Source organism: Ranitomeya imitator, chromosome 5 (genome assembly GCF_032444005.1).
Source record: "Ranitomeya imitator isolate aRanImi1 chromosome 5, aRanImi1.pri, whole genome shotgun sequence".
Taxonomy (NCBI): Eukaryota; Metazoa; Chordata; class Amphibia; order Anura; family Dendrobatidae; genus Ranitomeya; species Ranitomeya imitator.
Window position 1 is genome coordinate 427,699,903 of NC_091286.1, and position 144,179 is coordinate 427,844,081.

General features: G+C 45.5%; 1 protein-coding gene across 2 annotated transcripts; it reads right to left on the reverse strand.

The window, feature by feature from the left end:
- Positions 1-1,921: 1,921 nt before the first annotated feature.
- Positions 1,922-74,657, reverse strand: TMEM207 (transmembrane protein 207). Of its 2 annotated transcripts, XM_069727110.1 has the most exons (5): positions 74,586-74,657; positions 38,838-38,872; positions 38,244-38,288; positions 3,443-3,585; positions 1,922-3,133 (listed from the first exon to the last, which is right to left on the reverse strand). In XM_069727110.1, the coding sequence occupies exons 1-5, from the start codon at positions 74,655-74,657 to the stop codon at positions 2,997-2,999; spliced, it is 432 nt and encodes a 143-aa protein (XP_069583211.1). In that variant the 3' UTR covers positions 1,922-2,996. The 2 variants fall into 2 exon arrangements, 1 of the variants encoding a protein (XP_069583211.1); XR_011312452.1 differs by lacking the exons at positions 1,922-3,133; positions 38,244-38,288; positions 38,838-38,872; positions 74,586-74,657 and adding exons at positions 12,260-12,343; positions 13,813-15,503 and having other exon boundaries at positions 3,446-3,585.
- Between the last annotated feature and the right edge of the window lie 69,522 nt (positions 74,658-144,179).

Sequence of the window (144,179 nt, forward strand, 5' to 3'; positions counted from 1 at the left end):
CTATATAGTATAATGCACCCCCCATGGGCAGACTCTATATGGTATAATGCACCCCCACAGGTAGACTCTATATAGTATAATACACCCCCATAGTCAGATTCTATAGTATAATGCACCCCCATAGGCAGACTCTATATAATATGAAGCACCCCCCATAAAAAAATAAATGCATCCAATACTCACCTCTCCTCCTGGTTTCACCGCTGCTCCAAGCACCCGCACATCTCCAGACAGTGGGTGCCGAGTAATGACATCATCACACTTGCTGTCAGTGTCTGCATCAGGGACATCAGACGCTGAGAGGGAGATGGTGGGAGAGAGAGCGGAGCGCTCCCACTCTCATCAATGCGGTCAACTGCATTAACATCTATCCGATACAGTTGAACTTGCTATGAAGGGCGGGGGCCCACTGCTGGCACTGGGCCCCCTCGCCTGCTCAGGGGCCCCATAGTAGCCAGGTGTAAATGCAGGGGGATTGAGTCTCCCTGCTCTGCAGCAGAACATATCTATATAGGTATGCTGTTTATGGTGTGCAGAAGCGTAGCTCTGGGTGGGCCCCCTCAGAGTGTGGGCTTAGGGCCACTGCCCCTCTGCCCACCTGGTAGCTAAGCTACTGTGTACAGTATACACAAGAAGCTGCCAATCAAGGGTATGAGCAGGGTTAATCACATCATTAAACACATTCTGACCACTGCTCCATCTACTGTGGAGAAAATCATGCTTACTTCCGTTCTAAATTGGAAGATTCCATCAGCGCCTTCAGCTCAGAACTGACAGCAATTTCTGAAATGCAGCTGTAGCCAACTATTGTTCAGATAAATCTGTCCAGAAGTGGTCTTCATGGAATAATTGCATCCAAAATTTACACATTGAGCATGGAAACAAGTTTAAGCCGCTCAACTATGCATTAAAAATACTAATGACTAATGAGTCAAAATGTGAAATATTTTACTATAATAGAAAGCTGCTTGATCGCAACATGTTGAACAGTGGTACAATAATGAATATCTGCAGGCAACAGTGAAGCATGGTGGAGGTTCCAAACAAGCTTTGGGCTGCATTTATGTGAATGGAGTTGGGAATTTAGTCAAGATTAATGGTGTTCCCAATGCTGAGAAATACAGGCATATACTTATCCATCATGTAATGCCATCACGGAGACATCAGATTGGTTCTAAATACATTTTGAGAGATGGAAGGACTTTTACAAGCCTACATCCACAGAATATCTGAGGTTAGTTCTCCAAGATGTTGGGAAAACCCTACCTGCAAAGTTCCTTCAATGTCTGTGTGCAAGTGTACCTAGAAAAATTGATACTTTGATGCTGTTTTGAAGGCAAAGAATGGTTACACCAAAAAATGTATAAGATTTAGATTTCCCTTTTGTTTATTCAATGTGCAATTTGCAAATATTAACACTTCCATTTTCTAAAGCATTCTTACTTTGCAGCATTTTTCCTCACCTGCCTAAACTTTTTGTACAATACTGTACATTTGTTATAATGATACAGTAATTAATGGTTTGCAGAGAGTTGGTTCACAAATAAATTGTACAGTTTAAGTCTTAATATACTGGAAATCTTTCTGAAATTGTCAATATAACTCTACATTATGGAGTTTTTTTGTTCTATCTGGTTAAGATCTGACCAACATTATATATGCAAAATAAAAAGATGGAAGGCTCATATTCTGTTTTTCTTTGCTTTGTCTTCATTTTTTGTATATCTTAATGTTATTGTTTAATGTTTAAATGATTCAATATTACACTCATATGTATGTGTTCATTAAAACATGATGCCTTAAAACACCAAAGGATGAATGACCAAAACATAATTTGTCATTTGACATATTGATCATGCAGAAACTTGGATGTCATGCTTGAAACAAAAAATGCTCAACAGTTTTATTCTTTTAGTACTGCTTTAATGAAGCTCATATTAAATACATGGATACATGATGTTTAAAATATCCAATGTGGTACCTGGAAAGAATTTGCATATAAAAGAGACACTTTATGCAAGATGCACCAAAAAAGTGTAACAAGAATTACCTGCCCACCATGGAAGGGGTTACGTCGCATTCCACCGATCTCTCAAATCTTAGTAATCACAAGATCATCCAGTGTTAGGCGATAAAGAATTTGTCTTCATGCATAGAAACAATTAATGTGACTGCATTTTATCATGATAATATTCATTGTTATTTAAGGACAGCAACAATAACTAGATCTTGTTAGTTTTTAAGCCATTTTTACTCGGCCATTTTAACTCTAACTTATAAACGCTTGATAGGTCTGTTATATGAATCTGTGCTCTGTGACCGCCAACAATTGCCACAGTAAAACATAAAGGCAGTATTGCGTTTCCTAGCATAGAGCCTATGCATTAATTATATTACTAACATACATGGTAAGTGGCTAATCATAAGAAAATTGTGCGAAGGACACCGAAGAATTGCTGCGCTTGTTTTACTGCCACATTCCAAAAGCCACCAATCAAACCATGTAATCATTTACTCCAAAACAATACGAAACAATAAGTTTAGTTAAGGGAACCTAACGGCTGATTCATGGCGCTCCTGAACCACAGACAGCATTAATCAGCGTCCTATTCCAACTTTTTGGGCAGGTATGTTTCATTCTGAAATACTTCGGCATTTTATAGAAAACATACATATAGAAGCCGGTTGAGGATCATGCCACTTGGGTGACTAGTTCAAGTCTTCAAAGGTCTCTCCCTACGCACACATTTTGGGAGAGACCTGTCACTGAAGAGAAGAGGGGCGATGAGAAGTCCTCTTGCTTTAGTCACCCCAGATGTATAGTCACACAGACCACTTTATTTTTGTCCCAGGATGGCTTTTAAATGTATATTTGTAGAATAAAACATACTTGGCTGAAATTAAAAAGCCTGTGGCTTGGGCAGCAAACATCAGCTGTCAGGTTCACTTTAAAGAAAAAGTATGCCTAACAAAATTAAGCCCAATCACATTTGCAGTTAGAATTTTCTGCTGGAGAACAATTCTTCATATGATGGAGGAGTGCCTAACTCAAGTGATACAGAAGAAACCGAGGAATCTAAAGTTTGATGTGTGGACCATGACTGGGGATTAGGACTTCCGAAGGTTTCTGTCACTGTGGGAAAGAAAAATGTGTGTTACCTTCAATGTTAGAAACCCAAGTGCACCACCTACTGTACACTGTGCAGAAATAGCCCAATACATCCAAATGCCGTAAGATGTAAAGATGTACCTGAGGTATTATTTGTTAACCACTATTGAACATTACAGTAAGCTTTATTAATTGCTAACAGGAAGAAGAACCAATTCCTAAGCAGATGTATCTTCATATATTAGGCCACATAAATATTAGAGAGCACCATCATTTATGTTGTTTCTACCATCAAGAAATTGTGAGTGGAAAAATCCTTGTAAATGTACATACCGTATACAGAATCTGAGCCACTCACGGTGACAACTGTGACTATCTTTCTAGAAGACAATTTTACTGGTCTCTTGACACAACAATGGAAGCAGCAGGCAGCGACACAACGCACAATCACGAGTAATAGAACCAGCAGGACGATCCTGGAACACAAAAAACACTAACTTTAATGGTCGTATTGAGTTCGTTTTTTCCCAAGCATGCATGTTTCTTTCAAGGGGCAATGAGGAATAAACTAATTTAACTGTTTACAGGGGGTACAAAAGATGTTTAACCTATTTCACCTGTCCAGGTACTTTTTTTCCTTTCATCAAAGTAATATGTTACACACATTCAATCACACATACACACACACACACACACACACACACACCATACTCCATGTAACACACACATACCTACTGCATGTAACACACATGTGTTAAGCTATGTTCACATCACATTTTAGCCACAATTTTAGCCACAATTCAGTGGCTCCATTGGGGCTTCTTTAATGAAGCCCAGAATTCAGCAGATTCCACCATTGAGGGCCATTGACCTCCTTTTCAACAGTGTCTACCTTTTTTTAAGGAGAGAGCAAAAGCATTTACCACTGTTCTTTTTTGCTCATCTCAAAAAAATGGACACTGGCAAAAATGGGGTTAGCAAAGTGCCTCTGTCTGCTTCATTAAAGATAGTGGCCCATAGGCAGAAACACCCAAACCCTATTTTTCAGGGCTTCAACGGATTCACTGATTTATTGCTAAAATTTGATGTGATCCAAACAGTTCTCCTAAATTTGGTGTTTTTGCTTTAACGTGTGCATGAACCTTGCCTTTACTGATATGTAGCTTCTTTTATGTACAATATACAGTATCTAGACTAGGGGTGTGATCCTCATCCCTTCTCTGTGGACGTCTTCATGATGACCATACCTGGATGGTTAAAAAGACTAAAATTAAATACAGCAATAAGAGAGCAACATGTCAGGAACAGCAAGGCGCAGGAATCAACCCCGACCCCACCGCAGAAAAAAAATGTGGAAGGGCGAGATTTAGGCCAGGTAGGACAATTAACTCTTAATGAATGACAAACCTGACTCCAAAAAAAGGCTAAAAAAACCTTTAGCATAACAATGTTTTGCCTTTTTGATCCTCTCTCACCTAGTTACCGTATTTTTCGCTTTATAAGACGCATTTAAATTATAAGACGCAAAAATGTAGAAATTGTCAGCTCACCTGAGGCTTCTCCACATCCATACCCACACGGAAAAAAGGCTGAGCAGCCTGTCCAAGACAATCAAAAAAAGAGTGTTGTCCAGGGGGAGACAGAATCTTCCATTAAAAAGCAATATTTATTAATCCATAAATAAAAATGATGTGTTGGTGTGCCACAAAAGTGAGTGAGCGTTAACTAATGTGTTTCGACAAACGTCTTAATCAATCATTTGTCGAAACGCGTTGGTTAACGCTGCATATGTGCATTATGCTGTAATGTGCGAGATATAATCTCACTCACTTTTGTGGTACACCAACACATCATTTTTATTTATGGATTAATAAATATTGCTTTTTAATGGAAGATTCTGTCTCCCGCTGGACCACACCCTTTTTTTGATTGATTATAAGACGCACCTAGATTTTAGAGAGTAAGATAAGAAAAAAAATATTTTGAGCCAAATAGAGTGCAAAAACCTTTAAAAAAACCCAAAATATTATCTGTGGCTGATGCTCTGTTATTGGAAATCTGTTAATTACAGTACAGTGCCTGCAGTACCGTATATTGTGACTACCACCCCCCACAACCTCAGGAATAAACCCATTTACTGTATACATGGATGATTTCTGAAAGATGAGGGAGGTGGTAGTCACATTTGCAATAAACACTTTGAACACTACATTACAGTGTATATTTACTAGTGATGAGTGAGTGTACTGGTTGCTCGGGTTTTCCCGAGCATGCTCGGGTGACCTCCGAGTATTTATTGTTGCTCGGAGATATAGTTTTCATCCCCTCAGCTGCATGATTTACGGCTTCCAGATACGCTGAATACATGTGAGGAATGCCTGTTTGTTAGGAAATTAACTTAAACGCTACACCATATCTTACGCAAATTGCCTCTTCAGAAAAGTCAAGCCAGAGCTGGTATGTCACTCTCCACAAGGAGAAACCTTACCCCTCAGACCCCACACCTTGTCTTAGGTTTTGTTCATATGTCTATTCACATATCCAGTTTGCTCCGCTATTAAGACAAACAGAATAAGAGATCCGTAGTATCGCTTACACAAATGTAGAAAGCGTAGTCCCATAAATTATTATGTGGTCCTTCTGAATTCAATTTTTAAAAATGGAAGAAAACGTTCTGCATGCAGGACATCAAATGGACCCCATAATAATCAATAGGACCCATCTGTCTCCATTTTTCAGCAGTTTATTTATTCCGTTTGTCTGCTCCTAAAACGGAGCAGACAAATAGATTGTGGTAAGGAACATGTGAACAGAAATGTAATATTACCTCAAAGATCCAAATAAAAATCAATTTATTCAATAGTTACTGTATGCTAACAATTGATGATCAAGTCAGGTTCATATACCCAGCATTTGTTTGTTTTTTAGTAAACTGTAGCATATAGCATCCAGCCAAGCAGCTTACTATATTGTTTGAGCAAGCATGTGGCTACATGACAATGTTAATACCTTCCCCAGTGCCGTGTCCGTATATACTAGAACATTAGCTGTAACTGCATATCACAAAACATCTTGTCAGCAAGGCGAGAGGTGCACTCCTTACAATTCAGCTTTGGCATCTGAAAAGATTACTAAGGAGACTTCTGTCCTGTAAGATTGACTGACGCTTGTAAACCTGCCTCTCAGTGCGCTGCTAGGCACTTTTCACACCTACCGCTCACTCATCCAGGACCGCAACTTTAAAGGGAACCTGTCACCCCGAAAATCCGGGGTGAGGTAAGCCCACCGGCATCAGGGGCTTATCTACAGCATTCTGTAATGCTGTAGATAAGCCCCCGATGTAACCTGAAAAGGGAGAAAAAGACGTTATAGTATACTCACCCAGGGGCGGTCCCGCTGCTGGTCAGGTCGGATGGGCATCTCCGGTCCGCTGCGGCGCCTCCTATCTTCTTTCCATGACGTCCTCTTCTGATCTTCAGCCACGGCTCCGGCGCAGGCGTACTTTGCTCTGCCCTGTTGAGGGCAGATAAAGTACTGCAGTGCGCAGGCGCCGGGCCTCTGACCTTTCCGGCGCCTGCGCACTGCAGTACTATCCTCTGCCCTTAAGAGGGCAGAGCAAAGTACGCCTGCGCTGGAGCCGTGGCTGAAGACCAGAAGAGGACGTCATGGAAAGAAGATAGGAGGCGCCGCAGCGGACCGGAGACGCCCATCCGACCTGACCAGCAGCGGGACCGCCCCTGGGTAAGTATAATCTAACGTCTTTTTCTCCCTTTTCAGGTTACATCGGGGGCTTATCTACAGCATTACAGAATGCTGTAGATAAGCCCCTGATGCCGGTGGGCTTACCTCACCCCGGATTTTCGGGGTGACAGGTTCCCTTTAAAATGTAACATTCAGCCATCACCATCATAAAAAATGATAACGAATATACTGTCACTGCATAGCTTTCAAAGATTGGACTTTATGTTTATTTTGGTGTTATTTCTTTATGGCAACTGTAACGAATGGAAGTAAGACCTACTATAGCCCCATGTGTCTTAATTTTATATGTAGTAAATTTGCAAATTGTCTCTTCAGAGAGGAAGAGGACTATAACTCTAGGGCCACCTATTGGAAGCAGCGACATTTAATTTCTTCTTATAAGTTCTTGTCTGGAGGCGTGATTAGTGAGTTCAGTGTGAGACAGTGAAGGGAGAGGAAGCATGTGAGGAGAGCCTGGGAGTGGAGCTGCGACTGAGCTCACCCCAGGATTAAGGTCAACAAAGCAGACACGGGAGTCCGTGGTTGTATGGGAACTACAGGCCACGCAGCCAAATCCGGAGGGCAGGAGATTGCAGGTCTCCTGGCCATAGCTGACACCAGAAGGCACAGCCACATACCAGAGCCCAGAGTCACCACGAGGGAGTGACACCTGGAAAAGGCTCAAGCTGCCTGCCATGCGAGTAGCATTTCACTAAGTGGACAGACTGAGAGAGGGACTTGAAGAGAACTACAAGCACCAGGAACCCATAGAGCAGCACAGTAGGGAGGTATCCAGCCCCACCTGGCTAGGGGAATTCTGAACTGCTTCCAGGCTGCCCGAATCTCCAATACCACCTGTTACCTGTGCCCCGGACTGCAACTACAATTAAAGGTAAAGAAACCACAGTCCTTGTATCCTCCAATTATTCTGGCACCCCAATGTCCACAACCCCTCATAGACTGTTCTGGTAGCCCTGGGGCCCCGCTCCACCTTTGGGGAGTCAAATCATCTCAGCTGCAACACCACCCGCCACAGCGGTCCCCTTAAGCAGCGTTGGCCATCTGTAGCCAAACACCACAGATGGTGTCACAAATAATCCCCTATAAACATTTCCCTCATCCCTTTTAATGCACGTCAAGGGCCACGGACTGGGTCACTGCTGTCGTGACCACCCTTTTAAGAGCCATGTGACCCGGTTCTGAGTACCCCATAGCCCTAGTGAGTGTCGCACATCGCTTTTAAGTCTCCTCACTCTGACAAGCTAGGCTCGGCTTGTCATTCTCAACAAGGAGCAACATAACCCCTTAGACTATATGAAATAAAGAAAATGTTGTCAATATGATATAAAAAGTATATAGCATGCTAGATTACACCTAGATTACACATGTATTTGTGACATGCAGCACCTAACAGACAACACCTAAAGAGCCGCAGTACTCGGGACCATCTATGCCGATGTTTTTGCTGAACCGTAACAAATGATAGCTGGCACAACACTTTTGGACCATTTCTTCTGTGTAAAACAAAGGCTTTCTTATTATACGTAACACACATGGCATTTCAATGGTATTGGTATTATTTGTGAGTGACAGAGTAATTCTCAAGCTTCTTAGCTCTGACCTTTACTTTCTTTATCGTCCACCTCAATGATACCATGTGTCCTCTTCTGGTTGGATTAGGAATTCTCTAAACCTTGAGAACTGGTTAACATGGTGCCTGTTTTAGCCCTCTCCTAGCAGCCTAGGAGAATTACACATCCCTCAGCTCTGTTATGCTACAGCTGGTACTCATTAATGTTGAAAGGAAACGTCAGTCTCTGCATTCTGGCTGTGTAATAAATCAGTTGCTTGTGAACTTGCTCTAGAACGTGCTGTCCTTAGATTTTCCTGTTTCTGAACACACATCTTACTTGTGGCCTATAGCCTGGCCAACAGTATGTAATACTTCCTTCTTCTTCAATAGTTCCTCTCCAACTCTCTCCTACAAATAGGAACTAAATTCCTATATGCACACTTTACTTTTCCAAACATGAGCTGGGACTAATTGTTTACTCTGTCATATCTACAGTGTGTTCCAAATTATTATGTAAATTGGATTTAAGTGTCATAAAGATTTAATTGTTTTGTTTTTCAAATAAACTCGTGGATGGTATTGTGTCTCAGGGCTCAATGGATCACTGAAATCAATCTTAAACACATGTGCTAATTAGTTTTCCAGGTGATTCTAATTAAAGGAAAACTACTTAAAAATGATGTTCCACATTATTAAGTAGGCCCAGGTTTCAAGCAATATGGGAAATAAAAAGGATCTCTCTGCTGCTGAAAAGCGTTAAATAGTGCAATGCCTTGGACAAGATATGAAAACATTAGATATTTCACGAAAACTTAAGAGTGGTCATCATACTGTGAAGAGATTTGTGACTGAAACAGAGCACAGACAAAGTTCATGCAGATAAAGGCATAATGAGGAAGGTTTCTGCCAGTCAAGTTCATCAGATTAAGAGAGCAGCTGCCAAAATACCATTACAAAGCAGCAAGCAGGTATTTGAAGCTGCTGGTGCCTCTGGAGTCCCTTGAACTTCAAGGTGTAGGATCCTTCAAAGGCTTGCTGTGGTGCATAAACCTACTATTCGGCCACCCCTAAACAGTGTTCACAAGCAGAAACAGTTGCAGTGGGCTCAGACATACATTAAGGCTAATTTTCAAACAGTCTTGTTTACTGATGAGTGTCGAGCAACCCTGGATGGTCCAAATGGATGGAGTAGTGGATGGTTGGTGGATGGTCACCATGTCTCAACAAGGCTGCGACGTCAGCAAGGAGGTGGAGGAGTTATATTTTTGGCCGGAATCATGGGGAAACAGCTGGTAGGGGCCTTTTAAGGTTCTTTAAGGTGTGAAAATGAACTCTCCAAAGTATATAGAGTTTCTGACTGACAACTTTCATGGTATAAAAAGCAGAAATGTGCCATCAGGAGCAAAATCATCTTCATGCATGACATTGCACATCTCATACTGCAAAGAATACTTCTGAGTCATTGGCTGCTATGGGCATAAAAGGAGATAAACTCATGGTGTGGCCACTATCTTCCCCTGACCTCATCCCTATAGAGAACCTTTGGAGTATCATCAAGCAAAAGATCTATGAGGGTGGGAGGCAGTTCACATCAAAACAGCAGATCTGGGAGGCTATTCTGACTTCATGCAAAGAAATGCAAGCAGAAACTCTCCAAAAACTCACAAGTTCAATGGATGCAAGAATTGTGAAGGTGATAGCAAAGTAGGGTTCCTATTAGTGATGAGCGAGTATACTCGTTGCTCGAGATTTCCCTAGCAATCAGGCAACCCCCATGTGTACTTATGCTGACTAAAATATGTAAATCATTCAGCTGCGGTGAAGAAAACTAAATCTCTGAGCACTAAAAAACACTTTGAGGACACCCAAGCGTGCTGGGGAAATGTCGAGCAGCGAGTATACTCGCTCATCACTAGTGTTGAGCATTCCGATACTACAAGTATCGGTTATCGGCCGATATTTGCTGTATCGGAATTCCGATACCGAGTTCCGATATTTTTGTGATATCAGAGATCGGAATCGGCGTGTGCGGTGCGTATGGTTCCCAGGGTCTGGAGGAGAGGAAACTCTCCTTCAGGCCCTGGGATCCATATTAATGAAAAAAATAAAGAATAAAAATAAATATGGATATACTCACCCCTCCGACGAACCCTGGCTGTCACCGCTGTGAGCATCTGCCTCCGTTCCTGAGAATTGCAGAGAGTGAAGGACCTTCGATGATGTCTTGGTCACATGAGCAGTCATGTGAGCGGTCACGTGAGCGGTCAGGTGACCGGTCACCTGACCGCGACATCATCGAAGGTCCTTCACTCTCTGCAATTCTCGGGAACGGAGGCAGACGCTCGCAGGGTCCTTCGGAGGGGTGAGTATATCCATATTTATTATTTTTATTCTTTATTTTTTACATTAATATGGATCCCAGGGCCTGAAGGAGAGTATTTGTGTCCCATTGACTTGCATTGGTATCGGGTATCGGTATCGGCGAGATCCGATATTTTGCCGGTATCGGCCGATACCATCCGATACCGATACTTTCAAATATCGGAAGGTATCGCGCAACACTACTCATCACTAGTTCCTATGTTAACATGTAACTTGGCCTGTTAGGATGTTTTGGAGTTAAATAGCTTTTTTGTTCAGTGAATGTTATTAGACTGACTGTCATTTGCATGGAACATTTAGGAAAATCTGAGAAAAATGTCATTTGCATAATAATTTGGAAGCTGGTGTAAATACCCAGGAAAATAATATATGAGAAGTCTTCAGAGAGGTTGCCTAAATGATTTCTCCACTATTACAGTAGAACATTGTGGTAGGGATCTGCAGGAGACATGTCAGCATAAAGCTGCAGTGTACTGTTTGCCATCATAGAGCCTCCAACACATGGCAATGTAACCTGCAAGAAATCTTAAATGGTTCACTGATTTAGACAATCCTTATTTGTTAGAAGCGTTTCCCGACTATAACCAATCTGTGATACAAAGGCACAACAGTGGAAATTGAAGAGGTACACCATGTATAGAAATGATCCCTTATTGATAGAATAAGGCTAAGTTCACATTAGCGTTTGAGTCCGCAGCGTGGTACCCAGGGCTGCCACTAGGGATTTCAGGGCCCCATACTGTCAAAATTTTGGGGCCCCCCCTCAAACTCCGCCCAGGCTCCACCCCTAGTTCCACCTCCACCCTAGCTCCGCCTCCACCCATCGAACCTTCCACAGTCCTTCCGCCCACTCTTGGAAAAACTCCACTTCTGCACCACGTCCTCACCAATCACACATTAACACCATATCATATACATAGCTATCAGCTTTTGTTTTGACCAAAAGATGTTTTTAAGCCGCCACGACCACGACAAGGTAGACTCTTGATCTAACTAGAGGAATCTGACTAGTGGAACCGTTGGTGAATATCAGTCTGCACTTGGGATGGGCCGTGGGTCTCCTGACCTGAACTCAGCAGCCTCACAGCATGTATGAGCATGCTGGTCAGGAGATCGGCGCCCGATCCATGCACTGCTGTGTGAGCGCACCGATTTTCCCCTTTCGAACATTACGCTGCCATAATAATAAAGATGCTTCCCAATCATATATACTCTCTTGCATGAATTATTCTCCACCCCACTTCCCAACCAAAACTTATAAGTTACTGGATGATCCTGAGCTGCTGCCTGATGTTGTAATTGGTCATTAGGTTTTGCAGCAGGTCAGGATCATCCAGTAACAAATATACATTGCTGTTGGGGAGTGAAAGGGGGAGGGGGAAGGAATGATTGTATCATACAATCACATACTGAAATGGTGGACAAACGAATACATGGACTTGTTATTTACTCACACAGCCGATGTTGCCACAGCGCGCACCACCCAGTCAAGAAGAATCTAATGGTCGCCTCAGCCTGCCCACCGCTGCCGCCTCAGCCTGCCCACCAAATAAATGGAAACAGTGTATATTATTGCATATATAATCACCTATTATGCAAAACTAAAAAATATCTTTATAGATTTTTAATAAATACCAATAAAGTGTAGAACATAAATACACCTCAAAACTTAACTCAAAGTGATCGTATAAAAAATAAAAAGTAGTCAACAGTAAAGGGGAGATCACCCCATTTATTTACTACCCAGGTTAATACGATTAATCCCCACAGTTTTAAGCGTGCCCTAAAAACACATTTGTTCAGACTGGCCTACCGCCTCAATGCATTAACCTAACGATCCCTGTGTGGCCCATTCAAAAAACAAACCATAATCAGGTTCCTCGCATTATGTTCTCATTCACTTTATGCAGTTAGAAGCCCTCTGTGTCTGTACTGCTACATACTGAGGCAGTTAACTGGTTCATACAGCTTTACATGAACACCTGAGCCTTAAGGTACGGTCACACTAGACGATATCGCTAGCGATCCGTGACGTTGCAGCGTCCTCGCTAGTGATATCGTCCAGTGTGACAGGCAGCAGCGATCAGGCCCCTGCTGTGCTGTCGCTGGTCGGGGAAGAAAGTCCAGAACTTTATTTGGTCGCTGGACTCCCCGTAGACATCGCTGAATCGGCGTGTGTGACACCGATTCAGCGATGTCTTCGCTGGTAACCAGGGTAAACATCGGGTTACTAAGCGCAGGGCCGCGCTTAGTAACCCGATGTTTACCCTGGTTACCATCGTTAAAGTAAAAAAAACAACCGCTACATACTTACCTACCGCTGTGTCCTCGGCGCTCTGCTTCTCTTGTCTGGCTGTGAGCACAGCGGCCGGAAAGCAGAGCGGTGACGTCACGGCTCTGCTTTCCGGCTGCCCGGCGCTCACAGCCAGACCAGAGAAGCAGAGCGCCGAGGACAGACAGCGGTAGGTAAGTATGTAGCATTTGTTTTTTTACTTTTTAGGATGGTAACCAGGGTAAACATCGGGTTACTAAGCGCGGCCCTGCGCTTAGTAACCCGATGTTTACCCTGGTTACCGGGGACCTCGGGATCGTTGGTCGCTGGAGAGCTGTCTGTGTGACAGCTCTCCAGCGACAAACAGCGACGCTGCAGCGATCCGGATCGTTGTCGGTATCGCTGCAGCGTCGCTTAGTGTGACGGTACCTTTACACTATGGCTGGTCCGAATAACTATAGCAATTGTTACCATCCACCTCTCGTGTCTCCCCTTTTCCTCATAGATTGTAAGCTTGCGAGCAGGGCCCTCATTCCTCCTGGTATCTGTTTTGAACTGTGATTTCTGTTATGCTGTAATGTCTATTGTCTGTACAAATCCCCTCTATAAATTGTAAAGTGCTGCGGAATGTGTTGGCGCTATATAAATAAGAATTATTATTGTTTATTTTACTTACTTTTATAGCACCATTAATTCCACAACTCTTTACAATTGTCAACTATTCTTGTTTGCTACCTGTTCGCAGAGGTTGGCACCATCGTCGACTAGCCCTGGTTGTCCTCGCCATCTCCACAGCCTCCCCGCAGCAGATTCCTCCTGCGGAATGCAGATTCACCCTAGCAGCCTCCACCAATGGGACGCAGACTCCCCGCAACAGATTCCCCCTGCAGGACGCAGACTCACCCTAGCAATCTCCACCTGCTGGCTGCACACTCCCCTTAGCACCCTTACCCTACTAGCCTCCCCTCACCCTGTTGGACGTGGCCCCCAGTTCCCACTAGCCTCGCCCTGGGCCCTGTTGGATGTGGCTCCAGTCCATGACTGGCTGCCACATCCAGCAGGGCCCAGGGAAGGCTAGAGGGCTGCAGGGCAAAGGGGGAGGCTAGTGGGGACTTGGGGCTGCAGGGCCCAGGGGGGAGGCTAAATGGCTGCAGGGCCCAGGGGGAGGATAGTGGGGACTTGGGGCTGCAGGGCCCAGGGGGGAGGCTAAAGGGCTGCAGGGCCCAGGGGGAGGATAGTGGGGACTTGGGGCTGCAGGGCCCAGGGGGAGGCTACTGGGGGCTGCAGAGTCCAGCGGGAGGCTAGTGGGGACTGGGGGGCTGCAGGGTCCAGGGGGAGGCAGCGGCTAGTGGGGGCTGCAGGGCCTAGGGGGAGGCTAGTGGGGACTGTGGGGCTGCAGGGTCCAGGGGGAGGCAGTGGCTAGTGGGGGCTGCAGGGCCAAGGGGGGAGGCTAGTGGGGGCTGCAGGGCCCCGAGGGGAGATTGGTGGGGGCTGGGGGCTGCATGGTCCAGGGGGAGGCTAGTGGGACTGGGGGCTGCAGGGCCCAGAGGGGAGGCTAGTGGGGACTGGAGGTTGCATGGTCCAGGGGGAGGCTAGTGGGGACTGGGGGGCTGCAGGGTCCAGGGGGAGGCAGCGGCTAGTGGGGGCTGCAGGGTCCAGGGGGAGGCAGTGGCTAGTGGGGGCTGCAGGGCCCAGGGGGGAGGCTAGTGGGGGCTGCAGGGCCCCGAGGGGAGACTGGTGGGGGCAGGGGGCTGCATGGTCCAGGGGGAGGCTAGTGGGACTGGGGGCTGCAGGGCCCAGAGGGGAGGCTGGTGGGGACTGGAGGTTGCATGGTCCAGGGGGAGGCAGCGGCTAGTGGGGGCTGCAGGGCCCAGGGGGGAGGCTAGTGGGGGCTGTAGGGCCCCGAGGGGAGACTGGTGGGGGCTGGGGGCTGCATTGTCCAGGGGGAGGCTAGTGGGACTGGGGGCTGCAGGGCCCAGAGGGGAGGCTAGTGGGGACTGGAGGTTGCATGGTCCAGGGGGAGGCAGCGGCTAGTGGGGGCTGCAGGGCCCCGAGGGGAGGCTAGTGGGGGCTGTAGGGCCCCGAGGAGAGACTGGTGGGGGCTGGGGGCTGCATGGTCCAGGGGGAGGCTAGTGGAACTGGGGGCTGCAGGGCCCAGGGGGGAGGCTAGTGGGGGCTGCAGGGCCCAGGGGGGAGGCTAGTGGGGGCGGCAGTCCCACTCCCCACTATTCTCCCACTGAACCCTGTAGGATGCAGCCCCCACTCGCCTTCCCTCATGAGCCACACACTGCCAGGCGCAGCCACCTAAAGCCTCATCTGCTCATGAGACTCAGAGAGACTGGCCGCAGTGCACTCTCCTAACTCTGCCTGCCTGACAGCCCGCTGCCTCCCCCTCCTCCCCCTACTTTATCCGTCGACACCTGGCACACCGCCAAAATTGGACCCCAAAATTTGTTGCCCAATTTGTCCTGAGTGCGATGATACACCATATGTGGGGGAAACCACTGATTGGGCGCATGGGAGGGTTCGGAAGGGAAGGAGTGCCATTTGAATGCAGAATTAGATGGAATGGTCTGCAGGTGTCACATTGCGTTTGCAGAGCCCCTAATGTACCTAAACAGTAGAAACCCCCCACAAGTGACACCATTTTGGAAAGTAGACCCCCTATGGAACTTATCTACATGTGTGGTGAGCACTTTGACCCACCAAGGGCTTCACAGAAGTTTATAATGGAGAGCCGTAAAAATAAAACAAAAAATTTTTCCCGCAAAAATTATTTTTTAGCCCCCAGTTTTGTATTTTCCCGAGGGTAACAGGAGAAATTGGACCCCAAAATTTGTTGTCCAATTTGTTCTGAGTGCGCTGATACTCCATATGGGGGGGGGAACCACTGTTTGGGCGCATAGGAGGGCTCGGAAGGGAAGGAGCTCCACTTGGAATGCAGGCTTAGATGGAATGGTCTGCAGGTGTCACATTGCATTTGCAGAGCCCCTAATGTACCGAAACAGTAGAAACCCCCACAAGTGACACCATTTTGGAAACTAGACCCCCTAAGGAACTCATCTAGATGTGTTGTGAGAGCTTTGATCCCCCAAGTGTTTCACTACAGTTTGTAACGCAGAGCCGTGAAAATTGAAAAAAAAATCTTTCCCCCAAAAATTATTTTTTAGCCCCCAGTTTTGTATTTTCCCGAGGGTAAGAGGAGAAATTTGACCCCAAAAGTTGTTGTCCAATTTGTCCTGAGTACGCTGATACCCCATATGTTGGGGTAAACCCCTGTTTGGGCACACGGGAGAGCTCGGAAGGGAAGGAGCACTGTTTTACTTTTTCAATGCAGAATTGGCTGGAATTGAGATCGGACGCCATGTCGGGTTTGGAGAGCCCCTGATGTGCCTAAACAGTGGAAACCCCCCAATTATAACTGAAACCCTAATCCAAACACACCCCTAACCCTAATCCCAACAGTAACCCTAACCACACCTCTAACCCTGACACACACCTAACCCTAATCCCAACCCTATTCCCAACTGTAAATGTAATCTAAACCCTAACCCTAACTTTAGCCCCAACCCTAACCGTAACTTTAGCCCCAACCCTAACTGTAGCCTTAACCCTAGCCCCAACCCTAACTTTAGCCCCAACCCAAACTGTAGCCCTAACCCTAGCCCTAACCATAGCCCTAACCCTAACTTTAGCCCCAACCCTAACTGTAGCCTTAACCCTAGCCCTAACCATAGCCCTAACCCTAGCCCTAACCCTAACCCTAGCCCTAACCCTAGCCCTAACCCTAGCCCTAGCCCTAGCCCTAACCCTAGCCCTAACCCTAGCCCTAGCCCTAACCCAAACCCTAACCCTAGCCCTAACCCTAACCCTAGCCCTAACCCTAGCCCTAGCCCAAACCCTAACCCTAGCCCTAACCCTAGCCCTAACCCTAGCCCTAATGGAAAAATGGAAATAAATACATTTTTTAAATTTTTCCCTAACTAAGGGGGTGATGAAGGGGGGTTTGATTTACTTTTATAGTGGGTTTTTTAGCGGATTTTTATGATTGGCAGCCGTCACACACTGAAAGATGCTTTTTATTGCAAAAAATATTTTTTGCGTTACCACATTTTGAGAGCTATAATTTTTCCATATTTTGGTTCACAGAGTCATGTGAGGTCTTGTTTTTTGCGGGACGAGTTGACGTTTTTATTGGTATCATTTTCGGGCACGTTACATTTTTTGATCGCCTTTTATTCCGATTTTTGCGAGGCAGAATGACCAAAAACCAGCTATTCATGAATTTCTTTTGGGGGAGGCGTTTATACCGTTCCGCGTTTGGTAAAATTGATAAAGCAGTTTTATTCTTCGGGTCAGTACGATTACAGCGACACCTCATTTATATCATTTTTTTATGATTTGGCGCTTTTATACGATAAAAACTATTTTATAGAAAAAATAATTATTTTTGCATCGCTTTATTCTCAGGACTATAACTTTTTTTTTTTTTGCTGATGATGCTGTATTGTGGCTCGTTTTTTGCGGGACAAGATGACGCTTTCAGCAGTATCATGGTTATTTATATCTGTCTTTTTGATCGCGTGTTATTCCACTTTTTGTTCGGCGGTATGATAATAAAGCGTTGTTTTTTGCCTCGTTTTTATTTTTTTTTCTTACGGTGTTTACTGAAGGGGTTAACTAGTGGGCCAGTTTTATAGGTCGGGCCGTTACGGACGTGGTGATACTAAATTTGTGTACTTTTATTGTTTTTTTTTTTATTTAGATAAAGAAATGTATTTAGGGGAATAATATTTTTTTTTTTTTTCATTATTTAGGAATATTTTTTTTTATTTTTTTTTACACATTTTGAAATTTTTTTTTAAACTTTTTTACATTGTCCCAGGGGGGGACATCACAGATCAGTGATCTGACAGTGTGCACAGCACTCTGTCAGATCACTGATCTGACATGCAGCGCTGCAGCCTTCACAGTGCCTGCTCTGAGCAGAGGTGAGACCCTCGCAGCAACGCGATCACATCGCGTTGCTGCGGGGGGCTCAGGGAAGCCCGCAGGGAGCCCCCTCCCTGCGGGAAGCTTCCCTATACCGCCGGCACATCGCGATCATCTTTGATCGCGGTGTGCCAGGGGTTAATGTGCCGGGGGCGGTCCGTGACCGCTCCTGGCACATAGTGCCGGATGTCAGCTGCGATAAACAGCTGACACCCGGCCGCGATCGGCGGCGCTCCCCCCGTGAGCGCCGCCGATCGCGCTGGACGTACTATCCCGCCGTGGTCATGGGGGCCCACCCCACCTCGACGGGATAGTACGTCCCATGTCAGAAAGGAGTTAACATTGGGTACACAGGGACATGCGTTGTATGTGGATGCATCGATTAGACGTGCCTGCCGAATGCAAGAAAATGCAACATGTTGCGTTCGACTGGCATGGCAAACCAACGCACGCGGATGCATTCGCATAAAATGCGTGTCCCTGCGTACCCAATGTTAAAGATAGGTATGCAGGATGCATGCGGAAGTAGGCTAGGTGGAGCTTAAGGAAAGAAGTCTGCAGCACCACTCTGCAGACTCAAACGCTAATGTGAACTTTGCCTAAGCGATAACTGATTGATCTCTGGGATCTCTCCATTGGGAACCTCCCATTCCTGAGAATGGGGCTCTGCAGAGTCCGATCTGAATGGAGTAGAGGTCGAGCAGGAGCAATTCACTCCCTCCATTCTCGGTGGGACTGCTGGAAATTGCTGTGCAAAGTATTTGGCTGTCATTAGAAGTCTCTTAGAAAATGAATGTAGACGAGCTGCATGTACTTTTAATCTGCTGCAATTAGATAGAGATCTTTTGATCACCATTGTTGGGAGGTAGGTGGGGTCTCAGCCGTTGGACTCCCAGAGAGCAATAAGCTTATTCCTTACCCTATCCATATTATATCGATAGTTGATAAAGATAACATATACTTAGTACAACCTCTTTAAGCCTTACACAATTCTCATCGACATTAAGATGCCTAGGATCGTAAACTAAGTTTTGGTACGATTACCTTCACTGGTTGCATAAGGGCTTATGTACATGGCTATATTATCTCTGAATTTGTACAATTTTATGAGGAGACAGAGTTTTACTGCCTAATACTATACAAAACCACTAAAAAAGCAATCGTTTCATGCTCCTGCAGACTTCAAATGTATGGAGGAATTCTTCCCTAGAAGCATTAAATATATCTGTGCACATAACATTTGCCAGTGCATGGAGAGTAGTGCATGGTGGTTGGTTCTGTAAGCTGCCATACAAACTTTGTGTGCAACACTGCCTAGCAAGATTTGAGTCTCTAAATCATAGTCATTAAATTCTATCAGATTATATGTGGTGGTCGATCTTGCACATCTCTGGTCCACTGGATGAATGGAGCGGAAATGTTCATAACACTGGTCAACTCAAAAAAATCATCAGCAAAGGTAATATGTCTGTTTTATGGAGTTGTGCTGATTCCAAAAATATGCTTAGTTTCTGAGATGGAAGTATTTTTGTTATTACGCTACTTCTGCATTTTCAATGTATGTGGTTTTTCCTCTGTTATTCTCATTTGTTTGCTTGTCTTACTTAATTGTAAATTTTCTTACAGGGTCAAAATCAGTAAAGGTTTTAGTGAGTTTTGTGGGAAGGAGTATTGACAGTGCAGTCAACCAATGACTAACTTATGAGGCGGTAAGATTTGAGTCAGTCAGAAAAGGATGGTGATGGCAGCAAGGACTGGTGTGTGAGACTCTGACAGGAAACAGGCCTCTACAGGGATCTGAGCCCTGCCACAGGGAGATAGAAGGGAAGGCAGCGGACAGCCACCATTGTGAGAGGATTTTCACTGCATTTCTGGGAGGGCAAGTCGCCTCCGAGGGAAGAAAACAGCTCAGCCACTGAAATGTAACTGAATGAGGGTCTCCACAGAGAGAGAACCTGAAAGCAGCCAATATCACAATGAGAAACTGCCTGTCTGCAAATGTTCATCTGTAAGGAATAGGCCGACCCATTTACCTCACAACTGTATATAGTTATCTACCAGATTAACTCCAGTAAAATCAGTTTTAAATACAAGCTGCCTCTGTCGTCTCTGGGGAAATATCTACATATAGTAGGCCGGCTCATCGAATTCTTTTTTTTTTGTTTGTCACCACTATTGAACTGAACTTACTCTACTATTTCATCTGATTTAAAGGAGAAAAATGGCCCGGCCCTGTATCAATCATTCGAACAGATTCTGCTATGTGTGTGGTTCTTTTACACCAAAAGGCCAAGTATGTTCAATCACTCATGACATGATATTAAAAAGATGTACCAGATGCACTTTAAGTATCCACTTGGTGATCAAAACAAAAGCTGGGCCCCTCATGTGATATGCTCACGTTATTCAAATGGTCTTTGTGACTGGTTGAATATGAGGAAAGTGGCTATGCCATTTGCTGTTCCCATGATTTGGAAAGAATCCAAAAATCATAGTGATGACTGTTACATTTGATTTGTCAAACTGAAGGGCTTTTCTACAAAGAGCAAACATAAGATTAATTACCCTGAACTTGAATCTGAGATTAGGCCAGTTCCACAGGATGGTACCTTGCCAGTTTCTGTACCACCGTTGTCTGGATTGGATGAAAATGAAGTAAAATATGAAGACTATGGAGTTGAAGTTACTGGCAAAGTCATGGAGACCTCAAGTAAAGATGAGTATGTACCTGATGGAGCAGCCGAGCAGCCAGAATGCTTTAATCAACATGAATTAAATGATCTCATCACAGATCTTTCACTGTTAAAAGACAAAGCTGAACTTCTTGCATCTAGGTGGAAACAGAGGAATCTTCTTCATGATGATGTCAAAGTGTGTTATTACCAAAACAGAAGTAACACTTTATCACAATGTTTCACAGTTGATGGACCAATGGTGTACGGTAACAATGTGAATGGCCTCTTTGAAGAACTGAATCAAGAGTATTTTGTTGCAGATTGGTGATTGTTTATTGACTCATCCCAGAGACGTTTGAAAGCAGTGTTGCTTCACAATGGAAATATGAAACCACCAATCCTTATTGTTCACTCATTTCAAATATAGGAAAGTTATGAAAATCTGTCAGTTGTTTTGGATGCTATACAATATAAGCATCATCAATGGAATATCTGTGGAGAGTTGAAAGGAATTGGTCTGCTAATGGGAATGCAAGGAGATTTCACAAAATGTTGTTGCTTCTTGTGTTCATGGGATAGTAGAAATACAGTAGAGCATTATGTTCATCGTGATTGGGGACAGAGAAACATCTATGCTCCAGGTGGAGACAATGTTCAGCATAATCCTTTAGTTACCCCATTAAAAATCTTTCTTCCTCTACTACATATAAAGTTGGGATTGATTAAAAATTTTGTGAAAGTCATGGCAAAGACAAATTCACAAGGGTTCCATTACATTTCACAGAAATTCTCCAGCAAAACTGAAGGAAGGGTTATTTGTTGGGCCTCAGATCAGAGAGATTATGAGAAAAGATGTGTTTGAAGGAACTCTAAATGATAATGAAATGAAATCTTGGATAAGCTTCTCAAGTGGATCTGTGAAAACTTCTTAGAAAAAAAATCTCCGGAATATGTTGAAGGTGTTGAGGAACTGCTATATGCATACCAGTTTCTTGGATGTCGCATGTCTCTGAAAATGTACTTTTTGCATTGACATTTAGAATTCTTCCCTCAAAATCTTAGGGATGTAAGTGATGAACAAGGTGAGTGGTTTCACCAGGACATTAAAGTAATGGAACACCGCTATCAGGTTTTTGGAATGACTCAATGATGGCAGATTACTGTTGGATGTTATAATGGGGGGAAAAAAGTATTTAGTCAGCCACCAATTGTACAAGTTCTCCCACTTAAAAAGATGAGAGAGTCCTGCAATTGATATCATATGTAGACCACAACTATGAGAGTCAAAATGAGAAAACAAATCCAGAAAATCACCTTGTCTGATTTGACAAGATTTATATTGCAAATTATGGCGGAAAAAGAGTATTTGGTCATCAACAAAAGTTAATCTCTATATTTTGTTATATCTTCCTTTGGTGGCAAAGACAGAGGTCAAATGTTTTCTGTAAGTCTTCACAAGGTTGGCACACACTGTTGGTGGTATGTTGGCCCATTCCTCCATGCAGATCTTCTCTAGAGCAGTGATGTTTTGGGCTTGTAGCTGGGCAACACAGACTTTCAACTCCCTTCAAAGGTTTTCTATAGGATTGAGATCTGGAGACTGGCTAGGCCACTCCAAGGCCTTCATATGCTTCTTATGAAGCCACTACCATTGCCCTGGTGGTGTGTTTGGGATCATTATCATGCTGAAAGACCCATCCAGGTTTCATCTTCAATGCCTTTGATGTTGCAAGGAGGTTTGCATTCAAAATCTCAAGATACATGGCCACATTCATTCTTTCATGTATACGGACCTGTCGTCCTGGTCCCTTTGCAGAGAAACAGCCCCAAAGCATGATGTTGCCTCCCTCATGCTTCACAATAGGTATGGTGTTCTTTGGATGCACCTCAGCATTCTGTCTCCACCAAACACAACAAGTTTTGTTTCTACCAAACAGTTCTACTTTGGTTTCATGAGACCATATGACATTCTTCCAATACTCTTCTGGATAATCCAAATGCACTCAAGCAAACTTCAGAAGGGCCCGGACATGTACTGGCTTAAGCAGAGGGACATGTCTGGCATTGCAGGATCTGAGTCCCTGGCAGCATAGTGTGTTACTGATGGTAGCCTTTGTTACGGTGGTCCCAGATCTCTGCAGGTCATTCACTATAACCAACATTGGTTATTCTTGGTCCTTGTTGCCATCTGTCGACATTCAGCCTAGACTCTTCGGTCTCATGTGACCCTCTACGTCACGCCTGGTCCTGCTCCAATCACCGCTCACCAGGGGAAAGTGACCATCCCTGGTTACCAGGATTCACAAAGACCACCGGACGTATCTATCGCCTGCATCGCAAAGGACGAACCAGCAGCCCCCATGTCCACACGAGCTCCACGCAAGGTAAAACAGCACGTAGACATCAGATTTCCGACCCGGCTTATCTGACTTATGCGTGCCTCAATGGCATATTAACAGAAGCTCTGCCACCGGCCGGGGCAGCTTCTGGTTGTTTGAATTTCAGGAAAACCATGCATGCTTTATAACTGTCTCTACCAGTTTTTTCCATCATTCCGCAACACAAAGGATTGTGAAACTTTGGATGAGATTTTATATAAAAGAACTGTGGACTATTTCAACACTCCTACATAATTGTTCAGTTGCCCTTTTTGTTTGATTCCAACGTATTTCTCTCGGTGCATATATAACCCCTTTCTTCCAGATACAGGAATAACATCCAGGGGTCACCAACCCCTTTCTGTTGTACACATTCCTTTTCCATACAGTTGGGTAAAAGCACAATTATTCCATGGGCTAAGTGCAATCTCTTCCTATATTCCAGTTCATCTATAACCCTAATCCGTTGTATACACCTATGTATAACTGTTCTGAGTGCACTTAAGAAGTGGGGTAAAGTGCAATCACCAAACGGGCAAAGTGCAATTTGTTTCTCTATTGTAGCTTGCTTGTACACCAGTGCAACACTCCCAGTAAATGATTTTTTCTTCTCTTTCTAAGATCTTTTTTATCACCATTATAATACTTTCTAGTTTATACTGTATTTTTCCTTTATGAGTGGCCTTTCAGCTCATGTTGATATAGTACTCGTTTCACTGTGGATATTGACACAATCTTACCAGCTTCTGCAATCATCTTCACAAGGTCTTTTGCTTTTGTCCTTGGGCTGATATGCACATGTTGGACCAAAGCACGTTCAACTCTGGGACACAGAACCTGTCCCCTTCCTGATCAGTGTGATAGCTGGACATTCCCATCTTGTTTGTACTTGTGTAAATTGTTTGTACAGATGAACGAGGCACCTTCAGGTTTCTTGGAATTGTATCCAAGGTTGAGCCACACTTGTGCAAGTCCACAATTCTCTTCCTGATTTCTTGGCTGATTTCTTGAGACTTTCACATTATGGCACACAAAGAAGCAGTGTGCTTCAGGTGTGCATTAAAATACATCCACCGGTGTGTCTCTAATTACCTTAGGATGTTTCCAAAAAACATATTAGAAGCTTCCAAACACATGACATCATCATATGCGCAGTCCAGAATTGAGGCATAGTAATCTTAGTGTATGTAAACTTTTGACTTTGCAGTAAGTAATAAAAATGCCTGAAAACATTATCTCTGTCTCATTACTCTGGCATTTTTACAAATAATAACTTTGGCAAACCTTATTGACCTAAAATGGGAAAGGTTTATTCTGATTTCATGTCAGATATTGAGAAAAACATGCATATGTGTCTTTTTATATAGTGTATGTAAACTTCTAGTTTCAATTGTAGACATTTGTTGCCAAAAATTAGAATATCTGTCTGTATGTGCCAGCTGCAAGGAATTGAGCTCTACAGTGGGTATGGAAAGTATTCAGACCCCTTTAAATTTTGCACTCTTTGTTTCATTGCAGCCATTTGGTAAATTCAAAAAAGTTCATTTTTTTTCTTATTAAGGTACACTCTGCACCGCATCTTGACTGAAAAAAAAACAGAAATGTAGCAATTTTTGCAAGTTTAATAAAAAGAAAACTGAAATATCACATGGTCATAAGTATTCAGATCCTTTGCTCAGACACTCTTATTTAAGTTACATGCTGTCCATTTCCTTTTGATCCTCCTTGAGATAGTTCTACTCCTTCATTGGAGTCCAGAGATGGGGTGCAGAGTATACATTATTGAGAAAAAAATGAACTTTTTTGAATTTACCAAATGGCTGCAATGAAACAAAGAGTGAGAAATAGGGGTCTGAATACTTTCTGTACCTACTGTATTATGGGAGTTATGGAAAAAGTCTAGCACAGTCCGCTCGGTTGTGTCTGCGGTTCCAACTTCCTGTTACCAGCACGTAAAGACAGATATTCTCATCTTAGCCATGAATTTCTGATGTAAAATAGGAATAATGACTTAAAGACAAACTTTGAAAAGGTTTTTAGAGTCTAAACTAACATATTATACAGTAGGTAAAGCATCTAAAACATTGATTATGCCTATGCCTTTGTATTATAAATCTGTTTCTCTATTTTGTAGGAATCTATCTTTATGGCAATGACTTGGAAGTGAAGGGGACCTGGTTTGTACTTACAGAACTCAGGCCTTTCTTCCTACTCGTCCTCCAGTTGTCCGCCTTCTGTCAGTGGCCTATAGATAACACTTCTCCGTCACCTGCTCCGCCTCCCAAGACCTCACTCGGGTGTAGTCATTCCCTAAGATGTCTCCTGTGCCTTAAAGTCCTGCTGATATTGCAAGAGTTGGACTATCAATCTGGGTATACACTGCCTCGCTAGGAATGACGGCACCTGCACGAGATCTTGGGTTGGGGTGCAGGTCACAGAGAAGAGTAACCTGTCAGTCACTGACTGAAGGATGTCAACAGGAGGAGAAAGAGGGGAGCAGGCAGGAGAGGTGTAAGTGCTGAGCCCCCTTCAACTGTGAGCTTATTTGCATAAACATCCACCAATAGGTTTCTAGAAAATTGAGAAATGGGCTTACAATAAAAAAGGATTTGACATAATAAACATTTAAAATTATTTAAATAATTACGTTAGTTTAGGGTCTGACCGGTTACTGTATTGGTAGAACTTGAACAGGCCCAGTTTAACTACAAGTGCACTCATGATTCTAAAATAATCTCATTTACAGCAGAAGACAGACTGAATGGATGGAAACACTGGACACAAATGAGAAAAAATATTATTATAGAACTTTGGGTCTGAATTTGATTAACAGCACAGAAAGGAAAACGGAAATGGACTTCAGAGAATACTTCTAACCATATTGTAGTGCTCCTCCCACATGTAATTGCATTTCAATGTTAGATGTTTTTGCAAACACCACATCAATAAAGTCTATTCGTTTTTTTGCCAACCAATAGGAAAAACACGCTAATAGCTAGTGAATCCAAAGTTTCCTCCATATAGGTTTGTTTCTGCTGGTCCTTTGAGACCAATATTGTGTTGGAGCCTGAGCCTACTAGAAGATTTTCTGGTGGTCTAGACCAGGGGTCCCCAACTCCAGTCCTCAAGGCCCACCAACAGGTCATGTTTTCAGGATTTCCTTTGCATTGCACAGGTGATGCAATTATTACCTGGGCAAGACTAAGGAAATCCTGAAAACATGACATGTTGGTGGGCCTTGAGGACTGGAGTTGGGGACCCCTGGTCTAGACTGAACATGAGTACAGTGACCACTTAAGTAAAGTTGGACTCACAGACATTTATTTGGTAAATGGGGATTAAGCAAAGATTCAGCTAACAGACTTTTCACATCAAGGACTGTGCCATTTTCACATATACCGGAACATTAACTGTTACAATAAGTTCAAAAATACCTTTCCAGGAAGATGAGAGTTGCACTTTGTAACATTAAGACCTTGCAATTCAGTTTTGGCATCTGGAGTGATTACTAAGGAGTCTTCAGTACTGTAAGATTGACTGACGCCTGTAAACCAGCATCGCAATTTCAAAATGTGACACCCAGTCATCAGGATGAGATAAAAATGATAAAGAATGTACTGTCCCTGCATTCCAAGGAGAATGGGAATTTGCGGATGACCTTTCATTTTGGTATTTGTCCTTCAAGGTAGTTGTAATGAATTGAAGTTAGAGCTTATACACAGGGCACTATTAGTACTGCAAGGCAGACATCTGAGTAAGGGCTTATATACACGACTGTATTATCTCCACATGCCTCCACGTGCTTGAGGAGACATAAAGAGTTTTATTGTCTAATATAGTACAAATCCACTAGAAAAACAATCATGGCATGTCCATAGGATTTCATGTGTAAAGGGCCCCAAATGCTAACAAATTGCACCACCACACAGAAACATCTACGTTGCACTTGCATGGGCTCAGTTCAGGATGTTAAACATCCGGGATTGTCAATATCGCAGTCCTTTGGTGCTTGTTTCCTAGCCTCTTTGCACAGGCTCAGGAAAAATAATGGGGTCAAAACGATCACTAATAAATCAATCTATCCTCATACAGTATCATGTTATCAGCAGCACATTTGCAGTTTGCACTGGGTGGTGTGCTGCTTGAAACAATGATTTTTGTTCTGGCATAAACAATAGGCAGCATTTTGTTCATTTGTTGGGTAATTGCTGATGTGTACACCTATGGACGCCCGTCTTTGCTACCGGTATTTATAAATGTGGATGCTAAACACACACAGTATGTGAGCACACACATGTATATACACATAACACACACATACACATAGAGCACATATATACAGATACATGTTTACACACAGCACATTCATACAGGCATGTTTGTATATACAGATACATGTATGCAGGGCACCTCCATACAGATGCATGCATACACAGAGCACACACATACCGACACATAGTATTATAGACCACAAGCACCCCTTTTAATAGTATAATTGGCCTCCACACCACCCTACAAACAGTAAAATTGGCTCCACACAGGCTTCACCACAGTATGATGGACCCCACACAAACCTTCGCCCTGTATAATTGTTCACATACAGTATAATGGCCTTCACATAGCCCTCCATGTAGTATAATAGCCACAAAAAAGCTCTTCAAATATTATAATGGCTGCCACATAGTCCTCCAAATATAATGGCTCTCCAAATACTATAATTGCCTCCAAATACTTTAATGGTCACCACACAGCCCTCTATATAGTTTAATGGGCCCCACAAAATACTCTATTATAATGGTCCCCACATTGCCATCCATATAATATAATTGCTCCATAGGTCTCCATATACTATAATGAGACCTATAGTCCTCTATATAGAATAAAAATAGTATAATGTACTCCTTATAGTCATCCATATAGTATAATGCACTCCTCATAGTCCTCTATATAATATAATGCACGCTCTGTTGTGATAGGCAATTCAGTATCACAATGGACATAGCGGTCAGAGCACATACAGTGATCTGACAATAACCCAAAATAATAGAACGAGCTCTGAGACGTGGGAACTCTGCAGACCGCAATCCCTAATCCTCTCCAAACAACACTAGAGGCAGCCGTGGATTGCGCCTAACGCTACCTATGCAACTCGGCACAGCCTGAGAAACTAACTAGCCTGAAGATAGAAAATAAGCCTACCTTGCCTCAGAGAAATACCCCAAAGGAAAAGGCAGCCCCCCACATATAATGACTTTGAGTTAAGCTGAAAAGACAAACGTAGGGATGAAATAGATTCAGCAAAGTGAGGCCCGACTTTCTTAACAGAGCGAGGATAGGAAAGATAACTTTGCGGTCCACACAAAACCCTAAAGAAAACCACGCAAAGGGGGCAAAAAAGACCCTCCGTACCGAACTAACGGCACGGAGGTACACCCTTTTCGTCCCAGAGCTTCCAGCAAAACAATTAGACAAGCTGGACAGAAAAAATAGCAAACAAATAGCAAAGAAGAACTTAGCTATGCAGAGCAGCAGGCCACAGGAATGATCCAGGGAAAAACAAGTCCAACACTGGAACATTGACAGGAAGCATGGATCAAAGCATTAGGTGGAGTTAAGTAGAGAAGCACCTAACGACCTCACCAGATCACCTGAGGGAGGAAACTCAGAAGCCGCAGTACCACTTTCCTCCACAAACGGAAGCTCCCAGAGAGAATCAGCCGAAGTACCACTTGTGACCACAGGAGGGAGCTCTGCCACAGAATTCAAAACAGTACCCCCCCCCTTGAGGAGGGGTCACCGAACCCTCACCAGAGCCCCCAGGCCGACCAGGATGAGCCACATGAAAGGCACGAACAAGATCGGGAGCATGGACATCAGAGGCAAAAACCCAGGAATTATCTTCCTGAGCATAACCCTTCCATTTAACCAGATACTGGAGTTTCCGTCTTGAAACACGAGAATCCAAAATCTTCTCCACAATATACTCCAATTCTCCCTCCACCAAAACCGGGGCAGGAGGGTCAACAGATGGAACCATAGGTGCCACGTATCTCCGCAACAATGACCTATGGAATACGTTATGTATGGAAAAGAATCTGGGAGGGTCAGACGAAAAGACACAGGATTAAGAACCTCAGAAATCCTATACGGACCAATGAAACGAGGTTTAAACTTAGGAGAGGAAACCTTCATAGGAATATGACGAGAAGATAACCAAACCAGATCCCCAACACGAAGTCGAGGACCCACACGGCGTCTGCGATTAGCGAAACATTGAGCCTTCTCCTGGGACAAGGTCAAATTGTCCACTACATGAGTCCAAATCTGCTGCAACCTGTCCACCACAGTATCCACACCAGGACAGTCCGAAGATTCAACCTGTCCTGAAGAGAAACGAGGATGGAACCCAGAATTGCAGAAAAAGGCGAAACCAAGGTAGCCGAGCTGGCCCGATTATTAAGGGCGAACTCAGCCAAAGGCAAAAAGGACACCCAGTCATCCTGATCGGCAGAAACAAAGCATCTCAGATATGTTTCCAAGGTCTGATTGGTTCGTTCGGTCTGGCCATTAGTCTGAGGATGGAAAGCCGAGGAAAAAGACAAGTCAATGCCCATCCTACCACAAAAGGCTCGCCAAAACCTCGAAACAAACTGGGAACCTCTGTCAGAAACGATATTCTCTGGAATGCCATGCAAACGAACCACATGCTGGAAGAACAATGGCACCAAATCAGAGGAGGAAGGCAATTTAGACAAGGATACCAGATGGACCATCTTAGAAAAGCGATCACAGACCACCCAAATGACTGACATCTTTTGAGAAACGGGAAGATCTGAAATAAAATCCATAGAGATATGTGTCCAAGGCCTCTTCGGGACCGGCAAGGGCAAAAGCAACCCACTGGCACGAGAACAGCAGGGCTTAGCCCGAGCACAAATCCCACAGGACTGCACAAAAGTACGCACATCCCGCGACAGAGATGGCCACCAAAAGGATCTAGCCACTAACTCTCTGGTACCAAAGATTCCAGGATGACCAGCCAACACCGAACAATGAACCTCAGAGATAACTTTATTCGTCCACCTATCAGGGACAAACAGTTTCTCCGCTGGACAACGATCAGGTTTATTAGCCTGAAATTTTTGCAACACCCGCCGCAAATCAGGGGAGATGGCAGACACAATTACTCCTTCCCTGAGGATACCCGCCGGCTCAGATAAACCCGGCGAGTCAGGCACAAAACCCCTAGACAGAGCATCCGCCTTCACATTTTTAGAGCCCGGAAGGTACGAAATCACAAAGTCAAAACGGGCAAAAAACAGCGACCAACGAGCCTGTCTAGGATTCAAACGCTTAGCAGACTCGAGATAAGTCAAGTTCTTATGATCAGTCAATACCACCACGCGATGCTTAGCTCCTTCAAGCCAATGACGCCACTCCTCGAATGCCCACTTCATGGCCAGCAACTCTCGGTTGCCCACATCATAATTTCGCTCAGCAGGCGAAAACTTCCTAGAAAAAAAAGTGCATGGTTTCATCACTGAGCAATCAGAACCTCTCTGCGACAAAACAGCCCCTGCTCCAATCTCAGAAGCATCAACCTCGACCTGGAACGGAAGAGAAACATCTGGTTGACACAACACAGGGGCAGAAGAAAAACGACGCTTCAAGTCTTGAAAAGCTTCCACAGCAGCAGAAGACCAATTGACCAAATCAGCACCCTTCTTGGTCAAATCGGTCAATGGTTTGGCAATACTAGAAAAATTGCAGATGAAGCGACGATAAAAATTAGCAAAGCCCAGGAACTTTTGCAGACTTTTCAGAGATGTCGGCTGAGTCCAATCATGGATGGCTTGGACCTTAACAGGATCCATCTCGATAGTAGAAGGGGAAAAGATGAACCCCAAAAATGAAACCTTCTGCACACCAAAGAGACACTTTGATCCCTTCACAAACAAAGAATTAGCACGCAGGACCTGAAAAACCGTTCTGACCTGCTTCACATGAGACTCCCAATCATCCGAGAAGATCAAAATGTCATCCAAGTACACAATCAGGAATTTGTCCAGGTACTCTCGGAAGATGTCATGCATAAAGGACTGAAACACTGATGGAGCATTGGCAAGTCCGAATGGCATCACTAGATACTCAAAATGACCCTCGGGCGTATTAAATGCAGTTTTCCATTCATCGCCTCGCCTGATTCGCACCAGATTATACGCACCACGAAGATCTATCTTGGTGAACCAACTAGCCCCCTTAATCCGAGCAAACAAATCAGATAACAATGGCAAGGGGTACTGAAATTTAACAGTGATCTTATTAAGAAGGCGGTAATCTATACAAGGTCTCAGCGAACCATCCTTCTTGGCTACAAAAAAGAACCCTGCTCCTAATGGCGACGATGACGGGCGAATATGCCCCTTCTCCAGGGATTCCTTCACATAACTGCGCATAGCGGTGTGCTCAGGCACGGATAAATTAAACAGTCGACCTTTTGGGAATTTACTACCAGGAATCAAATTGATAGCACAATCACAATCCCTATGCGAAGGTAGGGCATCGGACTTGGGCTCATCAAATACATCCCGGTAATCAGACAAGAACTCTGGAACCTCAGAAGGGGTGGATGACGAAATTGAAAGAAATGGAACATCACCATGTACCCCCTGACAACCCCAGCTGGACACCGACATGGATTTCCAATTCAATACTGGATTATGGGCTTGTAGCCATGGCAACCCCAACACGACCACATCATGCAGATTATGCAACACCAGAAAGCGAATAACCTCCTGATGTGCAGGAGCCATGCACATGGTCAGCTGGGTCCAGTATTGAGGCTTATTCTTGGCCAAAGGCGTAGCATCAATTCCTCTCAATGGAATAGGACACTGCAAGGGCTCCAAGAAAAACCCACAACGCTTAGCATATTCCAAGTCCATCAAATTCAGGGCAGCGCCTGAATCCACAAACGCCATGACAGAATACGATGACAAAGAGCAGATCAAGGTAACGGACAGAAGAAATTTTGACTGTACTGTACCAATGGTGGCAGACCTAGCGAACCGCTTAGTGCGCTTAGGACAATCAGAGATAGCATGAGTGGAATCACCACAGTAGAAACACAGCCCATTCAGACGTCTGTGTTCTTGCCGTTCAACTCTGGTCATAGTCCTATCGCACTGCATAGGCTCAGGTTTAATCTCAGGTAATACCGCCAAATGGTGCACAGATTTACGCTCACGCAAGCGTCGACCGATCTGAATGGCCAAAGACATAGACTCATTCAAACCAGCAGGCATAGGAAATCCCACCATGACATCCTTAAGGGCTTCAGAGAGACCCTTTCTGAATATAGCTGCCAGCGCAGATTCATTCCATTGAGTGAGCACGGACCACTTTCTAAATTTCTGGCAATATACCTCTATCTCATCCTGAGCCTGACAAAGAGCCAGCAAATTTTTTTCTGCCTGATCCACTGAATTAGGCTCATCGTACAGCAATCCAAGCGCCAGGAAAAACGCATCGATATTACTTAATGCAGGATCTCCTGACGCAAGAGAAAATGCCCAGTCCTGAGGGTCGCCACGCAAAAAAGAAATGACGATCCTAACCTATTGAACTGGGTCACCAGAGGAGCGAGGTTTCAAAGCCAGAAATAGTTTACAATTATTTTTGAAACTCAGAAATTTAGTTCTATCTCCAAAAAACAAATCTGGAATAGGAATTCTCGGTTCTAACAAAGAATTCTGAACCACAAAATCTTGAATATTTTGAACTCTTGCCATGAGCTGATCCACACATGAAGACAGACCTTTAATGTCTATTGCTACACCTGTGTCCTGAACCACCCAAATGTCTAGGGGAAAAAAAAGGCAAAACACAGTGCAAAGAAAAAAAAATGGTCTCAGAACTTCTTTTTTCCCTCTATTGAGAATCATTAGCACTTTTGGCTTCCTGTACTGTTGTGATAGGCAATTCAGTATCACAATGGACATAGCGGTCAGAGCACATACAGTGATCTGACAATAACCCAAAATAATAGAACGAGCTCCGAGACGTGGGAACTCTGCAGACCGCAATCCCTAATCCTCTCCAAACAACACTAGAGGCAGCCGTGGATTGCGCCTAACGCTACCTATGCAACTCGGCACAGCCTGAGAAACTAACTAGCCTGAAGATAGAAAATAAGCCTACCTTGCCTCAGAGAAATACCCCAAAGGAAAAGGCAGCCCCCCACATATAATGACTGTGAGTTAAGATGAAAAGACAAACGTAGGGATGAAATAGATTCAGCAAAGTGAGGCCCGACTTTCTTAACAGAGCGAGGATAGGAAAGATAACTTTGCGGTCTACACAAAACCCTAAAGAAAACCACGCAAAGGGGGCAAAAAAGACCCTCCGTACCGAACTAACGGCACGGAGGTACACCCTTTGCGTCCCAGAGCTTCCAGCAAAACAATTAGACAAGCTGGACAGAAAAAATAGCAAACAAATAGCAAAGAAGAACTTAGCTATGCAGAGCAGCAGGCCACAGGAATGATCCAGGGAAAAACAAGTCCAACACTGGAACATTGACAGGAAGCATGGATCAAAGCATTAGGTGGAGTTAAGTAGAGAAGCACCTAACGACCTCACCAGATCACCTGAGGGAGGAAACTCAGAAGCCGCAGTACCACTTTCCTCCACAAACGGAAGCTCCCAGAGAGAATCAGCCGAAGTACCACTTGTGACCACAGGAGGGAGCTCTGCCACAGAATTCACAACAACGCTCATAGTCATCCAGTGCAATAAACCCTCGGATTCTTCCTTAAAGTATAATGCAATCCCCATAGTCATCCATATGTTATAATTCACCCCCATTGTCCTACATATAGTATAATGCACCCCCATAGTCCTCCATTTAGGATAATGCACCCCATAATCTTCCATATAGTATAATGCCCCCCCCATAGTTCTTCACACAGTATAATGCACACCCATAGTCTCTCATACAGTACATGCACCCCAGAATCCTCTATATAGTATAATTCATACCCCAGAATTTTCCATATAGTATAACACAAACCCCATAGTGCTCTATGCAGTATAATGCATCCCATAGTCTTCCATATAGTATAATGAACCCCTATAGTCCTACATATAATATAATGCACCCCAATAGTCTTCCATACAGTAGTATGCACACCCCATAGTCCTCCATATAATGCACCCTCATAGTCCTCCATGTAGTATAATGTTCCCCCATGGTTATAGGATGTTTCACCCCCAGCAGTTCACTCCCAACAGTTTGCCCCCAGCAGTTGGCCCCCGGGGACATTTTGCCCCGCACATGATGACGGATGGGAATTCATGAATGACAAGGGTGCAAACATCCTGGGCGAACTGCTGGGGGCGAAACATCCAAATCCCAAAAAATGAACATGTCTCCATTTTTATTCACTGACCATTTGGTCTGCAAGAATATGGACATCAAGTGAGCCCTCTAGACTACAATGGGTACATGTTCTATCAGCAAAAAACACTGAAAGAACACATACGTAATTCACTGAGGTCTGAATGAGGCCTAACAATGCAAAGAAGCAGACTGTAATTTATAGAGGACTTCTAACCATAATATAACGTGCACCTTAATCCTAGATGTTTTAACATGCAAAATATCAATAAAATCGAATAAGATTATTGCCAACCCATAGATAAAAGAGTGAATATATTTTTTGCTCCAAATATGGCAGCTGGTTCCTGACGTTTAGGACCATTTCTGTGTCCAAGCCTGGACCCACTAGAAGATCTTCTGGCGGCCTAGACTTATCAAGCAACTGAGACACTGTCGAACTCACAGGCATCTATGGTAATTGGTAAATTAAGACTGTAAAAATCCAGCTGACTTTCATTCTAAGAACTGTGCCAATGACAAGGTGACATCCACTATGACTGAATGAATGTTATTTTCTCTGTCAATATAAAGAAGTATTTATCACTGACAAAAGCTAGACTTTAAGACTCAATTGGAGACATAATAATAATAATAATAATAATAATAATCTTTATTTTTATATAGCGCTAAAGTATTCTGCAGCACTTTATAGTTTGCACACATTATCATCGCTATCCCCAGTGGGGCTCACAATCTATATTCCCTATCATCCCTATCACATCGCTTTCTAAAACTGAATGTGGACAAAACAGAATTCATCATCTTTCCCCCTTCTCACTCTACCCCTCCATCAGACCTATCCATCAATGTCAATGGCTGCTCACTTTCCCCAGTCCCACACGCCCGGTGCCTCGGGGTGATCCTCGACTCTGCCCTCTCTTTCAAGCCACATATCCAAGCCCTTGCCTCCTCCTGCCATCTCAAACTCAAAAATATATCCCAGATCTGAGCATTCCTTGACCGCGACACCACAAAAACACTAGTGCATGCCCTTTATCATCTCCCGCCTTGACTACTGCAACCTCCTACTCTCTGGACTCCCCTCTAGCACTCTGGCACCACTCCAATCCATCCTACACTCTGCCGCCTGTCTAATATACCTGTCTCCCCGCTATTCCCCAGCCTCTCCCCTATGCCAAGCCCTTCACTGACTAACTATTGCCCAGAGACTCCAGTTCAAAACCCTCACAATGACATACAAAGCCATCCACAACCTGTCTCCTCCGTACATCTGTGACATGGTCTCCCGGTACTTACCTACATGCAACCTCAGATCCTCTCAATACCTCCTTCTCTACTCCCCTCTCATCTCTTCTTCCCACAATTGCATCCAAGTCATCTCCTGTTCTTCCCCCATACTCTGGAACGCTCTACCCAAACAAATCAGACTCTCGCCTACCATAGAAACATTCAAAAAGAACCTGAAGACTCACCTCTTTCGACAAGCCTACAGCCTGCAGTGATCCCCATCTTACTGAACCGCCACACAACCAGCTCTACCCTCTCCTAGTGTATCCTCACCCATCCCCTGCAGACTGTGAGCCCTCGCGGGCAGGGTCCTCCCTCCTTATGTACCTGTGTGCCTTGTTTTTTGCTCATGTTTAATGTATTTGTCTATATTTGCCCCGTATGCACATGTGAAGCGCCATAGAATAAATGGCACTATAAAAATGTATAATAATAATCATTATGTCTTTGGAATATGGGAGGAAACCCATGTAAACACGGGGAGAACATGCAAACTCCTTGCAGATGTTGTCCTTGGTGGGATTTGAACCCAGGACTCTAGTGTTGCAAGGCTGCAGTGCTAACCACTGAGCCACCGTGCTACCCCAATAGAAATGTTCTCCCTCGCAACAGAGGAAACAGTTACATTGTCAATATTGTTGGCGTGCATGCAGTATTTTGTCAGATGTGATTAAAGAGGCTAACTAATGAAAGCAGGTTGTTACCACAATTTGATAACTTATATGATCGGTGGGGGTTAGACTGCTGGGACCCACACCGATTAGCAGAATGGGGAACCTTTATCTCAGCTAAAATGGAATAGCAATTCACATTCTCGACTACTGCCCCTTTCATTCCTCATAGAGTTGCAGAGCACTGCGCTCTGCTTTTTCTGCTAGCACCATAGAAAATGTTTGGCATAGCATTTTGGCATGCACATGGCAACTCCATTCTGATTTAAGGTGCTGTAAGGGTACCGTCACACTATACGATTTACCTACGATCACGACCAGCGATATGACCTGGCCGTGATCGTAGGTCAATCGTAGTGTGGTCGCTTGGGAGCTGTCACACAGACAGCTCTCCAGCGACCAACGATGCCGAGGTCCCTGGGTAACCAGGGTAAACATCGGGTAACTAAGCGCAGGACCGCGCTTAGTAACCCGATGTTCACCCTGGTTACAAGCGTAAAACTAAAAAAAAAAAAAACAGCACATACTTACATTCTGGTGTCCGTCAGGTCCCTTGCCGTCTGCTTCCCGCACTCACTGACTGCCGGCCGTAAAGTGAAAGTGAAAGCACAGCCGCTGTGCTCTGCTGTGAGCCAATTTCTAAGCCACAGTGGACAATGCCAACATTGCAGAGACTCTAACGCATGATATGTGCTGAGAACAGTCCAGTCGCTATATGGGTCTGGCTTTCATAGTGGGTAGGTCAGAGATGGGCGGGATGCCTACCCACCTTATCTCCACCTCCAGGATGTGGCTGGAGAGTGACAAATGTCCAGCCAGTTTTATTTTTCTCTGTCTTTGATTTGGAGGAAGGAATGCTCCAGACTGAAGCTCCTGCAAGAGCTGCCATATGTGTTGTCCCAGAAGGTGAAAGCCATACTGGGAAAGCCTGTATATGGACTTTTTACTTTCATTTGAGCCAGAAAGACTGTTTTTCTGCTACTGGTTTGTGTTTATTGGTTTATGATGCAATAAACCACCCAGAGACTGTAACCAAACCTGTTCCTGTGTCTATCTTGGGGAGCAGCTAAGTGAGCCGACCTTCTACAGTAGCAATAAATATCTGTCAGTAACCACAATCTGCAGAGTCTGTCATTTATAGAGTATCTAAAGATGCTATTAAACACATTTACATGCACCTTAACACATATACATGCACCTTAAAGTCCTCTTCACATGGCTGTTTGCAGTATGTACGGTATCCTTTTTTTCCACTGATACCTCACGTACCCATTATAAGCTATATTGCTATGCACATGTCCGTGTTTCTTTCAGCAGCACAGATGATAATGGCCAATGCAAGTCTATGGGTCTGTGAAAAACACGTACAGTACAGTCTGACACCCTGCACCTCCACCGATCACCTCCAATGAGTTGTAGTGGTTAATGGTGTAAATAGGGTATGGAGGAGAACAGCACAGCTCTGTACACTATTTAGTGAAGAGCAGAAAAAATATCACCATAGAGAGAAATCCCTTTAACAATTCCTTACTTTTTGTGTACTATAAGCATTTATATATTTTTATAGAATTTATGAAAACGTTATGTGTACTCTAATTGGTAATATATCAATTAAATGGGCATTCAACACTAACAATTCCTGCCACTATTCCACACTAGAAAGCTTTTTTGATGGCATTTGTAAGCGAGGGTATGTGCATTCTCTAGCTCCAAAACAGGTGAATAAAGACAGGTGAGGTTAGATGACTCCACTTATACTTACCATATATACCATACACTCAAGGGGTGTTCAATGTAACTGACACATCTAGAAGATACAAAATAGACATCTGAAAAACAGTGGAAATTTAATAACACAGGTCTACAAGACACGTTTTTTTTCAGGTGCCAAGGTTTTTTGAATGGTTTAAGGGTATTTTGAGGATGCTGAATTCAATAATCCCATTACTTTTGCTGATTTGGTTGTAGGTTTTGAGATAATTCATTCATGAAAATAATTCCTCAATGCGACCTGTGTATGATAACAAATGCAATAGCTTTTTGTCTTTTGGTCTGACTTTTGACTCTTTAGCAGTGTGTTAGGTAATGAAATATCTCATATAATTATTTAATATTTAAATTTGTAGGCTTACAATGCTATAAAAGCGACTTTTTGAAGCCAGAAGTCTACTGTAAATAATTAATGAATCAGCTATTAAATATCTCAGAAACTAGAGCCAATCTGGCAAAACCACTGTCATATACGGTACTTAATCAGCACCGTAAACTTAAAATAAAACCGTTCAGACATCATTGGTACCAAAATCACTGGATACCAGTGTAATAAATAATTAAAGTGGAATTAATGTAAACTTACATCTCAGACAGGTCGCACAAATTGGAGCTGGAAGGCTGCGGATAGATAAAATGTTTAAGGTCATGACCAATTCTCTGACATTTAATGTACATCTATATTACAGTCACTAAACAATTAAGCATCTACTCACACTGTGGTTTAACTGTGCGCGTTGGTGGAAAATTTGGTTCAGATCTATGGGCCCCAGTAGCTTCTTAGATCTTATAAAGACATATGTATTCTACCCCTCCCCCTAAAAAAAAAGCTCCAGATAAAATATGTAAATGACATAGAAATCTTGGCAATAACATTCTTTTTTAAATAATACTTGTAATTATTAGAGATTCAGTTACAAAATACCAATAACATTTTTCGTCTGCTATACCAAAACTACCACTAACATACCAATAATAAACCACATAAAGGGGAATAATAAAGCCACATCATGAACATATACTATCAACCAGTTGTGTCTGAATACAACCACTATCCTATTGCTGAACAAAATCCAATACAGCAAGACTAATTTTCGAATAATACCGCATACAAGGGATGAATACCATCACATGACAGAATAATACCACCATACTGATCATTATCAAAATCCACAGTGCTAGTACTAATATTATCACCAGTGACAGGTGTCCACAGGAGATCTGTAGATAATATAAGTGTATGTAGCACAGGTAAATCGATTGAATTACCGGTAACGCATCCAAATGAAGTTTTCATTTTGGCTTTTCATCTTTATTCAGCACAGACCTTTATGACTTCTTCCAGCTAGAACTCATCTCTTCAGAAAGTAACACACATGCATCTATCACTTTTACAGCACCCTCCACACTTTTCCCCCACTTGTACTCAGAACCAAGTGAAGAAGAAAAGGTCAATAGCACCGCCCAGGTGCTCTGCTCAGTGACAGTCCCTCCCTTTTATTCACCTTATAGTACTAGTATAGAATATATACCAGTAGTGATTTCTCCCTTTGTGAGGCCATTAGGCTGGGTTTCCATGGTCAGTAAATGCTGCAGGTTTGATGCTGCATACATCCACAGCGTCAAACCTGCAGCGTCCAGATGTTACAGCATAGTGGATGGGACTTTATGAAATCCCATCTCCACTATGCGTTCAGAGAGGCAGGCGGCAGACCTGCGTATCCGGACATGCGGTGCATCTTTACAGACCGCAGCATGTCTATTTACAATGCGGAGATGCTCCCTCCCCACAACGTAAATTTCCCACAGACTATCATTAGATGCAGTAAAACCACATCTAATGATTAGTCACATGCGTAATAACTGTGAAAACGCAGCTTAATACAAATGTCTACTAATTTAAATAAGGTCTTACCTGTCACACCACTAGAAGTCTGCATCCACTGCAGTTTTCGCGATAACTTAGGTTACCGCGAGAACTGCCATGCACGTGACCGGAGGTTATCTCAGGTCACCCTAGTCTAGTTCTCACGGTCAGCTGACTGCGAGAACTAGAGTGTAGGTGATCGCTAGTGATCATCGTGGGACACTCATTATTAAGGACTGCATTGGTCCAGGGAGTATTTGTGTTTGTTTATTTTTATTCGTTTCAGGAGATTGAGGGCGTCGCATGGATCACCAGTATAATAAAATGGGAAAAATGTGTGGTGCTTTATTTCATTAAAATACTTCATTCTGCATGTGTGTGTGTTTATTTAATCCTTTACAAACTATAGGATTAGTAATGAATAGGTGTCTTATTGACACCTCTCCATTACTAAGCCAGCTTAATGTGGCCTTACAAAGGTGACATTAACCCCTCATTACCCCATATGCCACCGATACAGGGCAGTGGGAAGAGAGGTTAAGCGCCGGAATTGGCACATCTTAGAGATGCGCCATTTCTGGGGTGGCTGTGAGCTGGTGTTTGTAACCAGGGGCGGCCAATATCCATGGCCCCTTCCTAGGCTATGAATATCAGCCCGTAGCTGTCTGCATAGCCTTTTCTAGCTATTAATTATTGGGAGACCCCACGTCATTTTTTGGCGGGGTCCCCCTATTTTAATAGCCAGTAAATGCTAAGTATACAGCTGCGGGCTGATATTCATAACCTAGGAAGATCCATGGGTATTACCCGCCTCCCAGGCTATAAACATCAGCCCCCAGTCGCTGGCTTTCCCTGTCTGGTGCAGAAAATTGCGTGGGAGCCCACGCCATTTAAAAAAAGAAAAATTAAACAGATATTGTATTTAAGGCTGGGATTACACTTGCAAGAAACTTGCACAAGTCTTGCACCACAGTACTAGACACTGTTGCCGGCATTCAGACCGGAGCGTTCAACTGCATAGAATTACATGCAGCCGCACACTCCTGACCTGTGTGACGGGTATTGAGTTGTGAGACTCATGCGAGTTTCTTGCAAGTGTGACCCCGGCCTAATGCAGATTTTGTGTGTATCTGTGTCTTTATTTAAGGCCGGGATCGCACAGGCAAGAAACTCAGACAAGTCTCGCATCTTAATATCCGGCACTGCTGCTGTCACTCGGGAGCGGAGAGTGCGGCTGCATAGAAATACATGCAGCCACACACTCTGCTCCCGAGTGCTGATGGCAGTGCTGAGTACTACGATGCGAGACTCGTCTGAGTTTCTCGCATGTGTGATCCCGGCCTATCTCTTTATGTACCATTTTATTATGTTTATTACTAAACATCGGGCTTGGTATTATCTATAGATATATCTAGCTATCTATCTATAGATATATCTATCTATCTATAGATGTATCTATCTATCTATAGCTATATCTACCTATCTATTGATAGATTTATCTATTGATAGATAGATAGATAGATATTAGATAGATATAGCTATAGATAGATAATAGATAGATAGATATACAGTAGCTATAGATAGATACATAGATATAGCTATAGATAGATCTATCTATCTATTAGCTATCATCTATCTTTCTATCTATCTATCTATCTATCTATCTATCTGTGTGTAAGCATTATTCTTCAATTGAGTATGTAAAAGAAGAGGTTGGACAAGGAAATTACATCACAATTTTTTTTTTTTGTATATCTTTATTTAGCTTACAAAACACGTACAAATCCGCATGAAAAAAACGCATGAAAATCAGCATCAAAAACGCATAAAAAATGCAGGTAACCCGCCAGTGACCTCAGATGCAGATTTTACCTGTGTAAAATCCTGAGCAAATACTGAGCCATTCCTGACCGTGGAAACATACCCTTATAGTAGAAATGCCCCCCACTGTGCCTGCTAAACAATATTAATGCATATGTCCCCTATTGTGGCCCCCTATACAATAATAAAATTACTTTTTATGCCCCCATACAATAGTAATGTCTTTCTTTGTGCTGAAATACAACAATAATGCCATTTCCCAGTAACAACAATACAATGTTAATGTATACAAATTCTGCCCCATACAGTAATAGTGTCCACCTTTTATACTTTAATAAAGTTAGAATGTCCCAATTTGTGGCTTTATAAATTAATATTGTAATGGCCACAGTCAAGAATATTATTAATGTCCCTCAATAAGGAGTAATATTGTTCTCTATTCTGGTGCACATACAGTAATATGGCACACCGTTTAGCCCATACAGTAATAATGTTCAACAATTGGCCCTATATAATAATAATTTTTTCCAAATTGTCCTTGTACAGTAATTACATCTGCTGACCCCATAAACTTGTCCCCATAAACTAATAATGTATGTTCCTCATTGTTACACAGTAATCCCTGGTTATAGCTCTGCTCCATCTGCCTTGGTCTATTAAACTCTCTGTTACTACATGTTTGGCTTTGCAGGTGGCCTGGAATGTTTCCATGTGATGAACTACCTATGACCATTTAAGGGTTTCAAAGACAAACACGAGCTTGATATTGAGACTAGACTTGCAGTTTGTGTGTGCACAGCAACCTGGCTGTGAGCTGTAAGATGTCTCCTGTAGACCAACAGCTTCAAATGCCTTCACCTATTTGTCTGCGGCTTCTGGTGACACCGGAGGTCTATCGGCTACCTGTTCCCATGTCTTCTGGACCTCTCCTCTGCTTGACTGCATTTTCCTGACTTCCTCTACTAGCCTGCAATTTCCTGAGGTCCTCCGTCTGCCTTTGATTTTTTGCACTCCACCTGTCTACCTACAGTTTCCAGAACCTCTACTCACCAACTTGCTGCTCGACACCCGTGGCCCATGTACCCACCTGGATCTTGGGCTTAAAGTATCTACTTCACTCAGTGAGCCCCTTGAACATCTCATAACACTCATTCAGGAGCCCATACACTCATTTTATCTTGTAATAATGTCCTCCACCCTGGTCCCTATCCTGAAATAATGTTGTAATAATCCTGAAATAATATCCTCTGTCCTGGTCAGCATCCTGTAACAGTTCCTCTTCCTGTAATAATATCTCCTCTCTTTTACCCTGGCCCCCATGGAGAAATAACTTCCCCCATTCCTGTAATCATGTCCCAATCCTATAATATCCTCCATACTGTAATTACGTCCACATCCATGCCCCCAAACCTGTAATAATGTCCCCTGATCTGGTTTCTTTCTTTACTAATGTGTCGCATCTTGGCCCCTATCGACAACAATGTCTCACATCCTGTCACCTTTTTTTAATAGTGGCTGCAATCCTGCAATAAGTTCCCCCATCCTAACCCCTTTCATTAGTAATGTCCCACATATGGCCCCTCAACCTCTAATTATCTCCCTCATCCTTGCTTATTTCTGTAATAATGTCCACTATACTAGTGCTCTTCTACAACATTTGTAAAAAAATAAATATTATTCTCACTTATCCTACTTCCACAACAAGCACATCCTTTTCCTCCTCCATATCTGATGCAGGGGCGTGGAGTGGCTTATGTCAATGGCATCATGCGTGGCCTGAGACGGCCACACCAGCGTCAGCTGGACTCTGATAGCCTTGTGACTTCTATACCTATTACGGTACAGGGAGGCAATGGCTTTCTGATCCCCAATACCTTTCAATAGAATGTGAGTCTATTCAGTCATTGGGTCTCCTTCCTCCTTTTGCAGAGGGTATGACAACTAGAGAAGAGTGAATATTTCAATGTTTGATTCGGATTACGATCGCCGAATTTGCAATATTCACAGATTTATTCGTAGAATAATCGCTGAACACAGCCAAACGCCATTACAGTCAATGGAAGGCAAAAAAAAAATGCATACACAAAACATCAAATGAGGGACAGACGCCAGGAAAGTGGCCTCAATTCATTCACAGTACAAATTGTAGCATGGCACGGCAGTAATCAGCCATTCATGAGATATCGGGGTCTGGGCCAGGATTTACTGCTTCGAATTGAACGTCAAAGTAAGACGAGGTTGGTGAGGGCTCGATGTAGTCCTGCTGTACTGGGAGCCCTGATACTGTCATGATTCAGGCCAGGGTGTGTTTCATGTTATTTCATGTTACTGCCTCTTCTTGGCTTCGATGTGGCTATTTCAGTTTGCTGTGCCTGCAGACCTGTGTCAGTGATAGTTCATGCTTCCAGGCTAGAGCAGTTGACCCCTTGATACCGTGTTTGTCACTCTGTTCCTGTGACTTCCATTTCCTGCCTTCCCACTATTTCTTAGTGTTCACTTCTTGTTCTCAGACCCCTTGATATGTGACCTGGCTTGACTTCTGACCTGTTTTTCTGTCTCTCATCTCGATTATATCTGCTCCCATCTGGCTCTGACTTCTGGCTTGTATTTGACCACGTGTATTGCTGTGTCCTTGGATACTTCTTGTCCTGATGGATTCTAACTCGGCTCATCTGAACACTCGTCTGACCGCTTGTCTGACCATTTGGTGGTGCTTGTGCTGTGGCTCGGTGATGTTACGCTGTGTGTGCAGCCGCTCTTCCCTCACCATCATCACCTGGTGGAGGTTGCGCTATACTGCACTGCTGCAGCATTACAGATATCACATGCAACAGCTCAACTTGCTTTCATGCTTTGCCCCACACAAGCCACACTCAGGTGGCACAAATATCAGTTTCATACTACCATTGTTACAAAATTCTAAGGATAGTAACATGGGTAATTGACTCAAAGATAGTGAAGACCTGACGGTCTCGGAGGCCTACTGCTACAGGCAACACACATGAAGAAGACTCAACCAGAGGTCTACACATTTACAAAAAATAGTGACAGACAACAACAAAGTGGCATCAATTGTAATCAAGTATTATAATTTTTTGTATTTATTATGCATTGCTTACATTGCTTATGTAGCAATATTATTATTATTATTATTTATTTATATAGCACCATTGATTCCATGGTGCTGTACATAAGAAGGGGTTACATACAAAATACACATATCACGTACAGTAAGCAAACTAACAATTACAGACTGATAGAGAGGGGTGAGGACCCTGCACTTGTGGGCTTACATTCTCCAGGATGGTGGGGAAGGAGACAATAGGTTGAGGGTTGCAGGAGCTCTGGTGTTGGTGAGTCAGTAGCTTCGGTAGTGGTGAGGAGGCAGCGGGGTCAGTGCAGGTTGTAGGCTTTCCTGAAGAAGTGGGTTTTCAGGTTTCATCTGAAGGATCCGTATGTGGTTGATAGTCGGACGTGTTGGGGCAAAGAATTCCAGAGGATGGGGATATTCGGGAGAAGTCTTGGAGGCAGTTGGGTGAGGAGCGAATAAGTGTGGAGGAGAGAGGGAGGTCTTAGGAGGACCGGAGATTACGTGAGGGAAGATAATGAGAGATTAGTTCAGAGATATATGGAGGAGACAGGTTATGGATGGCTTTGTAGGTTAGTATTAATAATTTGAACTGGATACGCTGAGGGAATGGGAACCAGTGAAAAGATTTGCAGAGGGAGGAAGAGGAGGAGTAGCGAGAGAGATAAATTAGTCAGGCAGCAGAGTTAAGGATGGACTGGAGAGGTGCAAGGGTGTTAGCAGGGAGGCCACAGAAAAGGATGCTGCAGTAGTTGAGGTGAGAGATGAGGGCATGCACAAGCATTTTAGTAGATTGACGGTTGAGGAAAGGACGGATGCTGGAGATATTTTTGAGCTGGAGGCGACAGGAGGTGGAAAGAGCTTGGATGTGCGGTTTGAAGGACAGGGTAGAGTCGAGGGTTACTCCGAGGTAGCGAACTTCCTGACGGGGAAAAGATTGATGTCGTTAATTGCAATAGATGAGTCAGGTAAGGAAGATCTGTGAGATGGAGGAAAGATGATGAGTTCAGATTTGTCCACATTGAGTTTGAGGAAGCGAGAGGAGAAGAAGGAGGATATGGCTGATAAACACTCCGGAATTCTGGACAGCAGAAAGGTGACGTCTGGGCCAGAAAGGTAGATCTGAGTGTCATTAGCATAAAGGTGGTACTGGAATCCATAGGACTTTATGAGTTGTCCCAGGCCAAGTGTATAGATTGAGAAGAGTGGGGGTCCTAGAACAGAGCCTTGGGGGACTCCAACAGAAGGTGGGATGAGGAGGTAGTGTGGGAGTGGGAGAAGCTGTATGTGCAGTTGGAAAGGTATGAGGAGATCCAGGATAAGGCAAGGTCTTTGAGGCCAAAGGAGGAGAAAATCTGCAGTAGGAGGCAGTGGTCAACCGTGTCGAAAGCAGAGGACAGGTCTAGAAGGAGGAGTACAGAGTATTGTCCGTTAGCTTTGGCTGTAAGTAGGTCGTTAGTAATTTTGGTCAGGGCTGTCTCAGTTGATGGGGGTGGAAACCAGATTGTAGATTGTTAAAGAGCAAGTTAAATGACAGGTGGGAGGAAAGTTCAGCGTGGACGTGCTGCTCCAGAAGTTTGGAAGTGAATGGGAGCAGCGATATTGGGCGATAGCTGGACATTGCAGTTGGATCGATGGTTGGCTTTTTAAGGATAGGCGCGATTGTGGCATATTTGAAAGCAGAAGGGAAGGTGCCAGAAGTTAGTGATGGGTTAAAGAGGTGGCTTAGGGATGGGATAAGTGTGGTGGTGAGGTTGGGGAGGAGGTGGGATGGGATGGGGTTGAGCGCACAAGTGGTGAGGTGCAATTTAGAGAGGAGACAGTTAAGCCCCCATTCAGTAATGTTGGATAGGGAGGATATGGGGTTTGGGCAGCATTGGTCTGGTATACAAAGGGGTTGTGGTGGTTGAAAAATGAAGACTTGCCTTGTTTGGTAGATCTTATTTTTAAAATGTGTGGCAAAGTCCTCAGCAGAGGAATAGAACTAGTAGAACTGGTATAGCATAGGCTGACACTAGCGTATATATTCGTTGCTCGGGTTTTCCCGAGCATGCTCAGGTGTCCTCCGATTATTTTGACATGCTCGGAGATTTAGCTTTTGTCAACGCAGCTGCATGATTTGTGGTTGCTAGACAGCCTAAATACATGTGGGGATTCCCTATAAAACAGGAAACCAACCCCCACATGTATTCAAGCTGTCTAGAACCGCAAATCATGCAGCTGTGTCGACAAAAACTAAATCTCCGAGCATGCCAAAATACTCGGAGGCCACCCGAGCATGCTCGGGAAAACCCAAGCAATGAGCATACTCACTCATCACTAACTGACACCTCTTTACAACAAACCCAGCAGATGGAGACTGTAGCGGACAAGGTGGTGGAACCACTGTGCCCTACCTCTCAGAAAGCCTGGAGGGGAGTAACTAGGTGGCCTACCAAATCCTAACTCAGATAATTGGCAGCAGGCAAAACTGTGACCCAAAGAGGGACAAGGGGGTGGCACCAGGTTCAACTCTAGGCTGACTAACAGAGGGTGGCAGCTGACCCCCTAGAGTGGGTAGGCTGCTATGACCTAAAGAAGGATGAAGAATGCAGGCAGGCATTCTAGGGACACTTATAACACATGTTCAGATGGGACCGGCTAAGGAGCAGAAAAGCACTGGCAGGTGTAGGCTGGACCAGGAGTTAGACAGCTAGGGACTGGCAGGTGCGATCTGGACCTGCTGATGGAAAGAAAAGCACAGACAGTTATGAGTCGATGGGTACAGGATAAACAAGCAGATGGGCGGACTTAGGGAACCTGACAACTATGAAGCTTGCAAGGCAAACTAGGTACCTCCATATTGGATGAGAAGCCTTAAATAGAAGGTGTCACCCAGCTATAGACTGGGAAGACTTTAGGTTGATGCGGGCAGTCCCTTTAACAGTGAAGGAGCGCACGTCCACCTTAAGCTTAGTGCCTGGGCCCACAACTGAACCTTCGGGGACACTGACCCATAGGGAGTGAGATGAGGAGGTGATGTGTGAGTGGGAGACACTGAATATCCTGTCTGTTAGGTACAAGGAGATCTAACAAAGGGCCAAGTCTGTGATGGCAACAGACCAGAAAGTCTGTAGTAAGAGGGAGTGCAGTCTAAGAGAGAGCAAGAGGAAAAGTGGGAGGACACATCAAAATGGATGTGATGTTCCAGTAGCTTGAAGGTATAGGGGAGAAGTGAGATGGGGCGATAGCTAGACACAGAGAATGGGTCAAGTGGCAGACAACATTACCCGTTCCCTGAAAAATTCTATGTCTGCCAGGGTGCATTTCAACACTTCCACCTGGACAAACTAGCATGCACAGGGGCGTTACATTTTGATAACTTGGTTCTGGGTGACTCTGGTGGCAGTCAGGGAAGGGGCTGCTCCATAAGTTTTGCAATCCCCAAGGCCTGCAGGGCGCTTGGGTATGGAGAACTAAACCACTACACACCATAAGATGCATAACTAAACTACTAGACAACAAGGGTTGGAGAACTAAACTACTAAACAGCTATGATTGTAAAACCAAACAAATACACACTAGAACATGGAGAACTAAACTAATAGACAACAGGAGTTGAAAAACTAAACTACAAAACAGCTTGTGTTGGAGAACAAAACTAGTACACACCAGGGGATGGAGTGTCATGATCCCAATGGCAGGGGATCACAAAAGGACAAGCACAAAAACAAAACAAGCTCTAGGGTGATGGAACCTGAGCTGACCGCGATCCTGAACCTAAACACACAACTAGCAGTAGCCGGGGAACGTGCCTACGATGATTCCTAGACGTCTCGCGCCAGCCGAAGGATTAACTTCCCCTATTAGAAGAAACACAGACCTCACTTGCCTCCAGAGAAACACCCCACAGAAATAGCAGCCCTCCACATGTAATAACGGTGAAATGAGAGGAAAGCACATACGTAGTTATGAAAATAGAATCAGCAAAAATGAGGCCCGCTAAAGCTAGATAGCAGAGGATACAAAAGTGAACTGCACGGTCAGCGAAAAACCCTTCAAAAAACCATCCTGAAATTACTTGAACTCATGTGCCAACTCATGGAACATGAGGAGTAATTTCAGCCCACTAGAGCAACCAGCAGCAAGGAATCACATATCTGCAAGCTGGACTAAGACAAAAATAAAGCAAAACGTGGAACAGGAAAATCAAAACTTAGCTTGTCCTGAAGATAACAGACACAGGGAGCAGAGGTAAAAAGACACGCTGATTACATTGATAGCCGGCGAGGAAATGACAAAAAAGCCAGGTTAAATAGGAAACTCCCATAACCTGATGGAACAGGTGGACACCAGAGACTGCAGAGAACACAAGTCACCCAGTACCATCAGTAACCACCAGAGGGAGCCCAAAAACAGAACTCACAACAGTACCCCCCCCCTTGAGGATGGGTCACCGAACCCTCACGAGAACCACCAGGGCGACCAGGATGAGCCCTATGAAAAGCACGGACCAAATCGGCAGCATGAACATCAGAGGCAATCACCCAAGAATTATCCTCCTGACCATAACCCTTCCACTTGACCAAATACTGGAGTTTCCGTCTGGAAACACGAGAATCCAAGATCTTCTCCACAACAACAACATACTCCAATTCACCCTCCACCAGCACCGGAGCAGGAGGCTCAAGCGAAGGAACAACAGGTACCTCATACTTCCGCAACAACGACCGATGGAACACATTATGAATAGCAAACGATGCCGGGAGATCCAAACGAAACGACACAGGGTTAAGAATTTCCAAGATCCTATAGGGACCGATGAACCGAGGCTTGAACTTAGGAGAAGAGACCTTCATAGGAACAAAACGAGAAGACAACCACACCAAGTCCCCAACAAGAAGTCGAGGACCCATGCGGCGACGGCGATTAGCAAACTGCTGAGCCCTCTCCTGGGACAACTTCAAATTGTCCACCACATGACTCCAAATCTGATGCAACCTATCCACCACCATGTCCACTCCAGGACAATCAGAAGGCTCCACCTGACCAGAGGAAAAACGAGGATGAAACCCCGAATTACAAAAGAAAGGAGAAACCAAGGTAGCAGAACTAGCCCGATTATTAAGGGCAAACTCGGCAAGCGGCAAAAAGGAAAACCAGTCATCTTGATCAGCAGAAACAAAACACCTTATTTAAGTTTCTAAAGTCTGATTAGTTCGTTCCGACTGGCCATTCGTCTGAGGATGGAATGCAGACGAAAAGGACAAATCAATGCCCATCTTAGCACAGAACGTCCGCCAAAATCTAGACACAAACTGGGATCCCCTGTCAGAAACGATGTTCTCCGGAATGCCATGCAAACGGACCACGTTTTGAAAAAACAGAGGGACCAACTCAGAGGAAAAAGGTAACTTAGGCAAGGGTACCAGATGAACCATCTTAGAAAAGCGGTCACACACAACCCATATGACAGACATTTTTTGAGAGACAGGAAGATCCGAAATAAAGTCCATGGAAATGTGCGTCCAAGGCCTCTTCGGGATAGGCAAAGGTGACAACAATCCACTGGCCCGAGAACAGCAAGGCTTAGCCCGAGCGCAAACTCCACAAGACTGCACGAAAGAACGCACATCCCTCGACAAGGAAGGCCACCAAAAAGACCTGGCCACCAAGTCTCTAGTACCAAATATTCCAGGATGACCTGCCAACACAGAAGAATGGACCTCGGAGATGACTCTACTGGTCCAATTATCCGGAACAAACAGTCTTTCCGGCGGACAACGATCAGGTTTATCCGCCTGAAACTCCTGCAAAGCACGTCGCAAGTCTGGGTAGACAGCCGACAAAATCACCCCATCCCTAAGGATACCAGTGGGCTCAGAATTTCCAGGGGAGTCAGGCACAAAACTCCTAGAAAGAGCATCCACCTTCACATTCTTTGAACCTGGCAGGTATGAAACCACAAAATTGAAACGGGAGAAAAACAGTGACCAACGAGCCTGTCTAGGATTCAGACGCTTGGCAGACTCAAGGTACATCAGATTTTTGTGATCAGTCAAGACCACCACACGATGTCTAGCACCCTCAAGCCAATGACGCCACTCCTCAAATGCCCACTTCATGGCCAAAAGCTCCAAATTACCAACATCATAATTCCGTTCAGCGGGCGAAAATTTTCTAGAAAAGAACGCACATGGCTTCATTACTGAGCCATCGGAGCTTCTCTGTGACAAAACCGCCCCCGCTCCGATCTCGGAAGCATCAACCTCAACCTGAAAAGGAAGCAACGTATCTGGCTGACGCAACACAGGAGCAGAAGAAAACCGGCGCTTAAGTTCCTGAAAGGCCTCCACAGCCGCAGGAGACCAATCAGTAACATCAGCACCCTTCTTAGTCAAATCCGTCAAAGGTTTAACAACACTAGAAAAATTAGTTATGAAGCGACGATAAAAATTAGCAAAGCCCAAGAACTTCTGTAGACTCTTAAGAGATGTAGGCTGCGTCCAGTCACAAATAGCCTGAACCTTGACGGGATCCATCTCAATAGTAGAAGGGGAAAAAATATACCCCAAAAAAGAAATCTTCTGGACTCCAAAGAGACATTTAGAACCCTTTACAAACAAAGAATTGGCCCGCAGGACCTGAAACACCTTCCTGACCTGCTGAACATGAGACTCCCAGTCATCAGAAAAAAGCAAAACATCATCCAAATACACGATAATAAATTTATCCAGATATTCACGGAAAATATCGTGCATAAAAGACTGGAAGACAGAAGGAGCATTAGAAAGTCCAAAAGGCATCACCAAATACTCGAAATGGCCCTCAGGCGTATTAAATGCGGTTTTCCACTCATCACCCTGCCTTATCCGCACAAGATTATACGCACCCCGAAGATCAATCTTAGTGAACCATTTAGCCCCCTTAATGCGAGCGAACAAATCAGTCAACAATGGCAAAGGATATTGATATTTGACTGTAATCTTATTCAAAAGACGATAATCTATGCAAGGTCTCAAGGAACCATCTTTTTTGGCCACGAAAAAAAAACCTGCTCCCAAAGGGGACGAAGATGGACGGATATGTCCCTTTTCCAAAGACTCCTTAACATAATTCCGCATAGCAGCATGCTCTGGCACTGACAGATTAAACAAACGACCTTTAGGGAATTTACTGCCAGGAATCAAATCTATAGCACAATCGCAATCCCTGTGAGGAGGAAGCGAACTGAGCTTAGGCTCCTCAAAAACCTCCCGATAATCAGACAAAAATACCGGAACCTCAGAAGGAGTAGATGAAGCGATAGAAATCGGAGATGCATCATCATGAACCCCCTGACATTCCCAGCTTAACACAGACATTGTTTTCCAGTCCAGGACTGGGTTATGAGTTTGTAACCATGGCAGACCAAGCACTAAGACATCATGTAAATTATACAGTACCAGGAAGCGAATCACCTCCTGATGAACGGGAGTCATACGCATGGTCACTTGTGTCCAGTACTGAGGTTTATTCATAGCCAAAGGTGTAGAGTCAATTCCTTTCAAAGGAATAGGAACTTCCAGAGGTTCCAGACTAAACCCACAGCGATTGGCAAATGACCAATCCATAAGACTCAGGGCAGCGCCTGAATCCACATAGGCATCGACGGAAATGGATGATAATGAACAAATCAGAGTCACAGACAGAATGAACTTAGACTGGAAAGTACCAATGGCAACAGACTTATCAACCTTTTTTGTGCGTTTAGAGCATGCTGATATAACATGAGCTGAATCACCACAATAAAAACACAATCCATTTTTCCGCCTATAATTTTGCCGTTCACTTCTGGACTGAATTCTATCACATTGCATTATCTCAGGTGCCTGTTCAGAAGACACCGCCAAATGGTGCACAGGTTTGCGCTCCCGTAAACGCCGATCAATCTGAATAGCCATAGTCATGGACTCATTCAGACCTGTAGGCGCCGGGAACCCCACCATAACATCTTTAATGGCCTCAGAAAGGCCATCTCTGAATTTTGCAGCCAGAGCGCACTCATTCCACTGAGTAAGCACCGACCATTTCCGAAATTTCTGACAATATATTTCTGCTTCATCTTGCCCCTGAGAGAGAGCCAATAAAGCTTTTTCAGCCTGAATCTCTAGGTTAGGTTCCTCATAGAGCAAACCCAATGCCAGAAAAAACGCATCCACATTGAGCAACGCAGGATCCCCTGGTGCCAATGCAAATGCCCAATTCTGAGGGTCACCCCGCAGGAAAGATATAACAATCTTGACCTGCTGAGCAGGGTCTCCAGAGGAGTGAGATTTCAAGGAAAGAAACAACTTGCAATTGTTCCTAAAATTCAGAAAACTAGATCTATCTCCAGAAAAAAACTCTGGGATAGGAATTCTAGGTTCAGACATAGGCGTATGTACAACAAAATCTTGTATATTTTGAACCTTAGCAGCAAGATTATTCAGGCTGGAAGCCAAACTCTGGACGTCCATGATAAACAGCTGAGGTCAGAGCCATTCAAGGATTAAGAGGAGGAAAGAAGCAGCCAAGCTGCAATTAAGGCTAGGCAGCAAACACTGAGGAGGGAAAAAAAAAAAAAAAAACTTCCTCAGATTACTTTTCCTCCTACTTCAGCCAAAACGATGACCAATTTTTTCTGGCCAGCTATACTGTCATGATCCCAATGGCAGGGGATCACAAAAGGACAAGCACAAAAACAAAACAAGCTCTAGGGTGATGGAACCTGAGCTGACCGCGATCCTGAACCTAAACACACAACTAGCAGTAGCCGGGGAACGTGCCTACGATGATTCCTAGACGTCTCGCGCCAGCCGAAGGATTAACTTCCCCTATTAGAAGAAACACAGACCTCACTTGCCTCCAGAGAAACACCCCACAGAAATAGCAGCCCCCCACATGTAATAACGGTGAAATGGAAGGAAAGCACATACGTAGTTATGAAAATAGAATCAGCAAAAATGAGGCCCGCTAAAGCTAGATAGCAGAGGATACAAAAGTGAACTGCACGGTCAGCGAAAAACCCTTCAAAAAACCATCCTGAAATTACTTGAACTCATGTGCCAACTCATGGAACATGAGGAGTAATTTCAGCCCACTAGAGCAACCAGCAGCAAGGAATCACATATCTGCAAGCTGGACTAAGACAAAAATAAAGCAAAACGTGGAACAGGAAAATCAAAACTTAGCTTGTCCTGAAGATAACAGACGCAGGGAGCAGAGGTAAAAAGACACGCTGATTACATTGATAGCCGGCGAGGAAATGACAAAAAAGCCAGGTTAAATAGGAAACTCTCATAACCTGATGGAACAGGTGGACACCAGAGACCGCAGAGAACACAAGTCACCCAGTACCATCAGTAACCACCAGAGGGAGCCCAAAAACAGAACTCACAACAATGGAGTACTAAAGCACCAGACACCAAGGTGTCACTAGACACCAAGTCTTGGAATTCCCAGGGCTTTCCTCCAGTGCTTCTGCCTCCTCCACCTCCTCTAGGGCCTCCACCTGCACCCTCATCCTCTGCCTTAATAAAACACATGTTCTAACACTGCAGAGAGAATCCCCCCACCTCTGTACTGTACAGCCAGGGCTCACCGCAATTAGGCAGTGTTTAAATTAATATGCCTTGGAGATCGCAGACATACAGCTATCCATGCCGAGTTTGAGCAATGGCTGTCTACACTAAACCTGGAGCCAGGTAAGGCCATGTGTGATAACAGTGCAAACCTGATGGTGGCCCTATGCCAGGTAAACCTCACACACATGCCTTGCATGGCTCACATCCTCAACCTGGTGGTACAGCAAATCCTATGCCACTGTCCCAGCCTGGATGTGCTGCTGCAGAAACCATTGTCTTTGGGTGATAGGTATAGGGAGAGTTTGTGATTACAAAAAGCTCTTTTAAGAGCTACTGAGAGTGAAGATTAGTTCTCTGTTAGATGCAGATAACGTAGGGAGAAATGTAATATGAAGGAGAGGGAAAGGCAAGCACCTGGGTGTTATCATTGCAAGTACATGCTGCAGATCTCTGCTAGTTTGCATTGTGTTGTATAGTGTAGAACAGACTGTGGGATTAGGGAGAGAGGCAAGGTTCCATCCAGCACCATAAGATACAAAACAGCTCTTTTTAGAGCCACATAATATTACTCAGTGCCAGCATATACTAAATGCTAAACAAAATTTTTGGAGCTGCATAATATTCCTGCATACCAGCATATACTAGACTGCTTTTTTTACAGCTAAATAATATTCCTCAGTGCCAGCATATACTAAACATAATTTTTGAAAGCTATTTGCTAAATAATATTCCATGCCTATTGCTGAAATAGCTAATATTTATGTAGCAGTTGTGCAACTTGTGCAAAACCTGCTGAGATACACAAATGTCACTATTTACCAGTATTTTCCCTGAGTTTGCTGTTGGCATGTTTCATAAAAGTGATATTAAAATATTATATTGGTTAAATAAATAGCATATATTTATCTAGCAGTAGTGCAACGTGCACAAAGCATCCAGAGATATGCAAACGTCACTATTTACCAGTGCCAATAATTTTCCTTGCTGTTGGCATATGTCATAAAGGCAATATAAAAAAATTCTATTGGTTAAATAAATAGCGTATATTTAAATAGCAGTTGTGTGACTGGTGCAAGCCTGTAGAGATATTTACCAGTAATTTACCTGAGTCCCAGTAATTTACCTGAGTCTGCTGTTGGCATGTGTCATAAAGGCGATATATATAAAAAAAAATATTTTTCATTGGTGAAATAAATAGCATATATTTGTCTAGCAATTGTGCGACTGGGCAAAGCCTGCAGAGATACCCAAACATCAGTATTAATGATAATTTTCCTGGTTATGCTTTAGGAGTGTGTCATAAAGGCAATATAAAAAAAAATACTCAGCTATTGGTTAAATAAATACCATATCTTTATCTAGCAGTTGTGCAACTGGTGCAAAGCCTGCTGAGATACGCAAACATGACTATTTATCTGGAATTGCCATGTGTAATAAAGCGGATATCTGAAAAAAAGCCCACACATTGCTAGATACAGGGAATTTGTACATAACACCTCTGTGAGGAAATTTGTAAAAAATAAAGCCAGGAAATTTTTTATTCATAAGCATAATGCATTTAATATGAGAAAGGGTGACATTAAGGGACGTGGATGAGGTGGTGCCTGTCAAGGCAGTGTGACAGATCAGAAGGTGACTGTTTCTTGTTCTAGCTTCCTGTCAAAATTTGGTCTGCGTGCTACACCACTGTCAAACCCAGACAAGTGCAAGGATGTTATGGGATGAATGGCAGACAAAGGCTCCAATGTGTTGATGACAAGCAGCACCACCAAGTCATCCACATGGTCCACTCTCAGTAGACAGAAGGCTGGGCTTCGAATCCGCAACCTGGTCCTCCATACTCCCCCATCAAGAGTCCCAGGAGACATATGACCTCAACAATAGCCACTCCGAGGAATTATTTATGTTCCCTTGTAATTGTTCAGGCATCTCAACGTGCACCATTAAACAGGGTCATGAGGAGGTGGAGTGCAGTAATACCCAAACATTTGAGCACCCACAGCCAGGAGAATGCCAAGTTTGGGAAGGTCAAATATTGACTGAAAAGGTGGATGATAATCATGATGCACAGTTGTGATCAGGGCAACCAAAAATCGCAACTCATAAGGTGGATCAGATCAACGAATTGGAAGATGACATTGTCGATGATGAGGTTACTGATCCAACCTGGCACGATGGCACGCCTAGCAAGCACAGTGGTGCAGAGAGGGATGGATCTGTAGCACGAAAACAGGCAAGAAGAAGTAGTAGTTTTACCAGAGGGAGAATTTGGTCAGCTGTTAAACAGAGCCTCCTTATTTGGCTAGATAACAGGCCAAGGGTGTTATTTCCCTATATGGCAGTTTTTTTCTGAAATTCCTTCAGGCAAAACAACTGTAATTTGCAGGATCTGCCATACCAAGCTCGGAAGAGTCGCCTGTCTGCTGTGCATATTTTCCTCTGTACTGTTCCGCATATGCTATCTTTATTTGTTTTTAATTCGCGTTTTATTGTTTCACATTTTTAGTCTGCTTCCGGATCGTGACCTGTGTATGGGACAATTACCCTAGTTGTTTGCGAGAAGAACTTATATTTGGATCATCTTGAAACACATCATTGGTGGACTATCTATAATGATCATTAGCACCCCCCACTGGCCATCAGTTCTATATATCGGACATTATGGACTATATGATTAAGCGTTTACGCCTTATTATTTATAAACATACTGTATGTTATCAATATTCTCATCCTGTTGTACATGAGGTGGATAGTGGACGTGGTTAGTGTTGAACTTATATATGTGCAGTCATGATGGCCGTGGGTGTTTTATTTCCTCTGTGGCTCATCTTGATGTGTACATATGTGTCTTCTATATTTATTCACTGGCCATATGTGTGTATTATGTTCCGTATTGATGGTCACTATAGCGGATTTTTTGTGTTATATATAATTGTTTACATCTGTTTATATTTTTCCATGTCTGTCCATTGTTTTTATTCTGCACGCTGTGGTTAGAGGTATGCGCGCTTTTATATGGGAGCCGTTTTGGCTCTTTTTGTATGCCAGCACATTTGCCCCTCTCTAAGATGGCCGCGGCTGCTGTTCGCGCATGCGCAGTCACGTCGTTCCTGTCCCCGTCTCCTGCAGTGCCTTGTGGGGCGGATCACATGGGGCCCGTGTGTTTCCGGCCCCGGCAGGCCGTACGGGCCGGATGTGGGATGGTGCGATGCGGCTGTACGCGCGAACTTCCGGATTGTAAGGTATTTAACTGGTGTCCCTCATTTCTGGGCACCCCCCTGAGGAAGGCCAATCGCCGAAACGCGCGTCGGGGAGGACGGGACTCCTGTGCACATCCTTTGTGACTCACCACTGCGGTATGTACTATATATCTGACACACGTTTATAGGGTCACATACATTGCGATTAGATATTTCTCCATCATTTATGCAATTTATAGCATATATGGACCTTTCATCTTTATGGTCCATAATAGATACTAGTGCACTGCAGTCCGGTCCTTATATGTGAGATGTGTGTGTGGGTTTGTGTAGGGGATTTGTCTGCCTGCCATGCTGTATACCTGTTTTTTACATAATAAAGTTTTTCATGTTTGCATTAATTGGACGTTTTTGACTGCGTTTTTGGTGCTCTTTTTGTTTGTTATATGTATATGCAGTTGTCCATCTGAGGTCTAGGTCTGCCTTGGTTAATATGGCAGATATAACTAATGAATGATATAGTAACTAAGACGGACCATGTATACTAGTGAATTGTGTCAAGCTGGGAAGAGGCAAGAAGACTGCCAACCTGAGCACCACCAGCATGCAGAAGCACATGGCAGCCAAGCACCCCAGTAGGTGGGCAGAACACCTGGGTACAAAATCTGTCTGAGGGTAAAACCACTACCCCTTCCCCTGTGTTATGGCCTGTGTTGGAAGCAGGCGTTGATGCCTCCTGCCCACAACCTGCGATTGCACAGACAAAACAGTCAGCAGTCATTGTCCGAGCGCAGCGTTCAGTTGTCCATGCCCCAGATATTTCACAGGAAGCAGAAATATACACCCTGCCACCCACAGGACCAAACGCTATGTACCCACATTGACAGATTGCTAACCCTGAATGTGTTGCCATTTTGGCTTGTGGAAATTGAGTCTTTCTGTGACCTCTTGTTGGCGGCAGCCCCACAGTTCTCGATTTACAGCCGTTTTTCCGGTGTGCCGTCCCCGCATTACATAAGCACATGCTACACAATATCAGCTGTGTTCTGGCCAACACAGTCACAAGGAAGGTCCCCCTAACCACAGACATATGGATAAGTTCTTGTGGACATGGACCAAAAAAAAATTTCCCTGGTACACTGGGTGAACTTGGCGGAGTCTGGGAAAGAGTCATAGGCTGGGACATCACACATCTTACCCACACCAAGAATAGCAGGCCCAACTTCCATCAGAGTTTCAGTCTCCTCTTATTCCAGTTCCTGTCTCTCCTCTTCCTGCTCATCTTCAGCTGAAGTAGACTCCCCATTGATCCCCAGCTGGGAGCTTTGCAGCACTCCTTCGTGAAGCGGCAGCACTCTATGCTGAAGCTCATCTGTTTAGGTGATAAAGCTCACAACCCAGCAGAGCTGTTGAAAGGGATAAAAGACAAGACTGATCAGTGGCTCTTCCCGCCGAACCTCCAACCAGGTCTGGTTGTGTGCGATAATGGGAAAAACTTGAAGCTTTAAAGCTCGGCAAGCTGGTACATGTTCCAAGCATGGCCCACATGCTGAACTTGGTTATTCTTCGTTTTTTAAAAACATATCCTGACTTTCCAGACTTACTTGCTAAGGTACACCATGTCAGTGACCATTTCCGAAAGATATCTCAGGCGCTGCAGCACCACTTTAATTTGCCTTGTCCCCGACTGATTTGTGACCTGCCCACACGCTGGAATTCAACCTTTCATATGTTGGAAAGGCTTAGTGAGCAGCAGAGAGCAGTGTCTGAATTCCAGCTTCTCAATGCCCGTCAGAGTAACTCTCAGCCCCCACACATATCAACTGCTGAGAGGGTACGGATCGCTGACATATGTGAGGTTCTTCAAAACTTTGAGTGCTGCACCAAGATGGTGAGCACTGATGACGCTATTATCAGCGCAACCATCCCGCTGCTCTGTCTATTAAAATGTTCGCTGCAGAATCTCAAAGAGGAAGCTTTAATTGCCGAGTAGGTGGCTATGGAGCGAGATTTTACAGTAGCTGATACCACACAGCCCATCCTCACACAATATTCTTAGGCCACATTGGGTAATGACAAGGAACAGGAGGAACAGGAGGAGTTTTTAATCTGTGCTACAGAGGGAACTCACAAATCCCAGCTTCATGACAAGGGGGGATTATGACAAGGAGGGAGAAGTTGATCAAGATGGTGAAGGAATTCTTAAGTGACCATACCAGCATCCTTCCTGATTCTTCAATGCCCTTTAACTATTGGTTGTCCAGGCTCCACAGTTGGCCCGACCTCTCCTTGTACGCCTTGGAGGTGCTGCCATGCTCTGCTGCAAGTGTGCTGTCTGAGCAGGTTTTTAGTTTGGCCGGTGCAATCACAACGGATAGGCGCACACGCCTGTCAATGGAAAATGCAGACAGGCTAACTCTTCTAAAATTGAACAAGGGCTGGATTTCCTCTGACTTTGTAAGCCCTATGGATGACAGCAACCCAAATATTCTTTTTGGTCGTTGTCTTAAAGTCTGTCTTTTACTATCCAAATCCATTTTGTTCTGGAAATCACGTCCTACTCCTCCTGCTTCTGCATCAAGTACTTAGTGGCCATATATGTTTACCACATGTGGGTAATGTTTTCAAATTTGTAAACCTTTGTAAAATTGTGCAATGGTTAAACTTGCACTTCCTAGCTCTAGCAATTTGAATAACTGCAAAATGTATAGTGAGCTTCTCATCACAGTCTCTTTCAGCATGTATGATACAGACCCCATGGGTAAATTATGAAAACCCTTGTACATTGTGCAATGGTGAAACTTGTAATCCCTTTCTCTATTAATTATAATAACTACAAAATTTACTGTGATGTCCCCATCATGGTCTCTTTCAGCTTGTATGATACAGACCACATGGGAAATTTTTGCAAACCTTTGTACATTGTGCAATGATCAAATTTCCACTGTCAATCTCTATATATTCTATTATCACAATTTTTTTGTGTTGCCCTTCTCACAGACTCTTTAAACATGCATCTGGGAGCTTGATGTTTATTTTTCAGTCTGCACTTGGACATTGTAGAGCATCAATGCATTAATATGTTCCACACACTTCTTCAAGTTTCAGACTTACACAGAATAATAATATGAGTAATATAATGAAACATGCTATATATACTGTATATATATATGTTTCTAGTTCAAAAATCTTAGCCACATATCCCTCTATAAAGGGAAATTCAACATAATACCTCTGTTAACATACGCCATATACTGTTCATATACGCAGCACCCCAGTAGGTGCGTGGAACGCCTGGGTACAAAATCTGTATTTGAGAGTAAAACCCATGGCCCTGCCCCTGTGTTACTTCCTTCCCAATCTGCTGTCCAGAAAGGAGGCGCTAATGCCTCTTGCCCACAACTTGCAGTTGCACGGACACTATAGTCAGGAGCGATGTCCAGTTCGCTGTCCCAGTGCAGCGTTCAGCTGACCCTTGTCAGCATATAAGTCTCTACCCAAATCGTTAACTACATAGCGCATATTCGCTTCACTATACATTGTCCAGTGCTGGACAGAGACCATTGCTAGCTTTTCCAGGCTACTAAGAGACTCATGACTCTTTATTAAAATATGGCTTACCTTAAATCTTATACATTTTGGTAAAAAAAATGTTGGTGAGGTATTGGCCAGTCTCTGTACATATTAAGAAGGTCGAAGAGACTGGGTTAATACGCTCCACAGACCTATTCAGGACGCAGCCTTACACATATTGGAACATAGTCATAGCAAAGCTAACTCCTTTACCTGAGCTCTGTAACACTGCCTGAGTAATACACTCCATAGACCTCGTCGCTCTCTGTGACATATCCTGTAATTATTCCATTGTTGCTCAAAACCATGCAAAAGATAAATCCTGCCTGGTTGGGTAGTTTCCAGAAGATGTGCATAGGTTTGTGCAGATTGGTCAATGGCACTCTTGTCTCTTTTCCCTTGAGGAGGCTGCTTCCAAATAAAATGAGGCTTGTACATGTCCCTGACATGGGTTTCAGGCCTGACAGACTGAGCACAATACAGGCCATCACTTGCAAACACTGTATTCAGAATTTCATTCTAATTCTTTTGGTGTCTGGTAGAATTCAATTATTCACATTGAGCATATATCTTCCCCAACTCCTGTATTATATTCACCTTACAGTGGCTTCACCCGCTATGACAGTGGCTAAATTGGGATTCGGTGATCAATATGAACTGTGGAGCTCACACAACTCAGGTTTCATGGCACCTGCTGGCCCTCTGAAAATGTCAAGTGAGGGCTGTATAATTACATGGCGGTGGACATGGTGGTGGTGGTGGCAGGCGATGCCCAAAATTCAAATAGGCATATTTTAGCTGCCAATTTAAAGTGATAGAGACTATGTATTCCACTATCTAGCTAACAATTTTGAATGAGGGAGGGACCTCCCAAATGTAGGAGTGAGAGCTCTCCCAAATGTAGGATACAGGACCACCTGAGGACCCTTTCTAAACTCAGATTTCACACACCTGCTGGCCCTCTGAAAATGTCAAGCGAGGACCTCATAATGACATGGCAATGATTGTGGTGGTGGTGGTGGGCAAAGCCCAAACTTCAAATGGGCATGTTTTAGCTGGCATTGTAAAGTGATGGGGAACATGTATTCCACTATTTAGCTAACAATTTTGAATGAAGGAGATACCTCCCAAATGTAAAAGGAAAAATTAAAGCCAAAACATTCCGTGTGAACATAAATATGTAGTTATGAAGGGAAAAATATTTCTTAGCATTTTTCCCTTTAAAAAAAAATTAGGTTTTGTTTGGTAGGTCTTCTTATAAATTTGTTAAACCGGCGCAATAGTCTGACAAAATTATTCCCAGATATCATATGGGAGTCAGAAAGGCATACAGGCATCTTCTCCATGCTGTTCCAATTTAGTTTTAGCACTTTCCCATCCATTTCTGCTATTTTCTCATACCCCCAGACCGTATGTTGGGTCCAGCAGAAAAATGTTTGGCTTTCCCATTGACATGCATTGGGTTCATTATTCAGTAAGAATACATGGATACTAGAAATTATTTGTGCCGATTTTCCCGAATCCAAATATTTCACTATTCGCTCATCACTAGTTGTTAGGCTATAGGCTCGTATACACTTCCCGATTTTGTAATCCGTGTAAGAAAAATCATAGCATTCTCCATCAGATGCATTTGTAGTTAATGGAGACCTGAATAATAGATATTTATAAAGCTACTAGCAGAAGAGCCCGGCGTTGCCTGGGCATAGTAAATATCTGTGGTTAGTTATAGCACCTCACTTCTCTTATTTTCCCATCACGCCTCTCATTTTCCCCCTCACATCTCTCATTTTCCCCCTCACTCCTCTTATTTTCCCCCTCACTCCTCTCATTCCCCCCTAACACTTGTCATTTCGACCTCACATCTGTCATTTTCCGATCACTCCAGTATTTTCCCTCACTCCTCTCATTTTGCACTCACACCTTTTCATTTTCACCTCACACCCCTCATTTTCACCTCACACCTCTCATTTTCCCCTCAGTATATGCATGTTTGTCATCTCCCTTATATATAGTATACACCTGTATGTCATCTCCTGTATATAGTATATACCTGTATGTCATCTCCCCTGTAAATAGTATATACCTGCTGTATGTCATCTCATCCTGTATATTGTATATACCTATGTGTCATCTCCTCCTGTATATAGTATATACCTGTATGTCATCTCTTCTGTATATACTATATACCTGTATGTCATCTCCTCCTATATATAGTATAAACCTGTATGTCATCTCCCCTGTAAATAGTATATACCTGCTGTATGTCATCTCCTCCTGTATATTGTGTATACCTATGTGTCATCTCCTCCTGTATATAGTATATACCTGTATGTCATCTCTTCTGTATATACTATATACCTGTATGTCATCTCCTCCTATATGTAGTATATACCTGTTTGTCATCTCCTGTTTATAGTATATACCTGTATGTCATCTCCCCTGTATATAGTATATACCTGCTGTATGTCATCTCCTCCTCTATATACCTATGTGTCATCTCCTCTTTTATATAGTATATACCTCTATGTCATCTCCTCCTGTATATAGTATATACGTGTGTCGTCTCCTCCTGTATATAGTAAATACCTGTAAGTCATCTCCTCCTATATATAGTATATACCTGTGTGTCATCTGCTCCTGTATATAGTATATACCTGTGTCATCTCCTCCTGTATATTGCATGTATCTGTATGTCATCTCCTCCAGTATATAGTATATACCGTATATAGTATATATCTGTGTGTCATCTCCTCTTGTATGTAGTATATACGTGTGTCATCTCCCCTGTATATAGTATATACCTGTGTGTCATCTGCTCCTGTATATAGTATATACCTGTGTGTCATCTCCTCCTGTATATAGTATATATCTGTGTGTCATCTCCCCTGTATATAGTATATATGTGTGTGTCATCTCCTTCTGTATATAGTATATACCTGTATGTCATCTCCTCCTGTATATAGTATATACCTGTGTGTCATCTCCCCTGTATATAGTATATATGTGTGTGCCATCTCCCCTGTATATAGCATATACCAGTGTGTCATCTCCTCCTGTATATAGTATATACCTGTATGGCATCTCCTCCTGTATATAGTATATACCTGTGTGTCATCTCCTCCTGTATATGGTATATACCTGTGTGTCATCTCCCCTGTATATAGTATATACCTGTGTGTCATCTCCCCTGTATATAGTATGTGTGTCATCTCCCCTGTATATAGTATGTACCTGTATGTCATCTCCCCTGTATATAGTATATACCAGTGTGTCATCTCCTCCTGTATATAGTATATACCTGTGTGTCATATCCTCCTGTATATAGTATATACCTGTGTTTCATCTCCTCCTGTATATAGTATATACATGTGTGTCATCTCTCCTGTATATAGTATATATCTGTGCGTCATCTCCCCTGTATATAGTATATATCTGTATGTCATCTCCTCCTGTATTAGACCACGTTCACACGTTATTTGGTCAGTATTTTTACCTCAGTATTTGTAAGCTAAATTGGCAGCCTGATAAATCTCCAGCCAACAGGAAGCCCTCCCCCTGGCAGTATATATTAGCTCACACATACACATAATAGACAGGTCATGTGACTGACAGCTGCCGTATTTCCTATATGGTACATTTGTTGCTCTTGTAGATTGTCTGCATATTGATCAGATTTTTATTTTTAAAGGAAAATACCAGACTTGTGTGTGTTTTAGGGTGTTTCCTCTGTCAAGTTGTGTGTGTTGAGTTGCATGTGGGAACATGCATGTAGCAACTTTTGTGAGATGAGTTTTGTGTGGCGACGTGTGTAGCAACTTTTTGTGTGTCGAGTTGCATGTGACAGGTAAGTGTAGCAAGTTGTGTGCAGCACGTTTTGCGCATGGTGAGTTTTGGGCATGGCGAGTTTTATGTGTGGTGCGTTTTGAGTATGTGCAAGTTTTGTGTGAGGCAACTTTTGCATGTGTTGCAACTTTTGTGCATGTGGCAATTTTTCTGCGTGTACAAGTTTTGCGTGTGGCGAGTTTTCCATGAGGTGAGTTTTGCACGTGTGGCGAGTTTTGCGTGAGCCTAGTTTTGCTTGTGGCGAGTTTTGCACGTGGCGAGTTTTGAGCGGCGACTTTTGTGTTTCGACTTTTATGTGGCGAGGTTGGTGTATGTGTGGTGAAATGTGTGCTGAGGGTGGTATATGTGTTCAAGCACGTGGTAGAGTGTGGCGCATTTTGTGTGTGTGTTCATATCCCCGTGTTTGGTGAGTATCCCATGTCGGGGCCTCACCTTACCAACTGTACGGTATATACTCTTTGGCGCCATCGCTCTCACTCTTTAAGTCCCTCTTGTTCACATCTGGCAGTTGTCAATTTGCCTCCAACACTTTTCCTTTCACTTTTTCCCCATTACGTAGATGGCGGCAAAGTTTTTTGGTGAATTGGAACGTGCGGGGTTAAAATTTCGCCTTACAACATAGCCTATGACGCTCTCGGGGTCCAGACGTGTGACTGTGCAAAATTTTGTGGCTGTAGCTGCGACGGTGCTGATGCCAATCCCGGACATACACACATACACACATACACACATTCAGCTTTATATATTAGATTATTTGAGTACTGTTTTTTCTAGTCAAAATCCATTTCCTTCAATGTGCGTGTTTTCTAATAGAAGGATAAAGAAGTTATATAGAGCAAAGGACATAGAAGTTATAAGGAACAATAATTTCCATAATGAAATTCATATGGAACCAAAGCAATATTGAATGCCATAATGGTTATACATTTCTTATGTTCATATACACGTACAGCAACATATCATAGAAAGTGCAGTGCGCTAAAACTGATCCTTATCACAAAGGCGAATCAAAATGGAGCTCCAGCCTCACAAGGCTTTAGGGTATGTTCATCTGTACATTACTTGCTGCATATTTTTCTGCACTTAAAGTCAGTGTTGCAGGAACAAAGTGACATTTTTTATATGATTTTTTTTTTTTTACCCCATTTACGGTATTTGATTTGGTGAAAAATGCTGAAAGAATTGACATGCTGCAGATATGAAAAAAAACACTTTGATGGTTTAAATTTGCAAGGAACAAATTCTGAGATTTCAGAAACCTAATTAACTTTGCCGATACTGTTAAGGACAGCATTTTTAACTAGTGGCAAAAATGTGGATTGATGCAGCATGTGAACAAGTCCTAGAGACAATGAGATTCCGCTATTCTTTGGTACTTTAACACAGTTATGGATTCTTCGGTTCAAATGATTTCAAACTTGATTGTCAAATTAAATGTCACAATTAAAGGGTACAGACATAAGTTATTGATAACCTCTCCAAAGGAAAGTTCATCACTATTAGATTTTATATATCTGTTTAGTGCATGATGGTGTTTGGAGATCATGTCCCTAATGATGAACTACAGGATTGCTGACATTATTATCCGGTCACAAAATGTTGATGGCTTATCCTTAAATAGGTTTGCAATATCAGATTGATGGTATTTGACAAATAGTAACCAACCAATCTGCTATTAGAAGATCCGGATTTAGCTTAATGTAAACACAATGAATGCAGTTGCACAACCCAGCTCTATTTAGTGTATAGTAGTTACTGCTGACTACTGCAGAACAGCTCATATTCTATGGATAATACTTATAACAACTGACTGGTGGTGGTTACTTGGTGTTGGACTGCTGCTGATCTGATATTGATGACCTTTCTTAAAGATTGGTCATCAATATGTACACACACACACACACTCACAAAGGCTTGTGAAAGTATTCATCCCCTTGAAATTTTTCATGTTTTGTTATCACATAACTTGGAGTTTCACTGTATTATTGAGGGTTTGCATCAGTTCATGTAAAGAACATACTGACAACTGTGAACATTTGGTTTTCTTTTTATTGTGAAGCAAACAACGAATAGGACAAAATGACTGGAAACTTCGATGTGCAAAACTATTCACCTCCCAAAAGTCAGTACTTTGTAGAGCCTCCTTTTGCAGCAATTAAAGCTGCAAGTTGATTTTGGCTAAGTTTCTATAAGCTCTCCACATCTTGCCACTGGGATTTTTTTCCAGTCCTCAAGGCTATACTGCTCCAGCTCCTTCACGTTAGATTGTTGCCTCTGTTAAACAGCTATCTTAAAGGGAACCTGTCACCCCGAAAATCGCGGGTGAAGTAAGCCCACCGGCATCAGGGGCTTATCTGAAGCATTCTGTAATGCTGTAGATAAGCCCCCGATGTTACCTGAAAAAGGAGAAAAAGACGTTAGAGTATACTCACCCAGGGGCGGTCCCGCTGCTGGTCAGGTAGGATGGGTGTCTCTGGTCCGCTGCGGCGCCTCCCATCTTCATTACAAGACGTCCTCTTCTGATCTTCAGCCACGGCTCCAGCGCAGGCGTACTTTGCTCTGCCCTGTTGAGGGCAGACAAAGTACTGCAGTGCGCAGGCGCTGGGCCTCTGACCTTTCCGGCGCCTGCGCACTGCAGTACTATCCTCTGCCCTCAAGAGGGCAGAGCAAAGTACGCCTGCGCCGCAGCCGTGGCTGAAGATCAGAAGAGGACGTCTTGTAATGAAGATGGGAGGCGCCGCAGCGGACCAGAGACGCCCATCTGACCTGACCAGCAGAGGGACCGCCCCTGGGTAAGTATAATCTAACGTCTTTTTCTCCTCTTTCAGGTAACATCGGGGGCTTATCTACAGCATTGCAGAATGCTGCAGATAAGCCTCTGATGCCAATGGGCTTACCTCACCCGCGATTTTCGGGGTGACAGGTTCCCTTTAAAGTATGACCACAGATTCTTAATTGGGTTAAGGTCTTGTGCTTTGACTAGGTCACTCCAACACATTTACATGTTTCCATTTAAGCCACTTGAGTGTTGTTTTAGCACTATGCTTTGGATCATTGTCTTGCTGGAAAGTGAACTTCTGTCCCAATCTCAAATCACTGGCAGACTGAAACATGTTTTCCTCCAGAAAATCCCTGTATTTTGCACCATCCATCTTTCCATCAGCATTACTACAGCATGATGCTACCACCACCATGCTTCATTGTGGAGATGGTGTACTTGGGGTGACGAGCTTTGTTGGTTTGGTGCCATGCTTAGTGTTTGCCTTGATGGCCAAAAAGTTCAATTTTGCCCTTATGTGACCACTGCACCTTCCTCCATACATTTCGGGAGTGTCTTACATGTATTTTGGCAAACTCAAAATGAGTCTTACAATTTTTGTGTGTAAGTAAAGGTTTTTTTCTGCCCACTCTTCCATAAAGGCCACCTCTATGGAGTGTATGGCTTATTGTAGTCAAATTAACAGATACTCCAGTCTCTGCTAGGGAACTATGCAGCACCTTCAGGGTTCATTTGGTCTTTTTGATGCTTCCCTGATTAATGCCCTCTTTGCCCTGGCTGTTAGTTTTGGACAGCTGCCCTCTCTTGGCTGGTTTGTTGTGGCACCATGTTCTTTCCATTTGATGATAATAGATTTGATAGTGCTCCAGGGGTTCATCAGAGATTGGGATATTTATTTATAATCCAACCCTGCCTTATACTTCTTAACAACTTTGTCCCTGACTTGTCTGGAGATCTCCTTGGTCTTCATGGTGTTGGTTGGTTAGTGGTGCCTATTGCTTAAACATCTTGTCCACTACTTTAATATTGATCACCTATCCGTAGGATAGGTCATCAATGTCTGATCGGTCGGGGTCCGACACCTGGCACCCCCACCGAACAGATGTTACCGGTGTTGCCAACCGAAAGTACTCACTTGCTGAACTGCTGAGTCTACTTATAGTGGCCACTGCAGGGTACTACACATGTGCCTCCTATTCAAATCAATAGTAGTCAGATGTGCAGTACCAAGCCCTGGCCACTACAAGTAGATGAAGCAGCTCGTCAAGTGAGTTCTTTAGGCCGGCGGCCACAGCCATTGACACCGATTGTAGCTGATCGGTGGAGGTACTGGGTGTCGGACCGATCAGACATTGATGACCTATCCTAAGGATAGCTCATCAGCACAACGGTAATGGACAATCTTTTTTATGATGTTGCAGCCTCTGTGGCCTTTCAGAAAATGTGTGCATATATTGACAGACCATGTGGCACTTAGATTGCACTCAAGTGCACTTCCTTTCACTAAGCATGTGATTTATGAAGGTAATTGCTTGCACCAGAAATTCTAAGGACTTCATAGCAAAAGGGGTGAATTTGGAGGACTTCATTGGAGTTCAAGTAATTGGAGTTGTTTTGCTGCATTTGGTACTGGGTGCCATTACTGCATGTAAGGCATCATGAAATAGGAAGATTACCAAACGTTTTTGGGTTACACTGTAGTGCCCAGTGTCAGAAAGCTGGGTTTACATTTTTTGCATTGTAAGTCTTGGGTCTTCCATCAAGACAATGACCCCAAACATACTTCTAAAAGCAACCAGAAATGGATGGACACAAAGCACTGGGGAGTTCTATAGTGGCCAGCTATGATATGAGTAAGGATCTAAATCCCATTGAACACCTTTGGAGAGATCATAAAATAGATCATGTGAGAAGGCACCCTTCAAATATGAGAGACCTGGATCAGTTTACAAAAGAAGAGTGGTCAAAAATTCCAATTGAGAGTTGTAAGAAGCTTGTTGATGGTTGTAGGAAGCAAATGAATGCAGTTATTTATTCCGAAGGGTGAGCAACCAAATATTAAGTTGCGGGTGCCTACAATTTTGTCTGGCCCATTTTTGGGTTATTGTGTGAAATTATGCCCAATTTGGCCTTTATTGCTCAGTTTTTTATGTGTTGTTCTAAAGGAAATAAAGAAACACAATAAACATGTATATAACAAAATGTGTAATTGCAATAATTTTCTGGGATAAATATTTCATCTTTTGGAAAAATTTCAAGGGTGCCAACACTTTTAGCCATGACTGTATATACAGTAGGTGAAATTAAGAATATGATCCCAAACACACAGCCAGGGAAACTCTCAATTGGTTTCAGATCAAGAAAATAAAGCTGATGAAAGGCCCAAAGGCCCAGCCAATCACCGGATCTGAATCCAATAGAAAATGTATGGAAGGAAACTAAGCTCAGAGTTCAAAGAAGGAGGCCATTGAATCTTTAGGATTTAAAGAGTGTTTGTGTTTAAGAATAGGCAAAAATCACACCTGAGCAATGCATGTGACTAGTTTCTCCATAGAGGAGGCAACTTGAAGCTGTCACCACCAACAGAAGCATATGTTAGAAGCATTAAATGCATTTCATTAAGCGTATGCTATACTTTTTCCCTGCGTCATCTCTCATTATTACTCATAACTTAATTTATGGACATCTAAGGTTTAATTTACTTGCATATGTTGATTAGATGGGTTGTTACTGACATCTGGTGAAAATTTCATGTCAATAGAATCTTTAGAAATATATTTACTTAGAAAATTGGTGACGTGTTCAATAATTATTTATCTCGCTTTATGTATATAGTATACTGTATATACACAGTATAGACCCATTTCGGTCTCTGAGATCCCATAACTACACAGTACTACATTATACCTAGTGCAGTACAGAATGTAATTAATGAGTAAAGTAAATCTTTGGAAGTTGTGTAGTGTAGGAATTAGCAGTGCATTTATACACTCTGCATAATTCTTCTCTAGTTATGTGCCACTATTCAATACCATACTGGGAGAAATCAATGGACCACTCTCAGCTCTACCACCAGAAGAGCAGACAAAAGGTCATTATCAATTTTAAAGCAAATCCGTTTAAAAAACATATGAAGCGAATAATTAATTTAATCGAATAAGCTAGATGTAATTTCAGTCACACAATATACATGCTGCAGCTAATGTACAAGGCACGTTCTACAAGTTGCTGATCAGCAACACAATCAATTGTACCATTAGCAATCCGAAAAATAATGAGAATTGATTAAAAAACACCCAGTTTGTTCCTATTAACAACATAATTTCTCTTGCCCATCGGAAATTCACATTGAAGTGCAAAAATATTCTAACTTTTCTTATTTAGTGGTATAAAATAAGAAAACCATAGAACTTCCATATTATGTAATAACAATAATGGAAATCTAGGTAATTAAATTATTTTGTTTTTCTTGAAAATTCTGAATCAAGACTACCGTTTAAGGCCGGTTTCACATTAGCGTTTGTTTGCGCAGCGTAGGCCTGCATACTGTTTGCATGCCTCATGCGTACCTATCTTTAACATTGTGTATGCAGGGACATGCGTTGTCATCAGTTTGTATGCGGATGTGTCTGCATGCATCGTTTCACAGTGTCTGGCGAACACAACATGTTGCATTTTTCAAGGCGTCAAATATGCACAGGCATACACATGCAGATGAGTGCGTATAAACAACGCATTACTGTCTATGGGAACGCATTAGTAAGCAAGGACATGCGTATGCATGCGTTCAATGCGCTTGCGTACTTCGGACTGCACATAGCAAGGAACTGATTGAGACACGCCCATTGAGACGCCCTACTGGAAATATTGTATGCATGCACATAAACAATGCAAACGCAGGCAAAAACGCATACAAACGCATACACACGCAGCAGATTTTTATGCGTCATGCGTAAGCTTATGTGGATTAAAAACGCAGCGTAAGCACGCGTTTTGGCATGTGTTTGCGCATGCAGATGATACGCTGCGCACAGATACACAAATGTGAAACTAGCCTAATACTGAGCTTACATAAATGTACATCTCTATATCCTGTCTTACATTACCTGGAAATTGGTTGCTAGGGCATATTCACCCACAGAAGATTTGTAAGAATCATCCGAATAGAACTTGCAGAATTTCAAGCATATGTTGTAGAACTTTACACTTTTAAATATATTTTCAACCAAGAGAAATGGAAGTATTTGACATTTGAAAAAAAAGGAAAATCCATAAATGTTGTTGTTTATACACATTTCCATGTTACTGAATAATATGAATATATGATTAGCACGCAAACATGAAAATTTGCTTTTTATGGGCAGCTATAAAAAGTAATGTCACATATTGACTAAATGGACATTTTGTGTTTTTGCGAAGAGAAATTGTTTAGATTTCTGCCCAACAAGCTCTGAAAGACAATATCAGAATAAGACTGGGGTCACAAGACAGTGTGGAAAATCAAAGAAAAAAACACAAAAATTGAGCTTGGTTTGAGTTGGTATACATGCAGCACATAAAGGCATATTCACATTTGCCATAAAACATACAAAACCTACAAGAAACAAAATGAGCAAAAACCCAGCTATGACTAATTAAGTAAAAACAAAAGTGCATTTAAATAGCACAGGGTCCTTAGTATTATTGTTTTTGATCAAAAATAGCATAAAAGCCATCCCACCATCGACAAAGTCACTCTGAACGGGACGGTCCTACGCTGTCTAATATTAAAAACCTTACCATGTGTCAGAGTTGACCTCAGTGTGTGAATAAGGTCAGGCAAAAGGACCGGGTCGCAACCAGTGGACACTAGTCTGGGGAAACCTTTAAATCTATTTTCCAGCTCAGAAGAGGGAGGCATAAAAAATCAGTCAGAGTTGCATCCAGAAAAGTGGGACTATTTTTTCTCATTTGTTATCCGTGTGCAATCCATTTTTCTACTTTCATAACTATTAATCATTTACAAGACCATTAATAGTTTCCTGTTACAGAATTGCAACGTATCCGTAAAAATCAGATGCTATAAGGTGGCTCCATACGGTATCCGATTTTTTTCCTCATACTCATTGACTTGAATGGGTAAGTCTCCTCTGATTTTCAAAGGAAACTACTGCACTAGAGTTTACTTATTGTAGGTACATATTGTACACACGGAGATGTGCTGCCAACAACAATAATATGCAGACTTGTATGCACAATCCATTCCATCATTGGCTGAAGTTTACAAGGGCCAATGAGTGTCTTTATATTGAGTGATTTGATTGATTAACAAACCAGGTAAAAGGGCTTTCATTGTTACTGGACGTGCCTCTATCCAGTGTGCTGACACAGACGCTGCTATTTCAAGACTATTCAGATATAGAATTAGCTATTTAGTCAAAGAACTATCTGCAACAAATCTGTTGTGTGTAAACCTATCCAAATGTTGTCCAGGGCTGCTGTCCAGTCCAGGTATCTGCACTATGTGCCCATTAGGCTGGGGATATCTGGTGACATTTCTCAAGCTGCACGGTCAAAAAACATTTTTGCAACTTGTCTTCAATTTGTCTGCTATTATAGAGTTATTATTGTGCTGTAAATAAATGATCAAGATATTGATAAGTCATACACAAGTCGCAAAAATACTCAACATTTTAGGAAACATTTGTGACTCCATGTCTCATTCACAGGAGGAAGCAGATCAGAGTACAACCCCAGTGGAAATCACAATGCGAAACTACAATATGAGTGTTTGACGACACATGTTGCCTAGTAGCCCTAGCCTTAGACTTGCCATTTCTTTATGAGTTATTTGCCTAGAACTGAATGCTGTTTACAATGTAGTAGATAGTAATTTACTGAGCTCTTTTCCAAGATCTTCAAGGCTTTTTAAGAAGCCAACGGTCTGGGAATCCTACAAAACTCCCTTCTACCATCTTGATAACAACCTTGGATTAGCCAAATTATGCACTGCATATTTTGGATAATAATAACTTCAACATATGTGTTAGCAATTAGAACGATAACATCACTTTGAAATAATAACACAAATCAACCATGCAGTTTCATATTTCTACTTGGACAGTCTTAGGACAAGTTTTATGCAAACATCAATTCAGTTTATATTCCACTAAGGTTTTCTTTTTAGAAATATTTTGGACATTGAGCGATTGCCAGGATAAAAACTGAGCAGCTAGGCTCTTACCAGTGATTGAATTGAGTGCAACAGCCATAGAGCATAATCTTCTGCAAAATACCATCTATCAACTCATCTTTAATGTTATACTTCAGATAACTCAAGGTACCTGAAAATCCCACAGAACTATTACATGAAATACCAGACTACAGCTATGATATTGACTAGCACGGTCATTTATCGATATACTTCTTAATCTTTCCGGCTGCACTTTCTGTACTGCATTTTCAGGACTCATTAGCTTACATGCAATTAAGTATAATATCACTTCGCGAACTTTGCAATTGGATGCGGAAAAATCTATTTATAATTATAACATTAAAAACAAGTAATACGTATTTTTGTATGGTATGCAATGTTACCTGAGGAAACGCAAAATACACCAATCCGTTTAAAGGGTTAAGGAAATAGGAGCACACTGTTTTAAACCTCATTATGAGTGTGAAAAATCCTATTTAGATTTGCGCTCACAGCTGGAATGTGCGTCTCCTGTGCTTTTGAAGTTCTTTGCTCTGCTTGCTGAATTCATTAGAAAGTTCTCCTGTGTGACCAACTGATTATTAGATGTAGAAAGTGCTGCTTTAAAGGGTGTTAACAGCAAATGAACTTTTGTTTCACACCATTAGACACAGAAGCACTTAAGCTGTCCACAGATAATTTCCTATCTGAAGGAGTCAAAACTCAACTCATGTACACGGAATGCTTCTGGACTCCAATATCAAACTGTAGTAGTGTGTAGCATTTTGAGAGTGGAGATTGAGAATCTCTTTGGTCCATCATTGTGATAAGGGTTCTTAGAATTATTGATTTTGAAGGCAGCAGTGAAAACACAGGTCAGTGGGCATCACAAGCTTGACTAGATGATGATTGCAGGGGACTTTTCATTTACAGCAGAGAATGGTCAGACAATCATTTGCCACAGAACTTCCTGACAGACGTCTAAGGGCTCATTCAGACGTCTATTTTTCTCACAAAAAAAAATGTTTAATGTGATCAGTAGGGTTGAGCGAAACGGGTCGAAATTGTTCAAAAGTCGCCGACTTTTGGCAAGGTCAGGTTTCATGAAACCCGACCCGACCCCAGTGGGCCATGAAGTCGGCGATCTTTTGAATCTGGAATCGGAATTCCGATCCCGATTCCCGATATGTTTAAGATATACCTAATAGGAATATACTCACCCTCGGAAGCGCCCTGCTTCCTTCCGACAGCCTTCCTTCCTAAGAATCAGCCCTTCCAGGACCTTCGGTGACGTCGCGGGTGACGTCGCGGCTTGTGATTGGCCGCGCGAGCGGTCACATGGGCGGCCGCGCGGCCAATCACAAGCCGCGACGTCACCCGCGACGTCACCGAAGGTCCTGGAAGGCTGATTCTAAGGAAGGAAGGTTCCCGGTTAGTATCAGGGCGCGTCAGAGGGTAAGTATAAGGATATTTTTTATTTTAATTCTATATTTTACACTTAAATATGGATCCCAGGGCCTGAAGGAGAGTTTCCGCTCCTTCAGACACTGGGAACCATGGAAACCCAATGCACTGCATTGGGTTTCGAGTTTCGGCCGACCCCGACCCCGACTTTTTTATAGGATCGGCCGATTTCACTCGACCCGACTTTTCCAAAAGTCGGGTTTCGTGAAACCCTACCCGATCCTATAAAAGTGAAGGTCGCTCAACCCTAGTGATCAGACTTTAATCAGAGTGTGGTCCGAGTGTCACAAGTTTTTCTCGTACGTGGAGACATTTTTTTTATTTCTCAATCTTAACCAAGTGCTGTCCAATTATCACAGATTATCATGAAGCAGGTCATCCGAATAAGGTCACAGACCCATAGACTTGCATTGCCTATTTTGATCCAGCCCTCAGATTAAAATCGGACACATCTGTGCGAATAACGTCGGACCGGTCAGTCCGCGAAAAATCATGAATATGTGAATGGCCCCATAGACTATCACAGGTACGAGTACATATGAGAAAACCGGATGTCTGAATGAGGCCAAACACAAACTTTATTTTATGCCTCAAATATACAAGATGTTTCAGACCACGTTCCCACGATGAGCTTTAGGTAACTTTTTTATGTTGCAGAATTTCTGCAGCAATTCTGCACCTAATAAGTAAATTAGGTTACTTGCATTTTTTCATTGAGTTTTTTAATGCGTTTTTATTGCATTTTTGATGCTGCAGTTCTTGTCAGAGGGAGACCTTAATATTTACAGAAACCTTAAATTGGTAACACCAGGATTCATAACACAACTTTAGTTCAAACATGGGAGCCAGAAAATAAAAATTGCCTTTTGATAACCCTGTATTTCCAGCTTCTTGAGATGAACAAATTCATGTCTCATTCCTCCAGCCCTGTCCTACTGTGCTCAGCAATACAGAAACCTACTTGAGTAATATCATGCTGAAAGTAATGAGAGCTGAAAGTGTTGGGAATCATTATAATAACAGCAATGGCGGGCAGCAATAGTAAACTATGATGCCCTTATGACCTATCGTATCGAGCTTCATTATGGCTCTATCATGCAATTACATAAAGAACTTGTCAAAATTATGTTCATAGAAGACTATTAAAGACTCACTCGCGAAATATTCCTTTTATTAAAGTTCCCTCTGCTATAATGCCACTTAATGTAGTCATAGGATTTCTCAATGGAACGGTCAATTTAGTTTTATCTTAACCCATTACTTGCCAAAGTAAAATTTTTACAAGTACGGATTTTTCAGAAAAGGGTGTCCCAATATTCAATTAAAAATGACAATGACATGATTTCCTATTTTGAAAACATTCATTTTACAAACACAACACAAAAAATTGGACCTAACTATAAAAATTATAAAATCTTAGTTGCTAGAATCTAAAGATTAGGCATCCCAAAAAAAGGACATTGGTAGATAATGGGTTAACAGCAATCACCACAGTGTCCTGCAGTGACATTACAACAGTACTTCCACCCTGATTAGACTCAGAAGTACCTTTCTCCTTCAGTCACAGCGGAACCCCTTCTTATTTTTCCTAGCACTTAGACACGAGTGGATATTTTGAAACAAACTTGCTGGATTCAACAATTTTACACAGAAATTCAATTTTTTCAAATATATTTGGGGCAATTTGCAATACTGAAAAGCCACTAATTGCCTAAAAAAAGAGAGGGAGAGGCAGAGGGAGTGAGGGAGCAAGGGAGCAGTTACTGCAGTATATCACAGATCAATCAACTCACAGCCATGACTATGCAGGGACAGCAGTTCACTTTTTCATTTGTATCTCTTTCCTTCCCCTGCAATTAACAGAGAAACTCCTCATCTTGAAAATCCAATAGGCTTCTCTAAGTGCGAGTTCTCTTTTCCAGTTATGAGCAAAAGACTAAGAAAAAGACACATGCTGAAAAATAGGGACACCTCCTCTAAGAAGCCACATACGTCGGTGGCGATACGCGTGAGGTCGCTTTTTCCTCCTTCATTCCTGTTCGCCAGCATGGCCCCACTTGCAGTCTTCATCTTTACATAGTAACATAGTAACATAGTTAGTAAGGCCGAAAAAAGACATTTGTCCATCCAGTTCAGCCTATATTCCATCATAATAAATCCCCAGATCTACGTCCTTCTACAGAACCTAATTGTATGATACAATATTGTTCTGCTCCAGGAAGACATCCAGGCCTCTCTTGAACCCCTCGACTGAGTTCGCCATCACCACCTCCTCAGGCAAGCAATTCCAGATTCTCACTGCCCTAACAGTAAAGAATCCTCTTCTATGTTGGTGGAAAAACCTTCTCTCCTCCAGACGCAAAGAATGCCCCCTTGTGCCCGTCACCTTCCTTGGTATAAACAGATCCTCAGCGAGATATTTGTATTGTCCCCTTATATACTTATACATGGTTATTAGATCGCCCCTCAGTCATCTTTTTTCTAGACTAAATAATCCTAATTTCGCTAATCTATCTGGGTATTGTAGTTCTCCCATCCCCTTTATTAATTTTGTTGCCCTCCTTTGTACTCTCTCTAGTTCCATTATATCCTTCCTGAGCACCGGTGCCCAAAACTGGACACAGTACTCCATGTGCGGTCTAACTAGGGATTTGTACAGAGGCAGTATAATGCTCTCATCATGTGTATCCAGACCTCTTTTAATGCACCCCATGATCCTGTTTGCCTTGGCAGCTGCTGCCTGGCACTGGCTGCTCCAGGTAAGTTTATCATTAACTAGGATCCCCAAGTCCTTCTCCCTGTCAGATTTACCCAGTGGTTTCCCATTCAGTGTGTAATGGTGACATTGATTCCTTCTTCCCATGTGTATAACCTTACATTTATCATTGTTAAACCTCATCTGCCACCTTTCAGCCCAAGTTTCCAACTTATCCAGATCCATCTGTAGCAGAATACTATCTTCTCTTGTATTAACTGCTTTACATAGTTTTGTATCATCTGCAAATATCGATATTTTACTGTGTAAACCTTCTACCAGATCATTAATGAATATGTTGAAGAGAACAGGTCCCAATACTGACCCCTGCGGTACCCCACTGGTCACTGCGACCCAGTTAGAGACTATACCATTTATAACCACCCTCTGCTTTCTATCACTAAGCCAGTTACTAACCCATTTACACACAATTTCCCCCAGACCAAGCATTCTCATTTTGTGAACCAACCTCTTGTGCGGCACGGTATCAAACGCTTTGGAAAAATCGAGATATACCACGTCCAATGACTCACCGTGGTCCAGCCTATAGCTTACCTCTTCATAAAAACTGATTAGATTGGTTTGACAGGAGCGATTTCTCATAAACCCATGCCGATATGGAGTTAAACAGTTATTCTCATTGAGATAATCCAGAATAACATCCCTCAGAAACCCTTCAAATATTTTACCAACAATAGAGGTTAGACTTACTGGCCTATAATTTCCAGGTTCACTTTTAGAGCCCTTTTTGAATATTGGCACCACATTTGCTATGCGCCAATCCTGCGGAACAGACCCTGTCGCTATAGAGTCCCTAAAAATAAGAAATAATGGTTTATCTATTACATTACTTAGTTCTCTTAGTACTCGTGGGTGTATGCCATCCGGACCCGGAGATTTATCTATTTTAATCTTATTTAGCCGGTTTCGCACCTCTTCTTGGGTTAGATTGGTGACCCTTAATATAGGGTTTTCATTGTTTCTTGGGATTTCACCTAGCATTTCATTTTCCACCGTGAATACCGTGGAGAAGAAGGTGTTTAATATGTTAGCTTTTTCCTCGTCATCTACAACCATTCTTTCCTCACTATTTTTTAAGGGGCCTACATTTTCAGTTTTTATTCTTTTACTATTGATATAGTTGAAGAACAGTTTGGGATTAGTTTTACTCTCCTTAGCAATGTGCTTCTCTGTTTCCTTTTTGGCAGCTTTAATTAGTTTTTTAGATAAAGTATTTTTCTCCCTATAGTTTTTTAGAGCTTCAATGGTGCCATCCTGCTTTAGTAATGCAAATGCTTTCTTTTTACTGTTAATTGCCTGTCTTACTTCTTTGTTTAGCCACATTGGGTTTTTCCTATTTCTAGTCCTTTTATTCCCACAAGGTATAAACCGCTTACACTGCCTATTTAGGATGTTCTTAAACATTTCCCATTTATTATCTGTATTCTTATTTCTGAGGATATTGTCCCAGTCTACCAGATTAAGGGCATCTCTAAGCTGGTCAAACTTTGCCTTCCTAAAGTTCAGTGTTTTTGTGACTCCCTGACAAGTCCCCCTAGTGAAAGACAGGTGAAACTGTACAATATTGTGGTCGCTATTTCCTAGATGCCCGACCACCTGCAGATTTGTTATTCTGTCAGGTCTATTAGATAGTATTAGGTCTAAAAGTGCTGCTCCTCTGGTTGGATTCTGCACCAATTGTGAAAGATAATTTTTCTTGGTTATTAGCAGAAACCTGTTGCCTTTATGGGTTTCACAGGTTTCTGTTTCCCAGTTAATATCCGGGTAGTTAAAGTCCCCCATAACCAGGACCTCATTATGGGTTGCAGCTTCATCTATCTGCTTTAGAAGTAGACTTTCCATGGTTTCTGTTATATTTGGGGGTTTGTAACAGACCCCAATGAGAATTTTGTTACCATTTTTCCCTCCATGAATTTCGACCCATATGGACTCGACATCCTCATTTCCTTCGCTAATATCCTCCCTTAAAGTGGACTTTAGACAAGACTTTACATAGAGACAAACCCCTCCTCCTCTCCGATTTTTACGATCCTTTCTAAACAGACTGTAACCCTGTAAGTTAACTGCCCAGTCATAGCTTTCATCTAACCATGTCTCGGTTATTCCCACTATGTCAAAGTTACCTGTAGATATTTCTGCTTTACACTTGTAGGTTTGACAGTCTGTTCTTTTTGGGTGCATGACTCTTTGGCATTATCCATTGTGCATCTTTGAAGTCTCTACTGTGGCCTTGTTATTCTAGGCAAAGTATCATGCAATTTTAGGGCCACTTTCTTATCCAAGGAAAGACACCCTAAGCACAACTATCACTTTTCCATCACTTTGTTTACTGCTTTCAGTCCACAATTTTATGACATAAAGAGAATCATTCTACAATACTTAACCATCATGAATCAAAATACCACTTTGTGTTCTATCCAAAACGATGATTGTAGAGTGGTTGCCAAAAGAGGTCTTATCTTGGGCAATATATTGTCCCCCAGCATGTTAAAATCTTCTCCCCCTCCAACGTGGTTGACGATTAAGGGGTTCTATAAGTGTGTTAGCTCCAAGTACCGTAAATGTCATTTTGCTCTTGACAAGACACATACCTTCAATATTTTGCTCAATATTCCATATACCCATTGGCTCCCACATTAATTGTGACACTAAGTGCAACGCCCCAGAGTCCTGGTCATTGCAGTAATGTCGCTCTGCCACTAAGGGGAGTGATGTTATGTCTGATTGCACTAAATGAGTTCACCTGACCAGGTATCACAGTCACACATTACACTTCACACTCCGGCTAACAGGGGGAGCAATAGGCACTATGTATTAGGCCACTCCTCACACTCTGGTAAAACTGGGGGTTGGATAGGAAGTTAGAGAGAAAGCAGCCTGGGAGAGCTCCAGGGAGGACCTGTCAGGGGTGGGTTCCTGGCAGGTACCTAGCAGAAAGGACAGATCGTTATGGAGCCGCGCCTGCACTACCTTGCGGCGGCATCCTAAGGAAGGATACAAAGCAAAGTATATTGTGGAGAAGTGGCGCGTAGCCGGTGGCTGGAACGCCGAGGAAGTAACAGACTTCAAGCATTACTTCAAACAGCGGCAGGACAGTTGATTATAGGTTGGCTGTCTACCTTAAATCACCTAAGCAGACATAGGAGGCAATTGTGGGAGAGGGGCGTCTCTAGGGTCCCAGAATAACTCCAGGCCTACCTGTCATACAGGTGCATCCTAGCCATACTATCTGGGGGACGTAAAGAGAGAGAGAACGAACGAATACGAAAGTTGTGTGGACTATCCCGTGGTGCTCAGCAGGGAAGGACTACAACACACAGGCGCTAGTTGGTAGGCACTGATTTCCACCTGCAAAGGGAACTCTGGATGTGCCTTCGGACCGGCCGGTCTCAGCCAGCCTCGTTAACAGTGCTCTGGATTGCGGATCCCGAAGTCTTCAGTAAAAAGGTAAAGAGACTGCAACCCTGTGTCCTTGTTATTCCTTGCGTTCTGCACCACGCACCACCACCTTTCATTGGACGCCCCTTAGCAGGGTGCTTATTCCGGGGCATGCAAACACTTTGTCACAGTTCTCAATGGTGATCTATCTCATTTTGCATTTTTCAGATTGGAAAGGGTGCCATGCCCTAAACTCACCCTGAGAGAAACCTATTGGGTTTTACGTTTGAACACAAAGTTCCCCAATGGAATGAACTATAGAAAATATTTGTATTACATTTATTAATTGCACATATGTGTTCTTTATATTCTTTCTGCTTGTCTAATACAGTCTCCCATTTGTTTTTATTTACCGTATTTTTCGGACTATAAGACGCACCGGACCATAAGACGCACCCCAAATTTGGGGTGAAAATTGCAGAAAAAAAGATTTTTTATAACATGGGGGTCCGTCTTATTGTCCGAATTTACAGTATCTTATGGCGGTGGCAGAGCAGGGTCACAGGAGGCAAGGTGGGGTGATGCTGGGATGAGGAGGTGCTGGGATGAGAAGGTGCTGGGATGAGAAGGTGCTGGGATGAGAAGGTGCTGGGATCAGGAGGTGCTGGGATCAGGAGGTGCTGGGATCAGGAGGTGCTGGGATCAGGAGGTGCTGGGATGAGAAGGTGCTGGGATCAGGAGGTGCTGGGATCAGGAGGTGCTGGGATCAGGAGGTGCTGGGATCAGGAGGTGCTGGGATCAGGAGGTGCTGGGATGAGGAGGTGCTGGGATCAGGAGGTGCTGGGATCAGGAGGTGCAGTGAGAGGTATGGCGTGAGAGGGGTCCCTGGCGTACCATGCAGGCTTACCTAGGTGGCAGAGGTGCGGTGGCAGAGGTCCGGTGGCAGAGGTGCGGTGGCGGGGGTGTGGCAGCAGAGGAGGCGCAGGAAGCGGGGTCCCTTTCCCCGGTATGGTGATGCAGCAGGCCCGGTATGCAGCAGAGCCGGGTGAATCCTCTTGTTATCGGTGGGCGCGGCCATCTTCCTGAGGCCGCGCGTGTGCAGATGAAGCGCTCTGCTCCCGGGGCTTCAGGAAAATGGCCGCGGGAGGCCGCGCATGCGCAGATGGAGATCGCGGCGGCCATTTTCCTGAAGCCCCGGGAAGCAGAGCGCTCCATCTGCGCACGCGCGGCCTCCGGAAAATGGCCGCCACCACCGATAACAAGAGGATTCACCCGGCTCTGCTGCATACCGGGCCTGCTGCATCACCATACCGGGGAAAGGGACCCCGCTTACTGCGCCTCCTCTGCCGCCACACCCCCGCAACAGCACCTCTGCCACCGGACCTCTGCCACCGCACCTCTGCCACCTAGGTAAGCCTGCATTGCGACTATTAGACGCACCCCCCATTTTCCCCCCTTTTTTGGGGGGGAAAAAGTGCGTCTTTTAGTCCGAAAAATACGGTAACCTGTGTGTATTTCTAATTAATCACTGGGATTCCAGGATTGGTCAAATTTCTTGTTACATTCCCAAGTTTAGTTTCTCTTCCCTAGCCTATGACTAAGGGCCCTTTATCATGCCAGAAACTTGCCCACTTACTTTTATGTTTTTTTAACTTGATTTAATAAATTGTTATGATTTTAATCAGAATGAGAGTGCTGAATTAAATCCTTTCATTTTTGTAGAAACAGTATAATAGGCCTCTGGCACACCTTTTACTACAGGCAACCCACCAGATTGAGACTCAGCTTCAAAAAATTGTTTGTAACATCAGCAGCAGTAGCAACAGCAGGTGCAGAAGCCATGACAAAGATGGCACAGACTGCAATAATGCGAGATCAGTGGATTAAGCTAAAAACAACACCATCGTCTAGTCTGCACAGTCTGCGACTGGATTGCAAAAGTTATTGGAGAACCATGACTTCATGAAAATTAGGCAGTCTACACTTTCACCAAAATATAGATTCAAAAAGCAGAAATAGCCAATCTTAGCCAGAAGCATTCTGTACTTGCTTCTCTATCAATAATAAGCAACCTATTACCGATTAGTGGACAAGTCCATATAACTACAACAATATGAGTACTAAGTACCCACAGACCACTATATCACACTGTTATAAAATCAATAAAGTTTATTGAAAACAAGTTAAAAATAGTACATCCTACCATATGAAATTTATCAAAGAGAATTAGTCAAAAAATTCCATGAGCTGCAGAAAAATCGCATCCAACCATGTCATGTCAAGCATTAAAATGCAAAATCTATTACAATCACTAATCACACATGTAGATACAGAGTTCCCAACACATCCTTTAAGGATAATTACAACATCTATTGTTCCCGGATGATGAGAATTCAATGTGCAATGTGAAAATCAGCTAGTAAATGAATCATGCTTACCCATGGTTTGTGCTCCGCTGCCTAGGAACGCCCCGACGCGCGTTTCGCCCGTGCTTTTTCAAGGGGAGTGTCCCCTTGAACATGGTTGGATGCGATTTTTCTGCAGCTCATGGAATTTTTTGACTAATTCTCTTTGATAAATTTCATATGGTAGGATGTACTATTTTTAACTTGTTTTCAATAAACTTTATTGATTTTATAACAGTGTGATATAGTGGTCTGTGGGTACTTAGTACTCATATTGTTGTAGTCTGCACTTTCAGTAGACAACCGGATGCACTTATCCATCAGGACACCACCAGCAGCGCTGAAGACACGTTCTGAGAAAATGCTGGTTGCCTGGCATGACAAAACCTCCAAGGCGTGACAGGGGGCTCAGGCCACTGTTCCAGTTTTGAAGACCAGAATACAAAACAGTCCAAACCCCCCTGATGGCACTGATATTGAGCTCCAAATACTATGGCACCATTCTTTCCAGTCAATCACAACGTGTCAAACTTGTACTCTCTTCTGCTGGTCTAAAAAATGTGTGAAACGACTCACAGAAATTGCTTATGCCACTTACACCGCTGCTGCTAATGTTTTTGCGATGACGCCTTGACGTTCTCGGGGTTGGACGCTTAGAACTGGGATTGAAACTGCCTTACTGCTGTTATGGGAAAAACATTCATAAGATTGTCTACATGTATGTTTCGATACTCCAGTATGCGCACATCCCTTTCCAGGGGATAAATTTACTCTTGGATCTAACAGAATGGAAACCCAGTAGTCAGCACTATTTGTAACCCTAACAATACGGGCATCGTGTTAAAAATAGTGCAGCTAGAAAGCGCTCATGTGGCGGTCGCTTCCATGAGGTCTAAGTCCTTGGTGTATTGGTAGCGGGGTAACACTCAAGGTTGTTTCCTCCATTACCTCCCACCAACCACTGACAACAGAGAGTGGATCATTATCCTTTTCATCTCTGAGTCCTGACTGTTGCACATCCATCTCCTCTCTCTCCTAGTCCTCCTCCATTTGTTCCTTGGCTTCTGCACCTTCACTAACAGTTTGTCTGGTACCATGAGCCCCCCTCGATCGCTGTAATCAACCCTCCCATGGCACTTGCCTGTACTATGACAGTCCGGAACTTAGACATATTGTTATCCCTTCCACATTCTCCTCTGCTTCCATAGTTTCCTCTGGGACCAATACCTCCCCCACAGACTATTCAAAGTGTGACCAAGCATGTAGATGACCGGAATAGTGATGCTGGTGATGGCATTGTCAGCGCTAACTATCTTAGTAGCTATTTCAAAACTGTGCAGAAAGGTGCAGAGGTCTTCCATATGTGCCCGCTCCACAAGTGTGATCTGCACCACGTCCATACTGCATCGGCCCAGCTAATGCAAAAGGACATATTGTAACAGGGCTTGTTGCTGCTGCCACTGTCACTGCAACATGTGGAGAGTGGAATTCCACCATGTCAGCACACTGAATATCAAACAGTTAACCCATAGGCTGAAAGCCCTCTGTAGCGATGCAAGTCGATGACCTGCTGGGTGAAAAAGGCGGAAGTTGCAGAGAAATTGCTGTAAAATGAGGTTGAGGATGTGAGCCATGAAAGGCATGTGTGTGAGGTTGCCCCGGCATAGGGCTGCCACCAGGTTTACTCCATTATCGCACATGGCCTTCCCTGGCTCTAGGTTCAGTGGAGACAGCCATTGCTCAAACTCAGCCTAGATAGCTGAAAAGGCCCCCCAAAGCGCTTAGCTAGGGGGACACATGGGGGCACAGGCCCATTCATTACTGTCTATTTCTTGTACTCATTCCCCCCCCTTTGTTCCTCCATATTGGTCTCTCCCACTCCCCCCTCTTCTCTATTAGGGCTATGATGTGAATGGTACTTACCGAGCTTTGAAGTCCTTTACAGGTCACCAGCAACTGCCAGGAGAATATGCGAGAAGAAGGGGCCGTTGGTTTGAGCGGGAAAAAATGCTGATTTGATTGGCTCAGGACTGAAAAGTGCGGGAAAATCAGAGGTATATAAGGCCCTTCTTCTGCGCAATCCAGTCAGCCCATGCGCAGCAAGAAAGAAAAGTGCCCCTCCCTCCCTCCCAAATAAATGTAAAAATTCCCGTCGCGATATTTGTTAGAAGGAAGCTAATGCTGGGTGGACTTGGTTCTTTTTAAAGGTCATATAAATTATTTGATTATTATTTATTTATTTATGAATTCTTAATGGATTTAAGCATTTGATTTTAATTGGTTATTAAAGTAGTTGTTATTGGTAATCCTTAATAAATATTGCGGCCTATTTTATCCAATGAATTTGTCTGTGTCCTTTATTTTAGTTATTTAAGTTATATATTGGTTCTATAACGAATTGGACCTTGTGCCTCCGTGTCCACAACTCTTGAGGAGTGTGATTTCAATCTCTAAGGCATATTAATTTAATCACTGCCTGATTGCGGTGAGCTCTGGCTGCACAGTATGGAGGTGGGAGGGATTCTCCATGCACTCTTGGAATGCCTGTTTCATTAAGGGAGATGATGAGGAAGCAGGTGGAGGAGGCAGAAGCAGTGGAGGAAGTGTTAAATAGATGTTGGTCCCGCAAGCTTTGGGGATTCCAAGACTTGTGGAGCAGTTGCTTGCCCGCCTGCCTCCACAGCCAGTAGAGTTACCCAGTCAGTGAGATGTAACATCTCTGGCCATGTTTGCTCATCTAGGTGTCAGTGGTGAAATACACCCTGGCAGACATAGATTTTTTCAAGGAATGGGTGATGTTGTCTGCAACATTCTGGTGTAGAGCGGGCACAGCTTTTTTAGAGAAATAATGGTCACTGGGCAACTGGTACTAAGGGACTATGATGTTCATCAGCTTTCGGAAACCGTCTGTATCCACTAGGTTGAAAGGCAGCATTTCCATTGCAAACAGATTGGAGATGGTGGAATTAAAGCTCTTAGCTTTGCCATGTGTAGGAGGAAACATATTTTTACGTGACCACAACTGTGGGACTGAGGGCTGGCTGCTGTGATGAGAAAGGATGGAGTAGGGTGAACACAAAAAACTGCTAGACTGTGAGTGAGGTGTAGGCAGAGATGTTATGGTGGATTGAGAAAAATGAGGTGTGCTCGGTGAAACAAAAACAGCGGGCATCTTCACTTCGGTAACAAGTGATAGGATCTTACTCACCCTTACTCTAGGGGGTAAACAAGTGGAGGTTCTGTGGCTGGAGACCTGTGTAAGAACACTTGCCACAGTGGCAGAAGAGGAAAAAGAAACATATGCGATGGGATGGTCATTGGTGAAGTCCGCTAGTCTGCATCTTTCACAGCTTCATCAGGACTCTATATTGCAAGCAAGCCTTTGTCCTGCTCTGAGCTGGTCAAGGTATAAGATCTGTCACTCACAGCCTTTGAGTCTTGACCACCTGCTGAGCTAGGTGTCAGTTTTCTCCCTGAGGTTTTGTGAATGTGGGCTTCCTGGTGACCCATGTTTCCTATCAGTGCTGGACAAAGGAAAGCTAATAAGTTACAAATGATTGGCATGAAATTATATCTTCAAGATTCTTTACAAACATATACACAGGTTTAGGGGGAAAAAAAGGTTGGAGGATTTCATTAACTTGATTAAGTTTACATAGCACTGGGATATCAGAGTACAAAGAAGTCTAAATCCGCCATCTAACTTGAAATCGTTCAGGCTCTGTTCAAATGTTTAGTTGTCATCATTTGTTGTGGATCAGTAATAAAAATAATTGGGTCTCTTATAAGTAGTGCAAGAATGGATGCACGCTTTGGATTTCAATTTGCATTTGTTTTTGTTTCATTTGTAATTCATATGTTTTTTTCTATAGGGGTCCTCATATACCTCTAGCGGTCTGGGCATTAGCAGTGCTAAAAGAAATAGATCCGTTAAAGAATGACAAATCAGATGACTATACATTATGATTAATTTTCCTTAGACTTGAATGCTAAAAAAAATCCACCCAACTATTTTTTTGTGGCCAGACAAAAAGAAATGGTGCAAAAATATTGTCGAATCCAGCAAAAAAAAAAAAAAAAGGTTTGCAGCTAGATGGTAGTCAGTTGGGAATAGTTTATGACATTTAAATCCCTATTCAAGTGAATTAATCCTATACTAGATCATTTTATTTACTTCTTTGCAGAGGCGTCCCTAGGGTTTTGATTCGAGGGGGGGCGAAACTTCTGAGTGGGCCCCTAACCAGGTAACCGTGATTACAACTCGATGACGCACCCTAATAGTGGAGGAGAACCTCAGCAGATGACCTCGCTGTTACTGAAGATAATCTCTATATAAAGACCAACATGGATATTACTGTCATATGGTCAGTGGTAGATACCAGCCCTACACAACATGTAAGAGATCACAGCACAGTTACAGATAATTACTCACCGCTGATGTTCTTTCTGATGGAATTGTTAATTTTTCCCATCTTTTCCATCTGGACCAGACCGACATGAAAACTTCTTCCAGTGCAACTCGTCTGCAGAGAATACAACATAGATACATTTAACTTCTCATATTCCAGCCCCATCACCATCTATTCCCAACCTGCACAAACTCCTCATCCTGCTGATATGCCAATACTGAGCCGCTGCTGTGGTATGTGTCCCTATTACATCCCCTGATACCCCAATACTGAGCCTCTGCTGCTGTATGTGTCCCTATTACTGCACCTGATACCCCAATACTGAGCCTCTGCTGCCGTATGTGTCCCTATTACTGCACCTGATACCCCAATACTGAGCCTCTGCTGCCGTATGTGTCCCTATTACTGCACCTGATACCCCAATACAGAGCCGCTGCTGCCGTATGTGTCCCTATTACTGCCCCTGATACCCCAATGCTGAGCCGCTGCTGCCGTATGTTCCTATTACTGCACCTGATACCCCAATACTGAGCCGCTGATGCCGTATGTGTCCCTATTACTGCACCTGATACACCAATACTGAGCCACTGCTGCCGTATGTGACCCTATCACTGCCCCTGATACCCCAATACTGAGCCGCCGCTGCCATATGTGTCCCTATTACTGCACCTGATACCCCAATACGGTGCCGCTGCTGCTGTATGTGTCCCTATTACTGCGCCTGATACTCCAATACTGAGCCGCTGCTGCCGTATGTGTCCCTATTACTGCACCTGATACCCCAATACTGAGCCGCCGCTGCCATATGTGTCCCTATTACTGCACCTGATACCCCAATACTGAGACGCTGCTGCCGTATGTGTCCCTATTACTGCACCTGCTGTGTGGTTCTCTGTGCCCTCTAAATTCTAAAGCACCCCTCTATAATATTGTAATGCAGGGTGCAAGTGCCCAGAAAACAGTGCCCATATTTTGCCCCCTAGATGGTAAGAATGCCCTGTGTGCCCCTTTGATAGTCACAGTAACCTGAGTTCCCCTATAGCAATAAGTGCCCACTTTACATTTAAGAATGTCCCCATGTACAGCTCCCCTATACACAGTATAATGCCCCCTCACTGTATAGTACCACCCACACAGTATACTGACCACTTAGTAGCCCCCAAACTGTATGATGGCTCCAACACTGTATGATGGCCCCTTCACTGTAATCTCCATACTGTATGATGGCCCCCTAGATAGCCTCCATATACAGTAGCATAATGCACCAAATAGTCCACAATATAGTATAATGCACTCCCCATAGGTAGACTCTAAAGCATAAGTCAGCCCCCATAGACCCTGTTATAAGACAACCCCCACAGGCAGACCCTGTAATAAGGCAGCACCCCTATTGGAAGACCGTGTAATGAGGCAGCACCCCTATAGTCAGACACTGTAATAAGGCAGCCCCCATAGTCAGACCCTGTAATGAGGCAGCACCCCCATAGTCAGACCCTATAATAAGGCAGGACCCCTATAGTCAGACCCTGTAATAGGGCAGCCCCCATAGTCAGACCCTGCAATAAGGCTGCCCCCAATAGGCGGACCCTGTAATAAGGTGGCAGATCCCCATAGGCAGACCCTGTAATAAGGCAGCCCCCATAGTTAGATGTTGTAATAAGGCAGCCCCCCCATAGGCAGACCCTGTAATAAGGCTGCCTCCATAGTCAGACCCTGTAATAAGGCAGCACCCCTATAGGCAGACCCTGTAATAAGGCAGCACCCCCATAGTCAGACCCTGTAATAAGGCAGCACCCCTATAGGCAGACCCTGTAATAAGGCAGCACCCCTATAGGCAGACCCTGTAATAAGGCAGCACCCCCATAGTCAGACCCTGTAATAAGGCAGCACCCCCATAGTCAGACCCTGTAATGAGGCAGCACCCCTATAGTCAGACCCTGTAATAAGGCAGCACCCCCATAGTCAGACCCTGTAATAAGGCAGCACCCCCATAGTCAGACCCTGTAATGAGGCAGCACCCCTATAGTCAGACCCTGTAATAAGGCAGCACCCCCATAGTCAGACCCTGTAATGAAGCAGCACCCCTATAGGCAGACCCTGTAATAAGGCAGCACCCCCATAGTCAGACCCTGTAATGAGGCAGCACCCCTATAGTCAGACCCTGTAATAAGGCAGCACCCCCATAGTCAGACCCTGTAATAAGGCAGCACCCCCATAGTCAGACCCTGTAATGAGGCAGCACCCCTATAGTCAGACCCTGTAATAAGGCAGCACCCCCATAGTCAGACCCTGTAATGAAGCAGCACCCCTATAGGCAGACCTTGTAATTAGGCGGCAGATCCCCATAGATATACCCTGTAATAAGGCAGCCCCCATAGTCAAACGTTGTAATAAGGCAGCCCCCCATAGGCAGACCCTGTAATAAGGCAGCACCCCTATAGTCAGACCCTGTAATAAGGCAGCACCCATAGTCAGACGTTTTAATAAGGCAGCACCCCCATAGGCAGACCCTGTAATAAGGCAGCACCCCCATAGTCAGACCCTGTAATAAGGCAGCCCCCATAGTCAGACGTTTTAATAAGGCAGCACCCCCATAGGCAGACCCTGTAATAAGGCAGCAGCACCCATAAAAATAAACACTCACCTCTCTTCTTCCTGGTTCCTGCGCTGCTCCCGCTGATCTCCTGACAGCATGCGCCGGGCAGTGACGTCATCGCGCTCGCTGTCAGTGTTGGCGACGTCAGACGCCGACACTGACAGGGGAATGATGTAAGAAGGAGCGCAGCGCTCCTTCTCCTATCAACGCGATCAGCTGTATCGGCTAAATGCTGGTACAGCCGATCTTCCGATGACGGTGGGGGGGGCCCACTGCAGGCATCGGGTCCCCCCTGCTCAGGGGCCCCATAGCGGCTAGGCAGCAGAGCAGGGAGATCAATTCTCCCTGCTCTGCCGCAGCATGTAACTGTATCTCGTGCAGTAGCGTAGCTCCGGGTGGGCCCCCTCAGAGCACCAGGCCCAGGGCGCCCGCACCCTCTGCCCCCCCGGTAGCTACGCTACTGCTTATTTGTCAAACCAAAATGAATTCTAAAACAGAAATAACTTATGTACGTTATTGCCTCAATGGCTTGTGCAGGGTGAAGTTATCTGACCCCCTCATAAAGAAGCACTCCCATTAGGCTTTTTATTCATATCAGTCTGACACTCCATAGGCTTACATTGTAAAAGACACTTCTTTTGGATCATGTGGAGCCCAGCGTGTCCAGGGAGTCTGTAGAGTGGTGACGGCACTCAGTAGAGGAGACGAACGGTGCTGGTTACCACAGAGAGCAGCAATAGGGAAGTACATTAGTGCACTCACACTGCATTACATGTACATTTACACACATTTAAATGGAATCTGTCACCAAGCTTTTGCTACCTCACCTGAGAGCAGCAAAGTAGGAAAAGAGACCCTGATACCAGCAATGTGTCACTTAGTTTACTGGGTGCAGCAGTTGTGGCACAAGAGTTTTTAGATGTAGCATGTAGCAGAGGAAAGCTAACCCTGCTCTTACCACAGCTTTCTATGTACATTGTTTATTGACAGTGAGTTGTTTCTTAGCGGAGAGGGCGGGCATGGTTGGACTAAGACTCCTGTGCACGGACGCTCAGACCGTGTTAATCTCCTGTTGAAAAAACATTAATAGTTGTATGGAACAACAGCACACAGCCTAATAAGTTACACAGTAAAGATGCTGCATTATGCTGTTCTTGAATAACATAGCAAAAAACTGCTGACAGATTCCATTTAATGAATAAAAAACTTAATGGGCTTCTTTTAACTGGGCTAACCTTCAGTGACAAGTTATCAAAGTGGTAAATTGTGAGTCATGATAATCTTTGCTACAGCTGTACATAGAAATATGCCTCTTAAAGGCTGGGGCAGGGGTCCCCAACCTGTAGCTCGGGAGCCACATATAGCTTGCAGTCCCATGAATTGAGGCTCACAGCTGTCTGACAGCTCCAGGTCTAGCAAGCAGAAATAGAGAGCACATCTATATCTTTAGAGCTAATTTAAGTATGGGACTCTGGAGACAGGATGGTACTACCTGTCCAAGCAGGTGTTTGAAGCTGGATGTGACAGCGTGTTGGGAGTGCTTGATGTGTGAATACTGAATGGGGGCATTGTGGGAGCCCATGGATCTTGGTATTCTGCTTTGGGGTGATTTTTCTGGAAAAGCTTTGGTTATAATTATACCAGTAATGGGGGCATCGGTTGCCATTGCAGTGAGAGGGTCGGGAGCTGAATGTGACTCGCGACCCTCTCTCAGACCTGAATGTGGCTTGCGACCCTCTCTCAGAGCTGAATGTGGCTCACGACCCACTCTCAGAACTGAATGTGGCTCGCGACCCTCTCTCAGACCTGAATGTGGCTCGCGACTCTCTCTTAGAATTGAATGTGGCTCGCGACCCTCTCTCAGAATTGAATGTGGCTCGCGACTCTCCATTAGAACTGAATGTGGCTCGCGACCCTCTCTCAGAACTGAATGTGGCTCGTGACCCTCTCTTAGAACTGAATGTGGCTCAAACCCTCTCTCAGAAGTGAATGTGGCTCGCGACCCTCCCTCAGAACTGAATATGGCTCGCAACCCTCTCTTAGAACTGAATGTGGTTTGCAACCCTCTCTCAGACCTGAATGTGGTTCGCGACTCTCTCTTAGAATTGAATGTGGCTCGCAACCCTCTCTCAGAACTAAATGTGGCTCGCGACCCTCTCTCAGAATTGAATGTGGCTCGCGACTCTCAATTAGAACTGAATGTGGCTCAAACCCTCTCTCAGAAGTGAATGTGGCTCGTGACCCTCTCTTAGAACTGAATGTGGCTCGTGACCCTCTCTCAGACCTGAATGTGGCTCGCGACGTTCTCTCAGAACTGAATGTGGCTCGCGAACCTCACAGAACTGAATGTGGCTCGCGACCCTCTCTTAGACCTGAATGTGGCTTGCGATGTTCTCTCAGACCTGAATGTGGCTCACGACCCTCTCTCAGAAGTGAATGTGGCTCGCGACCCTCTCTCAGAACTGAATTTGGCTCGCAACCCTCTCTTAAAACTGAATGTGGTTTGCAACCCTCTCTCAGACCTGAATGTGGTTCGCGACTCTCTCTTAGAATTGAATGTGGCTCGCAACCCTCTCTCAGAACTAAATGTGGCTCGCGACCCTCTCTCAGAATTGAATGTGGCTCGCGACTCTCAATTAGAACTGAATGTGGCTCAAACCCTCTCTCAGAAGTGAATGTGGCTCCTGACCCTCTCTTAGAACTGAATGTGGCTCGTGACCCTCTCTCAGACCTGAATGTGGCTCGCGACGTTCTCTCAGAACTGAATGTGGCTCGCGAACCTCACAGAACTGAATGTGGCTCGCGACCCTCTCTTAAACCTGAATGTGGCTTGCGATGTTCTCTCAGACCTGAATGTGGCTCACGACCCTCTCTTAGAACTGAATGTGGCTCGCGACCCTCTCTTAGAACTGAATATGGCTCGCCACCCTCTTTCAGACCTGAATGTGGTTCTCAAGGCCAGAAAGTTTGGGGGACCGTTGGGCTAGAGCGTGAAGGAAGCTCACAGCTCATGAATAGTGAGAATAGTCAGATTGCACACATCTTGGATCAATTTTTGCTTCTCCTAACAAAAATGTAATTGAAGGTAAACTACAGAAAATTAGGGTCTATTTGAGCACTTTATGATAGTAAAGCAAAAGCCTGATCAAAGTTTCCCTTTAAACAATTTTTTTTATGTCTGGTATAAACTCATGTAGCTTGTGCTGAAAGCTTCTATGATAGGTTGCACTTTTCTAACTATTCTTATTAATTACAGGCCGGTCATTATGTCAGTATAGCTTAGATCCCAGAAACTTTATAAAAACTTTTGGCCTTTTTTATAACCACAAGCTGTAATTAGATGCAGCATGAGCTCTTACCTATTTCCAAAATTGTAATAATGTTGTAAAACATGGGTACAGTTATGGTCATGTTTGATTTTATAAAGCGAAGTTCAGCCCAATTTGCTTAGGAAGAGAGGCATTAAACTTTTATCTTGACTTGAAAAATATCCATCATCCCTCTTGTCATTTCATTTCCATTTAATTCAATACACAACTGTCAGTGAAGAAAGCGCATAGTTCTGAAACTCTCTGATACATAACTTGTGTATGACAGCAGAGCCAAGCAATTTCATTGTGTTTGAAAGCACTGTATCTCATGCAAATGCCAGCAAATATTGCCTAATCAATCATTTTTAATTACAATTGTAAAGTATCTGAGCCTAAAATGAAAATCTTTCTACCATACTGAAATTAGCTGAGCCGTGTCTAGGCGAACGCCGCGTGTTCTAGGAGTAACAGAACTTATTTTTGGCATAAACCCATTATTCTTCTCAGATGAAGTGGACAGGTAGGTTTGCATAAGAGAGCGATGGTAATCTCTGTACATTTCCAACTGTCTGCTCTTGCTATGAGTAACTTAGCAGACATATTTAGATATCCTTGTCGGGTACATTGATATGAAATGCAAGATGTCAAAAAAAATGAATAAAAGGAAACAGATTTCTTCTGTTCTGACGATTCTGCCATCTGAGTATTAGCAGCTTGTCTTTGGCCTGTTCTGGGTTGGAATATGAAGTGATATAATCTCTTTCTATTCTTTCTGTTCACTCATCTACAGTTTGGCAGGAAAATGACCCCATATTTTTCCAGTAATAACCCTTTGTAAAACTTCTTGTACTTATTGAAACTGATTTATGTCCATGTCGTCGGCTGTTGGTGTCGATCAATCAACTTCCATAAATGACGTGCCACATTGCCAACGACTTTGGATAGGACACTTGAATTATTAGCTCTTCAGCCAAAAATCAGACTCAATTTACAGTGGCTCATTTCTAACATATATCTCTGCTGGAGCCTGAAATGACAGGATATAAATATGACCAGTTTGCCTACGACTTAAGGTCCTCAAGGTGGTACTGAGGACCTTGGGTTTTCCTGTTAAATGGTGTCACTTACCTTCTCGTGTATAAAACGCTCCATTAAGCCACAATGTTCACAACAGATTTATCACATAAGGTGTTGGTCTGAATTTGCTCGCTATAATTAGTAGTTATACATTGACATTAACAAGAAATGTGTGTTAATCATTCATGTTGAAAACATGCAGCTTTACATGGCTTTCGCAGGTTTGTGCTGTGTACTTTGTAAACTCATTGCTCTCTCTATTGTGGGCTTTCTTCTAGGGGGCATACCTATATTGAGTACAAAGGTTGAAGATGGCCATGGAAATTATAGGAGATGCTGAAGTTATTTTGCCCCATTTGATGAGGCCAGTGTTGGGGAAGTTTAGTTTGGAAAGTTTTTGAATTCCTTTTTACAAAGCCTTACCCTGAAAAAAAGGGAATATGCAATTAAAAGAAGTAACATACAAAATGTTAAATAAATTACAGCAACCACATAAAATCTCTTTGGTATCCAAAGATGCGCTAACTATTCTATATCCAAAATAATTATTACTGTTGGCTATGTTATCCATAAAACTAACCTGTTGTCAACTGCCCCTGCAGTGATATATTTTTACAGTTCTGCATTAGTGTTCTTGCTCATGCAATCTAGTAGGAGCAACTGTAGTTTCCCACATAAAGCCCCCGTCACACATAGCGAGATCGCTAGCGAGATCGCTGCTGAGTCACAAGTTTTGTGACGTAACAACGATCTCAGTAGCGATCTCGCTATGTGTGACACGTAGCAGCAATCAGGCCCCTGCTGTGAGGTCACTGGTCGTGTCGGAATGGCCTGGACCATTTTTTGATTGTTGAGGTCCCGCTGGGTAACACACATCGCTGTGTTTGACACCTTACCAACGACCTCGTTGACAGGACGTCCCATTGAATCATCATGAAATAGCATCGTTCTACAGGTCGCTACAGTTCGCCGCATCGCTGCTGCGTCGTTGGGGAGATCGCGCTGTGTGACATCTCACCAGCGACCACATAGCGACGCAGCAACGATCCCTGACAGGTCGTATCGTTGTCTGGATCGCTATAGCGTCGCTATGTGTGACGGGGCCTTAACACCAATCCTCCTCAGAAGACACAAGTGGTTAATTACAGCTTCTGTCTTTCCTCTTCTAGATAACATAGAATGCAGATAATAAATTTATTGACAATGCCAATCTTGTTACTGTTAGGGCAGTGAGAATCTGGAATTGCTTGCCTGAGGAGGTGGTGATGGCGAACTCAGTCGAGGGGTTCAAGAGAGGCCTGGATGTCTTCCTGGAGCAGAACAATATTGTATCATACAATTATTAGGTTCTGTAGAAGGACGTAGATCTGGGGATTTATTATGATGGAATATAGGCTGAACTGGATGGACAAATGTCTTTTTTCGGCCTTACTAACTATGTTACTATGTTACTATGTTATTGTCAGGTTTCTACCAGTATTGCAGCCACTAATGTCAGTGACAGTGACATGGTTTTCTTATGCTTGTGTCTCCTATTGAATGTTAAACCCTTAGGCTGCTGTCACACTAGCAGTATTTGGTCAGTATTTTACATCAGTATTTCTCAGCCAAATCCAGGAGTGGGTGATAAATGCAGGAGTGGTGCATATGTTTCTATTATACTTTTCCTCTAATTGTTCCACTCCTGGTTTTGGCTTACAAATACTGATGTAAAATACTGACCAAATACTGCTAGTGTGACGGCAGACTTAAAGTGAATCTATCATCAGGTTTTTACTATGTAAACTAAGAGCAGCATGATGTAAAGACTTAGAGCAGGATTCCAGTGATGTGTCACTTATGAGGCTGTGTGTTGTTGTTTCAATAAAAACAGTATTTTAAGGGAATCTGTCAGTATGATCAACACTCCTAAGCCATTCATATAGGTCATAGGAAGCTGAACAAAATGATACATTGATATCTGCGATCCAATCTCATATTTTAGAGAAATCCATGTTTTTCTTATATGTAAATATATTTTCCAGGCTATGGGCAGAACACTGATCTGCATGAGATTCTGCCTCCAGAGCTTAGTTTTAATTAAGTGTTAACTACTAGTGTAACACATAACTAACTCAGAGCAGTAGAAATTAAGTTTGTCTTCTTGCAAACACATTTTTGCAGCTCTGACAACTTTGCTGTACTGCAACAATATTGCGGCCCTGTCTGCCTGTGAGATGGAGGCTGAGAGGAACCTGCAGATGTGTCAGGTATAATCACACACAGCTCTGCAGTGAGAGCAGAGAGCAGCCATTACACATCACACTAGTAGCCCCCTGTAGAGATTCACACTCTCTAGGCCTTAGATAGTGTTCACATAGGTAATGCGATTTTGGTCTAAACATGTGCAGTTTTTATTGCTTTCCACAGGTTGCACAGCATCAAAACAAAATCATAATCATAAATGCCTAGCCTTCTCCAGGTGATAACTAAACAGAAGAGACCCTGGCTACTCATACACTGCTGAGCTAGCCCAAGTTCAGTCAAACAGAACTGCTATTGTCCATAGCAACCACTGATATTTGCCTTTCTTTGCCCAAGGCATGTGCAAACTCTTCTCAGAGAGGGATTCTTGACTGTCACTCTCTTCAGCTCCAAGACACATCCAGTCTGGTGCACACGACCGAAGCATTCACCAGCTTCCACATTCACCTGTGCTCCATCCAGCAGACGGACACTTCCTCAGCAGACTACCACACAATGAACCTACTTCCTTTTTCTTAGAGAAACACTGCAGGTGCTTCTAATCAAACAGTTCAGATTTAGCTCTGTCCTTCCTAGCTATGCTACATATCCCTCCATCTGCCAAAGGCTAAGGGCTGGGTACCATCTGGGAACCCACAGTGCCCCCAGGGGTTCAGTCTACCAAAACTGATTATTGACTCCCAACTCTTGGGGAACACTATTCACTCATTTCATACAGGGATCTGATACTTACAGATTACACACAGAGCTCTGCTGCCTATAGACTACGCGCAATGCTTTACTGCTTGTACATCTCGGTCACAGACTCTGCTGCCTATAGACTATGTGCAATGCTTTACTGCTTGTACATCGTGCACACACGCTCTCACACAGCTATAATACACATGCACTTACACTAGTCTGAGCTCAGTACACCACATCCTCTTTTCTATCCAGTAGAGCAGAATTGAGTGCTGAACTTGTGGAGGATCTGGACACCTGTTAAGGGATTGCCCAAACTGAGACAACAATGGAGGTGGCCTTTAAACTAAGGTGTCCCGCAGTAAGCAAGCACACCATGGGGCCTGCTCCCACTTCAAGGGGGCCTGAAAGACCTGAAGATGTAATTTCCAAGAGTCCCATTATGTGGGCTGAGCTGAATGTACAGAGGATTTGTTGTCTGATGGATTCGGGGCCCCAGGTGACTAACATGCCAGAAGCCTATTTCTGTCAGAGATTATCAAACATCACCAATCGAGAGGAGGCTCGAACATTGATGGCTGCAAATCAATTACCCATCCCAGTAACAGGGGTGGTATGGATGGACATATGGGTTCATGGACAGAATATAGGGAAGAAGGGGATTGTGCTGCTGAAGGGCACCTTTGAAAATAGACCAATTGTGATGTTGGAAACTAATGTCCTGTAGGAAGTATAGGAAGTAGGGCAGTTCTTGGTGGATGGCCAGCGAGGGAGTGACAGGAGGTGAGTGACATGGCATCAACCTAGCAGAAGAGTATTCCAGCAGTCGATCTGGGTTAGTAAAATCCAAAGGTCGCCAGTCAAATCTCGGGTCATGAGAAAAGTAGCTGTACCCCCTACTACTACTTCCATGACCTTGCCTAATGCCCAGACCATGCTATGCTGGTCTGGACCTATATTTCTTTGGAAGAAGTTGAAGTGTATGTTAAGCCCCAGGAGATAGGGTAAATGATGCCCATGCTGTTGGTAGACTGCACCCTAATGACAAAGCACCAGGGATGTGTATTGGTGAAATGCCTTAATTTCAGGGAAACAAACCTGTGCGGACCCCAGGAAGGAAATGGCATGAGTTTACATGACACAGGAAAAATCTTGCAAGGTCAGATGCTGTGAATTTGATTACAGTGGCTGGGGGTTCCATGGACATTGTGAGTATCTATAGAACAAAAAAAGAGAAGGCGCAAGGCAAGAGATAGACGTGATGTCCTGGAAGCAGATCTGAGTTTTCTTCTCAACAGGTGGGACAGGTGGAAGACCTGTTGAAGCAATTTATTAATGACTCTCGGTGTCTAGAGGCAATACAGCATGAGATCCCAACAGGAAATGCAACCCTGATATGTTAAAAATATTGTCAGATTCCGTCCCAGATGTATCAAGAAGTGAAGGATCCGCTGGCACACATGCTACATACAAAATGATGTGATATGAGAAAGCCAAAGTCCATGGGCTGTGCCCATTGTGGTGGTCCGGAAGAAGGATGGGACTCAGAGGTTTTGTGTGGATTATCGGAAATTGAACGCCTGCATGGTCTGAGATACATATCCTTTGCTGAGTCAATTTTGGTGCTAGGAAGAGAAAGATACTTCGCTTTCGATTTGGCCAGGGGCTGTTGGCAAGTCCCTATGGCCGAACGGGACTGTCTGTAGATGGCCTTCATCTTCCCTGTGGGACTGTTCATGTTTAATCGAATGCTGTACAGGCTTACTAATGTCCCGGGTACATTTCAGCAGTTGATAGAAAAGTGTCTTGTAGACTTTAACATTGAGGTGACCCTGATACAGTATATCTGAATTATATTACAATATACCCTATAACATTTGAAGAACATCTTGCTAGACTTGGGCAGGTTCTAGAGCGGCTACAGAAACATGAGCTGAAGATAAAACCTCAAAAGTGCCACAGATTCAAGAAGGAAATAGCTTACCAAGGACATACAGTCTCCAGTGAAGGTGTGTACTTTACGTAGGGATATTATAGGTTCATAAAGGATTTTGCAAAGACTGTGGCACCATTGCATGAATTGTTGAGTGAGATGGCAGTACTCACATGGAAGAACTATCCAGAGTGACTCATGAGGGACCTGTCCAAAATGTGGATGAAGAGTTGGAGGGGGATGAGACCTAAGAGTTCTTAAATTTTGCTACAGCTCTATTGCCATCTTAGAATCAGGGGGGGGGGGAGAGGGTGGAATACCAAACAAATCGAGTGCTGGGGCACCCAAGAGACGAATGAGTACAACTTCAATAATCCGACTAGGAGCTATTACAGTTACAGAAGTGGGTGACCATAGGCCAGAAGCCAAGCAGCAAAGAGAAGGCAGCTTGTTGATCAGTTCCTTACAGACAGTTGGACAATGGGAGCGACACTATATGAAAAATGGCATGTTATACTGGTGGAAACAATTACCAAGAGAATTCGAGACTACATGGCAAGTGGTGATTCCAGAAGGGATAGTACATAGTGTGGTGAAGGATGCTCAAGAGAGGGGCACACACTTCACTAATAATAATAATAATCTTTATTTTTATATAGCGCTAACATATTCCGCAGCGCTTTACAATTTTGCACACATTATCATCACTGTCCCTGATGGGGCTCACAATCTAGAATCCCTATCAGTATGTCTTTGGAATGTGGGAGGAAACCGGAGTGCCCGGAGGAAACCCACGCAAACACGGAGAGAACATACAAACTCTTTGCAGATGTTGTCCTGGGTGGGATTAGAACCCAGGACTCCAGCGCTGCAAGGCTGCTGTGCTAACCACTGCGCCACCGTGATGCCCGGATTCACTACAGAAAGGACTTTCCAATGGTTACAATGGCTTATATATTGGCCACAACTTTGGCAAATTGAGGAAGAAGTTTGTCGGTAGTGGCGGCAGTGTGAAATGGCTAAGCCTCTGGAAGAGAGAGCACCTACTCAGGTGACAAGAACTTATGAGCCACTGTAAGTGTTGATGGTTGACTAACTCTTGATCAGCCCATTGCATAACATCGGTGAACAACACTTGGTGATGACAGTCCATTTCATGAAGTTTGCATGGATGAAACAGCCGAGATCATGGCCCGAGTCATCTGCAAAGTCTGTAACAACACCCTATCAACCTTAGGGAAATAGTTGCCTGTGAGCGGTTCAAGAGAACTTTGCTATAGATGTCACAGACATTCGAAGGCGATGGGAAGATAAAGTGGCTTGGATTTGTTTCGGAATTAATGTGGGTATACAACAACCAAGCTCATGACTCCACCTGGTACACCCCTTACACGTTGCTGTTTGGTCATAACGGCCATGGGATCACTGACCTGGAACCTGACCCAGAAGAAAACTGCACCAGAATAAATATATCCATATGCGTATGAGAACAGATTGCAGATGGTTGCAGATGCTGAGATGGCTGGTTGCTCAGAGGATTCAAGATATGAGCTATCTGGATGAGACCCGGTACAGGAGGTGCCAGTACAACCAGAAGACTAAGTACTGATATGAGCAAAGTGGCCTTGAGGCAAGTAATATGCTTTGTGGCTGTGTGTCCAATGGGGATAGAGTAACTGATCCTCCAAAAGAGCACAGGAACTCTGCACCAAGAAGGAAGGTGGATGGTAAAGATGACGGGTAGGCAGCATCGGCAGCACTAAGGGAAGTGACACCACCACCCCAAACCGACCCCGAGACTACCAGAAAGAGTGTCAGAGGGCCTGAATGTTCCAAGTGCAGCAGGTCAAAAGGCTCCTTGCTGAATTGAGCATGCCAAAGCTGGTGTTCCACCCACAAGGTTTTTCAGAGAATGATTTCATCTTGCAGTACATAATGCAGGATACACAGGATTGTGACTGGATATTAGCAATGCTGGGACCGCACCCACATAAGATCTGAAATGATCTTTCTCACCCAAGGACTGTCATGTTTAAAGAGGGGAAGAATGTCACACGATCTCTGGGAGAGCCAGTGCCTATCAGCTGTATGCAAGCCAATCAGTACACTTTTACTGGCCTATTTTAGCAAGTTGACTTGATAACTATACAAACAGAAGGATCATTAATGTGATCATTCAATGGTCACAGAACATCATGTTATCAACAGCACATACCTGTATACACAGGACAATGAGCTGCTGATAACGATCATTTTTAAGCCAGATTAAAAATCATCTGCCCAAATAACTAGCAAAACTATCAGACGGGCTGATAATCAGGAAAAGACATTCCTTCAAATGCTCATTCCCCATTTATTGCCCCATCTAAATGGTCTAATCCTTAAATGTGTCATACTTTATGGATCTTTATGACTATATTCTTTACCTACAGTATACTGCAGCAATGCACAGGGATTGTCATCATATACATCAGTCTCTGCCCCCAGTGGGTCTTTCAATCTGATTTACTTGCATTTTTATGTCACCCCGGTATATAAACCAATTTAAATATCAGAATTTTACAGATCTAACTAAGGCTTTATTTTTACAGTCTATATATACAGTGAGTATGGAAAGTATTCAGACCTCTTTAAATTTTTCACTCTTTGTTACATTGCAGCCATTTAGTAAATTCAAAAAAGTTAACTTTTTTCTCATTAATGTGCACTCTGCACCCCATCTTGACTGAAAAAAACAGAAAAGTAGTAATTTTTGCACATTTATTAAAAAAGAAAAACTGAAATATCACATGGTCATACCTATTCAGACCCTTTGCTCAGTATTGAGTAGAAGCACCCTTTTGGGTTAGTACAGCCATGAGTCTTCTTGGGAATGATGCAACAAGTTTTTCACACCTGGATTTGGGGATCCTCTGCCATTCTTCATTGCAGATGTTCTCAACTTCCATCAGGTTGGATGGTGAATATTGGTGGACAGCCATTTTCAGGTCTCTCCAGAGATGCTCAATTGGGTTTACTTCAGGGCTCTGGCTGGGCCAGTCAAGAATGGTCACAGAGTTGTTCTGAAGCCACTCCTTTGTTATTTTAGCTGTGTGCTGAGGGTTATTGTCTTGTTGAAGGTGAACCTTTGGCCAAGTCTGAGGTCCAGAACACTCTTTTTATCCAGGATATCTCTGTACTTGGCTACATTCATGTTTCCTTCAAAGACAACCAATCGTTCTGTCCCTGCGGCTGAAAAACACCACACATACCGCTTAGAATTATCACCAAAATCGTCTATATTCATCTCATTAGTCTGGAGAATCTAATTTCTCTTATTCTGGGATTCCTTCATGTGTTCTTTACCACTTAACTAGAAGTCTACTTACTCCCCTGATTGTAGATTCTCATTTTTTATTTATTTCCTCCACCTGGTTAGCGCAGTGTTTCTATTTATTTCTCTCATGTGTTTTTTAGGCACCTCTATGCTGGCTTTCATATTTCTTGCATGGATGAGAGGCTTCCACTGGGCCACTCTGCCATAAAGGCCCGGCTGGTGGAGGGCTGCAATGATAGTTGACTTTGTGGAACTTTCTCCCATTTCCTACTGCATCTGTGGAGATCAGCCACAGTGAACTTGGAGTTCTTCTTTACCTCTCCCACCAAGGCTCTTCTCCCACGATTGCTCAGTTTGGCTGGACGGTCAGGTCTAGGAAGACTTCTGGCGGTCCCAAACTCCTTCCATCAGTAGCATAGCTACCGGGGGGCAGAAGAGGGGGCAGTCGCCCAGAGCCCGCGCTCTGAGAGGGCCCACCCAGAGCTACGCTACTGCAACTGTATCGGCGCGTGCAGCATGCCAATACAGTTACATTCTATGGAAGAGCAGAGAGAATCAATCTCCCTGCTCTGCTGCTTTGAGGCCCCTGAGCAGGCGGGTGGGCCCGGTGCCAGCAGTGGGCCCCCCGCCTGTCATCGCATGGTGAGCTCAACGCATTGATGAGGGAAGGAGCACTGCGCTGTGCTCCTTCTCCCATCATTCCCTGTCAGCGTCTGACTTACGTCGCAGACGCTGACATTGAAAGCGGGCGCGGTAACATCACTGCCCGGCGCCCGCTGTCAGGACAAGAGCGGGAGCAGGGAGCACCGCTGGAACAAGGAGGAAGAAAGGTGAGTATTTATTGTGTTTTTTTAATGGGGTCTGCCTTATACATTACAGGATCTGCCTATGGGGGGAGTGCTGCCTTATGCAAAACAGGATCTGCCTGGGGGTGTGTGCTGACTTATACATTACATGATCTGCCTATGAGGGGAGGGCTGCCTTATACATTACAGGATCTGTCTATGGGGGTCTGCCTTATACTACAGGATCTGCCTATGGGGGGTGCTGCCTTATACACTACAGGATCTGCCTTGGGGGGTACTGCCTTATACATTACAGGATCTTTCTAGGGGGGGTACTGCCTTATACATTACAGGATCTGCCTATGGGGGTACTGCCTTATACATTACAGGATCTACCTATGGGGGGTGCTCCCTTATATACTACAGGATCTGCCTATGGGGGTCTGCCTTGTACTACAGGATCTACCTATAGGGGTGCTGCCTTATACACTACTGGATCTGCCTATGGGGGGTACTGCCTTATACACTACAGGATCTGCTATGGGGGCGCTGCCTTATACTACAGGATCTGCCTATGTGGGTGCTGCCTTATACTACAGGGTTTCTCTATAGGGGTACTGTCTTATACTATATTGAGGACAGTTTGGAGTCTACTAAGGGGTCAGTATACTGTGTGGGTGGTACTATACAGTGAGGGGGCATCATACTGTGTATAGAGGAGCTGTACAGGGGAGACTAGGGATATTATTAAATGTAAAGTGGGCACTTACTGTTATAGGGGAACTCTGGTTACTGTGACTATCAAAGGGGCACACAGGGCAATATTACTTTCTAGGGGGCAAAACATGGACACTGTTTTCTAGGGCACTTGCACCCGGTATTACTACATTATAGAGGGGTGCTTTAGAATTTACACAGCAGGTGCAGTAATAGGGACACATACGGCAGCAGAGGCTCAGTATTGGGGTATCAGGGGCAGTAATAGGGACACATACGGCAGCAGCGGCTCAGTATTGGGGTATCAGGTGTAGTAATAGGGACACATACAGGAGCAGAGGCTCAGTATTGGGGTATCAGGGGCAGTAATAGGGACACATACAGCAGCAGAGGCTCAGTATTGGGGTATCAGGGGCAGTAATAGGGACAGATAAGGCAGCAGAGGCTCAGTATTGGGGTATCAGGGGCAGTAATAGGGACACATACGGCAGTAGCGGCTCAGTATTGGGGTATCAGCAGGATGAGGAGTTTGTGCAGGTTGAGAATAGATGGTGATGGCTGGAATATGAGAAGTGAAATATGTCTTTGTTGTATTCTCTGCAGCCGGGTCCTGGCTGGAAGAAGTTGTCATGTCGGTCTGGGCCAGATGGAAAGTGAACAATTCCACCAGAGAACATCAGCGGTAAGTTATTATCTGTAACTGTGCTGTGATCTCTTACATGTTGTGTAGGGCTGGTATCTACCACTGACCATATGACAGTAATATCCATGTTGATCTTTGTATAGAGATTATCTTCAGTAATAGCACGTTCATCTGCTGAGGTTCTCCTCCACTATTAGGGTGCGTCATCGAGTTGTAATCAGGGTCACCTGTTTAGGGGCCCACTCAGAAGCTTTGCCCCCCCCCTGAACCAAAACCCTAGCTATGCCTCTGTCTTCCATTTAAGGATTAAGGAGGCCACTTGAGTACTGCAGAGATTCTTTTGTAACCTTGGCCAGATCTGTGCCTTGCCACAATTCTGTCTCTGAGCTCCTTGGCCAGCTACTTTGACCTCGTGTTTCTCATTTGATCTGACATGCACTGTGAGCTGTGAGGTCTTATATAGACAGGTGTGTGCCTTTCCAAATCAAGTCCTATCATTGGACACCAATGAAGGAGTAGAACCATCTAAATGAGGATCACAAGGAAATGGACAGCATGAGACTTAAATATGAGTGTCTGAGCAAAGGGTCTGAATACTTATGACTAGGGTTGAGCGAAACGGATCGGTCATTTTCATAAATCGGCGACTTTTAGGCAAAGTCGGGTTTCATGAAGCCCGAACCGATCCTACAGTGGGATCGGCCATGCCGTACACGATCAGAGCGCCAAAGTCGCGTTTCATATGACGCTGTCACCGCCGTTTTTCATCCAATGAAGGAGGACGCAGAGTGTGGGCAGCGTGATGACATAGGTCTCGGTCCCCACCGTCTTTGAGAAGGGCATGGCAGTGATTGGCTTGCTGTCTGTGGCGTCACAGGGGGTACAAAGGGGCGTGCATGCCGACCGCCATCTTACTTCTGCCGATCTGAGCATAGGGAGAGGTGTTGCTGCAGTTAGTCAGAAGCAGGGACAGAGTTAGGGAGGAAATATAAACCCCCAAACCGCTTGTGCTGGAGCGATTTTCACTGTCCCACACCACCTTTTTGTGCAGGGACAGTGGAGGTCGCATTTTAGTGCAGCAGCTGCACAGCTGTGTGCACGGTGCTGTGCAAACCAACTGCTTTTTTTAAAGCAAAATTCCTGTTGCTCCTTTCTGCACAGTTACCTATCTTGTTTATTTGTCCACATTTTTGTGTTAAGCAGTGCTTTTTATTGCTGCCATACTTGTCCTGACCTCATTGTAGGGAGCTTGACATTCATAGTGTTGTGTTATACCACTGGGCCAGAGTTGTGGTTCTGTGTCTCCCCCCCCAAAAAAAGGGAGATTAAAATTCGCACACAGTGTATATTCTGCTGTACTGCTAGTGTGTCGTATATATCAGGCAGCCACTTTCTGCCACGTTCATAGTTTACTGTTATACCACTGGGCCAGAGTTGTGGTTCTGTGTCTCCCCCCCCCCCAAAAAAAGGGAGATTAAAATTCGCACACAGTGTATATTCTGCTGTACTGCTAGTGTGTCGTATATATCAGGCAGCCACTTTCTGCCACGTTCATAGTTTACTGTTATACCACTGGGCCAGAGTTGTGGTTCTGTGTCTCGCCCCCCCCAAAAAAAAGGGAGATTAAAATTTGCACACAGTGTATATTCTGCTGTACTGCTAGTGTGCCGTATATATCAGGCAGCCACGTTCTGCCACGTTCATAGTTTACTGTTATACCACTGGGCCAGAGTTGTGGTTCTGTGTCTCCCCCCCAAAAAAAAGGGAGATTAAAATTTGCACACAGTGTATATTCTGCTGTACTGCTAGTGTGTGTCGTATATATCAGGCAGCCACTTTCTGCCACGTTCATAGTTTACTGTTATACCACTGGGCCAGAGTTGTGCTTCTGTGTCTCCCCCCCAAAAAAAGGAGATTAAAATTCGCACACAGTGTATATTCTGCTGTACTGCTAGTGTGTCGCATATATCAGGCAGCCACTTTCTGCCACGTTCATAGTTTACTGTTATACCACTGGGCCAGAGTTGTGCTTCTGTGTCTCCCCCCCAAAAAAGGGAGATTAAAATTTGCACACAGTGTATATTCTGCTGTACTGCTAGTGTGTCGTATATATCAGGCAGCCACTTTCTGCCACGTTCATAGTTTACTGTTATACCACTGGGCCAGAGTTGTGGTTCTGTGTCTCCCCCCCAAAAAAGGGAGATTAAAATTCGCACACAGTGTATATTCTGCTGTACTGCTAGTGTGTCGTATATATCAGGCAGCCACTTTCTGCCACGTTCATAGTTTACTGTTATACCATAGGGCCAGAGTTGTGGTTCTGTGTCTCCCCCCCCCAAAAAAAAGGGAGATTAAAATTCGCACACAGTGTATATTCTGCTGTACTGCTAGTGTGTCGTATATATCAGGCAGCCACTTTCTGCCACGTTCATAGTTTACTGTTATACCACTGGGCCAGAGTTGTGGTTCTGTGTCTCCCCCCCAAAAAAGGGAGATTAAAATTCGCACACAGTGTATATTCTGCTGTACTGCTAGTGTGTCGTATATATCAGGCAGCCACTTTCTGCCACGTTCATAGTTTACTGTTATACCATAGGGCCAGAGTTGTGGTTCTGTGTCTCCCGCCCCCCAAAAAAAAGGGAGATTAAAATTCGCACACAGTGTATATTCTGCTGTACTGCTAGTGTGTCGTATATATCAGGCAGCCACTTTCTGGCACGTTCATAGTTTACTGTTATACCACTGGGCCAGAGTTGTGCTTCTGTGTCCCCCCCAAAAAAAAGGGAGATTAAAATTTGCACACAGTGTATATTCTGCTGTACTGCTAGTGTGTCGTATATATCAGGCAGCCACTTTCTGGCACGTTCATAGTTTACTGTTATACCATAGGGCCAGAGTTGTGGTTCTGTGTCTCCCCCCCCCAAAAAAAAGGGAGATTAAAATTTGCACACAGTGTATATTCTGCTGTACTGCTAGTGTGTCGTATATATCAGGCAGCCACTTTCTGGCACGTTCATAGTTTACTGTTATACCACTGGGCCAGAGTTGTGGTTCTGTGTCTCCACCCCCCCCCCCCCAAAAAAAAAGGGAGATTAAAATTTGCACACAGTGTATATTCTGCTGTACTGCTAGTGTGTTGTATATATCCGGCAGCCACTTTCTGGCACGTTCATAGTTTACTGTTATACCACTGGGCCAGAGTTGTGGTTCTGTGTCTCCCCCTCAAAAATGGAGATTCATATTCTCACACAGTGTATATTCTGCTGTACTCCTAGTGCGTCGTATATCAGGCAGACACTTTCTTCCACGTTCATAGTGTTGTGTTATCCCACAGGGCCAGAGTTAGGGTTCAGTGTCTCCCCCCCAAAAATGGAGATTCAAATTCTCACACAGTGTATATTCAGCTGTACTGCTAGTGCGTCGTATATCAGGCAGACACTTTCTTCCATGTTCATAGTGTTGTGTTATCCCACAGGGCCAGAGTTAGGGTTCAGTGTCTCCCCCCAAAAAATGGAGATTCAAATTCTCACACAGTGTATATTCAGCTGTACTGCTAGTGCGTCGTATATCAGGCAGACACTTTCTTCCATGTTCATAGTGTTGTATTATCCCACAGGGCCAGAGTTAGGGTTCAGTGTCTTCCCCCCAAAAATGGAGATTAAAATTCTCACACAGTGTATATTCAGCTGTACTGCTAGTGCGTCGTATATCAGGCAGACACTTTCTTCCACGTTCATAGTGTTGTGTTATACCACAGGGCCAGAGTTGGGGTTCTGTGTCTCCCCCCAAAAGCAAGTCATCTTTCAGGCAAGCTACGTGTCAGCAGGGGAAGGTGGGGCAAAAGAACGTGAAATCCATGATTGGTTAATTTAAATGAAGGTTAGATCATCAACATTTTTGGTAGCCAGACGTGTCCTTTTTTCGGTCAGTATTGAACCAGCAGCACTGAACACTCTTTCTGAAAGCACACTGACAGCAGGGCAATCGAGGTTCTGTAATCCATATTCTGGCAATTTAGGCCAGGTGTCTAGTTTAGATGCCCCGTAATCAAAGGGGCATGACCTGAGAGGGAAAACATCGATAAGGGCGGAAAAGTAGTTTGTAACCATACTGCACAAATGCTGTCTCCTGTCACTTTGAATCGATGCAGCTGTCCCTGTCGTGTCAGCGGTCATTGCGAAATCATTACACAACCTTGTCGTAAAATCCCTCTGTCCAACGCCACTTCGGATTTCTGCACCTCTAGCACCTCTGCCATGTTGCCCCCTGCAGCTCGTGTGAGAATCATCACCGGCGCTGTGTGCTGGGAATGCCTGAACCAAATGGTCTACAAGAGTTGCTTGTTTGGTAGCCAATATTTGACCTAGGTTCTCATGTGGCATGATATTTTGCAGTTTTCCTTTATATCTTGTATCCAGGAGGCAGGCCAACCGATTGTCGTCATCGGTCATCATTTTAAAAATGCAGGGGTCCCTTTTTAGGATACGCAAGGCATACTCAGCCATGTGGGCCAATGTTCCAGGTGTGAATTAACTGTTTCTGCTGGGTTGAGGCCCACTTTCTTGCAAATCAACATCACAAGTGTCCCGCAATAAACCTGTACCAGACCTTGCAATGCCACCAGTTTCTATTGCCACCTGAGGATCATCCTCCTCCCATACATATTCATCCCCATCATCCTCCTCCTCATCCTCTTCGTCCGCCAAATCGTCCTGTACAGTTCCCTGAGCAGACAATGGCTGACTGTCATCAAGGCTTCCCTCCTCCTCGGCTGCAGACGCCTGCTCCTTAATGTGCGTCAAACTTTGCATCAGCAGACGCATAAGTGGGATGTTAATGCTTATGATGGCGTCGACCACTGCACACCAGACAACTCCATGTCTGTCATCCAAGTGCCTGCCCGTGTATCCTCCCACAAATTTATAACAGCACGCCTCTGTTCGCACAGCCTCTGAATCATGTGCAGTGTGGAGTTCCACCTTGTTGCAACATCGATTATTAGGCGGTGCTGGGGAAGATTCAGCGATCGCCGATGGTTCAGCATATGGTTGGAGTGTATGGGCACCCGGCGGATGTGCGAGCAAAGTCTTCGCACCTTCAGGAGCAGGGCTGCTAACTTTGGATAATTTTGGAGGAAGCCCTGCACCACCAGGTTAAAGGTGTGAGCCAAGCAAGGTATGTGTTTCAGTTCTGAAAGGGCTATGGCAGCCATACAATTCCTTCCGTTATCACTGAATACCTTGCCTGCCTCAAGATGTACACTGCCCAGCCATGACTGAGTTTGTTGCTGCAAGTACTCCACCAGTACTTCCGCGGTGTGTCTGTTGTCGCCCAAACACTTCATTTGCAACACAGCCTGCTGACGCTTACCACTAGCTGTTCGATAATGGAACACCCCGTGTGCAACACTGGCAGCTGTGGATGGAGTGGTAGGGCGACTGCGCTCTGTGCACGAGCTTTCGCTTCTGGAGGAGGAGGAGGAGTTGTGAACGCCGTATGCCAACTTTTTCCTGAGATTGTGGGATAGGCTGAACTGTCACACTATGGCTGCCCTCTGTGGACCCTGCATCCTACACATTAACCCAGTGTGCCATGATGGACACGTAACGTCCCCAGCCATGCCTACTGGTCCATGCATCTGTTGTGAGGTGCACCTTTCCACTGACTGATTGCCTCAAGGCATGGACAATGCGGTTTTTGACATGCTGGTGGAGGGCTGGGATGGCTTTTCTCGCAAAGAAATGTCGACTGGGTAGGTCATAGCGTGGTACTGCGTGGGCCATCAGGTCTTTGAAAGCTTCGCTTTCAACCAAACAGTAGGGCATCATCTGTAATGAGATTAGTATAGCAATGTGGGCATTCAAATCCTGTGTACGCGGATGAGAGGATGAGTACTTTCTTTTCCTAACGAGAGTCTCTTGTAGGGTGAGCTGGACAGGAGAGCTGCAGATGGCAGAACTAGGTGTGGTGGTGGTGGTGGACATGGCGGATTGAGAGAGAGTTTGTTATGGTATTCTTGTTGTTGCCCAACATAGAGTCTTTCCTACCAATAACCTTGTGAATCCCTGACTGCTTTGGCCTTACGACGATACCTCCACATTTGCTGCTGGTGGTGTCCTAACCGGTGGGCTTACAGTGAGGGAAGCAATGTAGCATTGCTGACTACCTTCACTCCGAGCAGGTGAACCAACGGTACGGGATGTTTCGTAGTTAGTCCAGGCTTGCAAGTGCATGGTGATTAAATGTCTAAGCATTCACGTTGTATTTAAATTTTGAAGATTCTTCTCTCTGCTAAAGGTCTTGGAGCATTTCTTACAGATAACTTTTGACTGATCATTCTGATCTTGGTGAAAAAATTGCTACGCTACACTCTTTCTACTATCGAAAACCTTTTCAGGCATTGTGCGCTGTGCTACTTTCACCGAATGACCACGCTCTCCTAACACTGTTTTTGTTTTTCGCAAACATTTTTGGCCTGATACGGGCCTGCCAGATGACAGCTGTTGCAATGTAGATGGCTGATGCGGATCATCCTCCTCCTCTTCTGAGCTAGTGGCAGCGGCACCCTCTTCCCCCAATGGCTGCCAATCTGGGTCAACAACTGGGTCATCTATCACCTCCTCCTCAATGTCATGTGCACCTTCCTCAGTGTCACCGTGTAAGGTGCTATAGCGTTCGGGACAGGGCACCATAGTCTCATCAGGGTCACATTCTGGCTCAGTAAACTGCGAGGGCAATGTAGTGATTACAGTCAATGTAACAGCATCACAATCTAGCTGTGGCTGTGCATCAGTGCACTCCATGTCCTATTCTTCTTGTAATTGGCAGTGTACAATTTCCCTTTCGAACCCAGGCACGGTATGTGTAAAGAGCTTCATGGAGTAACCTGTAGTGTCGCCTGCTGCATCCTTCACTTTTGGTTTGGGAGAAGGACACAAGGAAACGTCTTTTTCCTGACCGGGAGCATCCACTGACGACTGGCTGCTCTTACATTTAGAACTTTGGGAAGAGGAGGCGAAAGAGCTAGAGGGTGAGTCAGCAAGGAAAGACAACACTTTTTCCTGCTTCTCCGGCTTTAAAAGCTGTTTTCCTACTCCCAGGTAAGGGAGCCTTCGAGGCTTTGTGTAGCTAGATGATGACGCAGGCTGAACACCTCCAGCCTTAGGTGCTACTGTGCTTTTGCCACTACCATGAGATGCAATATCACCAGCACCATCAGTACCAGCTGGCAACCCCCACCCACGGCCTCTTCCACCAGACTTCCTCATTTTTTTGGGGGGAGACACTGAACCATAACTCATATTACTCATGAGGGGCCCTGTGCCAGTACCGCCGCCCACGAGAGAGTGTCCCCCCCAGATTGAACTGTGCTCTACCACTTGCAATACTACCTCTCCTAGCTCCACCACTGTGTAGTCTGTGCGGGTAAAACCTGAAATGGCACTGCCAATACGAATTATTTGAAATGATAGATGATAGTTAAAATATACAGGGGCCCTGGACTCCATTTAATACTTTGCGCCTACTACCACTGTCTTTATTATTTGGGCGTAATAACGCTGTCTGCCGCTGCATCTTTTTTTTCCTTCACTGAACAAAGCTGAACTTCAACTGTTGTCCCGTTTCAAATATTAAACTGCATTTGCCCTACTTGTTGGGTTGGGGCCTACTAACGGTGTCTGCCGCTCCTTGGTGTTCTCCTGGTTTATTTTTCTTGCGCTTCAATCTTCAGGCTTTCGTTTAAATATTTTTTATATTAAACTGCATTTGGCCTACTTGTTGGGTTGGGCCTAGTAACATTGTCTGCTGCCGCCTCTTGTTTTCCTCTACTAAACAAAGCTGAGCTTGAAGCTTCAGGCTTTTGGCCTGTAACAACAATATGAAACTACATTTGGCCTAGTTCTTGGTTTGGGCCTAGTAACATTGTCTGCTGCTGCCTCTTGTTTTCCTCTACTACACAAAGCTGAGCTTCAATCTTCAGGCTTTCGGCCTATATTTAGAATATGAAACTGCATTTGGCCTACTTGTTGGGTTTACTAACAGTGTCTGCCGCTGATTGTTGTTCTCCTCCACTGAACAAACCAATGCCGCCTTTTTACTCCTGTTACCAATTTTTAACAGCTTTTAGCCTACATTTTTTATTTTGGGCCTATATCTGTGTTTCCTCCTCATTCCTGCCCATTGCCCAGCCACTGCTAGATGAGTCTGCTGGTACATTGACACAGACCACTACATTCCCCTTGCACTCTACACAGCCTGAATCTGACCCTGCTGAAACTCAGGTTCCCCTTCCCGCATACTATACCACCTTACATGGGGACAAAGAGGAAGGTGCAGATGAAAGTGCAGGTTCCTTCAACAGGTGGGGGGGTGTTGTGAATTCTGCTCTTGGGTTCCCTCCAGTGGTTGTAGGTGGGAATGCAGTTGTCTCTGAGTCACAGACCTGGCCAGGTGTATCGGATGATTACAATTCTGACTGGGATATTTAAGTGGGCAGGATCCTTTAGCTCTTGCCAGTAGTCAATGTTCCTTGTGAAGTGTTGGATCACTTTCTGGCTTCTCCTGCTCGCTGCCAATTTCAGCAAAGATAAGTGTTTGGTTTTTGTTTCTGTGGCACACTGCCGGTGTGCTTGTTTCAGTTTTATTCCTGCTCTAATTGTAGGATTCACTGGAGTTGCAGATTTGCGCTCCTACATCTTTGAGTAAGATGTAGGAAGTTTTTGTATATTCTGCTGTGGATGTTTTGAAGGGTTTTTATACTGACCGCACAGAACTCTGTCCTATCCTGTCCTATCTAGCTAGAGTGGCCTCCTGTGCTAATCCTGTTTTTCTGCCTGTGTATGTTTTTTCCTCTCCGACTCACCGCCAATATTTGTGGGGGGCTGTCTATCCTTTGGGGATTTTCTCTGAGGCAAGATAGTATTCCTATTTCCATCTTTAGGGGTATTTAGCTCTCCGGCTGTAACGAGGTGTCTAGGTGCGTTAGGTACACTCCATGGCTACTTCTAGTTGTGGTGTTAAGTTCAGGATTGCGGTCAGTACAGTGCAACTTCTCCAGTGAAAGTTCTCATGCAGCTCCTAGGTCACCGGATCATAACAGGGGGGGCATACTCGTTGGCGATGTCACTGGCACAGGGCCCCTCATAGTACGCAAAAGTGTCTCTGCCGGTGGGAGGCGCCCCCGCCATCAATCACAACGCCGTACTTTGAGGGGCCCTGTGCCAGTGGCAATGCGAACGAGTGTGCCCCCCCTGCTTGCTCAGGATCACAGCACTTGCAAAGTTGAAATACTTACCTCTCCCTGCTCCACCGCCGTGACGTATTCCACATTTCCTGGGCCCAAGAAAAAATTGAGCCAAAACAACTTTAACCAAATGACCCCCAATTTTCAATACCTAACTATTATTATAAGGTTAATTAAGATTGACAAGCTTAAGTAACAAGAATTGATGATTTTCACATTAAAATGGGCTCTGTAGGTGTTTTTCTGTCCTCCACTCACTGCCGACTTTTATTCCTCATTGACTTGCACTGGGTTTCGTGTTTCAGTCGGCCCCCCGACTTTTCGCAATGATCGGCCAATTTCACCCGACCCGACTTTTGACAAAGTCGGGTTTCGCGAAACGCGACTCGATCCTGAAAAAGTAAATGTCGCTCAACCCTACTTATGACCATAAGTTATTTCAGTTTTTCTTTATTATTATTATACTTGCAAAAATTACTACATTTTTCTTTTTTTCAGTCCAGGTGGGGTGCAGAGTGTACATTAATGTGAAAAAATTACCTTTTTTGAATTTACCAACTGGCTGCAATGAAACAAAGAGAAAAAATTTTAAAGTGGTCTGGGGGTCTTAATACTTTCCGTACCCACCCACTGTATATACAATATATATATATATATATATATATATATATATATATATATATATATATATATATATATATATAGTACAGACCAAAAGTTTGGACACACCTTCTCATTTAAAGATTTTTCTGTATTTTCATGACTATGAAAATTGTATATTCGAAGGCATCAAAACTATGAATTAACACATGTGGAATTATATACTTAACAAAAAAGTGTGAAACAACTAAAATTATGTCTTATATTCTAGGTTCTTCAAAGTAGTCACCTTTTGCTTTGATGACTGCTTTGCACACTCTTGGCATTCTCTTGATGAGCTTCAAGAGGTAGTCACCGGGAATGGTCTTCCAACAATCTTAAAGGAGTTCCCAGAGATGCTTAGCACTTGTTGGCCCTTTTTCCTTCACTCTGCGGTCCAGCTCACCCCAAACCATCTCGATTGAGTTCAGGTCTGGTGACTGTGGAGGCCAGGTCATCTGGCGTAGCACCCCATCACTCTCCTTCTTGGTCAAATAGCCCTTACACAGTTATATGAAAAAGTTTGGCCACCCCTATTAATCTTCAGCTTAATGTTTTATAAAAATTGTTTTTTTTTTGCAACAGCTATTTCAGTTTCATATATCTAATAACTGTTGGACACAGTAATGTTTCTGCCTTGAAATGAGGTATATTGTACTAACAGAAAATGTGCAATCTGCATTCAAACAAAATTTGACAGGTAGACACAAAAGCGCACAGAGAGGTCAAAAAATACTCTGTTGTAAAAAAGTCACAGTAAATAAGCAAGTGCTAGTCAAAAAATGAAAAACTACAGGGTATTTAGTTAATGCGTTTTTTTGCAAAAAAAGTATGTTAAGCTGCTCCACCAATCGCCAAGGTATACCCATAATAGAGCAGTCCTATCTAATGTATATAATCCCTATCTGATGTATTTGAAAACCTTATCATCTGTATAGTACCTGTATGAGCAGGGTTCAGAGAGAAAATATCCATGTAGAACATGCAGGATGGAACAGCTACAATGCAAATGACCCACAGAGGAGTGGTGGACTCCCCAGTCTTGTAGAAACAAGAGAACAATCATAAAACCAAAAACACATGGGCTACTTGCACAGTGAACAAGTCTGTAGAAACCTGTTCACACCACCAAAGAACTTGAATACACAAAAGCGCACAGAGAGGTCAAAAATTACTCTGTTGTAAAAAAGTCACAGTAAGTAAGCAAGTGCTAGTCAAAAAATGAAAAAATACAGGGTATTTAGTTAATATGATTTTTTGCAAAAAAAAGTATGTTAACCCCTCTCTGACCTTAGATGTACTATCCCGTCGAGGTGCCCTGGGCCTATCTGACCCTCGACGGGATAGTACGTCATAGCGATCGGCCGCGCTCACGGGGGGAGCGCGGCCGATCGCGGCCGGGTGTCAGCTGCCTATCGCAGCTGATATCCGGCACAATGTGCCAGGAGTGGTCACTGACCGCCCCCGGCACATTAACCCCCGGCACACCGCGATCAAACATGATCGCGGTGTGCCGGCGGTATAGGGAAGCATCCGCAGGGAGGGGGCTCCCTGCGGGCTTCCCTGAGACCCCCGCAGCAACACGATGTGATCGCGTTGCTGCGAGGGTCTCCTACCTCCTTCCTCGCTGCAGGCCCCGGATCCAAGATGGCCGTGGCATCCGGGTCCTGCAGGGAGGGAGGTGGCTTCACAGAGCCTGCTCAGAGCAGGCACTGTGAAGCCTGCACTGCTCTAAGTCAGATAGGTGATCTGACAGAGTGCTGTGCAAACTGTCAGATCATCGATCTGTGATTTCCCCCCCTGGGACAAAGTAAAAAAGTTTAAAAAAATTTTTCCAAATGTGTAAAAAAAAATTTAAAAAAAATTCATAAATAATGAAAAAAAAATATACAGTATATATTATTCCCATAAATACATTTCTTTATCTAAATAAAAAAAAAACAACAAAAGTACACATATTTAGTATCGCCGCGTCCGTAACGACCCAACCTATAAAACTGGCCCACTAGTTAACCCCTTCAGTAAAAACCGTAAGAAAAAAAAATAAACGATGCAAAAAACAACGCTTTATTATCATACTGCCGAACAAAAAGTGGAATAACACGCGATCAAAAATACAGATATAAATAATCATGGTACCGCTGAAAACGTCATCTTCTCCCACAAAAAACGAGCTGCAATACAGCATGATAACCAAAAAAATAAAAAAGTTATAGTCCTCAGAATAAAGCAATGCCAAAATAATTATTTTTTCTATAAAATAGTTTTTATCGTATAAAAGCGCCAAAACATAAAAAAATAATATAAATGAGGTATCACTGTAATTGTACTGACCCGAGGAATAAAACTGCTTTATCCATTTTACAAATGCGGAACGGTATAAGCGCCTCCCCCAAAAGAAATTCATGAATAGCTGGTTTTCGGTCATTCTGCCTCACAAAAATCGGAATAAAAAGCGATCAAAAAATGTCACGTGCCCAAAAATGTTACCAATAAAAACGTCAACTCGTCACGCAAAAAACAAGACCTCACATGACTCTGTGGACTCAAATATGGAAAAATTATAGCTCTCAAAATGTGGTAACGCAAAAAATATTTTTTGCAATAAGAAGCGTCTTTCAGTGTGTGACGGCTGCCAATCATAAAAATCCGCTAAAAAACCCACTATAAAAGTAAATCAAACCCCCCTTCATCACCCCCTTAGTTAGGGAAAAATTAAAAAAATGTATTTATTTCCATTTTCCCATTAGGGCTAGGGTTAGGGTTAGGGCTAAGGTTAGGGCTAGGGATAGGGCTAGGGCTAGGGTTAGGGTTAGGGCTAGGGTTAGGGTTAGGGCTAGGGTTAAGGCTACGGCTAGGGTTAGGGCTAGGGTTAGGGCTAGGGTTAAGGATAGGGTTAGGGCTAGGGTTAGGGCTAGGGATAGGGCTAGGGTTAGGGCTAAGGTTAGGGTTAAGGCTACAGTTAGGGTTGGGGCTAAAGTTAGGGTTAGGGTTGGGGCTAAAGTTAGGGTTAGGGTCTGGATTACATTTACGGTTGGGAATAGGGTTGGGATTAGGGTTAGGGGTGTGTTTGCATTAGGGTTTCAGTTATAATTGGGGGGTTTCCACTGTTTAGGCACATCAGGAGCTCTCCAAACGCGACATGGTGTCCGATCTCAATTCCAGCCAATTCTGCGTTGAAAAAGTAAAACAGTGCTCCTTCCTTTCCGAGCTCTCCCGTGTGCCCCAACAGGGGTTTACCCCAACATCTCGGGTATCAGCATACTCAGGACAAATTGGACAACAAATTTTGTGGTCCAATTTCTCCTGTTACCCCTGGGAAAATACAAAACTGGGGGCTAAAAAATAATTTTTGTGGGAAAAAAAAGGATTTTTTATTTTCACTGCTCTGCGTTATAAACTGTAGTGAAATACTTGGGGATTTAAAGTTCTCACAACTAGTGTTGAGCATTCCGATACCGCAAGTATCGGGTATCGGCCGATATTTGCGGTATCGGAATTCCGATACTGAATTCCGATACTTCCCGCGTATCGGATACCGGAATCGGAAGTTCCCAGAATTCAAATTGAACGCAGCAGCCAATGAGGAATGAATGAAAGTGTGGGCACATCCTGTTTAGCATGGTGGGCATGTAAGTACTGGCAAGGCTTGGATTGGCTGCTGAAATGATGTCACTCTGCACTATAAAAAAGCGCTGCCGCCATTTTGCGCTCACTCTGCTGTGATTTCAGTTAGGGACAGGACGCTGTGTTCTAACTGAGGGCCAGTTGAGCTTGCTAATTGCTTTATTTTCCTTTCCAAAGGCTAATTTAGCAAAACGCTGTGTGTTCTTCACTGTTCACCTTGCTCTTGCCTTGCAGCGCTGTTTTAACAGCGTTCTGCAAGGTCTCTGTGTGTGTGTGTGTGTGTGCAGCTCACTCTGTAGTCTGTGTGCAGCCATATACCCGGTTGTATTCAGCTCAGGGGGGGTTCACACTGCCTCACACAGTTGTTCATTTTTGCTCTTAGTGCAGCCTGCTGCACATTTTTTCTCAAATTTCCTATTAGTGTTTTTCCACCAGTCTCCAGCTCTATTGTGGAAACACACTACATAGGATAACCTAGAGGGGGTTTTTAGGGCCTTGCAGCGCCGTTTACGGCTGTCTGCACGGTCTCCGTGTGAGCCCAGCTCGCCCTGTAGTCTGTGTGCAGCCATAGCCGGTTGGATTCAGCTCAGGGTTCGTTACTGGCTCATACCTTGCGAAAAATTTTCCTTTTTTTTCAAATAGTGCAGCCTGTTTAAAATTTGAAGAAAAAAAAATCCTATAAGTGTCTTTCCACTCGTATCCAGCTAAATAGTGGAAAAACACTATATAGGATAACCTAGAGGAGGGTTATCTTGAAACTAGTTTCATTGGGGCATCGAAGCCACACAGCGCAGGAGCTCTGGAATGCCATAAAGCAGGAGAGCGATGTGTGGTTACTGCCAGCGAATCTCCAGCCAGGCATGGTAGTGTGTGACAATGGCCGAAATCTGGTGGCAGCTTTGGCCCTTGGCAACCTCACTCACATCCCATGTCTGGCACATGTGCTCAATTTGGTTGTGCAGAGTTTTCTGAGGGACTATCCGGATCTTGATGCCCTGCTGCACAAGGTCCGCCTAGAGTGTGCTCACTTGCGGCGTTCCAGCTTGGCCAGATCCCGCATTGCTGCTCTGCAGCGCCGATTCCGCCTTCCGGAACACCGCATCATATGTGACCTACCTACCCGGTGGAATTCCACGTTACATATGTTGGAGCGGTTGTGTGAGCAGCAGCAAGCAGTTATGGAGTACCAGCTGCATCAGGTGCAAAGAAGTCGCAGTCAGCGCCGATCAGACTTCACAACCACAGAGTGGGCCACTATGAAGGACGTCTGCCAGGTTTTGCGTCCTTTTGATTATTCCACGCGGATGGCAAGTGCAGATGATGCACTAGTCAGCATGACTGTCCCCCTTATCTGCCTGCTTCAGCAAACTTTGCAAGGGTTAAGGGATGATGTGGTGGAAGAGGTGGAGGATGAGGAGTCACCTTTTCCATCAGCTTCTGGAGAGTCAGCGCCACGTGGTTCCTCACAAAGGGGTACGCAGGGGCCAATTTGTGAGGAGGATGAGGAGGAGTCAATGGAGGAGGAAGAGCTCCGTCCAGAGGAGGGAGCGACACAATTGTCCAGTGGTCAGTGTGTACAGCGAGGGTGGGGTGATGACGAGCGGGCAGAGATCATGTCTCAAGCAGGGGACAGCGTTTCTGGGCCAGTTGGCACTCTGCAGCACATGGTGGATTTCATGCTGCAGTGCCTGAGAAACGACCGCCGCATCGACCACATTCTCAACATGCCTGATTATTGGGTGTTCACCCTCCTCGATCCTCGCTACCGGGACAACGTCCAAAACCTCATCACTGCGTTGACCCGGGAGCGTAAATTGCGGGAGTACCACGACACACTGGTGAATTCCATCATCTTCTCCTGTCCAACTGAGAGGAGTGCTGCTAGTGCTTTACAAAGCAGCTCAGTGCGTCGAGGCAGTGGGGGAGGCTCTGCCCAAAGAGGGAGCAGAAGCAGTGCCTCTGCCCAAGGCAAGCCCAGTATGGCACAACTCTGGCACACTTTTGTGTGCCCGCCCCAAATGTCTACATCATCACCGGCGGCTCCAGTCAGCAGGAGGCAACGGTTCCGTCAGATGGTGACAGACTACATGGCTTGCCCTCTTACTGTACTCCCAGACGACTCTTCCCCGTTCAAGTTTTGGGTCTCTAAGCTGGATACATGGCCAGAGCTAAGCCAGTATGCATTGGAGGTGCTGGCTTGCCCTGCGGCTAGTGTCTTATCGGAACGTGTCTTTAGTGCCGCAGGTGGTGTACTAACAGACCGTCGCATGCGACTATCCTCCGATAACGTTGACCGGCTTACTTTCCTGAAAATGAACCAGGCCTGGATCTCGCAGGAATTTGCCACTCCTCTGCCTGATTAAGTAATTGGGTGTCATCCAGGTCTCCTGCTGTGTTCATCTTTCTACCACCTGAACTGCTATTCCTGGGCTCCAACACCGCCAGTTGCGGCTCAGAAGTGCAGGCTGCACAGTAAAAACATACGACCCAGTGTTATTGGGTTTCAGTAACGTCAGCTGATCCCCAGCTGTGTAGCCGGCAATGTGTCCTGCGACCGCCACGCTGGCACAACAACCTAAATGTAAGGGAACCTGTCAAACCCCCCCCCCCGTCGTTTGTTACTGAAAGAGCCATCTTGTGCAGCAGTAATGCTGCACAAGGAAAAGATAGCTCTTTTTTTTTAGCTCTTTGCACACGCAGAACTTAACACTTATAAAATGTGTTCACTGATACCGTTATACCGTCCCGGAGCTGGGACTTTCCTTCGTAATGTGACGCAGCACAGCCGTCATTCCTACCCCCTTGGTGCCATGCGCTGCCTCCTCAGCGTTGTTTTAAGCTGTCACGGAGCCTGCGCTGTTCTGTTATCCCTTGGGCATGCCCTATTTGCGCTGCCTGTCTTCTGACATAATTTGGTGTCAGGCTGGCTGCGCCTGTGCGGCCGCGGTGCCCGAGATCCCGCCTCGCAGTGTCTTCTGATTGAGTCACACTGCGGGCCTGGGATCCATGGGCATGCGCAGTGCATATCTTCCCCTCGGGCTCTCGCTCATTTCCCTCCGCCTTCTTTAGACTGTGCGCCGTCAGCTGATCCCTAGCATGCCACGGCCGTGACACCGCACAGTCTGAAGAAGAGGGAAGGAGGGGAGTGAGAGTCGAGGTTATGCACTGTGCATGCCCATGGTTCCAAGGCCCGCAGTGGGATTACGTTAGATGAGACTGCGAGGTGGGATCTGGAGCAGCGTGGACGCACAGGCACTGACAGCCTGACACCAAATTATGTCAGAAGACAGGCAGCGCTAATTGGGCATGGCCAAGGGCTAACAGAACAGTGCAGGCTCCATGACAGCTTAAAACAACGCTGAGGAGGCAGCGCACGGCATCAAGGGGATAGGAATGACAGCTGTGCTGTGTCCCATTACGAAGGAAATTCGCACCTCCGGAACGGTTTAACGGTATAAAGGGACACATTTTTAGTGTTTACTTCGGTGTTTGCAAGGAGCATAATTAAAAGAGCAACCTTTTCCTTTTGCATCCTTAGTGCTGCACAACATGGCTCTTTCAGCTACAAACGTCTTGGGGGGGGGGGTTAAAGGTTTCCTTTCAACTTGCTCCAATCAGGCTTCGGCCTACACTCTGTTCCTCTGCTCCTCCTGCTGTCCCTGGGCTCTAACACCGCCAGTTGGTGCCTGGAAGTGCTGTGTGCACAGTCAACAGTCGCTCCTCTGTTATTGGGGTTCAGTAACGTCAGCTGATCCCCAGCTGTGTGTGCGGCAATACCTCCAATCTGCTCCTCCTGCTGTCCCTGGGCTCTAACACCGCCAGTTGGTGCCTGGAAGTGCTGTGTGCACAGTCAACAGTCGCTCCTCTGTTATTGGGGTTCAGTAATGTCAGCTGATCCCCAGCTGTGTATCCGGCAACGTGTCATGCGACCGCCACGCTGGCACAACTAAAATGTAAGGGGACCTGTCCCCCCCCACTAGGCGTTTGTTACTGAAAGAGCCACCATGTGCAGCACTAATACTGCACAAGGGAAAGGTCGCTCTTGAAATTATGCTCCTTGCAAACGCTGAACTACACACTCATGTAATGTGTCCCCTCACACCGTCCAACCGTCCCGGAGGTGGGACTTTCCTTTGTAATGTGACGCAGCACAGCCGTCATTGCTACCCCCTTGGCACCGTGCGCTGCCTCCTTAGCGTTGTTTGATTCCGTCATGGACCCTGCGCTGTTATGTTATCCCTTGGCCATGCACAGTTTGCGCTGCCCGTCCTCTGACATCATTTGTTGTCGTCCTGGCTGCGCCTGTGCGTCCACGCTGCCCGAAATCACACCTCGCAGTGTCGTCTAATGTGATCCCACAGTGGGCCTGGTATCCATGGCCATGCGCAGTGCATATACTAGCCTCTCACTCCCCTTCTTCACGCTTCTTCAGACTAGGCGGCGTCAGCTGATCCCTAATAGCATGCCACGGCCGTGACGCCGCACAGTCTGAAGAAGCAGGAAGGAGGTGAGTGAGAGGCGATGATATGCACTGCGCATGCCCATGGATCCCTGGCCCGCAGTGGGACTACATTAGATGACACTGCAAGGTTGGATCTAGGGCAGCTTGGACGCACAGGCACTGCCAGCCTGACACCTACATGATGTCAGAAGACGGGCACCGCTAACTGTGCATGGCCAAGGGATAACATTACAGCGCGGGCTCCGTGACAGAACCAAACAACGTTGAGGAGGTGGCGCCCGGCACCAAGGGGGTTGGAATGACGGCTGTGGTGTGTCACATTACAAAGGAAAGTCCCACTTCCGGGATGGTTTGACGGTGTGAGGGGACACATTATATGAGTGTGTACTTCAGCGTTTGCAAGGAGCATAATTTTCGGAGCCACCATTTTCCATGTGCAGTATTACTGCTGTACAAGATGGCTCTTTCAGCAACAAATGCCTGGGGGGGGGGGGGTTAAAGGTTCCCTTTCAACTTGCTCCACTGCAGGCTTCGGCCTACACTCTGCTCCTCTTTGATTCCCTGGGTTTCAACACTGTCAGTTGCCACCTGGAAGTGTTGTCTACACAGAAAAAACACTAGGTGATGTGTCAGTGGGGTTCAGCACCGCCAGCTGTTCCCCTGCTGTGTAGTCGGCAACGTGTCCAGCACAAGCCACGCTGGCACAACAGAACAAAAGCTGCCACCAGTGCAGGCTTCGGCCTACACTCTGCTCCTCTCCTCCTCCTGCTGACCCTGGGCTCAAACACCGCTAGTTTTTGCCCGGAAGTGCTAGCTGCACAGAGAAAAACACCAGCCAATGTGTTAGTGGGGTTCAGCAACGCCAGCTGTTCCCCTGCTGTGTAGCCGGCAACGTGACCTGCAAACGCCATGCAGGCACAGGAACTGAAATTAAAAGGGAACATGGCCCCACCCCCCCAGGTGTTTCTATGTATAACAGCCACCTAGTACAGCAGTACTGCTGCATTTGTACAAGGTGGCTGACTTTTTCTCCTTGCCCACGTGGAACTCAACACGTACAAAATGTGTCTCATTGAGACCATTCCACTGTCCCTGAGGTGTGACTTTCCTTTCTAATGATACGCAGCACCCCCCTTGGTAGCGTTTCCCGTCTTTTGTCATCATGGTTAGCTGGCTGCGCCTGTGCATCCGCCCTGCTAGAAACAACGCCCCTCGTTGTCATATTTATTTTGTCAGCGAGGGTGTGGTTTATGGGCACGAGCAGTGCATATGTTCGCCTGTCTTAACTCATCTCCTTCCGCCTTCTTCAGACTGTGCGGCCTCCTGGCCGTGGTAGGCGATAAGGGATCAGCTGAGGCCGCCCAGTCTGGAGCAGGTGTAAGGACATGTGTAAGCGGCAAACCTATTTACTGCACAAGGCCACGAATCCCAGCCACGCAGTGTGATTTTTTGAAAACACACTGTGGGTCTGGGATTCATGTCCATCGCTAATCGCAACGGCCGACATGAAATGAGGTCAGAAGACAGGAAGCGCTCACAGCGCATGGCCAAGGGATCACAATAGCGCAGACTCCTGTACAGCAAATAACAACGCTCAGGAATCTGCGCCCAGTACCTAGGTGCAAATTTTGACACCTGTGCTGCGTCTCGTTAAAAAGACAAGTCACGCCTCCACAACTGTTTGACAGTATAATGGGCTAAATAGTGTACGTGTTTTAGTCAGCGTGTGCAAGGAGCAAAACAAATAGAGCAACCTTTTACTTGTGCAGCATTAATGCTGCACAAGGTGTGGCTCTTGTACCTTGCAACACCTGAGGGGGGTTAAAGGTAACCTTTGAAATTGGTTCAACTAGGCTTCGGCCTACACTCTGCTCCTCTACTCCTCCTGCTGACCCTGGGCTCAAACACCGCTAGTTTTTGCCCGGAAATGCTAGCTGCACAGAGAAAAACACCAGCCAATGTGTTAGTGGGGTTCAGCACCGCCAGCTGTTCCCCTGCTGTGTAGTCGGCAACGTGTCCAGCACAAGCCACGCTGGCACAACAGAACAAAAGCTGCCACCAGTGCAGGCTTCGGCCTACACTTTGCTCCTCTCCTCCTCCTGCTGACCCTGGGCTCTAACACCGCTAGTTTTTGCCCGGACATGCAATCTGCACAGAGAAAAACACCAGTCAATGTGTCAGTGGGGTTCAGCAACGCCAGCTGTTCCCCTGCTGTGTAGCTTGCAACGTGACCTGCAAACGCCACGCAGGCACATGAACTGAAATTGAAGGGAGCCTGCCCCCCACCCACAGGTGTTTCTATGTATATCAGCCACCTTGTACAGCAGTACTGCTGCATTTGTACAAGGTGGCTGACTTTTTCTCCTTGCCCACGTGGAACTCAACACGTACAAAATGTGTCTCATTAGAGACCATTACAATGTCCCTGAGGTGTGACTTTCCTTTGTAATGACACGCAGCACCACCCTTGTTAGCGCTGCCCGTCTTTTGACATCATTGGTTAGCTGGCTGCGCCTGTGCATCTCCCCTGCTCGAAACAACGCCCCTCGGTGTCTTATTTTTTTGGACAGCGAGGGTGTGATTGATGGGCATGTGCAGTGCATATGTTTGCCTGTGTTCACTCATCTCCTTCCGCCTTCTTCAGACTGGGTGTCCTCATGGCCGCGGCAGGCGATAAGGGATCAGATGAGGCCGCCCAGTCTGAAGCAGGTGTAAGGACATGTGTGAGCGGCAAACATATTTAGTGCACCAGGGCACGAATCCCAGCACCGCAGTGTGATTTTTTAAAAACACACTGTGGGTCTGGGATTCATGTCCATCGCTAACCGCAACGGCCAACATGAAATGAGGTCATAAGACAGGAAGCGCTCACAGCGCATGGCCAAAGGATCACAAGAGCGCAGACTCCTGTACAGCAACTAACAACGCTCAGGAAGCTGCGCCCATGCAAAAAGGTGTTGTTTTCGACACCTGTGCTGCTTTTCTTTAAAAAGACAAGTCACGCCTCCACTACTGATTAACAGTATAATGGGCTAAATAGTCTACGTGTTGCATTCAGCTTGTGCAAGTAGAAAAATTAATAGAGCAACCTTTTACTTGTGCAGCATTAATGCTGCAGAAGGAGTGGCTCTTGTACTTTGTAACACCTGAGGGGGGGTTAAAGGTAACCTTTGAAATTGGTTCAACTAGGCTTCGGCCTACACTCTGCTCCTCTCCTCCTCCTGCTGACCCTGGGCTCTAACAACGCTAGTTTTTGCCCGGAAATGCTAGCTGCACAGAGAAATACACCAGCCAATGTGTTAGTGGGGTTCAGCACCGCCAGCTGTTCCCCCGCTGTGTAGCCGGCATCGTGTCCAGCACAAGCCACGCTGGCACAACCGACCAAAAGCTGCCACCAGTGCAGGCTTCGGCCTACACTTTGCTCCTCTCCTCCTCCTCCTGCTGACCCTGGGCTCAAACACCGCTAGTTTTTGCCCGGAAATGCTAGCTGCACAGAGAAAAACACCAGCCAATGTGTTAGTGGGGTTCAGCACCGCCAGCTGTTCCCCTGCTGTGCAGCTTGCAACGTGACCTGCAAACGCCACGCAGGCACATGAACTGAAATTGAAGGGAGCCTGGCCCCCACCCCCAGGTGTTTCTATGTATAACAGCCACTTGGACAGCAGTACTGCTGCATTTGTACAAGGTGGCTGACTTTTTCTCCTTGCACACGTGGAACTCAACAAGTACAAAATGTGTCTCATTACAGACCATTACAATGTCCCTGAGGTGTGACTTTCCTTTTTAATGACACGCAGCACCCCCATTGTTAGCGCTGCCTGTCTCGTGACATCATTGGTTGGCTGGCTGTGCCTGTGCGTCCCCCCTGCCCGACACAACGCCCCCCGTTGTCTCATATATTTTGACTGCGAGGGTGTGATTGATGGGCACGAGCAGTGCATATGTTCCCCTGTTTTCACTCCCCTCCTTCCGCCTTCTTCTGACTGTGCGGCCTCATGGCCGCGGCATGCGATAAGGGATCAGCTGAGGCCGCCCAGTCTGAAGCAGGTGTAAGGACATGTGTGAGCGGCGAACATATTTACTGCACAAGGCCACGAATCCCAGCACCGCAGTGTGACTTTAGGAAAAGCCACTGTGGGTCTGGGATTTATGGCCATCGTTAACCGCACCGGCCAACATGAAATGAGGTCATGAGACGGCCTGCACTAACAGGGTATTGCCAAGGGATAACACAAGAGCGCAGTTTCCTGTACTGCAAATAACAACGGTAAGGAATCTGCGCACAGCACCTAGGTGTAAATTTGTACACCTGTGCTGCGTCTCCTTAAAAAGACTAGTAGTCACGCCTCCACTACTGTTTGACAGTATAATGGGCTAAATAGTGTACGTGTTTAATTCAGCGTGTGCAAGGAGCCAAAATTAAATAGAGCAACCTTTGACTTGTGCATCATTAATGCTGTTCAAGGTGTGGCTCTTGTACCTTGCAACACCTGAGGGGGGGGTTAAAGGTAACCTTTGAAATTGGTTCAACTAGGCTTCGGCCAACACTCTGCTCCTCTACTCCTCCTGCTGACCCTGGGCTCAAACACCGCTAGTTTTTGCCCGGAAATGCTAGCTGCACAGAGAAAAACACCAGCCAATGTGTTAGTGGGGTTCAGCAACGCCAGCTGTTCCCCTGCTGTGTAGTCGGCAACGTGTCCAGCACAAGCCACGCTGGCACAACAGAACAAAAGCTGCCACCAGTGCAGGCTTCGGCCTACACTTTGCTCCTCTCCTCCTCCTGCTGACCCTGGGCTCAAACAACGCCAGTTTCTGCCCGGACATGCTAGCTGCACAGAGAAAAACACCAGCCAATGTGTTAGTGGGGTTCAGCACCGCCAGCTGTTCCCCCGCTGTGTAGCCGGCATCGTGTCCAGCACAAGCCACGCTGGCACAACCGACCAAAAGCTGCCACCAGTGCAGGCTTCGGCCTACACTTTGCTCCTCTCCTCCTCCTCCTGCTGACCCTGGGCTCTAACACCGCTAGTTTTTGCCCGGACATGCAATCTGCACAGAGAAAAACACCAGTCAATGTGTCAGTGGGGTTCAGCAACGCCAGCTGTTCCCCTGCTGTGTAGCTTGCAACGTGACCTGCAAACGCCACGCAGGCACATGAACTGAAATTGAAGGGAGCCTGCCCCCCACCCACAGGTGTTTCTATGTATAACAGCCACCTTGTACAGCAGTACTGCTGCATTTGTACAAGGTGGCTGACTTTTTCTCCTTGCCCACGTGGAACTCAACACGTACAAAATGTGTCTCATTAGAGACCATTACAATGTCCCTGAGGTGTGACTTTCCTTTGTAATGACACGCAGCACCACCCATGTTAGCGCTGCCCGTCTTTTGACATCATTGGTTAGCTGGCTGCGCCTGTGCATCTCCCCTGCTCGAAACAACGCCCCTCGGTGTCTTATTTTTTTGGACAGCGAGGGTGTGATTGATGGGCATGTGCAGTGCATATGTTTGCCTGTGTTCACTCATCTCCTTCCGCCTTCTTCAGACTGGGTGTCCTCATGGCCGCGGCAGGCGATAAGGGATCAGATGAGGCCGCCCAGTCTGAAGCAGGTGTAAGGACATGTGTGAGCGGCAAACATATTTAGTGCACCAGGGCACGAATCCCAGCACCGCAGTGTGATTTTTTAAAAACACACTGTGGGTCTGGGATTCATGTCCATCGCTAACCGCAACGGCCAACATGAAATGAGGTCATAAGACAGGAAGCGCTCACAGCGCATGGCCAAAGGATCACAAGAGCGCAGACTCCTGTACAGCAACTAACAACGCTCAGGAAGCTGCGCCCATGCAAAAAGGTGTTGTTTTCGACACCTGTGCTGCTTTTCTTTAAAAAGACAAGTCACGCCTCCACTACTGATTAACAGTATAATGGGCTAAATAGTCTACGTGTTGCATTCAGCTTGTGCAAGTAGAAAAATTAATAGAGCAACCTTTTACTTGTGCAGCATTAATGCTGCAGAAGGAGTGGCTCTTGTACTTTGTAACACCTGAGGGGGGGTTAAAGGTAACCTTTGAAATTGGTTCAACTAGGCTTCGGCCTACACTCTGCTCCTCTCCTCCTCCTGCTGACCCTGGGCTCTAACAACGCTAGTTTTTGCCCGGAAATGCTAGCTGCACAGAGAAATACACCAGCCAATGTGTTAGTGGGGTTCAGCACCGCCAGCTGTTCCCCCGCTGTGTAGCCGGCATCGTGTCCAGCACAAGCCACGCTGGCACAACCGACCAAAAGCTGCCACCAGTGCAGGCTTCGGCCTACACTTTGCTCCTCTCCTCCTCCTCCTGCTGACCCTGGGCTCAAACACCGCTAGTTTTTGCCCGGAAATGCTAGCTGCACAGAGAAAAACACCAGCCAATGTGTTAGTGGGGTTCAGCACCGCCAGCTGTTCCCCTGCTGTGCAGCTTGCAACGTGACCTGCAAACGCCACGCAGGCACATGAACTGAAATTGAAGGGAGCCTGGCCCCCACCCCCAGGTGTTTCTATGTATAACAGCCACCTTGTACAGCAGTACTGCTGCATTTGTACAAGGTGGCTGATGTTTTCTCCTTGCCCACGTGGAACTCAACACGTACAAAATGTGTCTCTTTGAGACCATTCCACTGTCCCTGAGGTGTGACTTTCCTTTCTAATGATACGCAGCACCCCCCTTGGTAGCGCTTCCCGTCTTCTGACATCATTGGTTGGCTACTTGCGCCTGTTCGTCCGCCCTGCCTGAATAAAATGCTCCTCGTTGTCTTAATTATTTTGACTGCGAGGGTGTGATTGATGGGCACGAGCAGTGCATATCTTCGCCTGTCTTAATTCATCTCCTTCCGCCTTCTTCAGACTGTGCAGCCTCATGGCCGCGGCATGCGAGAAGGGATCAGCAGAGGCCGCCCAGTCTGAAGCAGGTGTAAGGACGTGTGTGAGCGGCCAAAATATTTACTGCTCAAGGCCACGAATCCCAGCACCGCAGTGTGGCTTTATGAAAAGACACTGTGGGTCTGGGATTTATGGCCATCGTTAACCGCACCGGCCAACATGAAATGATGTCATAAGATGGGCAGCGCTAACAGGGCATTGCCAAGGGATAACACAAGAGCGCAGACTCTTGTACAGCAAATAACAACGCTCAGGAAGCTGCGCCAAGCACCAAGGCGTTATTTTGGACACCTGTGCTGCGTCTCATCAAAAAACCAAGTCACGCATCCACTACAGTTTGACTGTAGAATGGGGTAAATTGTGTATGTCTTTCATTCAGCGTGTGCAAGTAGACAAATTAATAGAGCAACCTTTCACTTGTGCAGCATTAATACTGCACAAGGTGTGTCTCTTGTACTTTGTAACACCTGAGGGGGGGGTTAAAGGTTTCCTTTGAAATTGGTTCAACTAGGCTTCGGCCTACACTCTGCTCCTCTCCTCCTCCTCCTGCTTCAACACGGGCTCTAACATCGCTAGTTTTTGCCCGCAAGTGCTAGCTGCACAGAGAAAAACACACGCCATTGTGTTAGTGGGGTTCAGCAACGCCAGCTGTTCCCCCAGTGTGTAGCCGGCAAAGTGTCCTGCAAACGCAACGCAGACACAAAGCTGCCTCCAGTGCAGGCTTCGGCCTACACTCATCTCCCCCTGCTTACCCTTTGCTCCAACACCGCTAGTTGGGGCTCTAGGAAGACAATCTTTAATAGGCAAGGCAACGCATCTGGGTTCCAGCACCGCCAGCTGGTTCTCGGCAGTGTTCTTGTCACAGGTACTCCCTCGTGCCAAGCCTGGTTTCAGCACCGTCAGCTGTTTCCGGGTTGTGTCAACTTCACTGAGACGCCTATGCTTGCCCCGTCGTGGTGCGGTCGAGTTAGCCAACTCCAGGGTGCCTCCAGTTTAGGAGCTTCCTATGTGGGCTGCGTGAACTGGTAGTCAAGGCTGGTTCTGTAGTGCCAGTAGGCCCAGCTCCCCCTGTAGGACTGTTGGGGTTCGGTAACTGCGGCTGCCTCGCGGCCTAGCTGTTCTCTCCTCTCCTGTGGGCCTTGGGGTCCACCACCTGGTTCCAGCACCGTCAGCTGGTTCCGGGCCGAGCCTTTGGCTTAGGTGCCTCCTCCTGGGTATCCGAGTTCCGCCAACGCCAGGCGGTCCTTGGTAGTGCTTTTAAGCGCGGGCACCTACAGCTTAGTAACCGGGTTCCAGCACCGTCAGCTGGTCCTCGGTCGTGCCATTGGCTCTTGCACACTGGGGCAACGCATCCGGGTTCCAGCACCGCCAGCTGGTTCTCGGCAGTGTTCTTGTCACAGGTACTCCCTCGTGCCAAGCCTGGTTTCAGCACCGTCAGCTGTTTCCGGGTTGTGTCAACTTCACTGAGACGCCTATGCTTGCCCCGTCGTGGTGCGGTCGAGTTAGCCAACTCCAGGGTGCCTCCAGTTTAGGAGCTTCCTATGTGGGCTGCGTGAACTGGTAGTCAAGGCTGGTTCTGTAGTGCCAGTAGGCCCAGCTCCCCCTGTAGGACTGTTGAGGTTCGGTAACTGCGGCTGCCTCGCGGCCTAGCTGTTCTCTCCTCTCCTGTGGGCCTTGGGGTCCACCACCTGGTTCCAGCACCGTCAGCTGGTTCCAGGCCGAGCCTTTGGCTTAGGTGCCTCCTTCTGGGTATCCGAGTTCCGCCAACGCCAGGCGGTCCTTGGTAGTGCTTTTAAGCGCGGGCACCTACAGCTTAGTAACCGGGTTCCAGCACCGTCAGCTAGTCCTCGGTCGTGCCATTGGCTCTTGCACACTGGGGCAACGCATCCGGGTTCCAGCACCGCCAGCTGGTTCTCGGCAGTGTTCTTGTCACAGGTACTCCCTCGTGCCAAGCCTGGTTTCAGCACCGTCAGCTGTTTCCGGGTTGTGTCAAGCTCACTGAGACACCTATGCTTGCCTCGTCGTGGTGCGGTCGGGTTAGCCAACTCCAGGGTGCCTCCAGTTTAGGAGCTTCCTATGTGGGCTGCGTGAACTGGTAGTCAAGGCTGGTTCTGTAGTTCCAGTAGGCCCAGCTCCCCCTGTAGGACTGTTGGGGTTCGGTAACTGCGGCTGCCTCGCGGCCTAGCTGTTCTCTCCTCCCCTGTGGGCCTTGGGGTCCACCACCTGGTTCCAGCACCGTCAGCTGTTTCCGGGCCGAGCCTTTGGCTTAGGTGCCTCCTCCTGGGTATCCGAGTTCCGCCAACGCCAGGCGGTCCTTGGTAGTGCTTTTAAGCGCGGGCACCTACAGCTTAGTAACCGGGTTCCAGCACCGTCAGCTAGTCCTCGGTCGTGCCATTGGCTCTTGCACACTGGGGCAACGCATCCGGGTTCCAGCACCGCCAGCTGGTTCTCGGCAGTGTTCTTGTCACAGGTACTCCCTCGTGCCAAGCCTGGTTTCAGCACCGTCAGCTGTTTCCGGGTTGTGTCAAGCTCACTGAGACACCTATGCTTGCCTCGTCGTGGTGCGGTCGGGTTAGCCAACTCCAGGGTGCCTCCAGTTTAGGAGCTTCCTATGTGGGCTGCGTGAACTGGTAGTCAAGGCTGGTTCTGTAGTGCCAGTAGGCCCAGCTCCCCCTGTAGGACTGTTGGGGTTCGGTAACTGCGGCTGCCTCGCGGCCTAGCTGTTCTCTCCTCTCCTGTGGGCCTTCGGGTCCACCACCTGGTTCCAGCACCGTCAGCTGGTTCTCGGCAGTGTCTTTTGCTCTTGTACCTTCTGCTCCCCATCCTGGTTCCAGTACCGTCAGCTGGTTCCGGGCAGAGCCTTTGGCTTAGGTGCCTCCTTCTGGGTATCCAAGTTCCACCAACGTCAGGTGGTCCTTGGTAGTGCTTTCAGGCACGGGTACCTCCTGCTTAGTAACCGGGTTCCAGTAACGTCAGCTGGTCCTTGGTAGTTCCATTGGCTCTTGGACCTTCGGCTACCCATCCGGGTTCCAGTACCGTCAGCTGGTTCTCGGCAGTGTCTTTTGCTCTTGTACCTTCTGCTCCCCATCCTGGTTCCAGTAACGTCAGCTGGTTCCGGGCAGAGCCTTTGGCTTAGGTGCCTCCTTCTGGGTATCCGAGTTCCGCCAACGTCAGGCGGTCCTTGGTAGTGCTTTTTAGCACGGGTACCTCCTGCTTAGTAACCGGGTTCCAGTAACGTCAGCTGGTCCTCGGTAGTTCCATAGGCTCTTGAACCTTCGGGTAGCCATCCGAGTTCCAGTTCCATCAGCTGGTTCTTGGCATTTTCTCAGCCTTCTTGTACCTTCTGCTACATTTCCAAGTTGAAGACCCTAACGTCGACGACCCGGAAGACCACCCCGATGACGACGACCCGGAAGACCACCCCGATGACGACGACGACGACGGCGGAGACGACGACGGCGGAGACGACGACGGCTGAGACGACGACGGCGGAGATGACGACACTGGAGACGACGACCCTGGAGACGACAACATGGAAGACCGAGAAGCAGAAGAACAAGAGGCTGCAGAACAAAGAGCAGAAGAACATTAAGCATAAGACTTAATATCAGAGCAAAAGATATTATCTAAATTATATGCAGAAGAAGACTAAGCAGTGTATGGGGGTGAGTCCGTTCCTCCTCGTGGTGCCCCTGGATAAAGCCTGATGCTGCAGGCCAAACTGAACGCGGACAAATGTAACTTTTGTGACTGGCAGAACGGAAGGTGTAATCTTCCAACTTTTATAGATAACAACTACGGGAATGCCTGTCACAAATGAGAATATGATGAAGAAGTAGAATAGGAAGAATAATAACAGTGGAATAAAAAGAATATGTAGAATAGGAAGAATAATAATAGTTGAAGAAAATGAATATGAAGAATGTAATAAAAAAAAAAAAATAGGTAGAAGATGAAGAAGAAGATGAATAAGGTGAAGAAGTTGATGTTAAAGATGCTGATGATGATGAAGATGAAAGTGTGGGAAAAGGAAAAAAAAGAAGGGGAAGGTCGTGGAATAGTGAAACATCAATATCTGACAAAATAAAAAAAATTTACATAGTCAATATCTTTTTCAATCCGAACGTCTTTAAAAAAAAAAAAATCATGCTATTCTATTTGATTGGACTAATCCTCATTGCCTTTAATGTCTCCGCCACCTCCCCCATACATCCTACATTATTCTTAGTTGTTTTCCTTCATGTAGAATGAACCTACAAGGAAAGAAAGGGTTTATTTTAATTCCGATATTTTGGTCCCATTGACTTGCATTGGGATCGGGTATCGGTATCGGCGATATCCGATATTTTTTGAATATCGGCCGATCCAAACCGATACCGATACTTTCCGATATCGGAAGGTATCGCTCAACACTACTCACAACACATCTAGATAAGTTCCTTGAGGGGTCTAGTTTCCAATATGAGGTCACTTGTGGGGGGTTTCTACTGTTTAGGTACATTAGGGGCTCTGCAAACGCAATGTGACGCCTGCACACCAATCCATCTAAGTCTGCATTCCAAATGATGCTCCTTCCCTTCCGAGCCCTCCCATGTGCTCAAACGGTGGTTCCCCCCCACATATCGGGTATCAGTGTACTTAGGACAAATTGGACAACAACTTTTGGGGTCCAATTTCTCCTATTACCCTAGGGAAAATACAAAACTGGGGGCTAAAAATAAATTTTTGTGGAAAAAATTGTTTTTTATTTTTATGGCTCTGCATTATAAACTTCTGTGAAGCCCTTGGTGGGTCAAAGTGCTTACCACTAGTGTTGAGCGATACCTTCCGATATCGGAAAGTATCGGTATCGGTTTGGATCGGCCGATATTCAAAAAATATCGGATATCGCCGATACCGATACCCGATCCCAATGCAAGTCAATGGGACCAAAATATCGGAATTAAAATAAACCCTTTCTTTCCTTGTAGGTTCATTCTACATGAAGGAAAACAACTAAGAATAATGTAGGATGTATGGGGGAGGTGGCGGAGACATTAAAGGCAATGAGGATTAGTCCAATCAAATAGAATAGCATGATTTTTTGTTTTTTTAAAGACGTTCGGATTGAAAAAGATATTGACTATGTAAATTTTTTTTTATTTTGTCAGATATTGATGTTTCACTATTCCACGACCTTCCCCTTCTTTTTTTTCCTTTTCCCACACTTTCATCTTCATCATCATCAGCATCTTTGACATCAACTTCTTCACCTTATTCATCTTCTTCTTCATCTTCTACCTATTTTTTTTTTTTATTACATCCTTCATATTCATTTTCTTCAACTATTATTATTCTTCCTATTCTACATATTCTTTTTATTCCACTGTTATTATTCTTCCTATTCTACTTCTTCATCATATTCTCATTTGTGACAGGCATTCCCGTAGTTGTTATCTATAAAAGTTGGAAGATTACACCTTCCGTTCTGCCAGTCACAAAAGTTACATTTGTCCGCGTTCAGTTTGGCCTGCAGCATCAGGCTTTATCCAGGGGCACCACGAGGAGGAACGGACTCACCCCCATACACTGCTTAGTCTTCTTCTGCATATAATTTAGATAATATCTTTTGCTCTGATATTAAGTCTTATGCTTAATGTTCTTCTGCTCTTTGTTCTGCAGCCTCTTGTTCTTCTGCTTCTCGGTCTTCCATGTCGTCGTCTCCAGGGTCGTCGTCTTCAGTGTCGTCATCTCCGCCGTCGTCGTCTCCGCCGTCGTCGTCTCCGCCGTCATCGTCGTCATCTCCACCGTCGTCGTCTCCGCCGTCGTCGTCGTCGTCATCGGGGTGGTCGTCGTCGTCATCGGGGTGGTCTTCCGGGTCGTCGACTTTAGGGTCTTAAACTTGGAAATGTAGCAGAAGGTACAAGAAGGCTGAGAAAATGCCAAGAACCAGCTGATGGAACTGGAACTCGGATGGCTACCCGAAGGTTCAAGAGCCTATGGAACTACCGAGGACCAGCTGACGTTACTGGAACCCGGTTACTAAGCAGGAGGTACCCGTGCTAAAAAGCACTACCAAGGACCGCCTGACGTTGGCGGAACTCGGATACCCAGAAGGAGGCACCTAAGCCAAAGGCTCTGCCCGGAACCAGCTGACGTTACTGGAACCAGGATGGGGAGCAGAAGGTACAAGAGCAAAAGACACTGCCGAGAACCAGCTGACGGTACTGGAACCCGGATGGGTAGCCGAAGGTCCAAGAGCCAATGGAACTACCGAGGACCAGCTGACGTTACTGGAACCCGGTTACTAAGCAGGAGGTACCCGTGCCTGAAAGCACTACCAAGGACCACCTGACGTTGGTGGAACTTGGATACCCAGAAGGAGGCACCTAAGCCAAAGGCTCTGCCCGGAACCAGCTGACGTTACTGGAACCAGGATGGGGAGCAGAAGGTACAAGAGCAAAAGACACTGCCTAGAACCAGCTGACGGTGCTGGAACCAGGTGGTGGACCCGAAGGCCCACAGGAGAGGAGAGAACAGCTAGGCCGCGAGGCAGCCGCAGTTACCGAACCCCAACAGTCCTACAGGGGGAGCTGGGCCTACTGGCACTACAGAACCAGCCTTGACTACCAGTTCACGCAGCCCACATAGGAAGCTCCTAAACTGGAGGCACCCTGGAGTTGGCTAACTCGACCGCACCACGACGGGGCAAGCATAGGCGTCTCAGTGAGCTTGACACAACCCGGAAACAGCTGACGGTGCTGAAACCAGGCTTGGCACGAGGGAGTACCTGTGACAAGAACACTGCCGAGAACCAGCTGGCGGTGCTGGAACCCAGATGCGTTGCCCCAGTGTGCAAGAGCCAATGGCACGACCGAGGACCAGCTGACGGTGCTGGAACCCGGTTACTAAGCTGTAGGTGCCCGCGCTTAAAAGCACTACCAAGGACCGCCTGGCGTTGGCGGAACTCGGATACCCAGGAGGAGGCACCTAAGCCAAAGGCTCGGCCCGGAACCAGCTGACGGTGCTGGAACCAGGTGGTGGACCCGAAGGTCCACAGTAGAGGAGAGAACAGCTAGGCCGCGAGGCAGCCGCAGTTACCGAACCCCAACAGTCCTACAGGGGGAGCTGGGCCTACTGGCACTACAGAACCAGCCTTGACTACCAGTTCACGCAGCCCACATAGGAAGCTCCTAAACTGGAGGCACCCTGGAGTTGGCTAACTCGACCGCACCACGACGGGGCAAGCATAGGCGTCTCAGTGAGCATGACACAACCCGGAAACAGCTGACGGTGCTGAAACCAGGCTTGGCACGAGGGAGTACCTGTGACAAGAACACTGCCGAGAACCAGCTGGCGGTGCTGGAACCCGGATGCGTTGCCCCAGTGTGCAAGAGCCAATGGCACGACGGAGGACCAGCTGACGGTGCTGGAACCCGGTTACTAAGCTGTAGGTGCCCGCGCTTAAAAGCACTACCATTATTTCTTATTTTTAGTGACTCTATAGCAACAGGGTCTGTTCCGCAGGACTGGCGCATAGCAAATGTGGTGCCAATATTCAAAAAGGGCTCTAAAAGTGAACCTGGAAATTATAGGCCAGTAAGTCTAACCTCTATTGTTGGTAAAATATTTGAAGGGTTTCTGAGGGATGTTATTCTGGATTATCTCAATGAGAATAACTGTGTAACTCCATATCAGCATGGGTTTATGAGAAATCGCTCCTGTCAAACCAATCTAATCAGTTTTTATGAAGAGGTAAGCTATAGACTGGACCACGGTGAGTCATTGGACGTGGTATATCTCGATTTTTCCAAAGCGTTTGATACCGTGCCGCACAAGAGGTTGGTACACAAAATGAGAATGCTTGGTCTGGGGGAAAATGTGTGTAAATGGGTTAGTAACTGGCTTAGTGATAGAAAGCAGAGGGTGGTTATAAATGGTATAGTCTCTAACTGGGTCGCTGTGACCAGTGGGGTACCGCAGGGGTCAATATTGGGACCTGTTCTCTTCAACATATTCATTAATGATCTGGTAGAAGGTTTACACAGTAAAATATCGATATTTGCAGATGATACAAAACTATGTAAAGCAGTTAATACAAGAGAAGATAGTATTCTGCTACATATGGATCTGGATAAGTTGGAAACTTGGGCTGAAAGGTGGCAGATGAGGTTTAACAATGATAAATGTAAGGTTATACACATGGGAAGAGGGAATCAATATCACCATTACACACTGAACGGGAAACCACTGGGTAAATCTGACAGGGAGAAGGACTTGGGGATCCTAGTTAATGATAAACTTACCTGGAGCAGCCAGTGCCAGGCAGCAGCTGCCAAGGCAAACAGGATCATGGGGTGCATTAAAAGAGGTCTGGATACACATGATGAGAGCATTATACTGCCTCTGTACAAATCCCTAGTTAGACCGCACATGGAGTACTGTGTCCAGTTTTGGGCACCGGTGCTCAGGAAGGATATAATGGAACTAGAGAGAGTACAAAGGAGGGCAACAAAATTAATAAAGGGGATGGGAGAACTACAATACCCAGATAGATTAGCGAAATTAGGATTATTTAGTCTAGAAAAAAGACGACTGAGGGGCGATCTAATAACCATGTATAAGTATATAAGGGGACAATACAAATATCTCGCTGAGGATCTGTTTATACCAAGGAAGGTGACGGGCACAAGGGGGCATTCTTTGCGTCTGGAGGAGAGAAGGTTTTTCCACCAACATAGAAGAGGATTCTTTACTGTTAGGGCAGTGAGAATCTGGAATTGCTTGCCTGAGGAGGTGGTGATGGCGAACTCAGTCGAGGGGTTCAAGAGAGGCCTGGATGTCTTCCTGGAGCAGAACAATATTGTATCATACAATTATTAGGTTCTGTAGAAGGACGTAGATCTGGGGATTTATTATGATGGAATATAGGCTGAACTGGATGGACAAATGTCTTTTTTCGGCCTTACTAACTATGTTACTATGTTACTATGTTACCAAGGACCGCCTGGCGTTGGCGGAACTCGGATACCCAGGAGGAGGCACCTAAGCCAAAGGCTCGGCCTGGAACCAGCTGACGGTGCTGGAACCAGGTGGTGGACCCGAAGGTCCACTGGAGAGGAGAGAACAGCTAGGCCGCGAGGCAGCCGCAGTTACCGAACCCCAACAGTCCTACAGGGGGAGCTGGACCTACTGGCACTACAGAACCAGCCTTGACTACCAGTTCACGCAGCCCACATAGGAAGCTCCTAAACTGGAGGCACCCTGGAGTTGGCTAACCCGACCGCACCACGACGGGGCAAGCATAGGCGTCTCAGTGAAGTTGACACAACCCAGAAACAGCTGACGGTGCTGAAACCAGGCTTGGCACGAGGGAGTACCTGTGACAAGAACACTGCCGAGAACCAGCTGGCGGTGCTGGAACCTGGATGCGTTGCCCCAGTGTGCAAGAGCCAATGGCACGACCGAGGACCAGCTGACGGTGCTGGAACCCGGTTACTAAGCTGTAGGTGCCCGCGCTTAAAAGCACTACCAAGGACCGCCTGGCGTTGGCGGAACTCGGATACCCAGGAGGAGGCACCTAAGCCAAAGGCTCGGCCCGGAACCAGCTGACGGTGCTGGAACCAGGTGGTGGACCCGAAGGTCCACAGGAGAGGAGAGAACAGCTAGGCCGCGAGGCAGCCGCAGTTACCGAACCCCATCAGTCCTACAGGGGGAGCTGGGCCTACTGGCACTACAAAACCAGCCTTGACTACCAATTCACGCAGCCCACATAGGAAGCTCCTAAACTGGAGGCACCCTGGAGTTGGCTAACCCGACCGCACCACGACGGGGCAAGCATAGGCGTCTGTCTCAGTGAAGTTGACACAACCCAGAAACAGCTGACGGTGCTGAAACCAGGCTTGGCACGAGGGAGTACCTGTGACAAGAACACTGCCGAGAACCAGCTGGCGGTGCTGGAACCCGGATGCGTTGCCCCAGTGTGCAAGAGCCAATGGCACGACTGAGGACCAGCTGACGGTGCTGGAACCCGGTTACTAAGCTGTAGGTGCCCGCGCTTAAAAGCACTACCAAGGACCGCCTGGCGTTGGCGGAACTCGGATACCCAGGAGGAGGCACCTAAGCCAAAGGCTCGGCCCGGAACCAGCTGACGGTGCTGGAACCAGGTGGTGGACCCGAAGGTCCACAGGAGAGGAGAGAACAGCTAGGCCGCGAGGCAGCCGCAGTTACCGAACCCCAACAGTCCTACAGGGGGAGCTGGGCCTACTGGCACTACAGAACCAGCCTTGACTACCAATTCATGCAGCCCACATAGGAAGCTCCTAAACTGGAGGCACCCTGGAGTTGGCTAACCCGACCGCACCACGACGGGGCAAGCATAGGCGTCTCAGTGAAGTTGACACAACCCAGAAACAGCTGACGGTGCTGAAACCAGGCTTGGCACGAGGGAGTACCTGTGACAAGAACACTGCCGAGAACCAGCTGGCGGTGCTGGAACCCGGATGCGTTGCCCCAGTGTGCAAGAGCCAATGGCACGACCGAGGACCAGCTGACGGTGCTGGAACCCGGTTACTAAGCTGTAGGTGCCCGCGCTTAAAAGCACTACCAAGGACCGCCTGGCGTTGGCGGAACTCGGATACCCAGGAGGAGGCACCTAAGCCAAAGGCTCGGCCCGGAACCAGCTGACGGTGCTGGAACCAGGTGGTGGACCCGAAGGTCCACAGGAGAGGAGAGAACAGCTAGGCCGCGAGGCAGCCGCAGTTACCGAACCCCAACAGTCCTACAGGGGGAGCTGGGCCTACTGGCACTACAGAACCAGCCTTGACTACCAATTCACGCAGCCCACATAGGAAGCTCCTAAACTGGAGGCACCCTGGAGTTGGCTAACCCGACCGCACCACGACGGGGCAAGCATAGGCGTCTCAGTGAAGTTGACACAACCCAGAAACAGCTGACGGTGCTGAAACCAGGCTTGGCACGAGGGAGTACCTGTGACAAGAACACTGCCGAGAACCAGCTGGCGGTGCTGGAACCCGGATGCGTTGCCCCAGTGTGCAAGAGCCAATGGCACGACCGAGGACCAGCTGACGGTGCTGGAACCCGGTTACTAAGCTGTAGGTGCCCGCGCTTAAAAGCACTACCAAGGACCGCCTGGCGTTGGCGGAACTCGGATACCCAGGAGGAGGCACCTAAGCCAAAGGCTCGGCCCGGAACCAGCTGACGGTGCTGGAACCAGGTGGTGGACCCGAAGGTCCACAGGAGAGGAGAGAACAGCTAGGCCGCGAGGCAGCCGCAGTTACCGAACCCCAACAGTCCTACAGGGGGAGCTGGGCCTACTGGCACTACAGAACCAGCCTTGACTACCAATTCACGCAGCCCACATAGGAAGCTCCTAAACTGGAGGCACCCTGGAGTTGGCTAACCCGACCGCACCACGACGGGGCAAGCATAGGCGTCTCAGTGAAGTTGACACAACCCAGAAACAGCTGACGGTGCTGAAACCAGGCTTGGCACGAGGGAGTACCTGTGACAAGAACACTGCCGAGAACCAGCTGGCGGTGCTGGAACCCGGATGCGTTGCCCCAGTGTGCAAGAGCCAATGGCACGACCGAGGACCAGCTGACGGTGCTGGAACCCGGTTACTAAGCTGTAGGTGCCCGCGCTTAAAAGCACTACCAAGGACCGCCTGGCGTTGGCGGAACTCGGATACCCAGGAGGAGGCACCTAAGCCAAAGGCTCGGCCCGGAACCAGCTGACGGTGCTGGAACCAGGTGGTGGACCCGAAGGTCCACAGGAGAGGAGAGAACAGCTAGGCCGCGAGGCAGCCGCAGTTACCGAACCCCAACAGTCCTACAGGGGGAGCTGGGCCTACTGGCACTACAGAACCAGCCTTGACTACCAATTCATGCAGCCCACATAGGAAGCTCCTAAACTGGAGGCACCCTGGAGTTGGCTAACCCGACCGCACCACGACGGGGCAAGCATAGGCGTCTCAGTGAAGTTGACACAACCCAGAAACAGCTGACGGTGCTGAAACCAGGCTTGGCACGAGGGAGTACCTGTGACAAGAACACTGCCGAGAACCAGCTGGCGGTGCTGGAACCCGGATGCGTTGCCCCAGTGTGCAAGAGCCAATGGCACGACCGAGGACCAGCTGACGGTGCTGGAACCCGGTTACTAAGCTGTAGGTGCCCGCGCTTAAAAGCACTACCAAGGACCGCCTGGCGTTGGCGGAACTCGGATACCCAGGAGGAGGCACCTAAGCCAAAGGCTCGGCCCGGAACCAGCTGACGGTGCTGGAACCAGGTGGTGGACCCGAAGGTCCACAGGAGAGGAGAGAACAGCTAGGCCGCGAGGCAGCCGCAGTTACCGAACCCCAACAGTCCTACAGGGGGAGCTGGGCCTACTGGCACTACAGAACCAGCCTTGACTACCAATTCATGCAGCCCACATAGGAAGCTCCTAAACTGGAGGCACCCTGGAGTTGGCTAACCCGACCGCACCACGACGGGGCAAGCATAGGCGTCTCAGTGAAGTTGACACAACCCAGAAACAGCTGACGGTGCTGAAACCAGGCTTGGCACGAGGGAGTACCTGTGTCAAGAACACTGCCGAGAACCAGCTGGCGGTGCTGGAACCCGGATGCGTTGCCCCAGTGTGCAAGAGCCAATGGCACGACCGAGGACCAGCTGACGGTGCTGGAACCCGGTTACTAAGCTGTAGGTGCCCGCGCTTAAAAGCACTACCAAGGACCGCCTGGCGTTGGCGGAACTCGGATACCCAGGAGGAGGCACCTAAGCCAAAGGCTCGGCCCGGAACCAGCTGACGGTGCTGGAACCAGGTGGTGGACCCGAAGGTCCACAGGAGAGGAGAGAACAGCTAGGCCGCGAGGCAGCCGCAGTTACCGAACCCCAACAGTCCTACAGGGGGAGCTGGGCCTACTGGCACTACAGAACCAGCCTTGACTACCAATTCATGCAGCCCACATAGGAAGCTCCTAAACTGGAGGCACCCTGGAGTTGGCTAACCCGACCGCACCACGACGGGGCAAGCATAGGCGTCTCAGTGAAGTTGACACAACCCAGAAACAGCTGACGGTGCTGAAACCAGGCTTGGCACGAGGGAGTACCTGTGACAAGAACACTGCCGAGAACCAGCTGGCGGTGCTGGAACCCAGATGCGTTGCCCCAGTGTGCAAGAGCCAATGGCACGACCGAGGACCAGCTGACGGTGCTGGAACCCGGTTACTAAGCTGTAGGTGCCCGCGCTTAAAAGCACTACCAAGGACCGCCTGGCGTTGGCGGAACTCGGATACCCAGGAGGAGGCACCTAAGCCAAAGGCTCGGCCCGGAACCAGCTGATGGTGCTGGAACCAGGTGGTGGACCCGAAGGTCC

Bases quoted from the DNA above. Each gene is read 5' to 3' on its own strand.
- TMEM207 (XM_069727110.1), bottom strand. From the start codon at position 74,657: ATGAGGTTTAAAACAGTGTGCTCCTATTTCCTTAACCCTTTAAACGGA. The intron at 38,289-38,837 runs GTAAGTTTACAT...TGTATCTTCTAG, and splicing joins TTGTGCGACCTGTCTGAGAT to ATGTGTCAGTTACATTGAAC. The intron at 3,586-38,243 runs GTAAGTATAAGT...TTTGTGTTCCAG, and splicing joins TTGAGTGTATGGTATATATG to GATCGTCCTGCTGGTTCTAT.